The 144,179-nt window shown below is 46.9% G+C and overlaps 1 protein-coding gene across 2 annotated transcripts; it reads left to right on the top strand.

The window, feature by feature from the left end:
• Nucleotides 1-83,947: 83,947 nt before the first annotated feature.
• SLC5A9 (solute carrier family 5 member 9) lies at nt 83,948-131,630 on the top strand. Of its 2 annotated transcripts, XM_073357777.2 has the most exons (16): nt 83,948-84,022; nt 89,453-89,652; nt 91,096-91,167; nt 97,685-97,789; nt 100,061-100,225; nt 103,143-103,248; nt 104,300-104,380; nt 105,021-105,226; nt 105,718-105,853; nt 107,176-107,283; nt 108,013-108,078; nt 108,762-108,912; nt 110,169-110,337; nt 112,031-112,246; nt 125,213-125,372; nt 128,711-131,630. In XM_073357777.2, exons 2-16 carry the CDS (start codon nt 89,524-89,526, stop codon nt 128,917-128,919), a joined length of 2,079 nt encoding a protein of 692 aa, XP_073213878.1. In that variant the 5' UTR covers nt 83,948-84,022; nt 89,453-89,523; the 3' UTR covers nt 128,920-131,630. The 2 variants fall into 2 exon arrangements, with proteins under 2 accessions (XP_073213878.1, XP_073213879.1); XM_073357778.1 differs by lacking the exon at nt 108,013-108,078.
• Nucleotides 131,631-144,179: the final 12,549 nt, after the last annotated feature.

Raw genomic sequence — 144,179 nt, 5'->3', positions numbered from 1 at the left:
TGTATTTATTTTGAGATTTATCTGGCATGAGAAAGCAGCCCCAGATTTGAGTAATGTACACCTTTTGTCCTGTGAGTAAGGGGAAATTATAAATGTTAACATACTCTATGTATTTGTGCTCCATTAGGTCCAGAACTGCATGTTGGTGTTAAGAAGTGTTTGGGATCATAATAGAGGTGGTAAAGTCTGTTGCTTGTGGTGCCAAATTAGAGATTTTCAGTCTTGCTTGGGGTTTGTATTGTGGAATGTTTGCTAATGACCCAGATGGAAATAACATCCATACCACAATGTAAAGACCTGGTTGATATTTTTTCATCTCAAGTTGGATACACTTGGCAGAGACCATTTTTCCCACCAATTTAAGTTTTTGAACAGTTGATTTTAATAAAAGAAAAATAACTTTGAGCGAACAAGAAAACTATGTCCTCCAAAGTTTTCCAAAGACAACCAACTTCCTGCAAAGGCCCTTAAACTCCAATTCTGTTTTGCCAGTAGCCTTGTTGCCATGGTTGCCATGTTTTATTTATTATATTCCCCCTTTTAAAAAATCATGCATGGTAATGATAAACTGGAGGTGCCTGTAACTTAATATCTGTGTATTTCAAAACTACAAATAGCTGGTGTAAATCAGCATTACACCAGTTCCAACCAGTTGAGGATCTGTTTTTTTTTTTGTTAGTTTAGTTTAGTTAGTAGTTTTTAGAAGCCTCTAACCAAGATCGGGGCTTCATTGTACTCAGTGTGTAACATTCCCTGCTACAAAGACGTTACGATGTAAAGGGACAAGACAGACAAAGGAAATATTACTATCTCCATTTTATTGATGGGGAACAGAAGCACAGATGGGGAACAGGGCTTGTCCATGGACCCTTAGTCACTGAATTATAGAATATCAGGGTTGGAAGGGACCTCAGGAGGTCATCTAGTCCAACCCCCTGCTCCAAGCAGGACCAATTCCCAACTAAATCAGTCCACACTAGTTGGGATATAAATTGTAAAGTACACCAGTGAGTTGTACAGTTATTGACCCATGTAGACTCTTGCTGTGCACTAGAAGTTCCTTAGTACACATTGATATAGTCTCTTTTCAAACTGTATTGTTGTGCATTAGAATTTACAAACCAGCTGGTGCTGACAAAGGCACAACGTAGACAAGCCCTGAGTAACTTGCTCAGGGTAATATAGGGAGCTTGTGTCAGAGTTGAGAACTGAACCCAGATCTTCTGAGTCCCAGTGCAGGGCTTTATCCACAAGACAGCCCTCAAAAGGACAATCACAGGCCACAGCATAACAGTCAAAATCAGGGACCAGCTGACCACTGAACTTTCACTCTAATTCTGAACCGAACGTTTCCATGTTTTAAACTTTTAAAAGTTTGGTTCATTTGTTTACTTTCAATATTTTCCACATTTTACTTCCAACTGGAACCCAAATCAGAAGGTCTAAAGTATCATAAGAAAGTCTGCTCTGGTTGGATGCTGGTGGTATCTGAATCCTCGCAAGCAGGCCTGTTCTCGTGAGACTTTCAGCTCAGGGGGCTGAGCTAAGTATCGAGTTGTTCTGTCATTATTTGTACCAAAGCTTCCAACACTTTGAAGTTGAACCATCCCTGTAAAACCTGCAGGGAACTGGGTTGGTGCCCACTCGCCTTTAATTTCCAAGGTAAAAACAGGCAATCTATTATATAGGAGCAGAAGTGTGTGTACATAGTGGAATTTTTCACAGTGTTATTTATTCAGGGGCTTCTGCATTATCCATCAGCTTTGCAAACTAACACAAAATAGCTAATAGACCACAAGGACAAGGTATTCTATATTTAATTCCTTTTCCTCCAGTAGGCCCACACCTTCAACTGACAAGACTGTAATTAATTAAAAGTCTGATTTAATTGGTTAGCTTTACATCATGCTTTAAAGATTGATAGGTGTTGGCTTTAGCGTACAGAGAGGCAGCGAGCTCCAGATTAGAACTGAGAAGGGTCTGCTGCTAGTCCAGGAAATTTGTACTCTTGGCAACCACTGCATGTTAGCGGATATTTAATTGGATCACAAGACGACATCTCATGATGGGCTGTACTGATGCAAGATGTACCCACTGGAGACTGGGAAGTGGGTCTATTGGATTTGGACCCCCCAGTGATGGCTGCCTTCCCGTCTGGATCAACTCCAGCCCTAGCAAACCATTTTACAAGTCTCCCCATGTGAAAGGGATCCCCATTTCCTCACTGTCCAGGGTACAAGAACCACTGCACAAGGGGCTGCGAGTGCCTCTTCGGCACTCTCTGCAGGGACTGACTGGGTCCTGCTGAAAGAGCGATCCTCTTGTCCCAGAGCAGAGCATGCGGGCAAGAGCAGTGCTGGAGGAAGCTTTCATTGCTTTTGCTTGTGCTGTAGCTGTTCTATAAATAAGTAGGACTGTCAATCCAGCACCTCTCTGGAGCCTTAAATTCCACTTAAACCCTTTACATTAAAAGATACGTCCAGCGCATGTGGTGCAGGATGTTTAACATGCCGGCTACTAAATTGACATCAGTGCTTCAAGGGTCTGACTGGCATGTTATTAAACACTTTACAATGTACCAAGTTGCCAAATACCTTCCATTTAAACGAACTGCCCTTTGTGTTATTCCAAGCAATTAAACCACATTATATTTTTAATCTGACATTTTAGCTGGCGCAAAGGTCTGTTTTAAATATTGCAATCTTTTGATCCTCCAGTTATAACCACGAGCTGACTGGGGTGTTTCATCTATTTGCACTTAATGTTACAAGCGTGGTGACTTTCAGAGGAATTGCACTTTCCATTTCTTTCCTCCCTTGGTGCGTGCGTGACAAGCTGTGTGTGAATCATTTTATTACCATGTTCCTACAACTAAAGACAAGCCTGATCTAACTCTAGGCCTAGATTTCAAATACTTTCATTGTTGAGGATATTCAGAGTCAGGATCCACTTCATGCCCATTCACCACACAGTCTGGCTGCTTTATACCCATCGACTAGATCCTCTGCTGAAGTAAGTCACCTTCACACAGAGAATAGAATTCATTAGGGTTTGTGGAGAGCTGTCATGAAGAGAGAAAGGAGTGCACATCAGGATTTATCCTGGATTAAAGCTGGAGATTATGCCTTGCAGTTGAACTGTGAACAGCAACAGCCGAGGTGAGATAGTGGTCAATAAATATGAAAGCTGTTGACGCTAGGATCACAATTTATAGCAAAGTTCCTGACGGCCACTGGAGGAGCCGACGCAAGTTGCTTTTCACATCTGTGGCAAGCAGGGGTCAGGTTCACAGGGGGAATTTATTTATTGAAACTTCTCATTGCTGTACTTCTAAATCTGCAGCGTATCGTTAACCTGTGAGCTGTGAACAAAGGCTGTCTTTTCCCAAAGGTAGTAATTTGGGGAGAGGGGGTGGTTTAAATCAATTTGGAAGGCGAGCAATCCAACCAAGCTGGAAAAGAAAACAGTGACTCTTAGACCGGGCGGGCATGTTACTGGAGAGACAATGCCTCTACAATCAACCGCGGTGTTGGCTTGTAAACTCTATTTATCGCAGGTGGAGCACAATCCTTGCCACTGGAAATAGTGTGTGCTCATTGTGTTACATCCTGTCCCACTGTTGGCATCCTGTTTAAACATACCGAACGCAGACTGGGTGCCTGCTATTCATTTGCAGGCCCCTCGTGATAATGGGAACCGTAATGGTATCATTTATGCAGAATGAACTAAGAGGCGCTGCAAAGTGGAATTAAGTGCATGAAATATTGAATCGAGAAAAAAAGATAACAAGGACCAATATTTTTTGCTGCCTTATTTCGCTGGGCCTATGTAATTGCCCATGTACATGGGGAGAGAGGAATCAGCCAGCAGCAGTGCGGGGCTCAAATGACTCTGATTTTGCTGGAAGAGAGAACCAGAGTGGATATACAAATATTGGGTCAAATCAGTAATTCCCCTGAAGTCAATGGAGTTACACTGGGGATGAATTTGGATCCATTCACTTTTCTGTACATGTGATGGAACTATTTAGAAAAGTGTTGCAATTAACATTTAGCTGTTTATTATTATTTGCTTAGAGCCATCAATGTACTCAGCAAAACTTAAAACACAGAAACAAAGATGGCAGCTGCAGCAAAGGGCTTCTGCTCCAAGGTCTTTGTTGTTAAAATTATTTTCGTGTCTATGTGCCATGCGTGGTACAAAGCCAAAGAGCGCAAGAGTCTCTGCCCCAAAGAATTTATTGTCTATATAGACAAAGGGAGGGAGGAGAAACAATCCCAATGTCAGAGGCAGAGCTGGGATTAGAACCCAGGATTCCTGACTTCCACACCAATGTCCTTGTCACCAGACCACATTATCTCCCTGAGCTAAACCAGTCCCTTTTACCTCAAATGTATCACAGTTGCCAACATCACTGCAGCTCCCTCATTTTACCAAGAGAGAGAGACAGTGGTGGTGACCACTGGCATATTTACCACCAGCTTGTTTACACCTTCTCTGAGTAAGGTTGGACAACATGATGGTAGCAGTTGCAGGAGACTGGTCTATGCTAGGGCTCTGCTGTTGCTACCCCAGATAAAGTTGAGTTGTTGTTTGCAAAAGTAGAAAAAGTAGAAAAGTAGGGACAAAAAAGTCTAGCAGACAGATACACACAAGACAGAAGGTACTTAAAAATCCAGAGCAAGGAAGAATGTAGGCCCAAATTTTACCATCCTGAACTGAGCAAAACTCCCATTGAGCTCAGTGGGGCTTCTGTTCAACTGTGGACCCTGGAAGCCATTCCTCAGAGGCTTTTTATTCTGTACGACTGTGGTTCTTGGGGAACCCAGGACTGTGAGTCACCTGTTACCCTGTCTCCAGCGTGAGGGATATTGCCTGTGCCTAGCTGCATGTTAGCGCCCTAACAACACCGGCCTGTCAACCAGCCTCCTCCGGGTATGCCAGCCTTGTCTTTGCCTTGCAGGTTAACAGTAGGTGCACCACTGTCCTGAGTCCCTTTGAAGCATTCCCCTGTGGGAACCAGCCCCTGACACCGGCTGCTCACAGAAGTCCCAGATTCTCTGCACTCCAGGGAACAGCGTACCCCAGTTTGCCAGCTTCACCTTAAACCACCACTCCTGTATAACACACAGCACTTGTAATAAAACAAAAAGAAGGTTTATTTAGGAAAGGACAGAGATTCTAAGAGAAACAAGACGGTGATGGGAACAGATGGTTACAATACAAAACAAAATAATAAAATGTGAACCTGGTCCAACACTTATTAACAGTTACCTTTCCTGTCTAATAAAGCAGGTTACCCCACATCCGTTGCAGAGCTGGCTGGCTTCACAGGAACCAGGATCCAGTTTTTCATGAGAATGCCCCTGCCCCTCGAGATGTCGCCTCAGTGAAGGGATACAGAGTGCCTTCCCCATCCTGTGTTATACTGAAGCAGTCTTTTGTCTTTAGCCATAGACAGGGTGATTTCCATTGCTTGCAGTTGTCTCTGAGGCCTTTTCATTGAAAGGCTTTGGATGGAGCAAGGCGAGACAATTGAACCTTGCATTACATCCTCTGCTTATCAGGGCGGGAGGACATCTCCTTCTTGCGTGAATGGGCCAGTACTGAGACACATTATCTCCTGGTGACAAACTTTTACTCCAAGTCCATACAGCATACTTTCAATATACTTCTCTTATTCCTTCATTATTACCTGTACATACATCTCACAGTGATTATAAAGCTTGACAAGTTAAGAACTTTCTGTAGAAACCTGACATGCTATGCTTTATGGATAAATTTCCTGAAAGACATGTGTTTGGTGTAGTGAGTTTGTCAGGTCTGAGATGAGTCATTTGCAAAGAACTGGGGTTCCTTTACCAAGGAGCCTTTGTGTCACAACCACCTTTTATTATTAATTATTTGCATTCCTGGACCAGGTTCCTGTTGTGTTAGGCACTTGTTAGGCACACAAAAATAAGACAGTCCCAGCCCCAAGGAGCTTACAATCAAGTATAAGGAAAGAGACCACAAATGGATTCAGATGGTGGAGTGCAAGGAAACACTGAGACAATATGGTCAGCATGGTGGGCTCTGATCTCTGCCCAGCAGTAGCCCAGTCTTTATGAAGGCTTTTGTAGGTCTAATGGTCTTATTCAGGGCTCTTGTTTGAAAGCTATTATCTAGCCCTTTGGGGTCAGCTAGTGTCTGAAGGGAGCAGACCTCCCTCCCAGGCAGATGCTGTTACAGTCTTCCTTCCTTTCCCGTCCTTCACAGCATGTTGTGTGTAAGAGTTAAGCCACATGTTAGATTTTAATCTGTCTGTTGGAAATGTGGAGGGGTAAGGCGTTGGAGTCAGCAGGACTGGATAGTCTGGTCCTGCTGTATTTTATGTTCATTTGTTCTCCAAGTGCCATCATTTTGTTTTTATTTAGCTGAAGGGGGAAGGTTTTCCAGGAGCTTGTTTTAATTTATAATGATAGATCTGAGCACGATTCAAGCGATTTGGGGGCTTGACTCTGAAGCAGGTCTGACGAGAATAACTTGCAATAGGCCATTGCTAGGAATCCTTCCTTTCTAGGTACTGGCAGGGTGCTTTCATGCCACAGATCTTCAAAAAAGTCCAGGGCAGGCTGAAAAATCTCTAACAAAACATTTTCCCATCTGAAAATGAGGTTTTTGTCAACATCAAAGTTGTCCAGATTTTGGTGGCATTTTCTGACAGGTGAATCCAAGCTCAATGTTTCAGGGTGACCTGAGATTAAACTGGTTTGTTGACTCAATGCAAAACATTTTTGTTTCAGGTCGACCTTAATTTCTGCATTTCAAAGGGGTGCTGTGGTGCATCTGAGTTCCCACGTCCCTCCTGCTGCCATTCTCCTCTATGGGCCCTGCTCCTCAACTGATCTACCTCTCCTATAATGGTCTTTCCCTGTAGCTGAGCTGCCGCTATGCATATGGAACTACCTCTGGCTTCTGAATCAAAAGTTTTGAGAACTTTTTGTTCTGCAAAAAGTTTTGACATTTAAATTTTCCATCCTGATTTAGACCAAAAACAAATGCTAAACTATCAGAATTTCCTTTGGGGTGGAAATTCCATTTTCCAATCAGCTTTGTTAGAGTTTCATGATAAACTCATTCAGAAGACTAAATGTGTAGGGAAAAACTCTTTGACTCTGGGACACATACATACTGAGGCTGAGCTAAAGCTGACATGAGCAACATCGGAACACAATCATAGAAGAGGCAATTTGTTTTTTTATTTGAGTATCTTGCGCCCCTAAAACATGTCACAAAAGTGCTCCGGGGAGGGGGGGTTATGTTAAAAATATCATATTTTTAACATAACATAACCCCCCCCACAGTGAGATGGGGGCAGGGTAAAACCTCAGCTTTCTCAACACCCAGTCCCGTGATCTAACCATTGTACTTCCTCACTTCTAAACTGGGAGCCTATTCTGATGGATCTGATCTTAGCACAGAATCTGGTAAGCACCATTTCTCATGAAAAATCTATTCGAGGTTAGAAAAAGAGGTTTGTGTCATTCACTCTGCTCCGACTGAGTGTGTGTTTGGTGAGAGGATCGGAGTGTTTGTAGTGAGAGCAGCTTGAAAGTTTGAGCGAGTGCTTGATTGGTTGACTGAAAAGGGCGGGAGTTGAGAGTGTTTTGTTTCAGGTGAGCCTGGCTGTTTAAAAAAGCCGGCGCTCCGCGAACCAGCTGAGCGGCGGGGGACAGCAGAGCAGCAAACAGCGGGAGTTTGCCTGGGAGTTCGCCTGGGGTGAGCCCACTGAGGCTTACACCCTAACGACTTCTCTGAGTAATTACTGCATCTCCTGAGGAAGCTCATAGTAGGAAGGTAATATGGACTGGGAGTGTTCAACTGTTGTGACCTGCACTGGATGTGCCATGTTTGTCTTTCTTCCAGAGGACAGAAGCGACTTTGTGTGTACAAAGTGCAAGCTGGTCTCCATATTGGAAGAGAAGGTTCAAGGTCTGGAGCAACAGGTTCGACCCTGCATTGCATAAGAGAAACTGAAGATTTCCTGGACAGACATCAGGATATGCTTCTATAGGCACAAGGTTCTGAAGATTCAGAGCAGGCTGCGCAGCACGGACAGGAGGACGGTGAAGAAATCTGGCAACATGTGACCTCCAGAAGAAGAAGGGGGAACGTCCATATACCAGCAACGCGGATACAGGTAAGTAACCATTTTCATGTTCTCTCCACAGGTACCATTGCGGGGAGTGGCCCAGATGATATGTCTGGGGGAAGGGAGTAGAAGGAGACTCCACTAGTTGAAAGGCATGAGATGCACTGTCCTAAGGTTGGGGGTTCCATGACCACCACTCCCAAGAGAAGGAGGCGGGTGGTAGTGGTTGGGGACTCTCTCCTCAGGGGGACTGAGTCATCTATCTGCCGCCCTGACCGGGAAAACAGAGAAGTCTGCTGCTTGCCAGGAGCTAAGATTCGCGATGTGATGGAGAGTCTGCTGAGGCTCATCAAGCCCTCGGACCGCTACCCCTTCCTGCTTCTCCACGTGGGCACCAATGATACTGCCAAGAATGACCTTGAGCGGATCACTGCAGACTACGTGGCTCTGGGAAGGAGGATAAAGGAGTATGAGGTGCAAGTGGTGTTCTCGTCCATCCTCCCTGTGGAAGGAAAAGGCCGGGGTAGGGATCGTCAAATCGTGGAAGTCAACGAATGGCTACGCAGGTGGTGTCTGAGAGAAGGCTTTGGATTCTTCGACCACAGGATGGTGTTCCAAGAAGGAGGAGTGCTAGGCAGAGACAGGCTCCACTTAACGAAGAGAGGGAAGAGCATCTTCGCGAGCAGGCTGGCTAACCTAGTGAGGAGGGCTTTAAACTAGGTTCACCGGGGGAAGGAGACCAAAGCCCTGAGGTAAGTGGGGAAGCGGGATACCGGGAGGAAGCACGAGCAGGAGCGTGTGAGAGGGGAGGGCTCCTGCCTCATACTGAGAATGAGGGGCGATCAGCTCAAGTGCCTATATACAAATGCACAAAGCCTGGGAAACAAGCAGGGAGAACTGGAGGTCCTGGCAAAGTCAGAGAATTATGATGTGATTGGAATAACGGAGACTTGGTGGGATAACTCGCATGACTGGAGTACAGTCATGGATGGGTATAAACTGTTCAGGAAGGACAGGGAGGCCAGAAAAGGTGGGGGAGTTGCACTGTATGTAAGGGAGCAGTATGACATAAAGAAGTATGGGCTGGATGGATGCAGTACAAGGTGGGTAGAAAGTTGGCTAGATTGTCGGGCTCAACGGGTAGTGATCAATGGCTCCAAGTCTAGTTGGCAGCCGGTATCTAGCGGAGTGCCCCAAGGGTCGGTCCTGGGGCCAGTTTTGTTCAATATCTTCATAAATGATCTGGAGGATGGTGTGGATTGCACCCTCAGCAAGTTTGCGGATGACACTAAACTGGAAGGAGTGGTAGATACGCTGGAGGGTAGGGACAGGATACAGAGGGACCTAGACAAATTGGAGGATTGGGCCAAAAGAAATCTGATGAGGTTCAACAAGGACAAGTGCAGAGTCCTGCACTTAGGACGGAAGAAGCCAATGCACCGCTACAGACTAGGGACCGAATGGCTAGGCAGCAGTTATGCAGAGAAGGACCTAGGGGTAACAGTGGACGAGAAGCTGGATATGAGTCAACAGTGTGCCCTTGTTGCCAAGAAGGCCAATGGCATTTTGGGGTGTATAAGCAGGGGCATTGCCAGCAGATCGAGGGATGTGATCGTTCCCCTCTATTCGACATTGGTGAGGCCTCATCTGGAGTACTGTGTCCAGTTTTGGGCCCCACACTACAAGAAGGATGTGGAAAAATTGGAGAGAGTCCAGCGAAGGGCAACAAAAATGATTAGGGGACTGGAACACATGACTTATGAGGAGAGGCTGAGGGAACTGGGATTGTTTAGTCTATGGAAGAGAAGAATGAGGGGGGATTTGATAGCTGCTTTTAACTACCTGAAAGGTGGATCCAAAGAGGATGGATCTAGACTATTCTCAGTGATAGCAGATGACAGGACAAGGAGCAATGGTCTCAAGTTGCAGTGGGGGAGGTTTAGGTTGGATATTAGGAAAAACTTTTTCACTATGAGGGTGGTGAAACACTGGAATGCGTTGCCTAGGGAGGTGGTGGAATCCCCTTCCTTGGAAGTTTTTAAGGTCAGGCTTGACAAAGCCCTGGCTGGGATGATTTAGTTGGGATTGGTCCTGCTCTGGGCAGGGGGTTGGACTAGATGGCCTCCAGAGGTCCCTTCCAACCCTGATAGTCTATGATTCTAACTCTGTTATTCTATGATTCTATGATTGATGTCTTACGCTGAAGTCAGATTGTCCTAGGGTGTGCGGCTCTAAAGTGAAAACTGGAATGATCAGTCCCCCGAAGGCAGAAGCAAAAAATAAATGAAGGCAACACACATAACACTGCAGATGTAAGTAACTAGGGGCACCTTTATCACATCTTCTTTGGAGAGGTCTTTTAGTAGTACAGTCTTGCAGACCTGACATGCCTAACTGTAGATCAAAGGGAGCTCAGCCTCAGTGGCCCAAATGTGAAACATGTTTTAACTTAATAGGGTTAGAATAATAGTGGTTTGGATTGTGTGTGGGAGAAATCTGCGTTTGTAATAAAGTGAGAGGGACAGATGTCCTGTTAAAGATACTCCCATGGCTGTGATTTTTCACTGCCAAAGCCAGGCTACTACCTACCCTCCCACAACTTCCAGAGAGAGATTGGCCGGCCAGAGATTTGGATTACAAGCCAGCACTTGCATTAAGAACAGACACACACAGAGCAGGAGGAGGGAGAGAGAACAAATAGGGCAGGGGAAGTTGGAGGAAAGGCAAGATGGGTTCTCGATGGAAAGCCCGCTCTTCCCCTTTGAGGAAAATAAAAGGCTAGGTATCCTGGAGCAAAGCAGAGACGGCCATGCCAAACAGCTTGAGAAATCTACCAGGCCTCTAGTCAGTCAGCTCCTGCTAATCTCATTTTATGGCGGTGCACAAGAGGAGACATTGAAATAAAGATGCTCTTCATTTGGATAGTGGAATCCTTTTCACTAACAAGTTTGTAGCATCTTGCCTACAGAAGCTGCTTTAGTCCGAAACTGGATTGGCAATCACCTAAGATAGCGTTTCAGAGGGGTGCCGTGACAGAGGGAACTTTCACTGCGAGATGAGGCCAGCTAGTCAGTAGACTCCAACATCTGGAAGCTAATCCCCAGAACACAGGCTGTAGGAAGAGGCTGCTGGCCAAGAGACAGGGCAGGACGACAGATGGCCCAGGCAGCAGGGAAAGGGAAAAGATCAGGCAAGTGGCCCAAGGAAGGGAAAGACATGGAAGATTCTCCTTCTTGACTTGAGGACAGAGAACCCAAATATTCATCACCTAGGGCAAAGACACACCTACAGCTGCCCCTGACTGGCTAACTTTTGCAAAAGACAAATCGGTTCTGTCACTTGGGCAGATGCTGCAGCAGCTCGTACTGCATTTTCACACCGAAGCTGCCACGTTTACACACAGATGTGAGAAGCAACATAAAAACTATGGGGTCAGGATCCTTCTCCATCCTGCCTGGTAGTAGCTGCTAGTCAGTAGGGCCACTGAAACACTCTCATTCACTTTCTAGGTGCTCAAAGCTTCCTGATGTCTGAGAGTCAGTGAAATACAGGTGCTCTTAGGATCAAGTTCCTGGCAGAGTGAATTGCTCCCTGACATCCGCAAGAACCTGCAAAGTGATTTGCTCTTCGATATCTGTTTCAAATTCAATAAACTTTACAGCAGCCGCATCTAACCACAGTGTGTTTTATCCTTTAACCGCTGCCACAACTATGTAGTGAAACACATTTTTCCATCTTTCCCTATAGAGTTCAATTAGCACATGATCTAGGCTGTTATCTAAGCATGAAGCAAATGTCATTAATGACCAGAGTGATTTATGGCATCATTTAACGAGGTAAGATCCAATGTCACAAACGCATAGGGAGATCTGGATGCTCTTGTTCGAATCACAAACCAGGGCCAGCTGCTTCTAAGTTTGTCTCTGCCATCTCCATAATAGTGGAAAAAATTGTAAAGTGGTCTTGAAATCTCCATTATTTTGATTGGCTAAACCAGTCGCTTGGTTTTACTATGTAGCTTACTGATTTCCATTTCTTTTGTGGTGGGCAGGTACAGGACAGGCTATGGCTGTGCAGGTTTCCCACACGCTATCTTGCTAATGTACCTCAAGCACATTGACCATCTCTAGTGGTGAGAGGGGGGATTAATCTCCATAGCCTATTCAGTCCCTGGACTCGCTGTGACTGCTAACAGGGTGGTCAATGAGTGCCAATTGCGATGGTGATGTCTTCAAGAAACTAGCCTGAAGACCAATTCACCACAGTGCAACAGGGAGCAAATGCATGGAGTCCTATCCAAATAATGCTCATGCGAGCAAGCCAACAGCTTATTAAACACAAGTATGGATGTGTACCTCCCTCTTGCAAGAGTTAAATCAATGTCAGAATCAAAGAGTGTCTGATTCTACACCCATTCCCTGATTATGCTTCTCTAGGGGATATGCCTGAGGCATCAGCCATGTCAATATCACTGCTACCCACAAGAACTGACCGCCACAGATATTTGAGTGCGTCTGAAACGTATTACTCAGAGTATTTCTAGACTCTAGTCCTGGCCAGGCACTCACCACTGGTAAATATGCAGCTTTGTTGTCACGCCGTCAAAGCTGGTGGTAGCTGGCTGTCAACAAAGGAAGTTGGCAGTGTCATTAACTATTGTTTGCATGAATGAAGATTTGCCCTACGGAGAAGCCCTTTCGAATTAATGGAAGAGTGTAATCTTTCTGTAAGGCACTTTAACCATCCTCTAGAATTGAAAAGATAATGATATCCATGCTGTAGTAGCCTAATGAATGGTTCAAAAAATCTGTAGAAAGGAGTCCATTTGTGTAGTAAATTCGATAGGTCTTTTAAAGTCATTTCTATAGTTTTATTGGTTTCCTCCACATTAACTTCTATACAACTTTTGCATATGGATTTGTTTGTCAGAAGAATGGGACAGTAGAACCTCAGAGTTGCAAACCCCAGAGTTACAAATCAACCAGTCGACCACACACCTTAGTACGCAATCAGGCAGCAGCAGAGACCAAAAAAAAAAAAAAAAAAAAGCAAATACAGTACTGTGTTAAACATAAACTACTAAAAAAAAAAAGGGAAAGCAGCATGTTTCTTTTGCACAGTAAAGTTTCAAAGCTGCATTAAGTCAATGTTCAGTTGTAAACATTTGAAAGAACAACCATAACTGTTTGTTCAGAGTTACAGACCTTTCAGAGTTACGAACAACCTCCATTCCCGAGGTGTTTGTAACTCTGAGGTTCTACTGTATTCACGAAATAGATCCAATAAGGCCCTGGGAGACAGAGAGGGAGTTATGCCATGTTTACAAGTATATTATATTACAGGGATTGGCAACCTTTGACACACAGCCCACCAGGGTAAACACTCGGCCGGACCGGGCCAGTTTGTTTACTACCATGTCCACAGGTTTGGCCGATTGCAGCTACCACTGGCCGCGGTTCGCCGCTCCAGGCCAATGGGGGCTGCAGGAAGCAGCGTGGGCCAAGAGATGTGCTGGCCACCGCTTCCTGCAGCCCCCATTGGCCTGGAGCGAAGAACCACGGCCAGTGGAAGCCGCAATCGGCCGAACCTGCGGACGTGGCAGGTAAACAAACCGGCCCGGCCCGCCAAGGGGTTTACCTGGTGGGCCGCATGCCAAAGGTTGCTGATCCCTGTTATATTATTTATTATTTGTATTATTGTAAGGAGGAGCCCTAATCATAGACCAGGACCGCATTGTGCTAGGTGCTGTACAAACTACACAACATATGTAACATATAGGAACGACATGGGCACATTGAGTGCCAAATAACCATGATTACTAACTGTATACAACATGCAAGATAACCCGGCTCTGCAGGGTTCTGGTGACATCTAAACCATATAACCCACTAGAGCACTCACAAAATATTTAGAGGGATACAACCGATTGACTATACAGTGAAAGGTTCCTGTTAGAGTTTCTATTCACAAATTCTGTGAGGTCTGATTGGTGCGGTCAGTGCTATGGTGGGATGGAGCAACCATTTAAGAATTCACATCACCACTACACGCTGCAGGGTGGGAACCTAGGTTGGTAGGATGGAATTATCCCATCTGGAACACAGGTGGCTGGGACACCAAAGCTAAGGTCCCGGCTCTTGTGAAAAATGTGATAAGATTGTTTACCACTTTGTTATATATATAATATATTAAAATTTAAGGCAGCATTTCATAGCGGCTAGAGCACTAGACTGGCACTCAGGAGACCTGAGTCATAGTCTAAGCTCTGCCACTGGCCTGCTGGGAGATCTTGGGTAAATCACGTCATCGCTGTGTGCCTCAGTTTCCCTATCTTTATAAAGCGGATAACGATACTGATCTCTTTTGCAAAGTGCTTTCTGACCTACTGATGAAAAGTGCTACATAAGACCGAGGTGTTATTATTTTGTTGTTGTTATAATCCAGGGATGAAGACATTGGAGAGGCAGATGAAGGAGATATACGCTGCAGAGGCAAAAGGTTAAATGTCTTGCTATGGGTCCACTGAAAGTATGATTATGTAAGCTCTGGTGGGATATCATTGTTTATCCCTCAAAACACCCCATCAACCCCATTCCAATAAGCAGGTCAACTTTGTGGCTCCAGTCCAGAAACTGGAAGAGGGAGCTGTGTAGCAATGTGGGAGAGGGGATGACTTTTGTTACTTCAGTTGAGTGTCATTATAGTCTTGGCTTGGGAAACACCTGCCAATAACCAGCAGGGCCTGATCAAAGATGTCAGATGTTGTGGCTTCTCCTCCAATCCTCTAGGTAATCAGGCGGGAAACCGGAGAACTTGTTATTGCAGTCAAAATCTGCCTGATCACCAAACAGCCAGCAATTTTTTGAAAATGACCCGACCCGCCCACATGAAAAAGAATCCGCGCTCAGCATCAGCCATTGTAAAGGGTCAGCAATTTTTAATATCCGGTAACTTCCCTCTCTCTCTGTGTACTTTTCTCTTTCCTTCTCTATGCATATATCTGTGCATTCCTGCACTTGGAAAGGAGAGGGGTGGATGTGAGGGGCTCTTGGCACCACATAACTCAGGCAGAACAAAGAGGAGACATAGCAAATACTTAAGCACTTTAAAACCTCTCCTGTTAGGAGCGGGAAAATGTCACTGGCAGCTCTGATGCAGGAGTGCTGGGTGGGGTGCCACAGAAAACAGCTGAAGGAACTGATGTGGTAGGAATGGAAAGCATATGGCCAGGAGAGCAGAACACCTTTTGTAGAGTCCTTTTTTACCTGGTTTGGTAACGGCCAGTGGTATAAACCGGCACAGAGTTATGCTAATGGCAGCATTGGGGATGTACGGAACGCCAGGGGCTTGGCTCATCGTACGTCATAGTGTGGCCTGTGCACAGCACCCCGAAGTCATGTGCGTACGAGTGACTTCACGTACTGCGGGCTGCAGATATTTGTGCAAAAAAAGGCTTGCCGAGTTTAGACTGGGCTACTTTGGGGAGGCGGAATAGCTGTCTGCTTTTCTCAGCTCTGTAGCAAGATCCTCACTAAGCTTCAGGCAATAGATTGTCGTGACAGAGTTTGGGCTGAATCTGGCCACTTTGGGCTGCTTGGGTTTTGTTAAAGCCTAACTTAGTTTTTTATGTGTTCAGAACCAGCACTGTCCCCTTGCCACACAGCTATAGGGCTGGGGATGGGAGAATGTTCCTAACTTCATAGATTTTAAGGCCGGACAGAACAATTGGATCATCTAGTCTGACCTCCTGCAAGTGCAAGATGTAAAATTACACCCCCCCCCTGCATTGAACCCAATTATTTGTGTCTGACTAAAGCATATCTTTCAGAGAAGTGTCCAGTCTTGGTCTGAAGACATCAGGAGATGGAGAATCCACTGCCTTAAAGTGCTGTTCTGTTCTGACAAGTGACTTTGACAAAATGGCATTACCAGGTTCCAGATGTGTTGGGTCTCTATCCTAACTGTCCAGTGTACAAATAAAAAGGTTTTTTTTTTCACTGCTTGTCAACTCACCCTGGAATCTGGAGACCCTTCTTGCTCATGCATCTCCTACAATAAAGATCTTGCAGTCGGAACTGTTTTATCTCATTAGCTTTAAGTGACGTGGCAGACAGATTTATGGAAGAGATCTGCACCGACTATGGCAAGTGGCCGATGTTACAGCTCGAGAGCTAGCAATCTGGACTCAACTCGCTTTCCTGAGCACCTTGGTGTCCAACCAAACTAGGTCCTCCCTGAAACCCAACCCTCACTCCAGTTCCGCTCGTCATGCTACATGAACCGAATTTACAATTTTTTAAAACGATGCATGGATTGGAACTGAATCTCTTTCTCTCCCACAGCTCTCCTGGCTCTGCTAGGGTAGGCTATTGGGAATCAAAATCTGCACAAATTAAATGTAGACACTAAGATCAGCAGACATTTCAATGAATTTGCACTGGGAGAGGGTCAGCTAAACCAGTTTATAAAGCGGTGGTAATCCCAACTCTCCTCTATGGCTGTGAGACTTGGGTGACCTATAGAAAATACCTGGAATGCGAGCACCAGCACTTTCTTCGGAAGATATTCAACATAAGGTGGGAGGATCATCGCATTAATGTCAGTGTCCTCACAGAGGCCAACATCTTCAGTGTTCAAGGCCCTGATTATCCAGCACCAGCTGAAGTGGAGCGGGCATTGTGTGTACATGCCTGATGTACGCTTACCAGAACAACTGCCGTACACCCAACTGACCAAAGGAGAAAGGAAATAGGGAGGCCAAAAAAAACGCTTTAAAGACACCCTCAAGATAAACATCAAGAGATGTGGCATCAACACCACACACACAGCAGCCCAGGATAGGGATAACTGGTGAAGACTTGTCAGAGCGGGAATGTCCATTTTTGAGGAAAATCGACTTGTCCTGGTCACAGAAAAATGCCAGAAAAGAAAGGACAGACAACTGTCACACAGCAATCACGGCCCAACCCTGTCTTCCAATGCCACCTGCAATGTCTGCCAATGAGCCTGCCGCTCAAGGATCGGACTCCTCAGTCACCAAAGGACCCATAAAAAATAAAACCTATGAAAGAGATCAGCCTTGACCTCGAGGGATCACCGACGATGACTAAGACAGCACAGAAAAATCAAGATATGTGAACTGAGGAGAATTCAATTCATCCGTTTTCATAGGGATCCCACTGTAACTCTTAAATAATTCAGTACAGCACATCCAAATGGCAGATTTTCAAGCTCCACCACTGAACAACTGTGGATCAGCCCTGTCCTAGTTCTTGATGGGGATTTAAGGTGGTGGAGGTGTGACTCAGCAGAAACCACATCAGCCAGCAACATCTTTTCCTCGAGGCATAATGCTGATAACAAGCAAAAGATGTTCACCTAAGTAAATGTGGAACAGAAACCCCCACAGCTCAGTATTAAGTCCATCCCTCTGAGCACTGGCCTGAAATCCAGCCTTTCCAAAGGCGGTGTTCTCCTTGCAACTCTCAGGCACCATCCAGTGGCTTTACACTCTGCAGCCAAAATCTTCTCCCATGCTCAAAGTCTGAGCAGGCCTTGTACATGAGTGCTCCACAAGGGCTAGGGGCTGAGAGAGGCCTTACCCTCAGCCTGAAGAGAGCCAGTGGAGCTGTTCTTTCATTGCTTCTGCAGCTCATGAACCAGCCTGGTCTCTTCTTGAGTTCAACCACATTAGTCCTGCTGTTAATGAGAGGAGACTCGAGCCACTTCTAGCATGAGACCAATTTCAGCAGGGGCTGAGAAAAACAAAGGGAGGGAACTATGGGAAAGATATGGGTTATAAGTGCAAAATATATTACGCTTGGGCCTTCCTACAGGGAGTAAACTCAGTCAGGAAGGCGGGATCAATTCAGAGGAGGTCAGTAATGGAGGCTAATCCAAGGGATGAGTCATGAGGGGGGGTTCGGATGAGGATAGTGACATGGCTACTCAAAGCAGCTTGTAGCAGATCAGAGGAGCATCAAGGCATGCTGAAGTGGTGCAGCACATGACATGAGTAAGGGGAGCCATAGGAGATGGGGTAGGGGGCAAGATTTTGACAGATCTGTGAAGAGCTTTGAAAGTGGTGGAGCAGAAATGGAGCCATCACTCTGGGAAGTTCAGCTCGAGCTCGGAGAGGCAGTGTGATCTAATGGGCGGGTGACGGGGCTGGGAATCAGGAGACCTAGGTGCCATTCCCAGTTCTGCCACTGACCACCTGGGTGGCCTTAGTCAAATCACTTCACCACTCTATGGCTGTGTTTTCCCTCCCACCCTTTGTCTATCTAGATTGTAAAATATTTTGGGCCGGGGCTATCTCTTACCAGGTGTATGTATAGCACCTAGCACAATGGGTCTCTCTACAGAGCAACTGTGATATAAATAATAACATGAGAAAGGGGGAAATTACTCTGGGGAGGACAAGGACCATATTTTTCAGGAGACTGCTGGGAAGACCAGGGGAGAAAACACTGATGTGTTAAAAAGCACTGGATCCTGCGACTGTGTCTCCTTTGCTCTGAGGGTTCGAGAAACATTAGGCAAAATCTGGTTATTTTTCTTTTTTTTTAAAACAAACAATCTTTTCAATTAGACGGGTTTGTCGCAGAGGCAGTAAATCTATGCTTTATAAAAACAAACACTCTCATAATTAGTTCTATCCAGGAAGAAAATTAACTGTTTATCTTTGTGTAATGAATCAAAGGACCCTGCCAGCTTTACCAAGCCGCCTCTCTGCAGACTGAGGGTGGGAGCGAGGTGAGAAACACATGATATACAATGACGGGACATCAGGATACCATAGATCGCTCCCCTCTCTGCTTGTACAACTGTCCACATGAATTATGTGAAGTAATATTCCAGGCCAAAGAGTTACAGGGCTGTGCAATGGCTGCTACTTGAAGAAACAATAAATAACAAGGGGAACATTTGATACCCTCATTTGTATTAACATTTTTAACAGCGGGATCGCTCTGGCATACATGTGCAGTGGGGCAATCCGGTTCACCTGTCTAATTGGTAAAACCACAATGCCCTTTCACATACAGTGGAAGTTACACCAGGGCTGAGTCTGGCCCAACTGCAGTCAGGTAAATTAGCCTTGGTGTCTTTCCAACCTGAGTAATCACATTCACTCTTCTTGTAGAATTTCCACCGGTGGTTTCATTTGGATAACACACATGCCTTGTTCCACTGAAGAGGTGACTGCCTTTCAGTGATGGGTGTGGCAATCCCATTGGGCCTAATCTTGCCCTCAGCTCCACAGACAAAATGAGCAGGAAGGATGGCCTTTCCTTGTGTCTAGGGAATGAGTTGCCCTGGACTCTGGTCCCAACTCTACTGCCCACTTTCCACGTTACTGGACTTACTCCAGGTTTTCACTAGTGCCAATGAAATCAGAATCTGGCCCATATGTTCTCTAACACCCATTTCCCATCTGTAAATCAGGGATAATGTTTACCTGTGTCACAGAGATGCTGAAAAACTTAGTTCATTCATGCTGCTAACGCAGTTTGAGATTATTGGACCGAACCATTAAATATACAAAATATCATAGCTACCTGAAGGCTATCATTATCTGCAGGCTGAATTATAGGGCCCTCTTTATTTGAATTAGGTTGGTGGCTGCAATATGCTAGGTGTTTTCCAGTCATGCAGGCTGCAGTGTCTGCTGCAAAGAGCACAGAACCTAAGCGACAAACAAGAGCCAAAAGGGGCTGGAGCAAGGATAAACATGGCTATACATTTAACAATACAATTATGCGCTGTGTGACTTGGCCTCTTCTCAGCCACTGTCAGCTGGCAGTTTGTGGTAGACGGAAGAAGATCTTGAGGGATTTAACCAAGGAGAGGGGAATGGCCTTACAGAGATTATGTACGTCTGATTCTGCAATTGACAGTGCATGGATGCACTGCCGAGTCCCTGTCAATAGCAGGATCAGGGCCACAGTATGTGAAGTGTGAGGTGATCCTTCTGGATGCTGGAGATAAGCACGTGAATTTAGATACTGTCATCAGTCAGTAATTATGTTATTGTTTTTATTGTCACAGCAGCACCTTGAAAGCCTGGATCAAGGCGCCACTGAGCTAGGCACTGTGCGGACAAGCAGCAAAGTCCCTGCCCCACAGAGCTCACAGTCTAAGTGCCAGACAGAACACAACAGGGGGATGAAACAGACCGACAAGGTGGGGAGGCTGGAAGCACAAAGCAACATAAGCCAAACAGAGTTTAACATAAAGGCAGATGTCTCAGCTCACCCCTCGCCTAACCAATGCCTATAATAGTGAGAAGGTGACTGTGGGTATGGCTACACTGCAGTGCATCCCTGGGCTCAGATTCAGGTTTGACCCCAAACCCACCTTCTGTCTACACACAATTGGATCTGAGGTAGGCCCTGGCCCGAGGATCCCACAGGGTGGGTGGATTCAAGTCCGGGTCTCACTAGGACTCACGCCCAAACTCCATTGTTTTGCAGTGTGGACGCAGCTCAGGCCTGCCCCCCAGATTCGGGCCCTGAGAGGGCACCAATATCATTCCACAATCCCATGGGCCAATGTTCTTTGTCCTCCCTATCCCAAGAATAGCCAATCAACTCCCAGGAAGTGGAAGCAATTTCCCTTATTTAAGCAACCTAGCGTCAATATGCAGTGTGGCTGCTCAGGGCCTGGGCTTTCAAACCCAAGGTCCGCAGACTTGAGTCCCACTAACCCTGGGCGAGACATACCCTCTGTCTCTCCTTTCCCTGCAGTGCGGAGACTGTCAGCATCCGTGCCAACGGCATCAGGCACGTGGACAAGGTGGCTCTGATTCTCCAATCCTCTGCACCATAATGTTTGCACAAATTGGCTGTACAATATGCTGCTCAACCAGAAGGGCAGATCCATTCTCCATCCCTTCTAGCTGTAGGTGTAAACCCCACTGACGTGGCTAATTACTCCTGATTTATACTATGTCAGTGAGGGCAAAAGCAGGCTTAAAGCTCTCTTTCTGCAGGCTGGTCTGAAAAGCGGCTGTGTCTTCATTGCAAAAAAACCCCCAAAACAGCTGCACACATAGAGATGTGCCTTGTCCACACCTATTTTTTGCAGTGAAGACGCTATCACTGCTATGTTGATTTGCAGGCCATTGCGAGCAAAGGGTGCAAAGGTTATCATTCAGAAGACCCCCAATTTGAAAGCCACCCTCTTCCCGCAGCGGTCTCTGCCTTTCTCAGCAGCTCATCTATAAATCTGAAGAAGTAGGAAGTTGAAGTGCAGGTCATTGGAAACCTGATCATTCCCCCAGTTTGCCTGCTCATTAAGGTGAGGTATAACTTTACCTTAACATCACGCGCCTTTCACTTTTCATCTTGCAGCAGCCCCACCGAATGCTAAGCAGGTCACATATGGCCTCTGTCAGCTACACCACAACCTTTTGTACCTTTTAATAAAAACATCATGAGTGTTTTCTTTTCGTTTCCATTTGAACCTGGCCCATCTCGATGATAAGGCTTTGTTGAGCAGCTTTGCTTCCCAAACCCATGACTCTGTGGCCACGGCATGTCCGCTTGGAGACCATAGTCAGGCGTTGTGTGACTCTGTCCTTGTGTGTGACAAACAGGCACTTCATTAACTCCCTGCAGTGGGTTTGCAGATGTGCAATAATGAGAACTAGCCCATCCTCCTCCTTTTGCTTTTTCCAAGTGGGAAGGACTAGTTAGTTCAGCTAAAAGCAGACTGGATTTGTTATCGTGGTGCATAAGTAATTTTCATCATTTTTGAGACCTAAATGTTGGGATTCCCTGTCACCAGTAAAGAAACTGACACTTCAAAAAAATCTCAATTTTTAAATTCAAAAAGTCTTTGAGATGAACAGCCATTTGTGCTGAAAACAGGATGTATTTCCAGTTCTCAAAGACAACATGGCCCTTTCATGGAAATCTAGTGAAAAACCCTGCATCTGGATCACTTATAACCTGAAAGTATCTGAAAGGAAGGGCAGTCTTGTCGTTAAGACACCAGCCAGGAGTTCAGGACACAGGGGTTCTATTCCCTACTTTGTCACAGACATTTGTGCAACTTTTGGTAAGTTATCTAATCTCTCCGGGCTTTCGTACCCCATCTGCACAACGGGGTCAATAAAGCTTTCCTTTGTCTGTCTTAGATTGTACACTCTTTGGGGCAGGGACTGTCACAGAGAGGCAGGATGATCCAATGGTTAAGGCAATAGCGAAGATCTGGGTTCAATTCCCTCCTTGGCCAAAAATTGCCAGTGTGACCTTGGATGAGTCACTCCTCATCTGTAAAATGGGGATAATAGCTTAAAGGGGGTTGGGGAGGATAAGTACATTAACAATTGTGCACTTTTAAAATCTACTGATGAAAAATGCTGTAGAAAAGCCAGATATTAGTATCTGTCTGTAGAGTGCCTACCCCATTAGAGATTGGATGGGATCACTAGGTGCTATGAGGTTGTTTGAGGGTGGTGAAACACTGGAATGCGTTACCTAGGGAGGTGGTGGAATCTCCTTCCCTAGAAGTTTTTAAGGTCAGGCTTGACAAAGCCCTGGCTGGAATGATTTAGTCGGGGATCGGTCCTGCTTTGAGCAGGGGGTTGGACTAGATGACCTCCTGAGGTCCCTTCCAACCCTGATATTCTATGATTCTGTGATGAGTAATGTGAATAATAATTGTACATAGAATTTCACGAAAATATTTTCATCCCTTTTACACTGCTCTAGTGATCACTGTTCCCACTAAGCTGTATGCGTGCACACAGATCCTAAACCCTGCGCACACAGTGAAAGACCGTGTGCACAAAAATTTGCACAGAAGCACAACAATTTGCACAGAAGAAATTTTTTGCGCGCGTGGCCTGTCAAAAATTTGCATAGAAGAAATTTTTTGCGCGCGTGGCCTGTCAAAAATTTGCACAGAAGAAATTTTTTGGGCACACGGCCTGTCAAAAATTAGAGGGAACATCGCTAGTGATCATAACAACTGAAAGCACAGTAGCTTTTGATTTATAATTTCTTTGCACTGCTACCACCATCAGAAGCAAGAGAATGAAAGCTAAGCAGGGACGTGTTTTTATACTGTTGGGTTTCTTGGCTTGTTTTGTTTTAAAATATTATTCCACTCCAACACCTAACAAATGCTTGGGGGAAAGGACATCTTTATTACAGAGTCAACACCCCTATCTTTTCTATTGCTGAGAGCAATACGTTTCACATCCATTTACAGTATTATAATACCAGATGGGAAGGGAGTAGAGAGATGCAGGCTTATGAGAGAAGAAGAAATTAACCATCAAGGCCTCCACAGAGGAGGAAAATCCTAGGGACCCCTATAAAACATCAGTTTCTACAGAATCCAGACTCTCCTCGCTAGTGAAGTAAATGACATCTCATAAGTGAGAGAATCTGGCCCAGTTTTTCAAAACAGAGTTTGGATGAAGGACAACTCCAGCTTGTGACAACCTGCCTGAATGCTCTCGGGTTTGCCTGACAATTGTTTGCAAACCCATCCGCTCTCTGAACCTTCCTACTTCTCCAATTGCCTGACCAGCAAAGTGAAATTCTGTGAGGCGTGTGTGTGTTTTATACCACATGAGCTGGGATTTGGGTAACTTGGACTCCTTCCAGAAGCCTTTCCTTTCACACTGTGCCCTTTATTAAGAACCAAAGTATGTAACCATTGTGGAAAAGGTGTTTATGTTTCTCTGCCTAATAAATCACTTGTCCTTTTTCATCTTTAATGGCCTGAATAGAACCATTTCCCTGGTACTGAATTACTACAGCCAGTATTACCCTCACTCTCCGACCCTTTGTATGGTAGCATATGCCTCCTTGTGACTGTTGCAGCAGGGAGGGTTGAAAGGATTTGGGAGTTAAAAACCCAAATTCTGCTCTCCTGTAGGCCGTGATGAATTTTTCAGCCCCAGCAAGGTCTTTGTACCAGATGCATTCGCAATGATCTTCCTTACAAGAAAGGCTAAAAACTTACTGTAAAAAAAAAAAAGAAGAGTTGCAGTTGTGTGACAATGGTAAAGAATTCCAGGAAGAGTCACTTTCTTACACTGAATGACTTTATTAGATCATGGTAAACAGCACTATTGCTGAAGCTTGCTTACACAGACTTCAAGGAGTTTGGGGTTGGGGCCTTCTGCCCGCTCTGTGTTCGTATAGCTCCGAGCACAGTGGGGCCCTGGGCCATGACTGGAGCTTCTAGACACTACAGTATACAACTGATCAAAATAAAGCTTTTTGAGCTGCTTCCTGTAGATCTTCTACCAAATGCCTTCCCCAGCCTCCTCCTGTCTAGCTTCCTGCTACAGAGAGTTATAGGTAGTACACACACTCTCACAAAAGCTAAGATTAGCCTCGATGCTCATTGATTCCCTAAATTCAGGAGGGGTTGGTTTGTAGATTTCACCGATCCCAAGTCTGGCTCGTTAGACTCATAGAATATCAGGGTTGGAAGGGACCTCAGGAGGTCATCTAGTCCAACCCCCTGCTCAAAGCAGGACCAATCCCCAACTAAATCATCCCAGCCAGGGCTTTGTCAAGCCTGACCTTAAAAACCTCTAAGGAAGGAGATAGCCATACCAGTACCCATACCAGTACTATACAACCCTCCTAGTGAAAATTTTTTTCCTAATATCCAACCTAAACCTCCCCCACTGCAACCTGAGACCATTACTCCTCATTCTGTCATCTGCTACCACTGAGAACAGTCTAGAGCCATCCTCTTCGGAACCCCCTTTCAGGTAGTGGAAAGTATTTCCCTCAACCTTAACTGATTCTGTATATTCCTGTTTGGTTTCTGCAGTTTGTGCACTCTCCTTGGAGCTCCCATCTCCAGTGTAATGTCTTCATGGCAGAGTTAACTTGGGCTCGTACTCCAGTGTTGCCCTTAACCCCCACTCCCATCTACAGACACAACCCACTCACCTTAAGTTTACTGGTGCTTTCAACCCAGGCTAGCGGGTCCGGATGGGGATTTCGGCTACAGCTCAAGTGCTGCTTTCCCTCAGGCTGGTACTCTACCACATTGCAGTGAGGATGCTGCTCGTCCTCCATTGCCTTCCCACAATTCCCTCTGAGTGCCCAGAAGGACAGAAAAGTTCTCCCACAATTCACTAGGGAAGAATTAGAGCATGGCTCAGCTTTATGCTGCAGGAAAAAATCCACAGGCTATACCCTGAGAAGTCCTAGGAAGCGTAACTCATACCAGGGAGTGTGGCACCAGTGGAGACCCAGTCACTCAGATAGGGCTTTGTAGTGTGGCTGCTCAGGCTAGGCTAACGTGGGTACCACTCACCCAGGTTAACTCTGCAGTGCAGAAATACCCCTAGAAGCTGAATCAGATCCCCACAATTTAGGGTTGAAAACCCTCCAGGATTGTCCGGGAGTCTCCAGGAATTAAAGATTAATCTTTAATTAAAGAGAATGCCATGTGATGAAACCTCCAGGAATTCATCCAACCAAAGTTGGCAACCCTACCCCACGTAACTAATTTGCAACTCTTGTTCTACCATGGGAATAGTGGGCAGAGGGAGAATTATGTCTTGCCTGGAGGATGGGAGGTTGGATTCCACTGCCATCTAACCTACTTTACTCACTCTTGGTGAAGACAACTGGGTGCATTTGAAGCTTGACTCCATAGGCAGATTGCACTGTGCTAATCCCCTAGGAATGCTGCAGTCGTCAGCTAGCCAGGTAAGTGCTAAGGGCTGCATTCCAAAGGAATTATCACTTTCCCATCCTTCTCTGAGCCTACTATTCCCTGGGAAATCCCCTTTGGACCAAGATTTATTACCTTCTTCTCCAGTCTTACATCATCTTTCATTTTCCCCAGACATTTGGACCCCAGAGGAAAGGAAGGAGAAGAATTCCTCATGGCATTTCAGGGAAGGATAACTAGAAACACTGGGTGAGTGAAGATGACCACTGGAAATTCTAGGACAGAGATTAGGTGACTATTCCAATAGTGCACTTCCTTTGACAGTGAAAGGCCCTCCCAAGAGAAATAGTGGAAGCCCAATCACTGGAATTAATTAAAAGGAGACTGGACAAAGTGCACATGAATATGGGGAATGTAGCATGTGTGAAGGCCGTGCAACCCAGTGGTAGGGCAGTGCACAGTGATGTGAGTTCATCAAGCACCAAGCAGAAAGTGGCCCTGGTCTTGGTTAGGTGCTATGCAATATACTTAATCATTTACTAACAGGGTATGTTGCTGCTCTGCACGCTTTGCCTTTTACTATAGAGGAGACCATAAGAACAGCCATACTGGGTCAGACCAAACGTCCACTCAGCCCAGAATCCTGCCTTCCGACAGTGGCCAATGCCAGGTGCCCCAGAGAGAATGAACAGAACAGGTAATCAGCAAGTGATCCATCCCTTGTCGCCCATTCCCAGCTTCTGGCAAACGGAGGAAAGGGACACCATCCCTGCCCATCCTGGCTAATAGCCATTGATGAGTCCTCCATGAGTTTCATGTTGGGGGGACTAATTGGAGTCAGCTGCCATTTTGGGCTCCATTTCATTTGCAGGCTGCTCATCATCATGTTCCCATTACACCTCTGGCGTTTAGGGCAGCGATGAAGCTCCTCCACTCCTGTCTGTTTCTGGCAAGCCTCTCAATGGTTTCCCAGCTGCTACATAGGGCTAATCTCTTGGAAACATTGGTTGAAATCTTGTCTCCATTCAAGTTAATGGTAAAATTCTCATGGACTTCAGTGGGGCCAAGATTTCACCCATGATATTTATGCTTTCTTTGTTTCTTATTTTCCTTGATTGGAAATAAGACATTTAGGCTGAAAACACAGGTTTAATTTTTGTCTCGGGGAAAAGGAACATTTTCACAGTGTAGGGATGTGGACCCCGATGACCTGATAGATCATTTCCAGCTTCTTATGTCTTGGATTTTATTATTTTTACCTGACGGCTCACTAGCTAAGTCACCATCCTTATGTCAGATCTGAGCCATCTGGGTTCATTTTATCCAATCAATGCTGTAATTCCATCGAGTTTCTCATCTGTTTCAGACACCGGCCTGAGTTACTATAATCTGTGAAATGCTAAATTGTTGTTATATTTTTTTACTATTATTGTGGCACCTAGAGGCCCCAACTGATGGTAAGGCCCTATTGTGCACAAACACATAGAAAGAGACACCCTCTGACCCAAAGAGCTTACAATCTATGTCAACAAGACCGACAAAGGGTGGGAGGAAGGAAGTAATATTAGCCATAGATTCAGATTCATAGATTTGAAGACCTGAAGGGAGATTCAAGTTGCAGTGGGGGAGGTTTAGGTTGGATATTAGGAAAAACTTTTTCACTAGGAGGGTGGTGAAACACTGGAATGCGTTACCTAGGGAGGTGGTGGAATCTCCTTCCTTAGAGGTTTTTAAGGTCAGGCTTGACAAAGCCCTGGCTGGGATGATTTAACTGGGAATTGGTTCTGCTTCGAGCAGGGGGTTGGACTAGATGACCTTCAGGGGTCCCTTCCAACCCTGATACTCTATGATTCTATGATTTTTTTGGATCATCTCATGTGACCTCCAGCATAATACAGACCAGAGGGCTTCACCAAGTAGTTCCTACATGAAGCCCATAATTTCAGGGAGGTCTAGAACATACCTTTTATTAAGTCATCCAATCTTGAGCAAAACAAATGAGGTAAATGTGATCTAGATGAAATAGGGTGGGTGCACAACTGGTTGAAAGACTATCCTCAAGGAGTAGTTGTTAAAAGTTCACTGTCAAACTGGGGGGCTGTATCTAGTAGGAGCCCACAGGGGACAATCCTGGGTCCAGTGCTGTTTAGTATTTTCATTTATGACTTGGATAATAGAGTGGAGAGTATGCTTTTAAAATTTGTGGATGACATCGAACTGGAAGGCACTGCAAGCAACGTGGAGAACAGGATTAAAATTCAAAACAACCTTGACAAATTAGATAATTGGTATGAAACCAACATGATGAAATTCAGTAAAGACAAGTGCACAAAGTACTTCAGTTAGGAAGGAAAAAGCAAATTGTACAATTACAAAATCGGGAACTGGCTAGGTGATACTATTGCTGAAAAGGAGCTGGGGGTTATAATGGACCACAAATTAAATATGACATCCAGACAGATGTGATGCAGCTGCAAAAAAAAAAAGCTAATAATATTCATGGGGTGTATTAACAAGAGTGTTGTATGTAAGATACAGGAGATAATTCTCTCACTCTTCTCAGCACTGGGGAGACCTCAGCTAGAATACTGAGTCTAATTCTGGGCACCGCAGTTTAGGAAAGATGAGGACAAAGTGGAGAGAGTCCAGAGGAGAGCAACAAAAATGATTAGAGGGTTTGAAAACCTGACCTATGAGGAAAGGTTAAAAAAACTGGGCATGTTTAGTCTTAGAAAAGAAGATTGTGGGAGGGTGGGGGGGAACCTTATAACAGTCGTCAAATATGGTAAGGGCTGTTATGAACAGGATGGGGATCAATTGTTCTTCATATCCCCTGAAGGTAGGACAAGAAGTAATGGGCTTAATCTGCATTAAATCTAGGATGCTCATTTGGGGGTAGAGAATTATAGAGTTCTGTGGATGTTCAGTGACCCACGGGTTAAGCACTCCAGGGGGATTCTCCAAGGACTCAGGGATTGGTGTGTGCCTTTTGCTAACCTGTACAGAGAGAGCGCGAGGCCTGGAAGGCCATGCTTGTGTTGCCTGAAGCTGGTGGAGTCAGCAGCCAGAGACAAGACTTCCTCATGCTGAGGGCAAGTGGTATTAAGGTGTTTAACAGGTGTACTCCGGGAAGTATCACAACACATCTGGACAAACACCTGTCAAAGATGATCTAGATTTATTTGATCCTGCCTGAGCTCAGGAGGCAGGACTAGATGACCCTTTGAGGTCCATTCCAGCCCTACAGTTCTATGATTCTTGATTTAAAGACTCCAAGTGATGGGGAAACCACCACATACTACATAAAGCAGTTCCAATGGTTAATTACCCTCACGGTAAAAAAAATATGCACCCTATTTCTAGTCTGAATATGTCTAGCTTCACTTTCCAGTCATTGGATTTCATTATAACCTCGTCTGTTAGATTCAAGAGCCCTCTACTAATCAGAAAACTTTTCCACATGTAGGTACTTATAGATGTGATAGACTCAGGCCAGTTGGGTACAGCAGAGTAGCGGAAGGCAGATATACTGGCCACTGGATTACCAGTTTTCTGTTCCCTGACTGACCAGAGCAGGGGCTGCTCCAGGCTAATGAGAACACCTGACTCCAATTAACCTGCAAAGAGTCAGGTGACGCCATTAAGCTAATGTGACCACCTGACTCTAATTAAGGCGGGGAGGGGAAGGGATAGCTCAGTGGTTTGAGCCTTGGCCTGCTAAACCCAGGGTTGTGAGTTCAATCCTTGAGGGGGCCATTTAGGGATTGGGGCAAAAATTTGGGGATTGGTCCTGCTTTGAGCAGGGGGTTGGACTAGATGACCTCCTGAGGTCTCTTCCAACCCTGATATTCTATGATTCTAAGTCCCCTCTGATATTATAAAAGGGCTCACTCCAGTCAGGCTGAGGAGAGCCAGGGAGCCAGAGGAGAGGAAGTACGGCTGAAGGGCTGGTTAATGAGTACATCCTCAAGTCATTGGTAAGGGAGCCCTCAGGTAAGGGTGAAGAAGGGAGAAGCAGGAGAGCTGTGGGGAAGTGGCCCAGGGAAATGTAGCAACTCTGGCAGTGAAAGATTGGCTGCCAACTGATACTACCATTTAGGGTCCCTGGGCCGGAACCCAGAATAGAGGGCGAGCCCGGGATCCCCCCGCCCCCGCCCTCCAACCCGCCACTACAGAAACACCTCCTGGGAGGGGAAAAACAGGCCCCTGTCAGGACAGGAGGCTAAACTGTTTTGCTATAAGGCCGTAGGAGCAACAGAGACTGTGAGAATTCTCTTACCAACTTCCTTGCTGGCTTATGATGAAAAGGGATCAGTAGACTGTATCCCTGGCCCTAGAGAGAGAAGGGCTATATGGAGGGTTGCAGTGAGCCTCTGAAGCTAGCATAAACCACCTGGAAGCTTGGGACCCATGGGGACAAGGTCGGAGCTCTGCCACAACTGGTATCAGGAGTGGGATTTGTGATTGTTCACAGCATGGTGGAACAAAGAGGTTAAAAAAAAAAGTACACTCAGGTTTTTGGTGTTGGGTTTTTGTTTGTACCACAATGGAGGAGGTGGTGAGAGCGCTGGTGCAAGCCACAGAGGCCCAGCAGGAGGCAACCCGGGCTCAGGCAATGGAGCAACAGGAGTCCATGAGGCTACAGCAGGAAACCAACCAATTATTAATGAGCCAGGAGACCCAAGATTGAGCCCTCCTGCGCGAGAAAATGGACCAGCTGAATATCCTCACCATCCAGGTCTGGGGGTCCGATGGGACCCGAACCCTGAGGGCAATCAGTTGTCTGCCAAAGATGACAGCAGAGGATGATGTAGAAGCATATGTCCTCTCATTTGAAAGGTCTGCTCAGCGTGGGGCCTGGCCCCAGCAGCAGTGGGCCAGCATTCTCGCCCCGTTTTTTGTGTGCGGAGAGGCCCAGAAGGCCTACTTTGATCTGCCCACCGAGGACGCTGCTGACTATTTCAGGCTGAGGGCAGAGATCCTAGCATGATCAGGGATGATGGCAGTGGTACGGGCCCAGAGGTTCCAGGAGTGGAAATACAGGGAGAATAAACCTCTGAGGTCCCAACTATTCTACCTTATACACCTCACTCGGAAGTGGCTGTGGCCCGAGGCATGCAGCCCAGATCAGATTTTGGAGACTTTGGTAATGGACCATTACGTGCGGGGACTGCCACCAGATCTCCGCAAATGGGTATGCCAGAACGATCCGTCCACCTATGACGAAATGATCACATTGGTGGAAAGACAGATGACAGCCAGGGAATTGACCCAACTCCCCAAGGAAGGCCTCTCACGAAGCAAACACTCAACCCTGACCCTGGAGGTCGGGCGGCCAAATCCCCAGGGAGTCCTAGGTGGAAGAAGAGGGGGACTGAAAACCAGCCGGGAACCCAGAAGGAAGGAAAAGGCCTGAGTGGGGGGGACCCTGGGACTAAACCCCCTAACCCATGTGATAGGGGAGTGACTAGAAGTAATTATAAGTGTTACGGGTGCGGGGAGTTGGGGCACATAGCGACCCAGTTCGCCAATGTTGTAGAGCCCATGCAGACCTGGGAGATGGGGCAGACCCATGCAGCCTACTCAAAACTGTAGGGGTTGCCGTCACCCCACATAAATATACAAGGCAAGTAAAGTTGAATGGGGTAGAAGCCATGGCACTCAGACTCCGGGAGTGTTATCACCTTAATTTTGGTAAATTAGTGAAGCGCAGCTAGTTAATGCAGGCTAAGTGTACGGGGGTAACCTGTGTCCATGGGGCTGTTAGTTACTACCCCATCATACCAGTCAAAATTGAAATTCAGGGAAATGTCACTGGGGTGAAAGCAGGGGTAGTCCCAAATCTCCCATACCCCATGCTCATAGGTAGAGATTTCCCCGGGTTTGGAAACTTGCTCCCACCAGGGGAATTGGAGGGAGAGGAGCTCCCCGAACTTCAGGAGGCTCCCGTGGCAGAATGTCACCACCCATTTTTCGCAGAAATGTCCCAGGAGCTATTCCCTGTCCTGGGGAAAGGCAGGAAGACCAAAAGAGAAAAAATCCAAATCCTGATACAAGGACAGAGGGCCGCCTGTGTAGGAAGACGTACACGGGCAACCGAAGGGGAGGGACCCGAGACGGAGGAGGAGTCAGAGACCACTTCCAACCCCAACCTTAGGAATCTCCTATACGGAATTGTGCAAATGCAGGAGCAAGAGGTACACCAGCTCCTAGTACCCCGGAAACACCAGAAGGCAATATTAAGCCTCACTCACAGTCACCTTTTTGGAGGGCACCTGGGAATGGAGAAAATGGGAATGGAGAAAACCCAGGCACGAATCTTTCGCAAGTTCTTCTGGTTGGGGGCACATGAAGATGTCTGGCGGTACTGTGCCTCTTGCCCTGAATGTCAACTGCACAGCCCTCGTCCACATCTAAGACCTCCTCTGGTACCCCTGCCGATCATCGAAATTCTGTTCGAGTGGATTGCCATGGATCTTGTGGGGCCGCCAGAGAAAATGACCCGAGGCCACTAGTATGTGCTTGTCATCCTAGACTATGCAACTAGGTACCCAGAAGCTGTCCCCTTATGAAACACAGCTTCCAAGACCATTGCCAAAGAATTAGTGGCAATCTTTGCCCAGGTAGGGCCACTAAAAAAATCCGCACAGACCAGGAAACGCCATTCATGTCCAAGTTGATGAAGGACCTGTGTTCCCTGCTCCATGTCCAGACCCTTTGGACCTCGGTTTACCATCCACAAACTGATGGTCTGGTGGAAAGATTTAACCGGACCTTCAAGGCCATGATAAGAAAGGTGGTAAGCAAGGATGGGAAAGATTGGGACAACCTACTACCGTACCTGTTTGCCATCCGTGAGGTCCCCCAAGCTTCCACTGGATTCTCCCCCTTTGAGCTGTTGTATGGATGCAACCCTTGAGGCATCCTGGACATGGCCAAGGAAATTTGGGAGGAGGAACCCAGGGAGGGGTAGAACGTAATAGATCATGTGCTACGGATGAGGGACCGGATAGCCTGGGTCACTTCCATAGTGAGGGAGCACCTAGAGAAGGCCCAAGAGGCCCAGAGAACCTACTACAACCGTCAAGCCAAGGTTCGTCAGTTTCAACCTGGTGACCGAGTAATGGCACTGGTACCCGCGGCCAAAAGTAAGCTGTTGGCCCAGTGGCAAGGGCCCTACGAAATAGTCAAACCCATAGGGGAAGTAAATTATAAGGTGCGGCAACTGGGACGTTGAAAACTAGAGCAGATATACCATGTCAACCTTCTGAAACCCTGGCATGCGCAAGAGGCATGCACAGTGGTTCGAGAAGAGCTGCACCCAGGGAACAAAAATCCTGAACAGGTGAGGGTGTCTCCTGATCTAACTACAGCCCAGAAGAAAGAGATAACTGCGATGATCGCCCAATATCAAGACGAATTCTCAACAAAGCCAGGTCGCACAACCGGGACATATCACCACATCATCACGAACCCTGGAGCCAGAGTAACTATGAGGCCCTACCTGGTGCCAGCAGCCAAAAGGGAAGAAATAAAAGCGGAAGTCAGGAAAATGCTGGAGATGGGGATCTTTGAAGAATCCCAGAGTCAGTGGTCCAGCCCAATAGTGTTGGTGCCCTAAACTGATGGCATCACAAGGTTCTGCAACGACTTCCGTCGACTAAACGAGATATCCCAGTTTGATACCTACCCTATACCCCACATAGATGAATTAGTGGACCATCTGGGGAATGCCTGGTACTTGACAACCCTAGACTTGACAAAGGGATACTGCCGAAGATGCAAAGGAAAAGACAGCGTTTTTTACACCAGAGGGTCTCTTCCAATATACGGTCCTCCCTTTTGGACTACATGGGGCCCCAGCTACCTTTCAGCATCTCATGGACAAGTTATTACGCCCCCATGCCAGTTATGCTGCGGCCTACTTGGATGACGTGGTGATTCATATCCCAGACTGGAAGACCCACTTGGAAAAAGTGGGGGCGGTCCTTGATACCTTCAGGAGAGCTGGCCTTATGGTGAACCCTGTTAAGTGCACCGTAGGGTTCAAATATCTTGGCTATGTGGTAGGAAAAGGTCTGGTAAAACCCCAACTGAATAAGTTAGAGGCCATCCAAAATTGGCCACGGCCAAGTCGTAAGAAGCAGGTCCTATCATTCCTAGGGGTGGTGGGGTATTACCGGCGTTTCATCCTTCATTTTGCCACAAGGGCAAGTCCCCTAATGGACTTAGTGAAGGCCCATGGTCCTGATCCAGTCAAATGGTCTGATGCAGCAGAGAGGGCATTCTTAACCCTGCAGTAACCCCGGATTGATAGCCCCGGATTTCACCAAGGAATTCATCCTACAGACAGATGCATCCGAGGTGGAGTTAGGGGCCGTCCTGTCACAGATGGTTGGGGAAGAGGAACACCCAATTCTCTACCTCAGTAGGAAACTCCTTCCACGGGAGCAAAAATACGCAGTGGTGGGGGGGGGTGTGAGAAAACCTGGATTTGTGCTGGAAATGGCCCAACTTGATTATCATACACATTGTAAGGTGAGTGATCACTTTAGATAAGCTATTACCAGCAGGAGAGTGGGGTGGGAGGAGGCATTTTTTCATGCTTTGTGTGTATATAAAAAGATCTTCTACACTTTCCACAGTATGGATCCGATGAAGTGAGCTGTAGCTCACGAAAGCTTATGCTCAAATAAATTGGTTAGTCTCTAAGGTGCCACAAGTACTCCTTTTCTTTTGCGAATACAGACTAACAAGGCTGTTACTCTGAAACCTGTCATAGGTGACCACAGACCCAAACCCTTGGATCTGAGAACAATGAAAAAGCATTCAGTTTTCTTACAAGAAGACTTTTAATAGAAGTAAAGAAATCACCCCTGTAAAATCAGGATGGTAGATACCTTACAGGGTAATTAGATTCAAAACATAGAGAATCCAAAACCTTAAGTTACAAAAAAGACACAGACAGGAATAGTCATTCTATTCAGCACAGTTCTTTTCTCAGCCATTTAAAGAAATCATAATCTAACACATACCTAGCTAGATTACTTACTAAAGTTCTAAGACTTCATTCCTGGTTTATCCCCGGCAAAAGCAGCATACAGACAGACACAGACCCCTTGTTTCTCTCCCTCCTCCCAGCTTTTGAAAGTATCTTGTCTCCTCATTGGTCATTTTGGTCAGGTGCCAGCGAGGTTATCTTTAGCTTCTTAACCCTTTACAGGTGAGAGGATTTTTCCTCTGGCCAGGAGGGATTTTAAAGGGGTTTACCCTTCCCTTTATATTTATGACAGAGCCCTAAGGTAAGGGTGAAGAAGGGAGAAGCAGGAGAGCTGTGGAGAAGTGGCCCAGGGAAATGTAGCAACTCTGGTAGTGAAAGATTGGCTGCCAACAGCTACTACCATTAGGGTCCCTGGGCCGGAAACCCCAACCCGCCACTACAGAAACACCTCCTGGGAGGGGAAAACAGGCCCCTTTCAGGACAGGAGGCTAAACTGTTTCGGTATAAGGCCGCAGGAGCAACAGAGACTGTGGGAATTCTCTCACCAACCTCCTTGCTGGCTCATGATGAAAAGGGGTCGGTAGACTGTATCCCTGGCCCTAGAGAGAGAAGGGCTATGTGGAGGGTTGTGTGAGCCTCTGAAGCTAGCATAAACTGCCTGTAAGCGCTGGACCATCGGGGACAAGGTTGGAGCTCTGCCACATAGACCATGATTAAATCACCTCTTACCCATCTCTTTGTTATACAGACGCTCCCCGACTTACGCAATCGTTCCGTTCCAGAATGCCTTGCGTAACTCGAATTTTGTATAAGTCGGAAACATATACCCGACCGTTATGCAAAAAAAAAAACCACCCCAAACCCTCCTATTTCTAGCTTACGGGACTTTTTCTGTAAATGTGGATTTGCCTAAGTTGGGTCTTGCATAACCCGCGGAGTGGAGCGTCTGTATTAAATAGATTGAGGTTCTTTAGTGTCTCACTATAAGACAGGTTTTCTAATCCTGAATCCTTCTTCTGGCTCTTTTCTATTGGCCAACTTTCTTTTTAAAGTGTGGGCACAGTACTTCAGCAGTGGCATCACAAATGCAGTATATACTGGTAACAGCACTTCCTTGATATTCCGCTTGATATTCCCCTGCTTATGCACCCGATGATTGCTTTTGCCCTTCATATCCATTTTGCAGGTGGAGAACTGAGGCCCAGAGAGATTAAGTAACTTGCACATGACCACACAGGAAGCTCATGGCAGTAGCAGAAACAGAACCAAGGCCATGACTCTGATGCCTTAACTATGAGATCATTCTTCCTTTCAAAGATGTAAATACTAAAATTGCCAAGGAGGCTGAGCTCCTTGGCAATTTACCATGAGAAGATCAAAGCCACTGGTTCACGTAGGCCAGTGTCCTGCCTCCAGAAGCAATCTGCAGCTACAAATGAAGATGAAACAATTTGCTCCTGACCAGTTGTTGAAATGTTCCATCAGGGAAGAGAAACATTTCCCAACTCTGCTGTTCCCTCTTTTTGCCGCCAGCCCTGCTGCTCCTCCATCATTGTGAATGTCACTTTCATTCCAACAAGGGCAAATAAGGGCCTGCTCTGTTTTCTTTCTTTATGTTTTATGAAGTGCGTTGGACATGCTCTGGACCCACATTTTTCAGCCGCCACCTTTGGAAACCAAACGAGCTCAGTATTAAACTAAAATAAAAAAAAATGCACTCATAAATTATAATCCATTTAATGAACCAAAATATGGCCAGTAGTTGGGAAGACGCTGCCGCAGTGGATTGGTGGTGGCGACAAGTCTGACAGGCAGGACAAGAGGTGAGTGATGCCCGTGGAGACCAGGGCTCCTTGAAAGTTTAATGACTGGAGTAAAGTCAAACAAGGGGCTGGAGAGGCTTGAGTTATGGTGTCACAAATACTTGCTAACCTAAGGTGGAAAAGTAGGGTGAAGATCTGGCTTAATTTCCCCAACCCTGTAGTTGTCCCCAGCTTTCTATTTCTGTGCCCAGTGAGAAGCCATGACATCTGGCCTCCCCCATCAGTCTGAAGTAGCTCTTCCTCTACCCTGCTGTCTTTTAGCACAGCTGCTAGTGCCACTCTCTGGTTAGTGTGTGTGATGATGAGCCCCCGTCTGTGCCTGATCCACCAAGGAGGTACGTCTGTTCCAGTCCCTGCCTACAGCAGATCAGTCTAGAGCAGTGGTGGACAACCTGCAGCCCATCAAGGTAATCTGCTGGTGGTCTGCGAGACAGTTTGTTTACATTGACCGTCCACAGGCATGGCTGCCCGCAGCTCCCAGTGGCTGCGGTTCGCTGTTCCCGGCCAAGGGGAGCTGCGGGAAGCAGCGGCCAGCACATCCCTCTGGCCCATACCGCTTCCCGCGGCTCCCGTTGGCCAGGAATGGTGAACCAGGGCTACTGGGACGGTCATTGTAAACAAACTGTCTTGCAGCCCGCCAGTAGATTACCCTGATGGGCTGCATGTGGCCTGCAGGTTGCCCACTACTGCTCTAGAGACTCATGCTTTTAGCTCTCAAGGCCCCCAGTTCAATCCCCAGCATCACCAAGATGGCAGTCATCAAAATTAATGCGCAGGATTTCCAGAACCAGCTCACTCCATTGGTCCCTCAAGTATTCTGCCTCAGTCAGTGAGCCATAATCCATGCCTCCCAGGAAGGAAAATAAAACCCTATAAATAAACGTGGACAATTGTGCAAGGCTTTATGTGAGTCGCAGGGGCAGCAGGTTTGTATAATTTTTGGTGGTACCCAGAACGGGTCCAAGTCCCGCGCCCCCCCACACCTCCCTTGTAAGCCGATATATATATTTTTAAAAAAACGTAAAAATGTGAGGGCTCTGGGGTGAGGCTGGGGATGAGGGTTTGGGGTGTGGGAGGGGCATGGGCAGAAGGTTGGGGTGAGGGGAGAGGGCTGCAGGGTGGGGCCGGGGATGAGGGGTTTGGGATGTAGGCTGGCTGCTCCCAGTTGGGACCAGAGAGGACTCCCCCCCCCAGCCCTCCCCACACCGGCAGCAGCAAGCTCCAAGGGAGGGACCCCCCTCTGTCCCCCTGCACCACACTCACCTCGCATCACTGCATGTCCTCCTAGGGCCCCTCTCACGTCCAGGAAGCCCCCTCGCCTCCCCTGTGGGGGGTGCGGGGGCTGCCATCACGTGTGCAGCTCCTTCCCTGCTGCTGCCCCTCACTGTAGCCTCACTGCGGGTGGGGGATGGGGCTGCCCCTTGCCCAGCATGGGGCAGGAGTGGTGACTGCTGGCGGGGAGCCCCCCTGTGCTGGTGGAGGGTCCCGCCGGAAAAGGGAAGGGTCCGCCCGAGGCGGAAGGGCAGGGGCAGCCTGCCCTGGCCCCGGTGATTGTGGGCGGCTAGGACACTGTGATGGAAGTTGATGCCGTGAGCTGGCATAGCGGAGCATGGAGCTGCAGGGGGCAGCCGCCCACTGCCCAGGGCATGCAGGGACGCTGCGGGGAGGCACGCGGGGGTGGCAGGCGGAGCCGGGGGAGCAACCCGGCCCCAGACATTGGTGGAGCTGGGCCCCTGGGCCCTGAATAATTCTGGAGCATGGGCACCATGGACCCATATAACTCGCCACCCAGGTGAGTAGGGGGAATTTCTCCTGACTTATTTGTTCAGCTGACCCATGGAAGCAGGAGAGTTGATAAATGAATGGACCTACATGGTAGCTATTGCAAAGATCTTAGTATCAAGCATATTAATCCATGGTCCACGTGAGGGGACTCCCATGGACATTAGTGGAAACTGAATGCAGAGATCCTGGGCAAAATTTCATCCTTAGGGTGGGGCTACACTGAAGTTAGGTCGACTTATCTAAGTCTTTCAGGCCTGTGAAAAATGTTACACCCCGTGTGATACAGTGAAGCCAACCTAAGCCCTGGTGTAGACACCACTAGGTCGACAGACAAATTCTTCCGTCAACCTAATTACCGCCTCTAGAAGCGGTGGATTTACTACAGCGATGGGAAAACCTCTTCTGTCGCTGTAGTAAGTGTCTATGCTATCACGCTGCAGCTGGAGTGTTTCTAGTGTAGATGTACCTTTAGTTGTTGGCTTTTTGGTGTGTGTGTGTGGCGGGAGGGTTTAAGCCTCTGTGCTATAAATGCATGTTGTGTGTGATCCTCCAGCCTGCCCTGTATGCCTCATGCTTCTGCAGCCAGCATTTAGACCCCCAAGGGTTTCAAGAGCCTGTGGAGGGGGAGGTTGAATAATGCACCTGTGTTTCACGTCCAAAAGTGTGAGCTGGAAAGGAGCCAAGCCACAAGTCAAATTAATTTGATAGTCCCGTTTCTGCTTCTGGTTTAAGCAGCCGTTGCTCTGTCCCATGGCACATAGTCTAACGAGGATACAGAGGATATACTGCCTGGGACACCCCGATGTAGCCGTTTGCAGGTCTATTTGGGCAGAGGAGCGTGAAAAGTGGCCGTTCTGGCCTACATGTGCCCTGCCTTGTGGAAAAATGAGGGAGAAATCGCCTCTTCCGTGAAACGGATCCCTCCAGTGATCTGCCAGGCTGAGCAAGAGCAATGAACACTTTGGCCGTACTCCTCCCTGGCGTCAGCCTGTTGGCTTCAGTGGGGACGAATGGGGGCCTTGATAGTCACAGAAACATGTCGCCACCAGCTTGCGTATGTCAGCCTGGTCGTGTTAGATTGCAAATAAACTAAAAAAAAACAGGAGTATTTGTGGCACCTTAGAGATGAACAAATTTATTAGAGCATAAGCTTTTGTGGGCTACAGCCCACTTCATCAGATGCATAGAATGGAACATATAGTAAGAAGATAGATAGATAGATATACAGAGAAGGTGGAAGTTGCCATACAAGCCGTAAGATGCTAATTAAGATGAGCTATTATCAGCAGGAGAAAAAACAAAATTTTTGTCGTGATAATCACGATGGCCCATTTAGACAGTTGACAAGAAGGTGTGAGGATACTTAACATAGGGAAATATATTCAATATGTGTAATGACCCAGCCATTATTAATAATTCACTTGTATCAGTAAAATCAACAGGGCAGCAGAGTCAAGGGAACAGAAAGAGGGTTTGAAACTCAGGCTCAGTCCGGAGCCTTAGCTCTGCCTCTTGTAAATGGATGCCCAAGCGAGCCTTGTTATTAGGAATTAGTCATGCTTAGCGTGAGGCAGAGTCCCCTGGCAGGATGGTGTAGTGGACGGATCACTGGACTGGGCCTCAAATCTGTGTTCACTTCACTGCTCATCCACAGACTTCCTGTGTGACCTTGGTCTCAGTGCCCCATTGATAAAACAGGGGTGACGTCTTCCTATTGCAATGGGGTGCTGTGAGGATAAAACTCATCTGTGTTTGTGAGTTCCTGAGATACTACAGTGATGAATGAGGGTGAAAGAAGCACCTAGATAGACAGCCCTGGCCTGCTGCATGCACTCACGGGCTAGGGGAGACCTTGCTATGCATGTGCCTTGTTAAAATACTGTCAGCATCTCCCTGCTCAGCCCTGATTGGAATTTCCTGCTAACCGGTGTCGTTTATTGACAGGGCCAGCAGCTGTCACTAGATGTATATCTAACTCTTCCTTACTCCATCAGTTGTAGAAACCGTTGGAGGTGACCGTTATAGAGACAAGCAGATTGTTCAAAGTTGGTCTCAAGTTTTTAGGGCATGGGATTTCATTGCCCTTTGACCTCCCCAGTTCAACATGCAACGTGGATGCTAGGGAAAACCCAGCCACGCACAAAGGAACGAGGCTGGTTATTTATGTGCGTGGTAAATTTGCTGGCTGCTCACGGTGTTTGCAGCCTCAGTGATGTTCCGCGAAGGGAGGGGTATTTCCCTTTGCCGGCCTGTTTGGAAAGTGAATAAAGAGACGCAAACTGCAGCAATTACCAGATTGCTTCAGCAGACAGAGAGTCCCAGACGAGCTGTTCTGAAGGGGAAGGGAGCTTGCACTCATATGAACAAACAGCCAAGGTTGTTCCCACAGTTGGGGAGAGAGATGAAAAAGACAGACTTTTCCCCAGCCTGCTGTCTGCCCTCCCTCCCTCATCATAACAGCCTGAACCTGAACTGCCATGCGTCTGAACTGACTAGGGCGTTTACAATGCGAGGAGGCAAAATGCTGCCCTGCATTTTATAGGCAGCCTTTAAGTAATTGCCTTAGTGCCCTCCTACATATTGGCCCACGGGAGTCATTAACGGTACAGGAAGCCCTGAGGAAGCAGGGAAACACCACCTAGGAAGGCACTGAGGTCATAATTTGCACAGAGCTTTTTCACATTCTTTCCCACCTGCCACAGATCAAAGGCCCCAGGGGCAAATTGACTATTTTTTTTTCCTTTTGCGTTTTACTGCCATATGCCAAAGGCTGCATGGCTCCAGTGAAAACTGAAGCTCTATTAATAATTCACTGGTATCAGTAAAATCAACAGGGCCGCAGAGTCAAGGGAACAGAAAGAGGGCTTGAAAGACAGGCAAAGAAAGCATGAAGGGGTCAGCAGCATTGTCAGTGCCTATGATTTCATAGCAGCTCGCAAGATACTTCATGTTTCACGTTAAGCCCCAGGTCCTGGAGACAAATGATTAAAGGGGAATCTGAGCTCTTGTTTTAAAAAAAAAAAAAAGTGTTTCTAGCCCTGATGGTTGCAGAGGAGAGCTTGAAACTGTGTCCGGAGTGCCACCTAAAGGCTCAAAACCAAGAAGGCAAAGAAAAAGAACCCGAAATACATTTTTTCCAAAGGAAATCTCATGCTTTTTAAGCCACTCTCCTGATGTTTCAGGGCCTGACTCATGATTTAGTAATGTTCAGGGTTGGCAGCATTGGCACAGTGTCCAGTTGATTTAGATACAGACCGGGGATTTTCACATTGCTGTGAAAATAGGTCTTGATTTTACTCCGAAATATTAAGGGAAAGTGTTGTTGGACTTGAACGTGGCAGCAGGGCGGTAATGTAGAAGGAAGAAGTGAAACTGACTCGAAACAAATGAGAAACTGACCAATCCAGTCTCACTCTCCATGGTCAGTGTAAGATAAACAGTAAAACAACAGAGTCAGGGAAAAGTAAATTATTAGAATTTGATCATTCTATCTGTGTGTGTGTGTGTGTGTTATTCGTAACAGATACTGTAGGGACATTATCTATAATAATACCTAGCTGTTGTCTAGCACCGTCCATGAATGGATCTGAAAGCACTTTACAATGAGGTCAGATCCTCAGCTGGTGCAGACTGGCATAACTCTGTTGACTTCAGTGAACCTACACTGATTTGCAGCAGCTGAGGATCTGGGCCCCGAGTTTTCTCTCTCTAGTGCTCCTTTACATTAGATGGCAAATGCTTAAAACATTCATTACACAAGGTCAGCTGTGCTAGCTTTACGTTTTTATCCAGAAGTGAGCTGTTGCTCATGAAAGCTTATGCTCAAATAAACTTGTTAGTTTCTAAGGTGCCACAAGTACTCCTGTTCTTTTTGCGGATACAGACTAACACGGCTGCTACTCTGAAACTCCCTAAAGAGTAGTTTAGGATTGTTGTCAAATACAGTACTTTCACTGAGAGAAGGAAAGGCAGAGAGAAAAGGAAGTTATGGTTTTCTAGATTTCTGAAAAATTAATATTAGGCATTAACTTAATCGATGCAAGGTTTGCTAGCTCTACCTACTGGCTAGAAGGTGAACTACACTACCCTGACTCCCAGAGGTCATTAAAGCATGAATTACAAACCTGTTTCACAAGAAAGTGTTTTAAGCGTAATAGAAGAAACCTAAAGTAAATCGCCATCCAACCATTTTCTAGCTGCAAAACTACATCCGCAGAAGCAGACCTTATGTCCAGAACTGTGGAAACTAACAACATCTTGCTATATATTAGCTCACATTGTCAGCAACCAAATGACATGAAATATTAGCCACAAGACTGATTCTACTGTGGAAGTTTTGTCTATGTAAAGATTAAGGATTCAGAGCACAATAAACTCCATTACTAAATCATGAGAATCTTATTCAGACACGCGGAAAAGGAGCATAAATCCACTGGCTTTGAGGAAGTTGTTGGTCACTGAATTTTGATGTTCTGATAGAGAAAAGCAATTACAATGTATAAAGAAGTTTGTTTTAGGTTTACCTAGTTAATTTTCATTTGGATCATAAGCAGGGGTAAAGAGTATGGATCTTTACATTGTAGTTCCACAGCCAGCTCAGGGCTCCTTCTTGCTCTCCCCGGCTTCTGGCAGCACATCCAAGCTCCCTCAGCCAAGCTCCCTCAGCCAGCCACACACCATCCTCACTCCTTCAGCTCTAGCAAGGAACTGAACTTATTCTGGCCCTGCAGCTCTTCTTCTGTTGACCTGGTGGACCCTGATTGGCTGCTTCCCATACAGCTGCTCTAGGTAGTTTGGAGGACCTCTCTACTGCCCTTTTCTGCGGTGGGGTATGGCAGGACCACAAGGCCTTCAGAAGGGGACCTCAGGGCCTAGTCCACCCTGTCATACCAGTTCACTCTCCCAAAGTTATTTTGACTCTGCAGAGCAAACAGCACTGAAAAGTAGTAAAAATGTATTCTGTCACTAGGTTAAGTAGATGACACTGAACACACACAAGGGGCAGCTCTCTAGAGTAACCAGAGGCCATTTTCACACAGTCACTTTTCAACCACACTTGAAGGTAGTGGTTTTTCAAAAGCACTCAGTATTCGCCTAACTCTGTTCCCACTGAAATCAACGTTGCAGAGTTGGCCAATCCTGAGTGCTTTTGTCAGGGGGTAGCGGTGTTAGTCTGTATCCACAAAAACAACAAGGAATCTGGTGGCATCTTAAAGACTAACAGATTTATTTGGTCATAAGCTTTTGTGGATAAAAACCCCACTTTTTAGTCTTTAAGGTGCCACCAGACTCCTCATTGTTTCTGAGTGCTTTTGAAAATCCCACACCAAATATTCAGGAAGTGTTGCGTTGTCATATTGATTCCCCAACCACCGAATTGGATGGATTTTCATTCCCTTTTTCTGTGAACAATTTGATCCTGCCATTTTGCTCATCCAAAATGAATTGGGGTCGCAAATCTGAGCATTAGCCCCTCTGAGCACATGGTTTGCACCAGTCATTGGGCACCTAGACATGCAAATCCGTAGCTTTGAGTTCATGGTTCATATTCTCTGTGGAAATAGGATTGAAGTTTGTAGATATGCAGTCCCAGGAATCACTTCCTATGCAAATCAACCACCAACAAGCAAGTGATCAGAGCAAAGCGGGTGAAAATCACCTGTATAAAGAGGGTCAGAGAAGGCCTTTACACCCACTATTCTGAGGGCTTTGACATGACTAAAACAATACATAGGCCTTGTGTCAGCCTTCTGAAGAGGGGTGAATTTTACCCTGAAATCCTATTGTTGAAAGAAATCCCTCTGGGGGTTTGTAAGGAAAAAAATTGATGCTGGGCTTTGTAGCTATGCAGTGGAGATGCTGTGATGTCTTAAGAAAAGAGGTCACTTCTTTAATATATACGCAAGTCCTACAGTGATGGATGGGATGTCATATACACTCAACTGGGCAGGTAGATGAAATTGACTCAGTAGGTCATTGGCACCTCTCAAGAATGCTTAAAGACCATGTTGATAGGAAGTGAAAATCCCTTCTGAAAGCAACTTCCTACAAACACTCAGGCCTGGTCTGCACTAGGAAATTTGGTCGGTACAGCTACGTCATGCACGGGTGTGAAAAAAACACCCCCTCACCCGCCCTGAGTGACAGAGCTGAAGCGACCTTATCCCCCATGTGCGTGGCATTAGGTCGATGGGAGAATTCTCCCGTCAACCTGGCTACTGCCTCTCCAGGAGGTGGATTCCCTATGCCCGCAGGAGAAGACCTCCCATCAGTGTAGGTAGTATCTTCTCTTAAGTCGTGGTGCTGCTGCAGCATTTTAAGCGTAGACAAGTCCTGAGTGGTTTCACAATTACCTAAGGCAGGAATAACAATAATAATAAATATTTATATTGTAGTAGCCCCTAAAGGCTCCCCCTGAGACCAGGATCTCATTGTGCTAGGCACTGAACAAACACATACTAAGGGACAGTCCCCGCTCTGAAGAGCTTACAAGTTAAGGAAACAAGACAGACAAAGGATGGGGAAAAGGAAGGCTCTTAGCATGGGATTCTATACAGAGTATCTACACTCTGAGGGTGTGTCTAAGGACTCCCCAGCCGGAGCAATCCCCGAACTCTGTTCAAACTCCAGAGACTTAAAATACCTGGGGACCCAACAGTCTCTTTGCAGAAGTCTAGTAAGCCACTAGAAAGGGGAACCTGACCCAGTGTGACACTCCAGATGGGGAATTGAGGCACAGAGAGATTATGTGACTTGCCCAAGGTCACGCTGGAACTCTGTAAAGCACCAGGAACACAACCCAGATCTCCTGAGTCCTATTCTAGCGTCTTAACCACAAGACCATTCTTCCTCTCTAACCTCATTAATTGCATCCGGCTGCAACTTCACGCATGCTACATTAGCTTGCAGCAATTTATCAATGAATGGCGCTGTCATTACCGTTCCCATTGTGGGTGGACAAAGCTGGGACACCCCCACCCCATGCTAAACCAGAGACATTATTCGTGGGATTGCCCATTTGTGCATCCTGTTTACCCAGCAGGAAGGCATTATGCAAATGAGCCTCAAAAACCAACCCGCTTTTACATTTGCTAATGGAAAACAACTCTCTCTAAACGGTATATCCAAAACATATCCCCCCACACACATACACACTGCAGGCTTTAAATATATATATGTGTGTGTGTGTATTTATTTTATTTTCATCTGTGTTATATTTCTCCAACAGATTGGTGCCGAATGTGGAGGGAAAGGATGAAGCCACCGGAATGTACTCTAAATTAATAATGAATGTGACAGAATCCAGAGCACCCATTTTAATCAAGTTAGTATGTTTTCCATTTTCTCCCAATGTGTTTTACATTTTTGCTGCATTTGGAAGGGAGCTTTAGATATTGCAACAACATAATGTTAAATGTAAAAAATGACAATTCCAACATAGGTTGCTTTAAATAATTTATACCTTTCATAGTCTAATGGGCTGTGTAATGTACACATGGCTATGTTACAGACGTCACAAATAAATACAGAGTATTTATGCGTGATGGATGGGATTTTAAAAATTCCCGCCTGCTGCCTGGCAAACTACTCAGCCAGCTTTCCTACATGCACAGGGACCGAACTACATTGCGGGGAGCAAGTGATCACTTCTTTCTGTTGTTCCTGACATTGCACTGGGTACATGTGCAGTGGCTGAGCCGTCGTGAAGTTGCACAGTGGTACTGAAGAGTCTTGAAGATGCCTATGCTCCATCTTCTCTGCTTTTCCCAGGAGAAAACCTTTCTCCCGCTCATTTCTTTTTCTTCCTTCTCTGAGATAAAATGCCACCCTATCTCCCCTTTGCAAGCACTCGAATAGTGGAGTGGACACAGGACTATGCGCCAGGAGACTTGGGTTCTAAGCGCCCTGCTGCTGTTAACCTGCAGTGTGATTTTGACTGAGACACTTTGTCTCTTTGGTTCTATTCCTGTCCTTTGTCCTGTCTATTTAGATTGAAAGCTCTTCAGGGTAGCTTCTCTCTCTCACTAGATGTCTTTGTAGAGTACCGAGGGCAACAGAGCCCTGATCTCAGGGGCCTTCAGGGGCTACTGTAGCACAAATAATTAGTACTAATGCCCCTGCCCATCTCTCCCTTCTCCCCCCTCATAGGCATTGCTGGCCATGAATGACTAACACTAGGTGTATGAAACAATACGTATTCTGTCTTCTCAGTTTGGTGAATATTGAGAATCAATATCCATTGTCTTCTCCTTGGTCATTAATTTATCTCCCTGGTCAATAAATCTTGATACACACCTCAAGAGAAGTCAATATTTGCTTTTTCTCTTCTATCGCTGTTTACCACAAACACCACCATTATCATATCTCATGTCAGCTGTATCTGAATGCACCATATTCCTTTCTACAAGGCTTCACACCATGGTATATTTCTGTATTTTTATCCAGGTGGAACATTATTTAATAGATTTTCAAGGTCACTCAGTCTTCTTCACCATTCTGTAATGTCTATTTCCAGTACTTAAGGTGATATCCTCCCTGGTTTTTAAAAGCACAGATCTCAGAAGCTGGGACAGGACAAGAGGGACGGGATCACTTAAAATTCCCAGTTCTGTTAATTCCCTCTGAAGCATCATGCACCGGCCACTGTCAGAGACAGGATATTGGGTTAGGTGGACCAATGGTCTGACCCGATATGGCTGTTTTATGTTCTTCTGTTAATAGGTAATGACATGAGTCCTTTCATAGCAGCAGTGCTTTGTGTGTATGTCAGCAGCTGGCTAACCTGGTTAGACTTGTCTAATCATTGGCAATAGGTATATTGATGATGTCTCCTATTATATGGATTTTTGTGTCAGTGGGTAGGTCAAAGTTCAAGGTTACCTTGATTCTCAGGATCACAGAGTAATTATGTCAATAGATGGTGCTGGGAGAAAGGACAGAGGTGAAATAAAAAGATGCTGAAAAATGTGTGTGCCCAGTGGAATTAAAGAATCAAATATCAATTGACTTTTATTATCTTTATGCAATTTTTGCAAGGATGCTTACATGTCATGGTGATGTACATGTTTTACATGCATAGATAGGAAGGATACTTAGTAACCAAGTAAAGCTGGTTCAATGGTTTGTTGGAAAAGGTTCAGAAAAGGGCAACAAAAATGATTAGGGGTATGGAATGGCTGCCGTATGAGGAGAAATTAGCAAGACTGGGACTTTTCAGCTTGGAAAAGAGGACTAAGCAGGGATATGATAGCGGCCTATAAAATCATAACTGATATGGAGAAAGTAAGTAAGGAAATATTATTTACTACGTCTCATAACATAAGTACTAAAGGCCACCAAATGAAATTAATAGGCAGCAGGTTTAAAACAAACAAAAGGAAGTATTTTTTCACACAATGCACAGTCAACCTGTGGAACTCCTTGCTAAAGGATGTTGTGAAGGCAAAGACTATAACAGTGTTCAAAAAAGAACTAGATAAATTCTTGGAGGATAGGTCCATCAATGGCTATTAGCCAGGATGGGCAGCGATAGTGTCCCTAGCCTCTGTTTGCCAGAAGCTGGGAATGGGCGACCAGGGATGGTTAATGGTTGATGGTTAACTGTTCTGTTCATTCCCTCTAGGGCACCTGGCATTGGCCACTGTCGGAAGACAGGATTCTGGGCTAGATGGATCTTTGGTCTGCCCCACTATGGTTGTTCTTATGTTCTTATGTTGTGAACAGTATGTATTATTTGTATTGTAGTAGCCTAGAGAGCCAAACTGAGATTGGATCCTATTTTGCTCAACACTGTTCATACACATACATAGCCAAAGATAGTCTGTGCCCCCAAGAACATACAAGCTAAACAGACAAAGGGTGGGAGGTCAGAGAGACACATCTAGTGTTGCCACCACAAGTCTAAGTTAATGCGTTTTATTTTGTTGTTCACAAATAGTTTGCAAATTTCTGTATATGTAGTTACTGATAGCTCTTGTCTAGGTAGTTTGAACAAACAATTTTTGGTCTATTGGGTTGTTTGCCATCGGTTCACATTCTTTAATCTTGGTGTGTGATTGGTCTTTTAAGCCATGTGGTATTGTTTTTTCTGCTGCTTGATTGGATAACTGAAACTTTCTAACTGTGTGATAACAAAGAGTGAATAATGAGTACCAAATAACTAATTATGCCCTTTTGGTACAAATTATCACTGTAATAAAATTTGTGATTCACGGGCCATCAGCAGATGCTTGTAGTTAACAAATATGATTATTATCTATTCGACATTGGTGAGGCCTCATCTGCAGTACTGTGTCCAGTTTTGGGCCCCACACTACAAGAAGGATTTGGAAAAATTGGAAAGTGTCCAGCAGAGGGCAACAAAAATTATTAGGTGACTGGAACACATGACTTACGAGGAGAGGCTGAAGGAACTGGGATTGTTTAGTCTGCAGAAGAGAAGAATGAGGGGGGATTTGATAGCTGCTTTCAACTACCTGAAAGGGGGTTCCAAAGAGGATGGATCTAGACTGTTCTCAGTGGTAGCAGCTGACAGAACGAGGAGTAATGGTCTCAAGTTGCAGTGGGGGAGGTTTAGATTGGGTATTAGGAAAAATTTTTTCACTAGGAGGGTGGTGAAGCACTGGAATGCATTACCTAGGGAGGTGGTGGAATCTCCTTCCTTTGAGGTTTTTTAGGTCAGGCTTGAGAAAGCCCTGACTGGGATGATTTAGTTGGGGATTGGTCCTGCTTTGAGCAGGGGGTTGGACCTCCTGAGGTCCCTTCCAACCCTGATATTCTATGATTCCACCACTAACAATGAACCCCCACTCAATACTTTTATGCATGAAAATATTTCGAAATCAAGAATTTACGATGAAATACTGTGAGGTAATACTCACATTCACACAAGCAGTCACAAGGAAGCTGCTGGGTTCCACAAGAGGCGTCTGGGAATATGTCAATTGAGTATGTGCCAATAGATGGCACTCACTGTGCAGCTTTGCTCATAGGCCTTGTAGGACCAATACAAATGGTGGTGGTTCTGCCCTGCAAATGGCTTCCTCTGTGCAGCTCTTAAAAGATAGGACAACTCCAGTAAGTACGTTCTAGGGATCCCCAATCGGCCACTGTTCAGGGAGAGTTATGTGAAGTAGGAATCAGATCTCCTTTTATGCTGTTGCGGTTCTGGTATCTGTCTTTGTTACATTAAAACCCTGGACTAATGTTCTTTAAAAGACACACACCAACTCTGTCCTCACAAAAACACCCCTGCCCCCCCCCAGCAAGATCTGGACAGTGCCAAATTACCCCTGGGTGTGTTAAATACTGTTGCAAAAATGTAGCCGCCCTTTGTGACTTGCAAGGTTTTTGCCGGGAAGTTTATTTCTTTTCTTTTTACTTTAAATCAATCATTCACCCACCAGAAACATCAGCCTTCAAAGCAGAAGGCAGTTACCCAGGCAAGCTGCCACTGTATCCACCCGGCCACCACGCTGATTGTGCTGATTATATACACTTTTTGGTTACATTAGCACCTGACTATGATTTATGAGGGCGGGCAGGGAGACGGTGACTGACTGACCTGCTTTCATGAAAGCAGCCTGTTTGCTGAGAAAGGGCTTCCGGCATAAATCATTTTAGACATGCTTTTACACTAGGACTAAATAAACACTCACTTAGCCCTGTACCTGTTAATATGTTAACAAGTAATGTCCTCAAACAGCCACATTATTTGATTACATCCGAGGTCAGGGATTTGTGCTGAGGCTTTCCATGCCTCCCAGAGTCTCAGGAGCCCAAAGTGATCAGCCCAGTTGAATTCAGGGAAAGAGAGAGAGTTTATCACACTGTATTATCAATCCAGCATACAGAAGAACTATAGATTTATGATCTCATAGTTAAAATACTCTAGAGTAACACATACACACACACACTCCTCTAATATATACAATGTACAGTCGTAGAGTCCCCAGCCTCGATCAGGGCCCACAGTGCTAGGTGCTGTACAAACACAGTGAGAGACGGTCACTATCTCAAAGAGCTTAAAGTCCAAATGAGTAAGATGGCCAAAGAGTGGGAGAGGAAAAACAGAAGAAGTCACTTGTTCAAGGTCAGTGGCAGAGCCAGGGACAGAACCCAGATCTCGTGACTTACTGTCCTGTGTTCTAACCACTAGACTGCACTGTCCCTCCTCAATTAGGTATGCTCAATACTGTATTCAAAGAAATGTCTAGATTGCAAAGTTAAACCCTCAAAAGTTAAGAAATGCCAGCATTAGGGTAGCCAGTGTGCACTTTACTAGTCCTTCTTGTGTGTATGCCACCCGCTCGCTGAGAATAACCGAAGCTGTATGAGCGTGGCACCTCCCCATCAGCCATATACTCTTGCCAACCCAACACGCCACCCATGTCTGGGACTGGGACAGGAGTGGTGTAGAAGCCAATTACACCTCCTGCTGTGTTGATAAGGGGCAGCGTCCATCCCAACAAGGGGCAAGATGTTAAATCCCTTGTTCACTGTTACAACCTTAAACAGTTAATTGTGGCCCAGGGTTTTATGTGAAGTTCTTGCTGGTGACATCCTTTGTAACACCCACCATTAAAATCATTTTAACTTCTTGTTACAGATGGGGGGGCTGGAATAGTTAAAGCATTTAAAATATAACGTATGACGTGAAGTTCTTTTTTCTGAAGTTTCTCTCATTCTTTTTCACCAGAAAGGTACACAATGTTTTACAGAGGAAACCCTCATTTGTCTTTTAGATGCTATTAAAAATTATATTAACTAGGGTTTTTTGGAAAGGTATGTGGAGAGAAAGGTAGTTTGAATGGTCTGGATCTGGCCACGTTGAAGTCTGATTCCGTTTCCCTGAAGACAAAGCAAGACAAACACAAAAAAGGAGAAAGAAGAATGGCACAGCGGGAAAATGGCACCCGTGGAAGGGGCTGCCAGCAGGGACATGGGGCTCGTGTCCTCGGTGGTGGTCAGGATTTAGCCAAAGCCAGTACAGATGGTGATGTCATCTATTCCTCTTTCCCGGGCCCAGTCTGACTAAAATGCCTTACAGGATGAAGATGGGGACCCAAAAGATGGATGGGGAGGCAGTCCATGTGCCCCTCCCCCACATTCCTTTCAGTGGCCAAGATGGGGTAGCAACCTCACCCCATTACCATGAACCAATCCAAACACATTTTGGTGATTTCAACTGTAAATCTTTCCTCCATGTCTGGAATCTTTTGACTCATTGCTATGCCAATCTGGCACTTTATCCTTTAGCACAGTTCTTTTGACTTAAACAATCGAATTTATACCAGTCGAGCTATCTCCAAGTTCTGCTGACTTTTATAAACAACTTTACGTAACAAGCTAAATTGGGCTTTTGGTACCTTGGTCAACTTCGGGTGCAGGCCTCTGCTGAACGCACCCTTACACCAGGTTCAGATCTCCTGTTGAGAGGGAATTCTCAACCAAGGAGGTGTGATCAGATTGTCCACAGACCACAAGAGAGAATTTGTCCCTCATTCTTTGTGTGTGTTACTTTATATTAACAATGAACCTGAGCCAAAGCCAAGCTGTGAATGCTCTCCTAGACTTTGGGAAAGTCTAGCTGTCCTGGATCTGACCTACCTCTCCATTATATATGACCCAAGTGCCTTTTGCCATCCTTTCATGGATATGTAGGGCTGGATTTTCTCTCATGTGGGCAGGCGTAAATCAGGAGTAACTCCAGTAAAGTCAGTTGACTAACACTGGGGTACGATTGGTGTGAGTCAAGAATCAGACTTATAAAACCAGGAAATTGCCCTTTTCCTGAAGCTATCCACAGTTAGTCCATGCCAAAGGCTTTGGTCATTCATTTCCTAACCTTTGAACAGTGCCACACTGCACAGAGCCATACCAGTATTCCTCACAACAGGCCCAGCAGATCAAATTTAACAGCTGAAGGCCCCAGTTCAAGCCGGCGTACTTATTCGGGAGAGGATTTAAGCACACACAAGCCTTATTGAAGACAATGGGGCATACGCACACGCTTACAGTTAAGCACCTGCTTAAGTGCTTTGCTGAACCAGGGCCAAAATGCAGAATAGCTTACGTCAGGAGAATTCTGTACCTGTGTCTATTTTCCTTTCCCTTCCCTCCTAAAAATAAAGATTAAAGGCGAACACTGAACAGAGACTATTTTTCTTTTTATTAGATATATAATTTTTACCCCTTATTCATCACAGCTGCCCCAGGAATGAGTCTGTCCTAGCCATGATGTAATCTGTAATTAACTAGACTCCTTTTGTCAATCCTGCATCATCAAAGCACATATTTATGGAGTGTGAAGTCTAATATTTACAGTGTTAAATACTTGAACAATATTTAAATTGGTTTCATCACTTACTATATTTAGTTGGAACAATATTGTCTGGTTAATAGCAATGAAAACTATGCCGTTCTTTTGGTTTTTACATTTGTAAGTGTGTATTAGGTAACTGGAAAATATGGTCATTATATTTGTCTAACATTTCTACAAGTTGGTAACATGGCATTTCATTACTGGTATTAACTCATGAATTACCCAGACGTGAAGGACTTGAGAAGTTTCCAGGTTCAACAACCAAACAAGAACAGAGTGCAGTGGGATGTCTGGAAGGAAGGCATTTTAAATATATTCATATATAAGTGTGAAGAGATCTTTCTCCTACATTGCTGGCTTTATACAAAGTTGATTCAAAAATATTAATAGCAAAAAATGATTAATTTATGTTCTAATCGCAGCCAGGATTGGGATAAGCCCAATGAAGAAATGGTAGCTCTACTTTGAGTCTTTGTCCATGTGAATCCCACATATGGTGGACATGCACCTGAGATAGGAGTCTCTGTCCATTGGGGCTGGACCTAGGCATGTTCTTGGCCATCCCACCTGAGGGTGTATAGGACAGAGCAGCTCCAGGCCCCTTTATGCCTTCAGATGGGGATGTGGGGGGTGGGGGGGCATAAAGACATGCAGGATGTGTCAGGAATGAGGACTTGCAGCTGTGGCTGCCCAGTCTCCAGTCAGCCTATGAGCACAGCTGAACCACAGCCAGGCCACCTGATTGACCTGCCTGATTAGCCTAGGATGTCAGCAAGCCAGTTCTTAAGCCCAACAGCACCAAGTGATCTCTGGCTGCTCAATGCACATGGCCACAGCTGTGATCTCTCCCATGTCGGCGCCGCTCCTAGCCTTGCTCCAGCCCTGATCTTGCCTCATTCCCAACCTTGCTTCTGTTCTGCCCAGTCACTTCACTCCTGCTTCCCTACCGGCATCCTGACTCCGGCTCCAACCCCTTGGCTTTGGTTACTGGCTTCCTTACTCTGACTGTGACTCCAGCTCCATCTACGGGGCCTGACCACACACATCATGGTTCATGGCTGCATGCAGGCATGGCCCCAACAAATACTGGTTGAGATTCGAGGTACATGTGGCTCATGAGTGGGATTCACACAGGCAAAACAAGAACCACTGGCAGGAGCTGTTCTTTAATGGTGAGCATTTCTGAAAAAGAAAGTTAAATCTCTGTCATCCGAATTAATTCTTCAAAAAGAGAGTGGAAATCATAATAGTTTGGTGCCAGTTAAGAATTAACTTCCTAACTGCTACATCCAATATCTTCATCAGATGACCAATGCATTGTGCTGGCTGCATTTGTGGTCTTTAATTTATTGCCGGCCAAAATATGCATTGGGTTATCCGGCAGCATCCAGGGCTGTCTAGTAGCACAGTAATGAATGTGGTGGAAAGGCAGTCGTTTGAGTTGGAATTCTTCTGGTGATGGTTAGTGGCTGGTCCCTGTCTCATTATCATTGCTTTTCACGTAGGGCTTTATAACTGGGCAGTCTGCCCATGTAAGGGCAGGGCAGCTTGGGGCTAGCCCTGTTCTGAGGCAGAGTGCCTTTAACAACAGGTCTTGGTAGAGGGGCTTAGCAAATTTAGCTAAGAAGGGGTCTTGTGATTGTCTGAACACTTGGTTCCCATGGAGGGCGAAAGAGCACAGGAGACCGACAGGGAGCAGGTTGGCTCCTGTGGCAGGCCCTGTCCTGGGGGAGTCAGGACTCCTTGGCACATGAGCTATAAGGGGAATGGGGAATTACTGCCAGGAGCAGGGAGGCTCCAGCAAGGAAGTCCCTGGGCAAGGAGAAAGAGCTGTTGGATTTCTGCTGAGCTGTTTTATTTCAGGGATTGTTAAAGATGATCAGTGGAGTAACTTATTTCAGGTTATAAAAGGGTGCATCCTGCTCCCTGCACATCTGGTCAGCTCTGATGGCGGGCAGGGGACAAAGCTACTGCTCTGCCCATTCTTCTTCCCACCCGCTTATTCCTGGGGAGAAACATCTGGCATGCAGCCACCGCACCAGCCTGAGTATCTGGGCTGCATACCGTGCAACACTAACTCAGCTGCACCGGGAGCCTCACTCCTCTGGATAGCCATATTAGGGCTTGGGACATCTAGCCCATATTTATCTGTTTTTTGTCTATTTGCTTATAGAGCATCTGGCCTCTGCCATGCTTCTGGCTTCCACCCACCTGGGGAATAAGGGGCTGAAGTTTTGGGTCACAAAGTTCGGAAAGTGCTTTGAGATCTTTGCATGGGAAATGCAGTGAAAGTGCAAAATCTTTTTATCTGTTTATGTGACCTGGGTTCTATTCCCAGCTCTGCTACTGGGTGACCCTGGGCAGATCACTTGCCTATCTGTGCCTCAGTTTCCCCATCTGTGGAATGGGGATTATGATACTGATCTCTTTGGTAAAGCCTTTTGAGATCTACTGATGAGAAGTGATATATAAGAATTGGGTATTATTAATATTTGTTGTTTTATTGGAACATTCCTGCGGTTGTTGAGTAATAGGCTGGGTGAGTCTCTAGTTTCAAAACGTATCAAATCAACTCAAATACCATGGTTTGGAATTCATAACATCCCCTACTGAAATTGACATTCTGGGCAGAATGCTGGAGGGGTATATGAAAAACTGAAAATCCACGCGGACTGAAGTTTTTGCCTTTCCCTTCCTATTTTCCAAGTGGCCCCACTTCTTTAAGAAAATACTGACCTGTTATGGCTTTTCAATCAAAACTAAAATAATCTTCTAAGTGGAAAATGTCTCTTTTCATTTTTAAAAAAGGCCTAGTTTTGAGGAACATTTGTGAAACTCTCAAAACGTTTCTGTTTGTTCAAAATTCAAGTTTTTGTTCAGACAGCAGTTTCCAGCAGTTTGTATGAGAAAATGCCCATTTCAGGACAGTGCTGTGAAAAATGTAATATCAGACTCAGGTAATATGTGTAATTAAATTATAAAAAAACAAAATTTTGCACCAAATTTCATGACAATTTTCATGACTACTTTCACAAGGTCCAGAAATGAATATAGACTTCAGACTGGGTTATGAAATGAGTAAAGGAGTAGATAACACAGGATAAACATGGATTAAAATCCCGCTTACTGAAATCAACAAGAAAACTGTCATTGACTTCAAGCAGAGCAATATTGGACCCTAACCTCTTTGGGCCTGGCCCAAAGGTCATTAAAGTCAATGGGAATCTTCCTATTGACTTCAAATGCATTGGGTGTTTGTCTGCCCCTTTCTCTATTCATCTATAATTCACAAAGAGCTTAGCCTCTCACTCTACATAGTCCCAACATTTATTTTAACCTGGGACATCGACAGTGTACATTGCATCACCTGCTTTCCAGCTGGCAATGACATGGTGTATTTTTGTCTTGTCTACTTCACTTCTCGTCTAATTCACATTTAACTTTTGCCATTTCTTTCAGAGGATCCATTTTATTCATCCCCCTCTCTCCTCCCTCCCCCCCCCACATTTCTTTCCTCCATTCTGGACCCCATGAGCAGCCTTCCTTCTCATTTGTCCATCATCCTCTGCAGCAAGAAAAATGGATCTATTTTTTTCAGGACCAATTTCAGTGCCCTTTGCCAGTCCAAATAAGGGCTGTGTATGTAACATGCTATACGTCAGCTTGGTTTCTGAATTGTGTCACTAGATCTGTATTTTCTCAACAGCTTATTAACAGCGTGTGTTTTGGGTACCACTAAGCAAATGGAAAAAGAATGTTGCAGCAAGGAAGCAGGGTTGCAGCACTTCGCTTATTATGCTCCGCTAAGTTAAACAAAGACCTTTTAGCCCTGTTATGACTATGATCCACACTCCTCTCCCTAAGAAAATTGATTTTAAAACAACCTCTCTTAGCCAGCTTCCCATTAGCCAAAATGCTCCCATGTGCCACTCTTGTGAATTTGACAGAAAAAAAAAAGATGTGTTTGGCAGAACTAGGGCCAATGGGGGAAAAAAATGGCTTAAGTTGACTCATGCCAAGAATGAGAAAAATACACTACAAATCGGAAACTTTCTTTCTACCATTTATCAATCCCTTACTATTTTCTTATCATTCACTGTCTTCAGAGCATGTGCATCAGGTGAACAAAAAGTTATGGGGAAGCTGTGAATTTCATTGCACTTTACCAGAAAAACGGGCCAGCCATCTATCATGTGCCAGGGGTCAACAGTGTGACTTTAAACTCACTATGGATCTGTAAATAACCATTTGAGAAACCTGCTAGACAGCTGAAAAGAATTCTGATTTCTCATTCAATAAGGGCCACATTTTCAAGTGCTCAGCACCCATGTTTTGGCCACTTAGTTTAGGGCCTCAGTGGGAACTGAGCAATTTTGACTGATCCTGATCCTAAGTAGACAACATTCCCACATATTTAGCCACATTTATTATGAAATATGCATGACAGGGTTTTTACCATATGTGCATTCAAAATAATGTGTTAACTAATGCAGCTACGTAGATTCCCCCCCATCAACTACTGTTCTTGATTATGGTGGAAATGGCTTTCGATACAATGGGCCTCTTGGGTGAATTAATTTAAACAGCATTTTTTAAAGCTGTTTTTCAGCTTCCTGAGTTTCAGCTCAAAAACTAACAGTTATCGAATGAGAGGAATAAGAATGTTGAACATCTGACCGAAAACAATGTCACAGCTCTGCAAAGGGGAAAATCTTATTTCGTGCAACAATAATAGCTGATATTAATAGAGGTCCTTCCAGAGTGTACGATTTGACCTGGAACACAGCCAGCTGCACACAACTTAATTGTATGTACCCGAAGAAGACATAAGACTGTTGCAGTTCGACTTCTGACTTCCCTCAGCCTCAGTCACCCCATTGGCTGCTTCTTCACCAAGCATTTTTGCATTTTCTCCCATGTCTCCCTTTACAAGTGGGGAAAAGCTCTCAGTATCTGGCTTTAAGACTAAACTCGATAAGTTTATGGAGGAGATGGTATGATGGGATAACATGATTTTGGCAATTAATTGATCTTTAAATATTCATAGTAAATAGGCCCAATGGCCTGTGATGGGATGTTAGATGGGGTGGGATCTGAGTTACTACAGAGAATTCTTTCCTGGGTATCTGGCTGGTGAATCTTGCCCATATGCTCAGGGTTCAGCTGATCACCATATTTGGAGTCAGGAACGAATTTTCCTCCAGGGCAGATTGGAAGAGGCCCTGGAGGTTTTTTGCCTTCCTCTGTAGCATGGGGCACGGGTCACTTGCTGGAGGATTCTCTGCTCCTTGAAGTCTTTAAACCATGATTTGAGGACTTCAATAGCTCAGACATAGGTGAGAGGTTTATTGCAGGAGTGGGTGGGTGAGATTCGGTGGCCTGCATTGTGCAGGAGGTCAGACTAGATGATCATAATGGTCCCTTCTGACCTTAATATCTATGAATCTATGAAAGTTGATATCCATAATGCCACCATCTTGTCCTTCCTCAAATCCCGTCTCAAAACTCACTTCTTCACTAGTCTAGGGCTTGGGAGACCCAAGTTCAATTCCCTGATCTACCAGAGACTTCTTGTGTGAACCTGGGTAAGTTATTTAGCCTCTGTGTGTCTCTGTTCCCCATCTGTAAAATGGAGAAAACTGCACTGCCCTTCCTTAGAGGGGTTTTTTGAGGATAATGGGGTGGTGGCCTCTGGGTGCCTTGAGTGCTACCGCACTAGAAATGTTAACTAATAATAAATTCAGACTTATGCTGTGATGATGGTGTGTCCGTGAGTTGGACATACCACCACGTGTACATGAGGAACTGTACTGAGAAACACCAGTATGTTTCAACAACATTTCACACAGGCCACGAAACATCTGTCAGGTAGTGGGCCAGATCCTGAGCTAAATTGGCTCAGTCCCATGAGTGAATGGAGCGCTGCCAATGTGTGCCAGCTGGGGGTATGGTCTGGTAAAGAATTTTTGATACTGTGTACCTGGGCAAAGTGTTAGAATTATAATTTGGACTCTGGACTCGAATGTCAACCAAATGGAGTTGGATAAATGCCCTCTGAGACATGTTCAGAATTAGGAACAAGCCAACACATGCTGTGCAATGATGTATGAGTAGAGCTGGCCAGTTATTTTTCATGAAAAATTCTGAAAGCAGTTTCATTTTTAACAAATATTACAGTCAAAATTTCCCAAGAAAACTTTTCAGTTTTTCAGCAAAAACTGACCACACAATTTTCAGTTTTCAAAAACTGGTTTTGGTAAAACGTATCCATTTTGCGGGCTGGATTTCCATTGATTAAAAACCCCCTTACAAACCAGAAAAAAATCCACAAAAATGTTTGCTTCCAAGAAGAAAACATTTTCATCAGAATTTCAGACAAAAAATTCCGACCAACTCTCTCTATATGAATATCTGAAACTGCTGCTGACCTATGACTCTAAGCTCTTCTAGCTATGTAACGGTTTTCAACAGGTCACATCATTGGAGTATCTAATGCCATGTAAAAGAATAAACATGTCACAAGTACCTGCTAAATATGAAGGTCAGCACCTCTGAGACTTTACAGTCAACTGTTTAATTAAACCCTCAATTGATTTCATCAGGTTAAATCCAATCATACTTAATTCTCATTGGCCTCGGCGCTGACCTCGCCAAGACGCCTCTCCATCTGCAGCACCAGACAGAACAAGTATTTGAGCGAAATGAATAGCTGGTGTGATTCCAAAAGACTTACACCAGGGATGAATTTGGCCACTTATGGACCCACGTAATGACCAGGACAGCCATAAACCCCTGATGGAAGGAGGTCCTGCAAACAGCGCCAAGCTATAAGCACACAATTAGCCCCATTGAAGCCAAAGAGCTACAAATAATTTAATCAATGGAGTTATAGATTAAAAACAATAATAAAGGAACAAATATGAAGCCATTTTAGTTGCTAAGCTTGGAGGTGAAAAAGAGACCATGGGGTGAAATCCTGGCCCCGCTGCAGCCAGTGTCCAAACTCCTATTGACTTCAGTGAGGCTACAACTTGGCCTTGTATCTCTGGGGAGGAACAAGCAGTGTTTCAGCTCCAGAAGGGACTATATTCTTCTTTGCACTCATATCTTCCTTGAATTGCTGCAGAACTTTTCACAGTTATACAAAATTTCGCTCCCACCAGCTAAAGGCATCACCCCAGTTTCGCTGAACAATGAACCAAAGGCCAGGCTTTTTCAGATCCTTTCAATTACGAATGCGGATGGGCAGGTTGGGGATAATTTAAGCCTGCTCCAAGATAACACTGACATGAACCTCAACCACAATTCTTCCTAGACGAATTCAGTCCTTTCAGCAGATTTCCTTCCTTGCTGATTTCAACACCAAACTAAGGGAGACCTTTTTACGGCAAAAATAAACCTGGAGCAACAACACAAGAAAAAATGAATAAGGAGAGAAATTAGCAGCCCTGAAGGTTATAGTGAAATGCCACTGAAACCATTAACCAGTTGCAAGAAATAAGCGTGACTGGAGTTTTGGAGTCTGAGCAGAGGGTTTGTGACTGTGCTTACCATAGGAGATTCAAGGATGCTGCATGTCTTTGCTCAATGCTGCAAAAGCCTAGTTCGGACTTTAATCCCAAAGTGTGCTCTGGAGCAATATTGGAATAATGTAAGTAATTTACTGGGGAATGATGAAAGCATATGTGTAACGCCCATAAAACAATTATACACCGGTGCACCGTTGGCTACTTTAAAATAGCACATGCTTTTCAGAGAAAGGCTTTAATAGGCCAGTGTAATAGGTTAATTATGCAGTGATCAGCTTCCAATTCTAATAATCTTAGGCAGGTGTGGAATTCTCTTAAACTGCTTTTATGTTTGCCATGAGGTTTTCATTCATGCTGTTGGGATTTTGGCTTCTAGAAACTATACCGAAAATTAGAGAGACTTCTCCTCAGACCCTGCCAAAATTTGGCAGTGTTTCAATCTTGGATTTCAGACTGGCCTGTTAAATTCAGGCCTGGATCTGAACACACCAATGTTCCTGCTCAGCTACAGAAGTTGGGTTTAGACATATCTCTAGTTTTGGCCTTTAAGACACTCGTCACACTGGAGGTGATTTTCACTTTCAGGGTTGAGTCAAGGGGAGGAGTGTGGCTAATTGGGGAGTGGGGCTTGGTCCAGGCTCTCTTTTGGGCTGGGAACCGCGGTATCCAAACTGTATGAAAATCCCATTGTGGATAGGGCCAAGCTGTGTTTAAATGAGTTTGAAATCTGCCTTCTACCTTGATGTAGGACCCCAGAGGATTCAGGCTGAAATCCTCTTGGCTATTCGCACACAAGTGTTAATGGGGGTGTATCGGAGTTCAGAATTTGGCCTGTGTGTGTTTCAGTGTCCGATTGACATGTGGTGTAAACTGACCATTTCTGTCCCCAGAGCAAGTCTGGCATGAGCAGTGCCGGCTTCCCCCACAGCAGCCTCAGTGAGGAAAGAGGGTCCCCCAGGAGGGCAGCGTAGCCAGCATCTACGTCACTTCCCAATTCCTGAGCTGCCCTCTCTGATCTCCAGTGCAGTGCTGCTCTCAGCTGCAACCCGTCTCTTATTGTGACCCCAGGGCCCCTTAAGCCCTCCTCACCAATCAGTCACCCTCTCTGTGCTGAAAAAATGTCTCCCCCACATTAATCACTGTAGCTCAAATCCTAGCGCTGGTAAATGCGCCTCTCCATTCCAAACTGGGAGATGCCATCATGTGCCTCTGCCTCACAGGGTCCAGCCTTGTGGTCCTTCACCCAATACCATTTTAACCCGCTACACTGACGCCTGGGGCTGCAGAACACTGTGTGGAGGAGAGAGAAAGCATTAGGGCCGACAGAAAAATCCCAAGCCCCGCAGGTGATGGAAATGCAGCATCTAATACAAAGCAGAGGGGGTGGAAAAAGCCCGCAATGGTGCGTTACGGGACAGACTGTAACAGACTGGACCTGAGCTTCTGAGAGTTTGCATTAATATCCCTGCATTTACCCCCCCAGGGTTTCGATCCCAAGAGCTATCCAAGCTGCTTCTGCCAGGACATCTGCTCTTCACTTAGCACCTGAAGCATGTCTGTCTTTTTCAGCAGGTAATAAACCCTGGAATGATGTTGGGCAGGCTGCTTCAGAGAAGCACATTTCTCTAAATACCCATCCCAGACAGTCCTTCCCACAGCAACTGGCAGTGCCTGGTTTATATTAAACTACTGCAGACCTGGCGTTGCAGAAGGGCCGGGGAAGGCCAGGAGCTGATGTTTTTGCAAGTTGCCTAAAGGACAAATTCAAGTTGAGTTTGGCTTAATGTGTCGAGAGATGGGGCCAAATTCTCAGGATGGAGTGGGACACTGATTGCAACTCCTGATCTGGGGCTTTCCACTGCACCAGGGACTCCTCAGTGGGTATACAGCCAGTGTAGCTACCCTGTACTCCCCACAGCTTCCAGTGTACAGGGATTGGGATGGGGAGGAGGAAGCGTGCCCCGAGTGCACTGAACCCTGACAATTCCCCTTTCCCTTGAGGGCCATATAGTACTGCTGAAAGCCCTTCCCAAGATCAGGGATCCAGAACCCGCTTTCACCTCCTTTTCTGTGCCCAGCAAACGCTGTACCCAACCAAGCAGGTACACCTTGACATTAGCCCGGAGGTGGGCAAACTACGGCCTGTGGACCACATCCGGCCTGCGGGACCCTCCTGCCCGGCCTTTGAGCTCCCGGCCGGGGAGGCTCGCCCCCGGTCCCTCCCCCGCCTCAGCTGACTGCCCCGCCAGCGCTCTGGCCCGCCGCCCCCGCCAGGCAGCGTGGGGGCGTGGCTGGCTCCGGCCGGGCTGCCAGTCCAGCTGCTCTGAGCGGCATGGTAAGGGGGCGGGGAGCAGGGGGTTGGATAAGGGGCAGGGAGTCCTGGGGGGCAGTCAGGGGACGGGGAATGGGGGGGTTGGATAGGGGGTGGGTGTCCTGGGGGGCCTGTCAGTGGGCAGGGGTGTGGATAGGGGTCGGGGCAGTCAGGGGACAGGGAGAAGGGGCGGTTGGATAGGGGGTGGGGTCCCTGGGGGCGGGTTAGGGGCGGGGGGTTCCAGGAGGGGGCGGTCAGGGGACAAGGAGCGGGGTGCGGGGGTTGGATGGGTCAGGAGTTCTGAGGGGGGCAATCAGGGGACGGGGAACAGGGGGGTTGGATAGGGGGTGGGATTCCAGGGGGGTGGTTTGGGGGGGTGGAGGATCCCAGGAGGGGGCGGTCAGGGGACAAGGAGCGGGGTTGGGGGGTTGAATGGGTCAGGGGTTTTGAGGGGAGCAATCAGGAGATGGGGAACAGAGGGGTTGGATAGGGCGTGGGAGTGCCAGGGGGCCTGTCAGCGGGTGGGGGTGTGGGTAGGGGTCAGGGCAGTCAGGGGACAGGGAGAAGGGGCGGTTGGTTAGGGGGTGGGGTCCCTGGGGTGGTTAGGGGCGGGGGGTCCCGGGAGGGGGCAGTCAGGGGACAAGGAGCAGGGGGGGGAGTTGGATGGGTCGGGGGTTCTGAGGGAGGCAGTCAGGGGGCGGGAAGTGGGAGGGGGCGGAGCGGGGGCAGGGGCCAGGCTGTTTGGAGAGGCACAGCCTTCCCTACTCAACCTGCCATACAGTTTCAGAACCCAACGTGGCCCTCGGGCCAAAAAGTTTGCCCTCCCCTGCATTAGACCCAGGACCAAACTCACCCTCCTTCTCTCTCATCACGGATACAGGGTAGGGTTGGGGCCTAATTCCAGGCTCCTTTTCTTCCTGAGTGATTCCTTAGCACATCCGAAAAAGAGGCAGAGGAGAGTCCATCTTTCCCATGGCATTAACCATCACAAAAAGCCGTGGTCGGTGGTAGAGGGGAGGGCAGGGTCACACAGTCTGTGGAGCTGAGATCGCAGGCATCTTCTGCATGTGTAGCTCAACATGTGCTCGTGAGTACTGACGACAGCTCTTCATCTGTTAGCACGTTCATCCCAGGTTACACGGGGGCATCTGTTTCACGTTTACTCATGGCTGCCGTGTAGCTCTGGTGAATCCGAAGCTGAGGTGAACTCATCTTTCTGTCACCAGCCTGCAAAGGAAGCTTCCTAATTCCTTTATTTGGAAGGGCGCGTGTCTCACACTTCCGGAGCTTGATCCAGCTGAGGCCGAACGTGAGCCATTGCAACCTGAACGGAGAACGCTACTAGTGAATGAAGAGAAGGGCTTATAAGTGGAATGGGATGTCACTTCCTCTGGAAGAGGGAACAGGACTTTGCTGCTGTTCTGGTCTCTCGGGATCTTGGGAAGAGGAATGAAAATAAAATCTAGCTCCTACAGAGCACTTCTCATCAGTAGATCCAAATCTGCTTTACAGTTAACTGTTTACGGTTTCCATTTACAGATTGGGAAACTGAGGCACAAAGCGAGGCCATGACTGGCTCTAGGTCACACAACAGGCCAGTCACAGAGCCAGCAACAGAATCTAGCTCTTCTGAGGCCCAGCGTAATACTTCATCCACTAGGCCAACACTGAACCACCAGCCAGGGAAGATGAATGACACTCTCCTCAAGGGCAGAATTTAAATCCTTATCCTCAAGGCTGCCTGTCAGTGATTTACAAATGATTTCAAACAAAAATAAGTCACTCAGAAGAGCAAGTCCCAATTTCCAGAGACCCTCCCAGCTTCCTAGCCAGCTGGCAAGGGAAAACACACCTTACCCCTTTGGTAGCCACCACCACAGCCACTTTCCTCCTGTCATTATACCCCACACCCATTCCTGCATGGGGAAGGTAGATGTCTAGGTTAAGCCGCCCTGTGCTAGGCAAAGTGCCTTTCTACTTCGTCAAGGGGAATTTCTCATTAATTTAAGCAGCTAGACTCTTTCTCCCAGTCCCATGAGATCTCATAACAAGGTTTTAACTTCCATTCGAAGCTTTTCAGTTCACCTTAAAGCAATCACCTTCCAGGAGCTATGCCCTGTAAACTGACCGGCACAGTTAGTACCATTCCCGATGGGGACTCCAAACTCCAGCCAGAGTCTTGCTATTGTTAAGTCCTTCAAGTCCCCATTGGACTGCTCTTCATAGCAGTATAGCAGAGCTAGAATCCATTCCTTTCATGGCCAATCAGCCCTTGGCATTCACCAGTAGGAGTCTCATTAATCCAAAGGGAGGTAGATTGGCCCAGGGGCTTAGGAGGCTAAATCTATCCTGGCCTTTCTACTCCTGTCCTGGGCAATAGAAGACAGCTGGGGCCAGCCAGGACATTGATTGGACTGTTCCCTCACCTTGGGCACTGCCCTTAGTGGCTGAGGTTTGATTGTATGTGAGGGAGAGAGAAGATGGAGACAGACAAGGCTAGAGAAGCAAGATGGTACTTAGGGTATGTCTACACTGCAAAGTAAGCCCAGGGTTAGTGGAACTCATGGTAGAAGACCCTGGGTTTGTTAACCTAGAACTTGACAATCTACACTCAGTTGTAACCCCAAGTTAGGAATTGTTGAACCCTGGGTCCCAACCTGGGGCTCCAGTGTCCACACTGAATTATGTGAGCCCAAGTCCAGCCATCCATATCGCAGACTTTCTAGTGTCCTCACAAAATTTTGCCACTCTAGCCCTTTGTTCGTGGTGCAGCGTGGGAAAATGTGACAGTCCACCAAACGTGACTGTCCAGAGGACAAAGAAACTCAGCCCATGGGATTGTGGGATACTTTTGGCAGACTCCCAGAGCATGAGTCCAGTGGGGTATGTCTACTTTGTAAAGCAGTAGGGTTTGAACCCTGAGTCCCAGCTTGACTCGGGCTAGGACCCTCAACTCCCAGGGGATCCTGGGACTCTGAGTCCAAGACCTGGGTTAGTGTGATTTGTGTGTAGACAAAATCAGGGTTAGGCTTGAATCTAAGTTCAAACCCTCAGCTGACATTGCAGTGTAGACATACCCTAAGATACCATGGCTATGAGCCCAAGGTGGGTGGATAGACTGATAGATCTAACAGAAGAAAAGACTAAGGATGAGATGGCTGAAATGTGGTTTCCCTTCATCACTTCCCTTGTGAGTGAACCTCGGTGGTGGTGACTCCCTTTCACCCCTGTGGCAGAAAAGAAGTAGATAGACCACTTTAAAGATGCCTGTGCCACTATAAGGCATTAAAGTGGTTTATGCTGTTAGCTCTTCAAAGCAACTTTAACTGTGCTGAATATACGGCACATAAACCATAGCCCATGCTTCCAGCATAGTGTCCTGTGCCCCAGCTAAGAGTGATGGGTATTAGGTCTTCTCACTTCCAGGAGCAAAGGAATCCACAGCCACGCCACTCCACACAGCAGTAGCACAGGCTTTCCTATCCTGCAACACCAATGGGCTTCAAAATTGGCTTAGAAGAACCACTTTTAAGAGTGAGGAAAGAAAGTTCAGTCGCCCCCCATGGCCAACTCCATCATTAAAGCCACCTCAAAGGTGTTAACAGAGATGGTGGTTTTGTGATGTAAAAGTAGACTGCCAATGCCAACTACTTTAACATAGTCACTGACCAGCCAGTGGGTGGCATTTGCACTGCCATGCTAGCTGGAGCCACAGATCTGCTTGTAGAAGAAGAAAGTGTTTATTAAATAAAACAGCCACTAGCTACAGACAAACTAACAGGCTACCACAGAGATTGAGTTCCAGCTTTGTCTCCTTTGTTCACCAGGGAATACATCTCTACACAGCACACAGTGACATCTAGTGGCAGGATCATATATTACAAATAAGTATATCATTACAAAAAGAAAAGGAGTACTTGTGGCACCTTAGAGACTAACCAATTTATTTGAGCATGAGCTTTCGTGAGCTACAGCCCCAGTAATCTCTTTAAAAAGTCACATTGAGAAGAGGATTAGGGAAGGCAGGAAAAGCATGGCAGATTCCTCAAAAGGTAAAGTGGAGAAACTGGGAGCAGCCGCTCAAAGTATTGTGTTCCGCGGAACCACATAAAATTGATGCAGTTTAGACCTGCAGCATAGCACTTTCATAAACACATTTTGACACTGAGCAAGGGCAATGACAGATTGAGAAAAAAAGTCCAGTAAAATCAAGCTATAGAGAGCTCTTGTGTGAACTGCAAACCTGCCCTGCTTGAGATTAGAGGTAGGGCTTGAGTAAATATCTCCCCCTCCCCCCCAAAAAAGCCATGTGAATTTCTGATGACAGCTGCACAAACATGACTTATTATGGCAGATTTCTCAATTAAAATCAGGCGGCCCTAATTTGAGGGGAAAATAAACACAGCCCCGATGCTATGCACCTTGTTTTCAAAAGGAATCAGTGTGAAGAGACACAGCCTTTGCACTTTTTTAAGGCTCCTCAAGATGCTGATCTCCTGGCATCAGAGAATAGCTGCTGCCCCCTGATGCCAAAGTTAAGCAGAAATTTGGTTTGATACAAGCAGGGCCACTGTGAAAGGCCAGCAGGAAAGGAGAGAAGAGATGGGTCTTTCCATCCATGCCACAATGGCTGAGATGAACTAATTGATCAGTGAGATGAACTGATTGATCTAAAACTGGTCTGCGTCGCTGAAAATTGGGAGCAGATTTACCTTAAAATGAATGGTGAAATTCTTCCCAGTACTTTCCATACATTGGGGCTGCATCAGCAAGTTGCCAGGAACCCAAAGGACGACTCTAATTTGAACATACAATTGCCCACTGTAGTTGTCCCGTCTGGTACAGCAGAGACTGGACAAAGTTCAAATGATTGTAAATGAGAATTGGTATTGAGACCGGTGGACACATACACATCCTGTGATTCTCGGTGGCTTTCCAGGTCGCAGTCTAGGTAAAGACAGTCTGTGGTGCATAGAGTCGCCATGAGGGGTCTCCCTAAACCGGTGCCTGGACTGAGCGGTGATGGAAGGGACACTGCTACAGTAACTGCAGTATAGCCACAGACATATTTGTGTATACTACAGCTTTGGTAATGGCTCAAGAGAATTTGGCTTTTAGTTCACCATTCTGCAGCTGATCAGCTTTCTCCTTGCCCTGCCGTTATCAGATGAGTGTGAAATAGAGCATTACAATCTGGCTTTAATGTGAGATGTTGAATTAAAAAAAAAAAAACAGCTAGAAACCATGGACCAAAAATACAGTTTTGCACACAACTTTAGTTCCAACTTTGTTTGCCTTGTTTACCAGGGTTCACACTGGGTATGTCCATGCTGCAGTTGGACATGTGCCTCCCAGCCTGGGTAGACAGACACATGCTAAAAGTAGCAGCGTGGAGGTTGTGGCATGGGCTAGCCATCCATGTACAAGCCCATCTGATCCCCTGGATCTGTTCAGAGGCGGCTAGCCTGTGCCACCACCAGTGCCATGATTCTCAGACTGCTATATTTAGCTTGTGTCTGTCTACCCAGACTGGGAGGCATATGCCCGGCTGCAGCGTGGACATTCCCAATGTGGCTAGAACTCCATATAGCACACAGCAACATCTAATGGCTGGAAAATGTCCTGCAAGTAAATGTAGCATTACAGCCATGGGCTGCAGTGCAGGACTCCAGAGGCCACATATGGGCACAAGGGCATCCTCGCTGTGATATGTTGGAAGAGAGTAGGAAGCATCATGGAAATACTATGCTGTATTCCGTTCACAGATGTCTGCACGCGGGGAATGCCCCGAGATCCAAAGGTTCTGGGAGAAGGCAAATGGTATATGTGGTAAGACCACAGATAAATGGGTGTTAGATGTAAAATGTCCATTTGCTGCACATGGAGAGCCCGTCAGAAGGCTCAGTAAAAAAAATTCTGGAGGGTTTGTTTTTGTTTTTGTTTTTAAATGTTGCAGCAGCAAAACCAGCAAAACTCCCCGGCTTCAGCTGTGTATTACAGCGTCTCAAGAGATCAAAGTGCTAGCAACGGTAAGGGGCAAATCTGAGACCTCATTCAGATAAGAGGGAGAGAGGAAAGCCCATGGAACTAGTACTGGCTAATATGCTGCTTCTCTGGGCCTCCATCAATTTCTGTAGACCTGAAACTTTTGAATTTAAAAAAAAAAAAGTTTCTAGCCCTCTCTTTGCCAGGAAAACTTTCTGCTTGTGAATCATTGCCGTGCTGTCTGCCTGAGCTTGCAAAGAGCTAATGCAGCCAGCATAGTCTTGTGGTTAAGGCACTGGTCTGGGACTCGATAGATCTGGGTTCAGCTATGTCTGTCTGGTTTATTTAGATTGAAAGATCTGGAGGCAGGGACCATCTTTTACTGTATGTGTACAGTGTCTTGCACAGTAAAAGGCTCTAGTCTTGGTTGAGACGATGAAGTGAGCTGTAGCTCACGAAAGCTTATGCTCAAATAAATTGGTTAGTCTCTAAGGTGCCACAAGTCCTCCTTTTCTTTTTGTGAATACAGACTAACACGGCTGTTACTCTGAAACCTGCCCTTATTACTGTGCATTTAGTAATACGAATTACACTGATAGGCTCAATAGAATAACTTAGAATAAACGGTTGACAACAACAGTAGAGGAAAAGGTGTGAACTGTCCCAATTTATCTCAATGTAGTACTAACTCTGAAATCTAATGATGACAATGCATAAGTCAGCATTTGTTGACTCTTTCACTGAGGTCTTTAGCAAGTGTTCTGGGCCTAGAGATACAGTTTGGGACTGTGGTCAGAGACTGAAGAGGGTACCCCCTCCTTACTTTCCCCTCCAACCTGATGGCCTCAAGCTACAGCATGAGAACCAGAAAGTTATTTTCATTACCCAAACTGAGTTAAGCACAAGCAGAAACAAATGCTGTAAAGTATATTTATCCCCAGGGCCTCAGCTGTGGCTGAAAAATACACAACACAGCTCAGAAGAGGGATGCAAAGACTGAGTTCCCCCAACCTTGGGCAGGTTGGGCCTGGGTCCAAATCTGAAGCTGCTCAAATTATGCTGGTTGCTAATAGGATTTAGGCAGCAGCTAATGATCAGTGAGGAAGTCCTGGCTATGCCTCCTTCTCCTGACTACGCCCCATACACCAACGACAGGGAGGGGGAGAGGGAGGGGGCATAGGGGTCACTGCTCAAGCTACATGACACCAGAGGATTCCCCTGCAGGGTGGTCTTCCCGTAGACACGGAAGCTGGTGTTAGGACACTTCCGTTAGGGTCCAAGAGAACGTTCCGCACCCTTTTCACATAAATCCCTTGCATGCCACTGAGGCGAAAGGCGGGCCACCGGGGTCAAGCCGCTTGTTGCTGATTTACTGTGCTTCAGCCATGGCGCATCCATACGATCTCTGCTCCACAGCTGAAGGCACATGTAGGGGGGCACGTCAGAATTCATACAGCTTTATTAGATGCTGCGTACAGTAAGCATGCATATGCCCAACCCGTCACTGTGTCTTCCACCTCCCGTCTCATTTACATCAGCTGTTGGGGCATTTCACCTCTCCAAGGACTATCCACTATGTTCCCATTATTCACTCATCTTCCACACTTGTATTATCCCCCCCACCTTGTGCTCGGCCATGCAAACACCATTCCTAAGCATTACAGGGCATCAGAGCTCTGTCCCCCATCCCATAGGGGCCAGAGGACTTTTGGGGTAGGGAATAGGGGGGTGAAAGAGCAAAAAGAACCCAGCAGCTCAAGGTCAGTCTGCTCCCTGCTCTTCCCCTCCCCCTGCAGCCCGTGCCTGGTAGCAGGAGGGCAGGGACAAATCCCTGCACATGTCCCCCACCCCACCACCTGGGAAGGGGGAGAACAGGACCCTGCAGCAGCTGCTCCTCCCCCAGGCCTGGGAGTGGGAGTATGAAGACATTTGGAGCTGCAGAAGAAGGAGGTGAGGTAGGGTGGCAGGGAGGAGCTGATGTGGAGATTGGGAAGGGTGTATAATTAATTGCTGGCCTTGGGGAAAGGCAGATGTGGGGTTGGGGGGGCGGGATCCAGAATTAATTCAGTAAAATGTTGGGATTTGGGGAGACGCAGGAAGATCAGAGCCATCAGGCAGCCAAGGAGACCTGAGGGCTCCTGCAGCAAGGGCCGGAATCCCCTTGCTCAATAAATTTGGACGAGCCAATAAGACTAATTGTCAAATGCTGTGTGGGAGTGTGTGTGTGTGTGTGTGGGGGGGATTTCAATGACTGAAAGACCCAACCTCACAGTATTATCTTTTGTAACCATCTCATGATTTGGGGGGCAATCACTTTTGAACTTTGGGGGTTGGCCATACTGAAATCTCCACAAGGATTTCCTCATTGAGCTCCCCTTGCATGGTGCCAACTGGTCACGGCTGCACCTAGGCCCCCTGTGAGGATGAGGGACGGAACATAGAATAGACAGTCCAGCCTGGGGCTGACTGGCTTCCATAGGGACTGGAGAGGGGATGATGCTCATTGTGACAGGGCGCCTGCCCCGCTCTGGCCCTGAGAGGTTTAAAACGAGCCTAGGAAGTCTGAGTGGCAGGCAGCCAAAGGAGGGGCCGCAGGGGAGACAGCCAATGAGGGTGTCAGCTGCCAACAATTAGGGTGGTGGCTGGAACAGCCAATCAGGGCCCAGCCGGCCCATATAAAAGGAAGCTGCAGACCAGCATGAGTGAGTCTGATGCAGGGAGCCCTAGGGAGAAGACTGGTCCTAGAGGGCTCCTGGTGGGTTGCCAGGACTTACAGGAAGAGGGCAAAGCAGCTGGAGCCAGAGGCAGAAGGAACTGAGAATGTGGGGAAGTGGCCCAGGGAATAGAGACAGTGAGATGGAAGGAAGAGGCAGCAGGAAGCTGCTGGTTGCAGGGTCCCAGGGCTGGGCCTGGAGGACTGGGCGGGCCTTTCCTTCTCCTCCTCCCCTGCAACTGCTGAAGGAGTGGCCCGGCTGGGGACTGCCAAGCCACTGTGAGGACTGGCTGGACTCTTGTTATAGGAGTCCCCTGGATGGGGGAGGGGAAACTGGATGGTGACACAGCTGGAGGGCTGTGCCATGAAGCAGACACCAAGAGGAAGGAGCTGTAATGGGTCTGCAGGTGGAGGCGAGGACGGGAGAGCCACCACCACCCGAGGGTGCACCTGCTGGGACTGAGCTACTTCCTGAAATGTCCAGCAGGAGGTGCCAGTGTGATGAGTGACCCCATGATGCTCATCTAACCCCAGCTCCATCTACTCCTGCCTACAAGCCAACGCAGTCCTGCAGTCCAGCCAGACCAGTTCTCCCACACAGACCCTTGACCATATGCCCAAACAGGGACATCCATATATAGCAGGGTTCCCTTCCCACTCTGCTTTGCGAGTGGCATGACCCGGGTCAGAATTTATACCAGAATACAAGACAGGCAGATGGGGGAACGAACCAGGATTTTCTGCTTTGCATTTATTGAAGAGGAACTTAATGAGCCAATACTGCCATCTGCTGTCAAGTGTAGAGAGCAGGATTATTTCACTGGCTGATGTTTTGGAGCAGGGTGCATTCATATTTTTTTTCTATGTGGTCATTTAGGGTATGTTTACACTGTACATTAAGCCCAGGCTCTGACTCCGGTTTGAGCCCAAGCCCCCTATACTGTCCACACACAAATAAGGGGGGAGGGATAGCTCAGTGGTTTGAGCATTGGCCTGCTAAACCAGGATTGTGAGTTCAATCCTTGAGGGGGCCATTTAGGGATCTGGGGCAAAAATGGGGGATTGACCCTGCTTTGAGCAGGGGGTTGGACTAGATGACCTCCTGAGGTCCCTTCCAACCCTGATATTCTATGATAAGTCAGACACAAGTCAGCAAGCACTCAGGATCTGGGTTCCAGGACCCTACTGCGGAGGAGGTCCAAGCCCAAGTCCCACTGTGACTTAGGTCCAAGCACTATCATTTCACAGTGTGGATGTAGCTCGAGCCCCAGTTCCCCATCAGGAGATCTGTGTAGTATAGTGTGGACACATTAGCACGGTTGTGAGACCTGGCTCCAGCAACTGTAAACCCAGGTTTACAATGCAGTGTGGATACTCAAGTGTGGGCTTAGAAACACCCAGTCCACAAGCACAGGTTCCACAGAGCTGGGTTTACAGTGTAGCATAGACCTGCTCCTAATTCAGTCTAGAAATTAACCCTGTGATTTGCAGAAGGAATCTAGATCACAATGGCAAGGGAGATTCCTGAAAAAGTAGAACAATTTTAAGAAAGAAAACAGCTCCTAATCCAGGAAAGCACATGCTTTACTTGGAGCACCTGAGCAACCTCAGTGACTTCAAGGGGACCAATCTCATGTTTATAGTTGGACACACACTTAATAGCTTTGCTGGCCTGGGGCCAGAGACAGAGAAGGCAATTCTACTGATCCCCTTAACAATATGTTACTTTCCTTTCCAGACAGCTTAGATCTGGAAAAAAAGCTAGAATAAAGTACAATTGATATTAATATTGCTAGTATTTCCCCAGTGTTTTGTATTCAGTTGAGCTTAGCTTTAAAGTGACCCTACTATGATCCTCTAAACAGAGTCCCTAAAACTAATACTAAAATATACCGCACAAATGGCCCCAAACAGCACTTTGATCTGTGATCTTGCTTCCCTAATATTCAGCTGGCTCTGGGTGAATTTCTCCAGTCTCAGATATTATGCCTTGGATGCAAAAAGAAAAACCCAGGCTCTGCAAGAAGTGGCACTGGGGTTCATTGGGTGGCATTTTTCTCAGAGCCCTAATATACTAGTTCCATCATGGGTTTCCATAATTTCTGTAGCTCTGTGAGCCAGCCACCAGGGTGGAGTGGGAGAACAAATTTATGTAACATGTGCAAACCAGTGGGTTACATTAGCATAGCATTTGGGAGTGTTGTGTTGTACGACATGCCATCTTTTAGACAAGATGTGAAACTGAGCTCCGACCACTTATGTTCCTCATAATGTTAGCGTTGCCTGCATTCAGAAATTTAACACACATCTCGTGATATTCAGGGTTTTTTTCTTAAAGCCCCAGCTCCTGGAATCAGGTGACTATGTGAGATGCTCAGCTTGCATGAAAAAGAAAAGGAAATGTCTAGCCCTTGTGGTTGTGGAGAACAGTTTAAAAATGTGCCCCAAGGGCCCACTAAAGGCACAGAAATCAGAAGGCAAATAATAAGACTCATCTTTCTATCTATCAGTATTTTCTTGGAGCCTGACTTGTGATTTTGGAATGCTTGGGTTGGTAGTATTGGAGCTCCCATGACACTTTCCCCAAGAGTAAGTCGAACCCCAGTGTCCTGGCCAAATCCCAATTTGGATGATCCCATTCTGTCTATTTAAAATCCTCCCTCGGACTTTCAATGGAATATGGAATTCTTGATCACTGTTCTAAATTTCTTCAGTGAAGCTGTGAACTAGGAACTAGGGCTTGTACAGCCTACCCGAGACAGTTTTATACTTGAGTGGTGGATCATCGCTGTGTATCAACTTTGAAAAGCAGTTTGACGTATTCCTCTGGATTCAGGCGCTGTTTAGGAGTATTTATTATTATTACGATCACAGTGCTGATTAGCATTCAGGGCTATTACTGGAGAATGCCAGAGTATTTTTTCCCAGGATTTAAACTCGGCCACGGGGCCGTTTTTCTACAGAAATAGCACCCTAGAGAGAGCTGTCATTTCTGGATGCTGATTAGCTTTTGCAAGGTTACAGCAAGCAAGACTGATTACCCTGTAGTGAGCCTGAGTTCATTCACCTAATCAGGACAGCCCAGCGGGCGGGTGGGGGGGGGCAGAGGGGGGAGAATGTAACCCTACCTCACAGTTTGACAACTTGGACTGTTCCAGAGTTTTTCTCACACCGTCAAGCTGTAGCAATTCATTATGTTTGATTTTCATTCTTCCAGCACCAGCCGTGGCCGGTCCTTCATTCACTGCGTGTTCTAGTCACATGCAATTACGCCCAGGACTCTCTTGGCTTCAGCAGCCTCTGAAAGTCTTTGAAATTATTTATGCACCTATTTTATTTACTGATTAATCCTAAGAAATTAAGGTTCCTTCAAAAGATCTCATGTTAAGTATACTAAGACAAGCTAAGAAAGCAGGGTGTCTGATCTGCCCTGCCCACTTCACAGATTGTTTGAGTTGGGGATGGGCAGACCAGACTTTCTGAAGGCTGGGGCTAGAAATGAAGCAATGGTCTTGTAGCTAAGGCACTCACCTTAAGAGATGTGGATTCCATTCCCTGCTCTGACAGCTTTCCTGTGTGACTATGGACATGTCACTTGAGCCCTCTGTTATGCTGGAGGTTGGGTGAAACCAATTGCAAGCTGGTTAGTGTAACAGCCAACCCTCATTTAGAATAAATGTAAGAAGCAATGAAGTTTCTTGATGGAATAGATAGTTGAAACAATAGGAGACACCCCCCACAAAAAAACCCCACCAAAAATAAAAATCCATAAGCCACTTGCAAGGCTGGAGTCAGAGTTCTTCTGCCATGTGGTCTGAGGGGTTTTCCTTGGGGTCTGAATGTAAACATGGGGGGCTGAGTATTATTTGGTGGAGCTATGTGTGTGTGTAAGAGAGAGGGAAAGGGCAGGAGCACACAGAATAAGTGGTAAGGAAGCCCCAGAAAAGCACTTGCAGTGTGACCTTGAGAAAAATCTAAGAGAGAGCTTTTGGGCAGAGTGCTGGCTGGAAAGAGGCTTGGAACAGAGAAACTGTCTGCTGCTTTCCTGAACACAGCAGGACTTTGTACATTCTTTGTAAATAGGATTGCAACAAAGAAATTCCTGACTCCATCATCAATTACTCTGTCAAACAGGAACAACCTCCACACCCCCCACACCCCATATACTGACTGACTACTTGGGCCAAAAAGGGTTACACCTTTCTTGATACCACATTTATAAAATTAGGGTATCGTAACTCTTCCTTTGTCTTGTCTTTTTTTAGATTGTAAGCTGCTTGGAGCAGGGACTGTGCATACTTGTACAGTGCCTGATACAAGGAGGCCCTGTCCTTGGGCCCCTGGGTGCTCTGTGATTTCCTCACAAGTGTGCCCGGGGCTGGAGTCAGTCTGGCCATGCACCAAGATGCTTGTGTCCTCTTGCAAATGTCACCTCTGCCCTGGAAGAAAACCCCCTCTCATTGGCTGCCTTCTGCCATCTATCTAAAAGTCCAGGGAGGATGTTAGATAGATGAACAGGAGAGAGTTTCTTTGCTCACAGTTCCAACCCTCTTTCCAGCCAGCACTCTGCCCAAAAGCTCTCACTGTTCATCTCCTGGGGAAGGACAGCCAGTCAGGACGGCTGCAGGTAGAGCCCTGTCCTCAGGAGCCATCCTCAGGGATGAGGAGAGAGCAGAAAGTGCCCCGCAGCTCAAGATGTCTCCCCTTTTCTCCCTCCTCCCCTCCAGTGAGCAAGAGGGTGGCTTTTCTGCTCCTCCCTCCACCCTCCTGCAGCACCTGGCCTGGGAAGGGAGGGGGCAGGGCGATGAATCCCTGCAGCTGCCCACCCCCCGTGGTGGGGGATGAAGAAATCCACGAGGAACAAATGTGGGGCTGGGGTAGGGAGCAGAACTGATGTGGAGGCTGGGAGGAGTGTGTAATTAATTGCTAGCCTTGCGGAGAGGCAGATGTGGGGCTGGGGGGCACCCACAGAATTAATTAATGAGAATGTTGGGGTCTGGGGAGAAGCTGGAAGCTCAGCACCATCAGGCAGCTAGGGAGAGCTCTTGGGCTGGGAGCCAAAATCGCTGTATCCAATACAGTCCGGAGGGTGGGCAATACGAATTCTCTCTCACTCACCCACTCACTCACACACTGTGTGGGGGGGCGGGAGGGGGGCGTTGAAAAAATCAAAAAGCCCCCAAACACAACCTCATCTTTAAAAGAACCCTCATGATTCTGGAGCCAAACTCATGCTTTTTGAACTTTGGGGGTTGGTCATCCAGAATACAGCCGATTAGCCCGATCCCAAATGTATCGGCAAGCACCAGGAAGCTCAGATGATTTTTTAACTGACTTTTTCCCTTTTACATGAACCCTGCTCTTCCCCCCGCCCGGCTCTGTAGAACTGGGGCTGAAAGTTTCTGTGGGCTCGCAAGGGGAACGGGATTGACCAGATCTGATAGTCTCTCCAGTAGAGGGCAGTGGTGCCCAGGCATCCTGCCGGCTAACACATTGCCACGTCTTTATTTAGGCCCTCCAGACACTTGAACAATATGTTTCTGAGCTGTTGCTCTCTCTGCAAAGGGAAAAGCTGGCCCCAGTAATGGTTGCACGCTACGGGATGCTGCTAATGTGTCATCTCATCAGTGGAGACTGAAGTGTCCTTCAGAACAGACGCCGCTCGGTGCGCCTTGTCACAGATGGCTGGGGTGCTGCTTGACTCAGGCCTGCCTCTGGGGCTGAGAAATGCTCATTTAGCATTCGCCGCCTGCCCGCAAGTCTCTCTCCCTAATTAGGGGAACAACACAAAGCGTGCAGACCTCTCAGTCTGATCAGCACCAGGCAGGCGTAGAGGAACGCGACGGGAGCAGAGATTTCAGGATCTGGGCTGTCAAGAATCATTCCACTGAGCACAAAGCAGAAGAGGAAGACCTGTCGGAGGGGATGCTTAGCCAAGCCCAGCCATGCTGCTGGAGTGAAAAAAGTGCTCACAAACATGCCCACCCTCCCTCTGTGTTGTTCCGAATCCATCCCTCAACTGAAACCTATTTCATCCTCCCACTTTTTGACACATGCCGTACGATGAATCCTGGCTTTTTGATGTAGAGGCTCCGGGCGGCCTGCTACTGACCCACCCAAGAGCATGGTAGTACCTGAGCATCTGGGGTCCCATACCTGGGGGTCTGCATTGCAATGTGGGGTCCACCAACTGAGATGTACTAGATAGGAGGAGAATGGATTAGGTATTTGCTTGTCAGTCAATCAGTCATTCCTTGGCTGGGCATTTATTCACTTGCAATAATAATAAAACCAGTATAAAGTAACATAAATTTGCTGCTTCTCTTTAGCGTCTCTCTGGATACTGATCCAGGAGGGATCCCTGGGAACACCAGTGTCTCTTGTTTGTTCCCCACACATTCCTGTCCCAGTTCGCTCTATCCTGCCACCCTCACTCCCTCCCCTTGTTTATTATTATTTAACATTGATATTGCAATAGTGCCCAAAGGCCACAGCAGCCAGGATGGATTGTGCACTACAGGCTGACAAGCTCTTTAAGGGGAGAAGGGTCCAGCCCCACCTGTAACACACTTAGCTCATCTGCCCGGGTAGAGAAAATGATCCAAATCACATGAGAGACATGCAGCTAAACCAGGCCTTTCCTGGTGGAGAGAAGACAGAGGGGGAGACTCCAGGTATGAAGCCCTTGGAGCTGGTGCTTGGTAGAGAGCAGGGAGAGACAAAAAAGGAGCCCAGGATGAGCTGATGGGGAAAGCTGAGCACGGAGGATGGGCTGAACAGAAGACCGACCCTAAGGTAAGGGTAGGGGTGGAAGACTCTGTGTTTGTTTTAGCCTTGGATACTCTGGAAAGAGTGGGCTTTTTTTATGAATGATTTAGCTGGAGGGCCACATCACTGCAGCAACCAAACCAGGCTGGAAGGTCAGGAGATCTGACCTGGATTAGGAGAGACAGAGGCAGCCGCTAGCCTAAAACCAGACAGGGTAGGCAGTGCTGTACAAACCTATCATTACCCCCTTTTGATCTGAGTGGCTAGTCAGGGACCTGGGGGTGTTCCAGGTGGGAGTAGAAACTGACAATGGACTCCGGTAGTTTCTTGGAGGCAGTCGTCTTTATTTACAAGGAACGTATGAAGTCCTGCCTCTGTGAACACAGGAGGAAGCAAAACCAGGGCCGAGCGTCTTGGCTTACAGCCCCAAGCTGCTTTGGCCAGCAGCAGCCATAGCAGCCCTCTCCCTAGCTTCTTCCAGCTTGGAACCCACAAGCTCAGTGGCAAGGAGGTCGGGTCTCTGGATCCCAAATCCCGGATCTGGTGTGGACTGGCTGCAGGGCAAGCAGGCTGCAGGCAGTGTCAGGAGAGCCAGGCTGTCTCCTGTTGCTGGCAGGCTGGTGGCAGGAGGGACAGCTGGTCCTCTCCTTAGGCTTTTTTTGCAAGCTGAGGTTCCAGCAGGCCCGTTGCTGGGCCTGGAAGTGCTGGAGGGAGACCGCCTCTCCTCTCCGCTCCCTGGCTGGTCTCTCCCAGATGGAGGGAAAGCCAGACTATTCACAGCTTCCCTCTTGCTTTCCCAAGCACCTGGGACTCTGCTTGTCATCTGCCTGGCTGTCTTCTGCCCTCTGCTCAGGGGCAACAGGGTGACTGGGAGTGGGGTTTGTTGCATCCTCCTCCCGTTCCCTTTTGTGCTGCCAGAGAAATCACCAGCTCCGGGGTCTGTCGCAGACCCCATGGTGGGCTCCAAAGGCATGTCTGTTCTCTTCGGGCACCGTCCTCTTGCTACAGGGGTGAGGGCTACAACTATAGGATGCAGGTTATAAATACCCATAACATCCCCTCTCTGGAGGCTAGCACCTAGAGTATGTTATGTCCCATGACAACTCTCACTCCACTGAGATCCTTGCAGGGCTTAAACACCAGAGAGTGAGTGAAAGGCAAAGTGGCATCCATCACACCAAGTGTCCCTATTCTTGAGTCACTGAACATTGTGCTCTTGTTAATACCGGTCTCCCAAAGGCTCATTCTGGGACAGAGCAATCGCTCCGTAAATACGACATGATGGGTTCCCACTCACTTTGCCTCTCAGTTTCAACCAAGCTAAATTTACTCTTTCCTAAAATGATTTTTCTAGCTGGCCACTGCTGCAAATTCAACCTGAAACTCTGACTGCGTCCTTCTTTCCTTCATCTATGAGCAGTAATGAAGACTTCGCTGTGTGGGGAATGAGGCAGAGTAGAATCCAGTTTAGTCACCTGTAGCTGAGTTGGCTCTGCAGGGCTTTGTTTGTGTCACTAAGTGAGCAGATGGGAGTGGAAGTCACATGTTTGAGCCAGATTTCACTCTCAGTTACACCAACCTACAGTGATTCAGTTGACCTCCACAGTCCTAATTACATGACAATCAATGCAGAGGGACTTCACTGAAGCAATGATCTTGGTAGTTACGCGGAGTCAATCCAGGGAAACACCACTGAACTCAGCATGCTGAATTCTAGTCTCGTGCCGTGTTTATGCCAGTGTGCTCCTATTGGCTTGATGGAGTTATACCTGATTTACACTGGTGCAAGGATAGGGTGACCAGATAGCAAGTGTGAAAAATCGGGAGAGGGGGTGGGAGGGTAATAGATGTGTCCTTAAGAAAAAGCCCCAAATATCAGGACTGTCCCTGTAACATCAAGGAGGACTTGTGGCACCTTAGAGACTAACAAATTTATTTGAGCATAAGCTCACGAAAGCTTATGCTCGAATAAATTTTTTAGTTTCTAAGGTGCCACAAGTCCCCCTTTTCTTTTTGCGGATACAGACTAACACGGCTGCTACTCTGAAACCTATAAAATCAGAACACCTGGTCACCCTAGGCAAGGAAGACCAGAATCAACCCTGATCAAGTTACTGCATATTTATGCTGATGCACAATAACTGAGATCAGAATGAGGCTTGCAGAGAGCAGAAAGAGGACGTTTTAATTGCATTCACTTCTCTGACATCAATGGAGCTGTGACAAATTACCCCAGCTCAGGTTCTGACCAATAGTATCTAGTGGCATTTAGTTCCCCTCTGAGTTTTTTGGCTGTGGATAGCATTTTGCTAGTGACCATGACGATCTCCTGGAGGAAACATGCTGACCTTGCACTGTACGTGCCAGATGAACATGTCTGCGGATATATGGGCAGGATAGGCCTGGAAAGACTGCCTTGCATGCTGACTATGCTGGCATCGCCTCTGACCATTAGCATGCCCCGAAGAGAGAGAGAGATCCTGGATGCCTTACAGCCACTTTACAGCCAGAAAAATGGTGCCCAAAGTTTGGGGGACACACTGTGCTTCCAGGAATAATACCCTGGCAGTCACTTTCTGATTTCAGCGCCGGGCCAGCCTGTACAGTGAGACACGGGAGAAAACTTTGGCACCTCTATATAATGAGGGGAAACTAAGCGCTAATGATGGTGCAGATTTAATACCATGAAGCTTGATTGCTGTAATGCTCTCTCACTTAGTGCTCACAGCAGGGACTCTCCCTGGCTTGAGCTACCATGACCAGGAATCACCCCTCGCCCCCGTATTTGACGCTGACTGTTGAGGAACAGTCTTGCAGCTTGCACACTGTCTTGCAGCTGGCCCTGTTGAATTTCGTGCCCTTTCCTGGTGTGGGAAGGACCTCCAAGGGCAAATCCACCCAGCCCACCGCTGCGAGCTTCCCAGCCCAGTTTGACAGACTTGGGCTTGCACTAAAATTCTGAAACGAGCTGTGTAGACCATGCTTCAAAGTTGTGACTCGAACTGGCACTCAGGTCTCTGTATCCTAGTGGGAGTGGTGGGCTTCAGAGCCCGAGCTGCAACCTCAGAGCACCATCTACACCACGGTTTTTAGAGCACTAGCATGAGCCGCACAATCCCAAGGCTGTTGACCCGGGCTGGGAGACTTGCTGCCACGGGCCGTGTAGATGTACATACCCCTAGAGCCGTGGCTTGATGGCCCAAGCACCACCTGCTCTTTAAGGATCCTGTCATAAATATAAAGGGAAGGGTAAACCCCTTTGAAATGCCTCCTGGCCAGGGGAAAGCTCCTCTCACCTGTAAAGGGTTAAGAAGCTAAAGGTAACCTCGCTGGCACCTGACCAAAATGACCAACGAGGAGAAAAGATACTTTCAAAAGCTGGGAGGAGGGAGAGAAACAAAGGGTCTGTGTGTCTGTCTATAGTCTGTCTTGGCCGGGGATAGACCAGGAATGGAGTCTTAGAACTTTTAGTAAGTAATCTAGCTAGGTATGTGTTAGATTATGATTTCTTTAAATGGCTGAGAAAAGAACTGTGCTGAATAGAATAACTATTTCTGTCTGTGTATCTTTTTTGTAACTTAAGGTTTTGCCTAGAGGGGTTCTCTATGTTTTGAATCTAATTACCCTGTAAGATATCTACCATCCTGATTTTACAGGGGGGATTTCTTTATTTCTATTTACTTCTATTTTTATTAAAAGTCTTCTTGTAAGAAAACTGAATGTTTTTTCATTGTTCTCAGATCCAAGGGTTTGGGTCTGTGGTCACCTATGCAAATTGGGGAGGCTTTTTAATCCAACATTTCCCAGGAAAGGGGGGGTGCAAGTGTTGGGAGGATTGTTCATTGTTCTTAAGATCCAAGGGTCTGGGTCTGTAGTCACCTAGGCAAATTGGTGAGGCTTTTTACCAAACCTTGACCAGGAAGTGGGGTGCAAGGTTTTGGGAAATATTTTGGGGGGAAAGACGCGTCCAAACAGCTCTTCCCCAGTAACCAGTATTAGTTTGGTGGTGGTAGCGGCCAATCCAAGGACAAAGGGTGGAATATTTTGTACCTTGGGGAAGTTTTGACCTAAGCTGGTAAAGATAAGCTTAGGGGGTTTTTCATGCAGGTCCCCACATCTGTACCCTAGAGTTCAGAGTGGGGGAGGAACCTTGACATATCCTCATGTAACCCCTCTAAGATGGAAGGAGGTTTTTCATTCTGCCCTCTGATGAACCGCTCAAGAGGGTCTGGGAGGCAACCGTCGATCGCTGGATCATGGTGTATGCATAAGAGGCCTAGCCAGGTGCGTGATGAATCTGCTTGTGACTGACAAGCCCTATTCGAGAGCAACACCGCTTGTTACAAGTTTCACTGATCCGTGTATTGTCTGAGTTGGACTCCAAGATTACAGCACATTGCTTTCTTCTTTCTCGCTTTGCTTCCATCCTCTGGGTCAAAGCCGCTTCCTGGTGAGCTGCGCCCAGTGCCAGATGTTCCCTCCCGGCTGAACAGGATTCTGTGCGCTCCTCCCAGCTTTCCACATTGACTTCATATCATTTTTACACACACCGTGATACTGCCATAAAGGGCAACCCCCATCACAAACCTCACTGTACAAAATATTCTTAGAGGTACGATCTCCTTCCATTCTTCTGACGTGACCAAGCCCATCGCAACGTCCTCTTCTTATTAAGGGGGTATTAACTTAATAAAGGGTCTGATCCTGCTAAATTACTGTCCACTAAGACTGAGCTAAATCAGGGCCAGATGCTCAGCTCAGCTATACTGATGTCACTTCAGTTGAATTGCTATGGATGTAAACCAAATTTACACCAGAGCGGACTTTGATTTTACTCAAGCTAAACTCCCAATGAGCAAAGACTAAGAAAAAACAAAGGGTCGGATGAACTGCCCAACATTCCAGAAAAACCCAAAGGAAGGATTTAATAATAATGCCTTAGGTAGGAGGTTAGGTGTGCAATTGTCCTCTTGGACTGTCTTGGCTATGCTGTCATTTGTAGATATGTTAGTTCTCCATACATTTATAAAGCCACTAATTATCACCGGAGCTATTTGCTGACGGTTCTGAAGTAGCTCCATAATGAAGAGGAAGCCCATGTATTTGTTAACCTATGGAAAATAATTGCCTGTCACTTAACCGAACATGCTTTGCCCCTGAAACACTTGCTCTTTAGCACTTTTTTAGCTGCACTTCTTGAAATGCCACTTGTAATTTCCATTCCCTCGAAGGTCTCTTTCTCTGCTGCTGTGACGTGAGCTGAAAACTATACTCCTCAAGAGGAGACAAATGTCCTTCCAGTTTTGCTGCTGTGAAAGGATAGCAAATAATATTAAACATAGTTGTGTTGGTTTAGCAAGACCTCATGGAGGCAGATACACTGAAGTCAATAAAGTCGGGCTGATTTACACCACTCCCGCACTGGCCCTATAACATTTGTGTCAAGGTCTCACACAGTTGCACTAGGCGATGGAAGTTATATTACCCCTCACATGCTAGCTCTGTTAAACTTTTACTGTTTCCGGTGCCTGTAAAATTAACACTGATTACCATCCTTAGCCTCTATTGATGCGGGGGTGGGGGACACACATTTGCTCAGGTAATTGACTCAGAAGGTAATTTAATGGCAAGGCGAGCCAGGGAACATGAGATAAATACTACCGCTGGACAAAGCCAACCTGTCAGAAGTCCCAGGTTAAGGGTTGCTGCTCAACGTGTACACAATAAGCCGTCTTTCTGGGTGGGTGGCTTGGAATGGATTGGCAACGTGAATGTAAACACTCTGAGCCAAAGCAAATGTGGAGCAAAACAAGTTCATGTCACAGGGCCAGTGCTGGAGGAGGAGGGAAACTGGATTGCCTCATGGGTGTGCCACTGTTTTGCCGTGCCTCCCTCAGGGCACTCCGCCTCTGCATCAGGAACCAAAAGGAAAACGGAGGTTATGGGAATACACAGTCCCAGAAGGAAACCCACAGGAGACTGGCTCAAGGTATTGTACACTTTTGAGGCATATTAACAATTACCAGAATTCCTTTGTGGATCGGGAAGGAACTTTATGCATCACAATGTTATTGTCTTTGCACCTTGTGCTCCCCTGTTAACCGTTTAGGGCATTAGACAGGCCAATGTAAATCAGTGTAGCAATGCTGCTGTCAATTGAGAGATTCCCGTTTTCACCAGCAGAGGGTCTCAGCCCTGCATATGTAATTGAAAATCATTATACTTCAGTGGGTTGGAATCTCTTGTGCTTGAAAAGCCTCTTTTGGATAATGGATTTGGTTGGTGGGTTTTGGTTTTTTTTGTTTGTTTTTTTTTGGGGGGGGGGGTCGTTGCTTTTGCTAGGAAGCCTTATACAAATGAGGCTTATTGGGGAAAGGCAATTGATTGGCAGCCTGCATTTCCAAGAAAACTAACCTCAAAGCTCTAAGAGATCTTGAGGTGTTAGCATATTGGCACAGAGTGGGGTAGGTGTGAGTCAGCCCATGGTGTAATGGGGATGGGGGGAGAGACAGATCCAAAGAACTAGCGTGCTGCCAAAAATGGCTCCTCATAGGGAGGAGAAGAGCAGGCAAGCGCTGCCTTGGCACGGCTCAGCTCCTCGGCAGAAAACACCTCCTTGAAACAAGCGACGGACCTATTTGCAATCAGACAAAACTAATTTCAAATAGCAACCCTCGCATTTCAATGGAAGAGTGTAGATGCCAAGGGTGTGTTCTCATTCTTTGGGGAGGGCTCCTTCCAGAGCTGAGGGCCCTGCAGGGGGTTAGCAAGCCCGGCCTCGCATCCCACTCTCTGAGCCAGCAGACTGCCATTTGTTACGCTGGGCTTGGGAAAAGCCTGCCCTGCTCTAGGGCTCTGTGTGCGTGTGAGTCCCTTAGAGAGGGGTCACGCCCGTAATGGAGCAACAGAGGAACTTTTCTTTTTAGGAAATGACTGGTCCTGAGAGAGGCTGAGCATCGGGGAGCCACTCTGGGCCAATTCCTGAAGTCCATTGATTTGGGGGAGACTCTTGTTTTTATTTTGTGGTTTCTATAGTGCCTTGCAGCCCTGCTCATGGGCCAGGACCCCGTTGTGCTAGGCGCTGTAGGTACAGGATTTAATTCAGTGGGAGCTGCAGCTGCTTGGCATGTCTCCAGATTAGGCCCTTATGCACAGCATAAGATAAATGGACTCAAATCTCATGCACAAGGGTGCACTAGAGTTGCCTGCCGGGGCCAGGAGGGAAATCCACCCACTTGGTGGATTGTCTAGTGTTGCCCAGTTAGCAAAGTGCATTCTGGAGCTGGAATGCTGTGTAGTCACTCTCTCGAGAGGCATGGCAGATCCTGAACCCGGGGACCTCAGCACAAGACTCTTCCACCTGCAGGAAGGGAGCAGCTCCACGGTCGGGAATTCTTCAACAAGCATTTGTTAGCCGGAAAAGGGCAATTTGTCGGAACCGAATCTTTTCCTGGGCAAGGGTCAGCTCTGACCACTCCCCTAGTATGATTTTTTTTTTCAGGTTTCAAAATTGTTGAAACGTCCCATTTTGAAACCCATTTTTAGGATCCAAAATGATTTTTTGTTTCACAATGAAATTTAATTTATAGTTAAAAAAAAAGAAGTAAAAGGTGGAAATGGAAATTAAACACTTGGATGGAGATTTGGGGCGGGGCGGGGGGGTTGTTTCTGGATGGGAAACACTTCAAAATCTTGAAAATCCTCCTGGGACAGGAATAGTATCTCCCCCAGCACTCCCCATTACTTGGGCGGAGCAGTAAACTCTTCTCATTCTACGCAGGCAAAACCCCCTGCTGTGGTAGGGTAAGTTACAGGTCATCTTTGCTGCTGGGAGGGAAGCTTACAAATCTGGAATAGCAACCAACTGGACCTCTTATTATTAAAATTGCTGGGGACTGAGCTCCTTGAAACAAGGGCTGAGTACCTCTTGGCTACAACCACACATTAGTGTGTGAGCTCTGGTAATATGCCTACATCCTGACCCAGCACCCTGCTATTTTATCCAAATCCCCCGACCAGTCACATCCCAGATGTGGGTTACGTGGTATCCGTGTTACGTGACTTTAGGAGAAGGAGAAGTAGCCACTGGAGACTGGATTGACACAGCAGCTTGGACATCTTTGAACACTGTCATTTCAGTCATGGAGCTAATTGGAGGTGCCGGCGTTCAAGCCGGGGTGCAGACAAGCCCTTATTCTTAGCCAGTGAGGTGCTAGGGAAGAGGTTTTGTTGGCACTTTGAATCACTACAGTGAAAATCTTCTGTGCAAGTGTAACCCACTCTCGAGTGCATGTTACCAGGTGGCCTCTCTGTGCCTCATTTGCAGAGGATGTGAGTCTGTTACTGCCCTCGTTGGAGTGGCTTGACTCTTTCTCTCAAGCTGTAGCCACTCACACTACACTCTGGAGGTCCCTGGCTCACTCCATGATGTGTCAGCCAAGAAGGTGGCCAGGCTGTCAGACAAGCCCATCAGTTCCATGATGGCTGGGGAGACTTCCCCATTGTGAAAAATCAAGCTGACATCCATGATGGTGTGAGAGCGACCCACACAGCAACTTACTCCCACATCTTTATGGTCTCACGCCCCAGGAGCTCCCAGCTCTTTTTGCTTCCTCCCTTCACTTCACTTCCCTCCCTCCCTTCAGCTCTTAAAGGGTCTCAGATACATTCCTTATTTTTCCCTACGTGCCTACAACTGGTGAAACTGAGGCAACCCATGGAAGTGACTCCCCCTTTGTCAGTGGCACAGTTGTTAAGAATCAGGAATGGCAAGGGCTGGTTTCCTGCTCTAGCCACGAGCCTTGCTCCCTCGCCTTCATCCTCCTTGCGTTGCGCGAGCAGCAGATGTTTCAGGGCAGTTCCAGAAGCTGGAAGAATCAGCTGCTCTTTGAATGTGTCGGATTGCTTTCGTTCCTTTCCCCTGCGGGGCGGGGGGCTACCCTGAATTGGAGCAGCAGCCAGGGAGCAGCAGCCAGGTCCTGCTTGGCTTGAGATTGACAGGATACAGGGCTGCACACCCATAGATGCAGAAGTCCCACCTGCCAGCCAGGGAATGTCCCAAGCTGCACCTGGTGGCACATGGCACTGACAGGATGCAGTGAAGGAACTGGATTTACCAGCTTGCCACACCTTAGAGCAATTACAGCTCCCTGACAAACCCAGAGTGATCTATGCCTGCTCCCCCTACTAACGCCCAGAGACAGCTGCTTTCCCAGGTTCATTCCCCAGCTCTTTGCAGGTGACTGTACTTGATGCTCATGCAAGTCAGGCGAGTTAACTCCGTCAGTGCCAAATATGTATGTGACAGCTCCCAAGACAGGGTAATACAAATGTTACTCCTTGCTATCTGCATTTAACTCCTGTTGATGGGAATGGAATTTAGAAGCTCATATCGAGTGGTCCAGGGTCGTCGTGTGCGGTTTGATTTGATGTCAGGTAGCAGAATACAATAATAATTAAGAGCTTATATTTATACATATAGCAATTTTCCTCCTGAGAGATCAGGAAGCACCTTGCAAACTGCACAGAAATCACTTTAATAATAAATTGTCCTAATAATACTTTTCCCGCTGCTGAAATGCAGCTGGTTCTGGCATGGAATGCTGCAGTTTTCTGCAGGACATAAAACCAGCACACAGCCGTTTAAGGCAGGATGTATGGCCCTGCTGTGGAGAACAGTGCCCGGGGATCTTTAATGACTGCAGGTGGCTAGGCCCTCAGGTTTGTGTCTCATTAACTTGGGTGATTTGCCAACAAGACTCTTTGCTTATGAAGGGCTTGAAAGAAAATTTGCTTATCTAAATAACAGGTCCTGGACTCTCGTTCAATTCAACTCTCTGTTCTCTTCGTGCACCAGGGGGCACTGTGCCATGTATGAATACGTGCCAGCGGCACTCAGGGGTACATTTTTATTTCACCTGCCAGTTATTTGAAAAAAGAAGTTGATGGAGTTTATCTTGAAAAAAAGAAAAAAAAAAAGCTAAATTTGGGTCCCAGAGCCTGTGTGGCTGTTTTAAATATGCACTCTGCAGCTTTCGGGACCCTGAGCCTGATCCAACTCCTGTAGAATGGAAAGGCCAACCACAAGCATTCCAAAATCACTTCAGCCCCCCTTCCCCCAACAAATAAGCTTGTCTTTAAAATCATGAATTTAAAAAAAATAATAACTCTTGGGTTCTTTTTATTCTCCTTCTAATTTTTGAGCCTATAAATCACCGTTGGGTCATGTTTTCAAGCTTTTCTCTGCAGCCACGATGGCGGGAAATGTCCTCTTTTTATAATAACTGCTGCTGTTCTCACTTAATCTCGGGACTCCAGCAGCTGGGGATAGAATCATGAGTGTTGACGATGTCACTTCAACAGCAGTCGGAACTAGGGTTGCCAACCCTCCCGGTTTCACCAGGGGTCTCCCAGAATCAGGTCCTATTTCCTGGAGGCTACTGAAGCTAATCCATGAGATTTTTAGGGCACTAAAAGTCCGGCAGTGCAGCAGGGCTAAGACAGGCTCCCTGCCTGCCCTGGCTCTGCGCTGCTCCCAGAAGCAGCCTGCACATCCCTGCGGCCCCTGGGGAGGCAGGGGGTCTCTGCGCACTGCCCCAGCACTGACTCCGCAGCTCCCATTGACTGAACTGCGGCCAATGGGAGCTGCAGGGGCAGTGCCTGTCAGGGAGCCTGCCTTAGCCCCGCAGCACCGTCAACCGGGAGCCTCCCGAAGTAAGCAGCTCCCTGCCACAGCCCACACCCCGACCCCTCCTGCCCCAGCCCTGAGCCCCCTCCCACACCCAACCTCCCTCCCAGAGCCTGTACCCCACGCCCCCACCTGCACCCCAACCCCCTGCCCCAGCCCAGAGCCCCCTCCCACACCCAACCTCCCTCCCAGAGCCCGCCCCCCTGCAAACAACTGCAGCGTGTTTGGTTTTGTGTGATTAGACAATTGGCAACCCTAGCCAGAACAGGCCCTGTACAATTTATTCTTTGTATTGTGATGGAACCTCAGAGTGCAGAAAGTTGGCCCCTACCCCAGTCTAAGTATGTTGTGGGAAGATCTAGTCCCAGCATGTTGTAGGTTCAATTATATTTCCCCAGCCCATATTCTCGGAGTGATTTCTGTTTGGTACCCATCAAAATAAACGTGACATCCTAAGTCCATTTATTCGTTAATTCAAGGTCTTTCAAGTCCCTTTAATCCTGATTCCCTGAACTCGCTTATCTGAGCCACCTTCCAAACCCTGTGAGGGTTTGCCCATCCTTAGCTTGGCATATTACAAGGCAGGACTGAGATGACTGGCTCAGTACAGGATGCCGATGTATGCTGCAGGCAGGGATCCACCAATTGCCCATGTGCCAACAGTGTTATCTGCCACCCTGTGTTTCTCGATCTCCCCCACTGACACTCTCCCAACCCTGTTAATTATTAAAGGAGAATAATGAAGGAAAACACACATCAAAGTCCAGTGTGAGAGAGAGACAATCAGCAGTTCATTTGCAGCCATGAGCCAGCCCACCCCAGCCACCACAGAGCCACCTGGCCAGCCTGGACAGAGGAACCTTACCTTCGAGGTTGTGGACATCATTGTTGTCATCATTTATTTTGTCTTCGTCCTTGCCGTTGGGATATGGGTGAGTCCGGGAGCTCAATGATTTGCTTCCATTAGGGGACAGAAGACAAGCAGTGTGTGTAATCAGCTATGGGCCTCGTGTGTGTGCAAAGATATCTGCTTATAATCAGCCTGCTATTTTATATGTACATAGCACTTATGTAGGGCCAGATAGTAGCAGGACTTGACTGGTATGCTAGGGCGTTGAGAGTAGGAACATTTTCCCCTACACTCCCAGGCAGCTCTGATTCCATTCCCTGCAATCCCCTGAACGGCATTGAGGGAAGGTTAGTGCCACCAGAATTGCAAAGTATCCCATAATGGACTGGGGAGAAGGGGTGAGGCTCCCCATGGAATGGCTGCAGAATGGCGAGCTGGGAGACTTGCCTGGCGTAAGAGGGGGAATGAAGAGAAAAGGACTGAATCGGGCATTGGAAAATTTGGAAAGATGATTATTTGATCCCTATTTTCTTTGACCCAGCCTACTTGGAAAAGTGACCTAGCGGCCTGGCTGGGGAAGCCTTTTTGTACTCCTCACATGTGCACTCACTGGGAGATTGTTAAATGGATTCAGAAGCCCCATCACCCAGTGAGAGGGTAGCTTCTATCCAAGCCGGCAGCCAGCATACATAGGAATGGGGAGAAGGAAAATGGAAAACGTAGGCCTTCACACCCCAGTCTCAGGTTCCCCATGCATCTGCTGCAAGCATGGACCAAACCTTTTGACTCCTCCGAGTGGCAATGCTGCTCCATATCCTGGGTACCAAGATGCAGATGAGGTTGTCGCACAAATCAGAGCGGAGCAACAACTCACTGCTGGTTGGTAACTTTTGGGTACAATGTCCTGACAAACCAAGGGGGTTTCCAACTTGCAAAGTAACAAGCAGGCCTCCAGCTCAGAAACCAATGAGGCTTGTTAGCTCAGGCTAGTGTTAATAATGAGCTAACAGGAAGCATTCCCCTTCTCACTGGCCAGAAGCGTTGGCTGGGAACATGCAGGGGACAAGCTGTACGTTTCCTGGGAAGCTCGGGAAGGATTGGTCTTCCTAAGGCTCAGTTCCACTCAGAGTTCCCCCTAGAATGGGGCAACTCTTCAGTGCCCCAGTGCAATCCCATGTGCACTATGTAATACGCAGTCTGGGGTCTCCGACAAGGTGATCTCTCCGACGTCCCAGGAATGGATGGGCTACAGCCGGAGGTTTCACCCCGCTGGACGGTACTGGAGGGTATTATTCCCCTGTTTTAACTGCACCTTGAGCGTCTGCCAAATGGTTTATTGAATCCTCCAGAAGCCAAAGCACTGGATGGCCTGGACACGGAGAGGGAGTCAATTCTAGCAGTTGCTGGGAGGGCAGACCTGGGATGACTCCCAGCATGTTGCTGGCAGGACGGCTGGAGAGCGGGGCCAGTGTGATGGACGGGAACCCGTGGGGGGGAAGCACTTAATGTTTGTTCTGTTTTTCAGTCATCCATACGGGCAAGCCGGGGGACAGTTGGAGGGTATTTCCTGGCTGGACGGTCCATGACATGGTTGCCTGTGAGTCTGATGCTTCCACTTGTTACTTAAAAATTGGGTTTCAAGCGAATCCAGGTACCTGATAGAAAGGTCTGGGGACAGGCACAGCAAGGCGGTACCCACCTCACACACCTCTGCCCAGGAGTCTCAGCCCTGAGCTACAGGGACCCCCAACCACAAAGTACCCTCCCCCCACAGCTCTGCCCAGGAGCCTAAGCCCTGAGCTACAGAGACCCCTACTTGGAGAAAACAGACAGTTCAGTCTCTCTGGTCTTTTCAATTCTTAGCTTTTTTGCTCAGGTCAGAGGCAAGGGGATACCTGGTGATGTGGCTTCTGTGATGCAGCCCCAGCTGCCCATGAGGAGCTGGATTTAGATCCTCCCCCTGTTCCCAACTCACTTCACACACAGCTGCAGAACAGCCGTGGGAGCATTAAATGACTCAGGTCTGCATGATGCTGTAAAAATCATGTAGAAACTACAAAGAAAACAATCGTATAGCAGAGCCCTTTGCCTCTACCCTCTCCGGGTGGGGGAAAGTCTACGCTATTGACTGTGCGAGGATTAAAACTCGGCTCCAAACCACAAAAATACAAATCTCCAAAATGATTCACGAGAAAGGAACAAAGCTCTTAAAGGGCACACTTTTGTGGGAACGAAAGGTACACCTAAAAGTTATTTAAAAGTTTTAAAAGAATAAAGGTGTCACAGGAATAAATAATCTTTTCCTCCAATTGCAAAATATACAGCCATATCTCTCTCTAGTGAGTCGCTGGTATCGGAATACAGTTTTCAACCAAAAACTTCTTTCTCTGTGTACACAGTGCCCATAAATCCTCTAGGCTATGTTTTCAACCTCTTCTCTTGGAGAGGCGTACGTATATATAACAACTGTCATTGCTTTCATGTGCTCTGTGCTCCAATTTCTCCCAGGTGACGTTTAGGGAAAAGCGTAGGGGGTGTTTTTGTGACTAGAGCGTGGAAGGTTTAAAAGATGTTGAAAGGAAACTGGCTTTTCCCAGGATCCTTACTGTTCTTATTTCTCATTGTGTTTGGTGGCTCGGCTCACTCCAGGAGCTAATATGGCCAAGTGGTTAGAACACATGAGTGGGTGCTAGGAGAGCTGGGTTCCAGCCTTGGATCTTCTACTGATTCACTATCTGGCAAGTTGCTTAGATCAAAAGCAGCCTCTGAGTTTGCCTGCTTCTGTTTTCTGGGCCCAACTTGAGATACTTTGGGCTTGATTCTCAGAGGCGCTGAGCCCCACTTTAGTCCAGGTGTGACTGTTTTAATACTGACTCCTGAGGAAACATATGATGCAACATGGCAGGAGGTCTGCTCTGCTGCTGAAGGTGCTGTCCTCTGACCACTTTTGATAACTGAAGCATCCCGGCACTCTCTGCAGGAGTTGGGAGGTTAACCCCAGCGTCCCAGCTAAATTCCAGTTTGGGTGGCAACATTCTGGCAACTTCAGGGTTTCAGCTTTGAGCAATAACACCCTAAAGGGTTTGGTCATGAGAGATGGTCTCCAGGGCAGGCCTCTCATGTGATATCACAGCAGCTGAGATCAGCTGAGGTGCCAATAGACCCTCCCGTTTAACCAAAAGGGTTGGCCAAACCGCATTTCCACCTAATGACCCCCCAACTTTGGAACTAATCTCCCCTCCTGATCTGACAGAGCCCATATTTGTTTACAGTATTTCCATCCCATAGCCAACAGCCTGAAGGTGGAAGAAAAATGGCAAACAACCCAAAGTGAGGCTCCTGAATCCAGATTCAGGCACTTAAATCAATGTGGCCTTTCAGAGGCTTAGGGGCCCTGAAGTTCCCATTGACTGAGGTGCGAGCTTCAGCTACCCTGAAGGTCAAGTCTCATTTATTTAGCTGTCTAAGCATGGCCTTAGGAGCCTGATGGTAGGAAGCCAGATTTGAAGATTTTGGCCTATAGCTTTTGTTCTCTTCCACCAATGTAAACCAGGAGTAACTCCAGTGAAGCCTGCAGTTCTCTCTGTGTAAAAACCACTCTCAGTGAAGGCAGTCAGACCCACAGAACCTGCCTTTCCTCTATCACTGATTCCAACCCCCGCCCCATGTATCTCCATTGAGTTTGATGATGTTACTCATGATTTTACATTAGTGTAACAGAGGGCATGATCCCTCTCCCACTGAAGTTTTTCTCCATTGACTTTAATGGGAGCTGGAGTGGGGTCTGAGGATAAACAAGGGGTGGGCAAACTACAGCCCACTGGCCGCATCCCGCCCTCCATCTGATTTAATCTGGCCCTTGAGTTCCTGCTGGGGAGCAGTGTCTGGAGCTTGCCCCGCTCCAGCTGGGAGTAGGGTCGGGGGCCACTCCGCACGCGCATGCCGCAGCTTCCGGAAGTAACGGCATGTGCCCCCTCCGGCTCCTACGTGTAGGGACAGCAAGGGGGCTCCGCACGCTGCCCCCACCCCAAGCACCACCCCCACAGCTCCCATTGGCCAGGAACTATGGCCAATGGGAGCTGCAGGGGCGGTGTCTGCAGATGGGGCAGTGCACAGAGCTGCCTGGCTGTGCCTCTGCATAGGAGCTGGCGGGGGGACATGCCACTGTTTCTGGGAGCTGCTGGAGAAAAGTGCCGCCTGGAGCCTGCACCCCTAGCTCCCTGCCGTGCCCCAAACCCTGCCCCAGCCCTGATCCCCCTCTGTGCCCTGAATTCCTCAGTCCCAGCCCAGAGCACCCTCCTGCACCCCAAACCCCTCATCCCCAGCCCCACCCCAGAGCCTGCAGCCGGAGCCCTCACCCCCCCGCACCCCAACCCCCTGCCCCAGCCTGGAGCCCCCTCCTGTACCCTGAACTCCTCAGTTCTGGTCCCACCCCAGAGCCCGCACCCCCAACCACAGCCCTCACCCCCTCCTGCACCCCAACCCCAATTTCGTGAGCATTCATGGCCTGCCATACAATTTCTATTCCCAGATGTGGCCCTCGGGCCAAAAAGTTTGTCCACCCCTGGGATAAGCCGTAGGGTAAATACAGTGGTGACAAGGGTCAAATGGGCACCCTCCCCATGGTCTCGTGATGGGCCGTGGAACCGCAGACAACCATTTCCAGGGCTTCAGGATTATTTTTCTTGGAGCATCTGTGTCTTCCTGTGAGTTGGACACACGCACTACTAGAATAAATAACAGGGCCACTGTCTCACTGCGCTACATTTTCTGTGTTTCTTACATCGGTGTCCGATACAGTCGGATGTGTGGATTAGAGAAGGTATTTACGTTCCTTGGGAATCAGTATATTTACCCAAGATACAATTTCATGTTACACCAGTCAGCCTTTTAATCGGCAGTTTACTATATGGAGAAGCAGGGCAGTGTTCGTTCTAGCCACGGCTTCCGGCTTCATGCAATATTAATATTTTAACTTTCTCGGAAGGTGAGGAGCAGGGTCAAACTCTATTACTCTTTGCTCAGAGCTCATATTAGGAATCTGCTGTTCAGACAAGGTGTGGTTGGAAAGCAAACTTTCCGCAGGAGGGAAGCCAAAGCTTTGGCAATGCACGGCCAGATTTATCCCTGGTGTATCTCCACTGATGTCAGTGGCCACCTGGGATGAATTCGGCCTGTGTAGAGGTGTGGCAAGTCTTTGTCCCAAAGGAGAGTGATACTTAAAGCCAGGGGTGCTTTATTCTATGGGAAGAGCAGCGTATCCTGCTTTCATCTAGTTAAGGGATCACTGGACCATGCTAGGGGCAGTGTTAAATTAACCTGAGGTGTTAGCATTTTCCAGACTGCTGCAGTTTTCCATCTATATGTGTTTGAACCCACATTTATGCATGGGTTGCAGCCTTCCCAGGGTCACACATTCTTTAAGATCCATGCAACATTCTTTCCATGCAAGTGTTTCTTGAACCACGCAAGATCCGGGCTTGGAGTGTAAATATTTGCCTATAGAAAGGTACTGGATTCTCTCAGGTTATAAATGCAAAAGTCCTTTTTTCTTTTTTTCTTTTTGCAAGCCTTCACTTCCTGGCTACCCCAGTGGGAATACTGGCATGATAACTACTCAGGGGGCAACATTGTTCCCATTTGAAATCAGTGGGAGTTTTGCCGTTCAATTCCATGTAGGCAGGATTTCACCTCCATTCCTACTTGGTCAGAAGTCCATTGGCTTTTTCCGGAGGAAAAACTAAGGCCCAGATGATCCTCAGCTGCCCCATAGATGGAGGGCACACTGTAGGTGAGGCTCCTCTGCTTTCCTTCAGCCACATCCCAGCTGCCATCTCCTCCCTAACCCCATCCTAGACCCTGCAATGGCGTCTCCATGGGTTTGGGGGCCATACAGGGACGGGGTGGAGATGGAGGGGACCCGTGAGGAGGTTACACATAATGTCATCCCTCTAATCCCTTGGAGTTTAAGGCTGAAACTGTGTCATCTCAGCATGGTTCCCTCTGGGGCACAATGGGGACACTCTGTTGTTTCAGCTCTGATAGATCCATGTGGCCAGGAAGCTGGGGTGGGGCACAAGGCCCAATGCAGAGGCTCAGGGCCTGCTCCCGAGAGAGATGCTAGGTTTGGGGACAGGTCTTCACAGACTGTTGGGTGGGGATAAGGGTGGGGGGAAGAGAAATGCTGTGGGAGGTGGGGTTTCTGTGGGGGGATCCTCACAAAGATTTCCTCCCTCACAATCCCCTGTGTAGATCTGACCAGGGCAGGGGGCTCTGGGCCTGTAAGGACATCAGAGTTTGGCCCACCGGGAGAAAGGGGGTTGGTCTCACAGTATTTCCAGAGGAAAGTGCCAAATGCCTGCACCCCCTGACTTTGTGAGATTCTGAGAGCAGGGAGATTTGAATAAGGTCTGCCCACAAGCCCCTCCCTTTTCACCCCGCGTATCCAAGCCTCCTGCGTTTCATCGATCTTTGTCAAACATGAGCCTTTCTGCTAACAAAGGGTGACGAAAGGAACAGAACTTAAAGGAGCCCCAGGGGCACGGTGTCTGCTATCACCAGCCAGGGCCCCAGCTGCGAGGGAGTGTTTGATTTGCATAACCTCTGCTGAATGGACATTTTTATAACTGCCCCTCCGGTTATCTTGCTGAGCCGCACGGACAGCAGCCAATAAGACAGCCCAGGGAGGTCGAGCGGCGCTGCCCTGCAGATGTGGTATCAGCCCAACACCTGCTAACGTGACAGGCACTCACAAATGTGGGCAGTTCTGCATCCATCACTCCCGTTGGGTTGCATTTCAATGGGGCACCTCGCGAATAAGAGGAGCAGAGTCACGGCCTGGGCATAAGCATGAGGAGTGATCACATGAGGCTACATTGCACATGGTGCATTTGTGTCACACTTTGAAGCTGAAAGTGCTTTACAAACCAGCAGCTAAACTCAGACGCTGATCACACATGGAGGGGGCCTTCCCTCCCTGTAGGGCATCTCAGACACTGCCATGGTGCCAGCCCGTTCCCCAGACATTGCAACTAGCCCCTCTGCTAGTCTGGGAGGCGGGACCTGCACAGTGGGTGGGGACTGAATAGACCAAGGGAGGTGTAGGTGGAGTTCAAGGATGCAAATTGCTCTCACACATGCACCTCCCCCACCCCAAGCTTGCAGACCTCATCCAGGAAACATGCCACCACCTGGAGCTGCATTCATTCTTCCCTGGGGACTCTGCTGTGGTTGGGGATCCCCCTTTAGAGGCGGACCGAGGGCACCCCTGTTAACACGACTCCATCTCACCCACTTTGTCAGGGTGGCACATAGGGTAACAGCTGCAGCAGAGGAAGGGGATCTCCAGTGGGATGGAGCCCAAGGGAGCAACAGCGTCTGGGGCGGGTCCCGCAGCCTGCATCGATACTCTGGGGGCAAAGCAATAAATGTGTGGGGAGATTCCTTGCACTTCATGGAATACCCATAGATTGGAATAAGCCATAAAGAGGGTCCGCAATAATGTACATGTTTACAATACATAAACTTAAAAGGGAACAAGAGCTTGTTTCAAATGGGCCCCATCCTGAATCTGTGCTCGGACCTTATCCATCTATTTACCTATGTAACTGCTGTGGTATCCCTCACTGGTGTATCTGAGCTCCTCGGAATTCACGAAGACAACTCCACCGTGGTGTCTGTCGAAGGGGGGAGGGATAGCTCAGTGGTTTGAGCATTGGCCTGCTAAACCCAGGGTTGTGAGTTCAATCCTTGAGGGGGCCATTTAGGGTTCTGGGGCAAAAATTGGGGTTTGGTCCTGCTTTGAGCAGGGGGTTGGACTAGATGACCTCCTGAGGTCCCTTCCAACTCCGATATTCTATGAATCTATGAAGGGAAAACTCCCACTGAAGTCAGTGACTGAATGAAAACTGACTGGATGAGGGCCGGCACCAGGGGGCAGACTCAGATATGGTAGAGTACTTTAAGAAGTCAAAGCACGGTATCCTTTAAAAAAAAAATCCACCAGACAGCAGCTCCGACGTGACAGCAGGATGGGCCATAGGGAAGTGCTTTATGTTGCTTAGAAACGACTTGCGGTGACTCTCTGCATTCTCTGCCTGTGCGGTGTCTTCCAGATCGGAGCCTCCCTGATGTCAAGCAACGTGGGCAGTGGCTTGTTCATCGGCCTAGCAGGCACAGGAGCAGCGGGGGGCCTCGCCGTCGGGGGCTTTGAGTGGAATGTAAGAATCCAGGCTGCCCTGGAGTTACAGTTTACAAGGGGACGGGGTGTGGGTCCCATGAATCTGTTATTAACAGTATTGTCACACCCCCCGCTTTCCCGTGCTCACAACTCCTGAATCAGGCCCCCTAAAAATCACGAGATTGTCTTAAAAATCACGAGACTTAAAATAGGTAAATGTTGTGGTTCTTTTTCTTTAAACTGCTGCTTACTGAACCTTCAGGGAGCTCCCAAGTTATGTTTTTAGGCTGTGCTTTGCAGCCATGAAGGCTAAATAAAAGTTGAAATTCTCACATAGCTACAGGATTCCAGGACCTGGGGCTTTAGGGAAAACAACACATCTTGCAAACGTAGGGTTGCCAACATTGTATTTCAAAATAAGGGACTGTGTTCTTAGCACCCCCTCCCCACCCTTCCTCCTGATATTATTGTTTTTTATTATAATTAATAATAAGCAGTACTTGCCTACATTTGCCAGGGGTATTTATTCCTGCTTTTTGCAGTGCTCAGCAACTCCCAATCTTGTTGTACAGAGATGAAAAAATAAGGGACATCCCTTGTAACAAGGCAGTAATTCTCATCCAGGCCACGAGCAGGTTTTAGTGGGCCACCAAGCATGGTTGATATTAGACTCACTGGGGCCCAGGGCAAAAAGTGAAAGCCCCACCATGCAGGGCTGAAGTCTGGGCCCCCGCTGAAGTCTGAGGCCCCTCAAAGCCTGAGCATCTTAGTTTCACGTGGCCCCCTGTGGTGTGGGGCCGCAGGCAATTGCCCTGCTTACTAATCCATAACACTGGCTTTTATATGCAGAAAACCAGTTGTGGCACAGGTGGGCTGTGGAGTTTTTATAGCACGTTGCGGGGGGCCTCAGAAAGAAAAAGGTTGCGAACTCCTGTAATAAGGGACTGTTGGCAGCCCTACACACCCACACAACCCTACACACACCATAAAACCACAAGAGCTAGCAACACTGTAATAACATTTCAGGTTCCAAAATGTGTGTTTCTGTGTTCAACAACTGGGTGTGAATTGGGGCCTATTGAAATCAATTGGAGGTTAGCCACTGACCCTTCTAAGAGCATGAATACGAGGTGTAGCATGTACAACTCAAGAGGAATTACTAGCTGCACTGGCTAGGAGTGAGTCTGGTGCTAGCTTTCCTGCAATACTCATCAATCTGATAACTCGGAATCTCTGCTGTTCCATTCCAAGGCCTCCCTTGAGCAGAGCCTGGTAATGGTGCCAATTTATCCCCAAGGGGCAAGTAGGAATCCACCCAAGATCAGTTTTCTTGTATATATTTTCGCTGCAGCTGGTATTTTCAAGGCGCCTACGGGAATTGGGATTTGGGTCCCGTTGCGAATTCCAATTTGCACTAACAAGCCCTTTCAGGAGAACATGGCGTCTAAGTGCAGGCCAGTGCACCGTCAGACATATCGATATATTTTGATGACCATGGAGAACAAACGTGACTCCACTCATTGTAACTTCTCCATTTTGGCCTGGGCTGGATTTTGGAGCAGCAGAGTGTGATGGGAGAGAGAAGACTTTAAACTCCCAAAAGACACTTCATCCAAACCAAATAATCCATGTCATGCTGGATCTGCATTGCCACTGGTTTTACCATGTGCAGGTGCAAATCCAGTTCAATCACACAGAAAGTTGTCCAAAAGTCCATCAGAGTCTTTCTGTTGCTTCTCTTTCTGCTGCTCAGAGAGATTCTGTTCATTCAGCGTCCTCATCTGCTAACCGAGTCATACCGTCCTGCAAAAATCAAGAGATGCTCAAAGGCTTCTCTGAAGCCGGGAGCCTGAAGGTCAGTTAGACCCAGATCCTCAAAAGTATTTAGGCTCCTAACTTCCCGGGCCTTAGATCCTTGGCATAAGTGGTAATGCTGCTGGTACCAAAGGTCACCAAATACTACATCTCCTTTTACAGACCTAGTGCAATGAAGTGGAAATCTTGCCAAGGAGGCAAGGAAGTGGAACAGGATCTGACATCCTATAAAAAAGAGAGAGACAAGAGATCTCCAAAGGCTTGTCACTGTACTGACAGCCATGTTTATCCTGTTCTCATTCACCCATCTACCACCTTGTAACCCCCAAGTCCCTGGATTTTCCTGTCTGTATGGCAGAGCAATACTCTCCCTTAGAGATACCATATTTTCATGCTGTCTGATACTGTCATGGCATGTACAGAGAATTTCCATTGTGGAGAGTCTGTCACATGTGTTTAATTATGGCCCTTTTTTTTCCTTCCTCCCCATTGCCAGGCTACCTGGGCGCTGCTGGCCCTCGGCTGGATTTTTGTGCCTGTTTACATTGCTGCAGGAGTTGTCACAATGCCCGAGTACCTGAAGAAGAGATTTGGAGGACAGAGGATTCAAGTCTACATGTCCGTACTGTCCCTCATTCTCTATATATTCACCAAGATATCAGTATGTATCCCATTGGAAAGCAACATTGTGTCTACAGCAAGCTGGCTTCATAGACAGAGGCAGAGTAATCACTCTGTGAACCTTACAGTAACGTTACAAATAATTAAGGAACACATTATGCAGCATAAATGCCCTCTTGCTTCCCCCATACTCCTTCCCATAGATCAGAAAAGATCCTCAGCTGGTATAAATTGGCTTAGCTCCAAACTGACTTCCATGTACACCAAAGTAATGTACACCGTCTGTGGAGCTGATCCATTGCATCTTGTGTTGATTAAATTCTTTGCAAAATAATCTTAGAGTAATAGTATTTCTATGATTATTTTCTTTACTGAAATTTCTAGTTTTAAGAATTGTATTTTAAGGAAACAGCTAGTGTTATCTCTAGTCCCTCCATCTTCACGAATTGCTTCTATTATTTCAATCTGTAAGATGAATGGGAAATGTATTCCACCTTAAGGCAAAGAAGCACAGCGTTCTTAAAGCGTTATTAGTTACAAGCCAGTAGCATTTTATGGCACATGAAGGAATATCAGCTTCTGATCATTTGCATGCTGCAAAGAAAGGAGTATATTCTCTGCTCAGTGCATTAACGGGAGTTACCTGTGCACCCGGAGGGAGGATTAGAGTGCGAAGTCTTAGGCACAGGAGATATTCATTACCCAGGGGACTAGCCAGTTCAAGGGACTGGTAACGGGAACTACAGTCTTTTGTCTCAAAGCCAATATCTCTAAGTTTACTTCCAGCCCACATCTGTAGTGACTAAGGCCCGGATCCTCACAGATCCTTCTGCCAGTGGAAGTTTGGAGCCTAAATACCTTTGAGAATCTGGGCCCAAATGCCCTTCTGGGCTGATGACTTCTGGTCAGCTTCTGTGAGAGGAGTTGCTGGCCTCCGTACAGTATGTCATAGGTGCCATCAGCAGAGTAGGAGCTATTTGGTTAGCAGACTGAGCTGAGAGAAGTAGGAATGAATGGGCCATGGACACAGGGCTACGTTTTCACCCTAGAAGTGGTCCCTAAAGGCCAGGGGTGGACCAGACTGGTGGGGCAGTCTGGGTAAGCTTGCACTGCGGCTGCCTGTGTCATGCAAATCTAGGCAAATACAGAGCTTCAGTCTCTAGGGCTCTGGTTCTGTGGCATCAAAGGCCTCGCTCCAAGGTCCTGCCCTAAGGACTCTGGCACATGGAGCTCATATTCACCTCCCCATCGGAGGTTAACCACAGCCTGGTCACCTGCAGGCTCCTCTGCACAGCAGGGTACCAGATACTGGGAGGGAGGGAGCCTACAGCTACCCAAGGCTCATCACAGCTACAAGGTGGCTTTGGGGGAAGCAGTATTTTCCAATGCATTTTGGTTCAGTGGTGTGTGCTTAGTATTCACTGCTTATTCTCAGAGACCTCTCTTCTAAGGCTAATTCATACGCGTCTGACAGGCGTGTCTGGTTCAGCTTATTGGTCTCAGAGGTGTTTTCTCTAAGGTAACACCTTTTGTTTTCAGAGTGCGTATTTAGTGGCTGGCTCGACAGCAGGAGGTTTGGTTATGAGGGGGATTTTTCATGCCGCACTTCCTGCTGGAAAGTAGGTTAATAACTTTGCTGCTCAGTTTCATAATCCTCCTGCTTGCCAGGAAGAGTGGAGAGCTGAGTGAGAGATGGGGTCAAAGTGTGTGGATGCAGTTCTCTTTATATTTCCTGCTGGGAAGACAAAGCTCATACTCCATTATGTACAGGAGGCTCTTCACACACCCCGCCAGCCGCCTCACCACTTTGTGTATCTGAGGGCTGTAAAGATCAGGCGGTCTAATGGAAGCTGGATTTTAGGGAGATGATTTGGGGACAGAGAGGAACACTCTCTTTACCATTCCATTATGTCTCGCTTTCCCATGGACAGTGCCTGCATCTTTCCACATCCCAGGTTTACAGATTTCTTTTGAGTTGATTAATACAGAACAAAACCTCCCCACTTGTTATGTGCCACCTTCTGTATTTACAATGGATGCATCTCAATTTTAATGTTGCTTTTTTTCAATCTGGCCTCATTTACTATCCCCCTCCACAAAGTAAAACCCAAGTAGCTTCTGCAGCTCTAGTTCAGATCTCCAGCCTGCATAAATAGGCCTAATGTTATTGAAGCCCTGATCTACACCAGTGAGGAGCTGACTAGGGTCCATTTTGAGATAGATAGGTTGAAGCACAAGACACTGGCTACTCACACATGGTCTGTCCAGCTGATAGTCCATCACTCTGACCATTAGATCATGTAGTCTCCCAAGCCCAGGGTGATACCAAGATGTTCTGTTTTAACAGATGCCGATGACCCCACCTACTAGAAAAGTGAGCTCAGACTAACCATTCACGACACCCACAGTGCTTGGGACCCTCCCTTGTTTCTCAGTGACTCATGCTCTTGTCAGTGCATTCATTTAGTTGCCCCTTCCAGTGCCAGAAGCCGTTTCCCACTTAGAGCGCAGGGAGTTCTGACCCTGTCTGAATGAAGTGCCAACCACTTACAACCCTCGCAGGCTGCTCTAAGTTGTGCTATAATGGTTTCTGAAAGCCACTGCATGGATATAGAGCTGCTGAGGGACAGGCCAACCTGATCTCACCCCAGAAGGCCCCCCACACTAGGGGTATTAACCTGAAGGGGAGGGTTTTTGCTTATCTCAGGCCTGGCACACGGAGCCACAGTGCAATACTGAATCAGGCCCAATGCTCTCCACAGCCCAGTGCACCTTCTTGATCCTCTTGTGTCTGTCCTTTTCCCCTCTGTCTCCCCCTCCCTCGCTTTCAAAGCATCCTCCCTTTTGGTTGCCCATCTAATGGGTTTTGAGCCTTCCGGTGGGCTGGCGATTATGTCAGGGAAGTGCTGATAAATGCAACCCACTAGAGACTCAAATTCTCCTTGCTCTTATTCCAGACAGATATTTTCTCTGGAGCGCTGTTCATCCAAGTCTCCCTGGGCTGGAACCTTTACCTGTCCACCGTGATCTTGCTAGCCGTGACAGCTGTCTACACTATAGCTGGTAATGATACTGCCTTAAAAGCAGCACACTGATCTGGAGCCTGGTGAAGACTCGCTTCCCCCATGCATTTTACTTCTGTGCATTCTGGGCCCAATCCAAAGCCCATTGGAGTTAATGGACAGAATGCCATTGACTTTGAGCTTTGGATCAGGCTCCCTAGTAATGGACTTAAGGTGAAAAACCTTACGTGCAGATCAACAGGGCAATGCTAGGGCTCAGGTACGCCTCTCCAGGGCAGGACTGCACAAAGAGAGGGAGGGGAGGCAGTCCCTGAACAGCAGCATGTGAAACAAGCATATAATAATAATAGTTATTAATTTTGCATGGCTCAGCCATTGCATGAGCCTTTGAACATTTGGCTCCAAGAAGCAAAGACTTCTCCTGCTCTTCCTGCCTCCCCAAGTTGGAAGTCAGTCTTTGAAGAGCTCTAGGAACAGATAATTTCTGCAGAGTGCTTCTGAGGTTACAGAAGGCTCCTTGGTCCCCATAGAAGGCTGAAAACTCCTATCCCGTCCCTAGCCCAAGTGTTTGCATCATTTGCTGGTCCTTTGATGATGGTCTAGTGGGTAGGGCACCAGACTGTGCCTCTGGAGACCTGGCTTCCCAGCTCAGCCACCAACTCCTGGTGTGACTGTGGGCAAGGGACTTACTATGTGCCTCAGTTCCCCTCCGGTAAATTGGAGATGATGTTCCTGTGCTTCACAGAGGTGTTGTGGGACTCAGATCCATTAGTGACTATGAGGTGGTCAGGCAGTGCGATAATTGGGGCCAGATAAATACCAACCTAGGATTCTCCTGGTTGCCCCTTTCAGAATGCCAGAACTGAGACCTAGGAAGCAGTCCTCATAGGGGGGAGAGCTCCCCCACAGGTAACACAGAAGAGTTGGCCATTTATATAAATATGGTGACCTGCTTACTCTGTGATTGTAGCCATGTTGGTCGAAGGATGTGATAGGTGAGGTAATATCTGTAACTGACCAAATTCTGTTGGAAGGATATTACCTCACCCTTTGGCTCTCTCTTACTCTGTTGTTTGCCATTCTCCCTACAGGTGGTTTAACGGCTGTGATGTACACAGATGTGCTGCAGACTGTGATCATGGTACTCGGGGCTTCGGTTCTCGCCTTTATAGGTAAGAGGAACGAGGGACTGTGTTACCTACAGTCTGAGCCAAACAAGGTGTTGAACGCCTTTTGCTCCCTTTGGGAGTTGACGGAGCAGCTTGCTGGATCAGATCCTCAGAGTCAAACTCTGCTCTTGTGCCCCTTAACTCCTTTGAGTTTCAGCCATCTCTTCTGCTTTCCTCTAGTGGAGTTACTCTGGATTTACAAAGGAATCACTGGAAACAAAAACGGACCCTTAGCACTTTGCTCTAAGCCCTGCCTACCAAACAGTAACCCAAATGCTGCCTCCCGTGGTTTCATGTTTTCCTGCCGAGGCTCTTCCAAAGGGTTTTGATCAGCGACTCTGGCTTCCAGGGGCACTTTCTTGCCAGTCCGGGTAATGATGCCACTGCTAAGGGAATTCCGCGGTGCTGATGCTGTCTCCCCCAGAATGCACTGCAGAATTCCACAGATCCCATTCGCATCCCAGCGTCTCTGGGTGCAGTCCTGCTACCCCCATCACACACGCCAACTGGGCCACGAAAACCTATGTGAGAGGACAGCAAGGAAGAGAGGAGGGGGAAAAAAGCGAGGAGGGGAGAAAACAAGATGGATGAAAGACCTTGTAGCAGGGCATCAAACCTAAACCACTGCCTGCTTCCTTCTCAGGGTTTGAAAAAGTCGGCTGGTTTGAAGGACTTAAAGAGAAATACAGCACCATGATACCCAGTGTCATCGTCCCAAACACCACCTGTCACCTCCCACGCGCTGACGCCTTCCACATGCTCAGGAACCCTGTCACTGGGGACATTCCTTGGCCTGGGCTTATCTTCGGCCTCTCTGTGCTGGCTACTTGGTGTTGGTGCACTGATCAGGTAAAGTAAGTCTCTTTTCTCTCTCTCTTCTCCCCTTCCGCCTTTCATCCCAGTATCTTCCTTTCCAGGCTGCTGCACTGTTCGCAGAGTCAGTAAAATGACGAATGTGTGTGTCCGTCTGTCTGTCTGTCTGTCTTTGGGGGGCCACTGCCTCTGCCCATTCTTTCCGCTACTCAAGCTTGTGCAGCTCAATGCTTCTGAGTGTTGGGGGTGGGGGGCTTGTTTTGATGGTGGGGAGCAGCTATCATCACCATGAAGTGATGCCTGTGAAGGACAAAGGAAAATTTCCTGCAATCAGACCCTCGCTGGTGTCAGCAAGAGCGAACCATGCAACAGAGATCTGCAGTGCAGATCAGAGAGGAGAATTTTCCCATAGGCTTGCACAGTGCTTTGGGATCCTTTGAGATGAAAGTATCCTGCATTAGATGATGACTCTGTTTTCTCTCTGCAGGGTTTTCTTTTAACACTTTCCATTTTTATGCTGACGGCAGGTTATAGTACAAAGGTCTCTCTCTGCCAAGAACCTCTCCCATGCCAAGGGTGGATCAGTGCTGGCGGGTTATTTGAAAATGCTCTCGATGTTTTTCATTGTCATGCCTGGTATGATCAGCAGAGCTCTTTACCCAGGTAAGCTGCTGTTCCTTACAGTTGGACTGTTCGTGGGTTGTGAATACAATGTCCTTGTGTCAGTGCAGACCTGCCAGAGCTCAGCAATCTTGTCCCAAGGTTTATCTCCAGATAGTGCTCACATCCGTTAGCTATTCAGATGGAGCTTCCCAGCCCCTGACTCCACTTCCAGGTTTGGGGTGCTGGTTTAGGACACCTGTGGCAGAAGCCATTGGGAAAGTTGCAAGGGGCAGGTGTCAGAATGCCATCTTGTGGACACTGCATGTATCTAATAGGAGACAAAAGGGAGTAGGCTAGAGAGAGACATGGAGACATAGGGTATGTTTAGACTGCACCCTAAGCCCAGGCTCTGACTCAGGTTTGAGCCAACTCCCCCTTCCATCCACACACAAATCTGTCTGACTCAGGTCAAGAAGTACTCAGGACCCGGGTCCTAGAAACCTCCTACTGGGGGTGGATCAGAGCCCAAATCCTGCTGTGACTTGGGTCCTAGCCCTGTCAATTTGTAGTGTGGAGGCAGGTAAAGCCGCAAACCCAAGTCTGAAGGTCTACATAATGCAGTATGGACATGTCAGCACATCCAGCAACTGTAAGCCCAGGTTTACAATGCAGTGTGGGTGCTCAAGCATGGGCTTGGAAACACTGAGTCCACAAGCCCAGGTCCCACAGACCTGAGTTTACAATGCAGTGTAGACAGACCCATACAGACTTTAGGGGCAGGTCTTTGAGTCAGACATGGAATCTGGTTTGTTCCATTATGACGTTGATGTAATAGTAAAAAGTATTTCACCTGAGTCACCCTCTTCCTCCCGCTTTGTCATGGGTTCTGCGGGGTAGGCCACTGTGAGTCCTCAGATTCTCACTGTTGCTTTGGATAGGATTGCTGTGAAGGGGGAGCCAAGCTGGACTTCAGTGCATGTTTCCTCTGTCCTCCTCTAGTGATGGCTGGGCCACAAAGAGAGATGGATGAGCTGGCTCTTTTAGCATAGTCAGTCAAGACTCATGCGTTTAGAACCAGATGTCCCAGGTTCAATCCCAGCTGCCACCAACCCATCTAGGGGTGAAGCATTCCATCTGCTCTGAGCCACGTTTGCAGTGTGTCATCATGAGGCTCCACCTTTATTTGGGGACCCAAAATGTTCTTTGGCTCCCATTGCTATAACTTGGAAAACTCTGTTCTTGCTGTTTTACTGACTTATATTAAATAATAAGGTATCAAGAAATCCACTCCTTTAAGACAGTTTCCAATAGCTGGAGTAGATATGCCACAAAGGAGGTTTAAGCTGGCTTGTTCGGTTTCTAATCTTTCCTCTCTGCTACAGATGAAGTGGGATGTGTGGACCCGAAAGTCTGTGAAACCGTCTGCGGAGCTAAAGTGGGTTGTTCTAACATTGCCTATCCTAAGCTCGTAATGGGACTCATGCCTGTAGGTGAGAAAGCTGTATGCCAAGGGGTATGGGCTTGTACTAGTGCTGAACAGCTGAGTCCTTGGAATGAAGTGGCCTTTTGAGCTATCCATATGAGGAACTAATGCCCTGCAACTATCAGTTGGATTGGTAAACAAATTAAAAGATAGCAAAGTTTTCTTTTCCATTATGTAGCAGGCAAGTGTGTATGTGTGTGTTTGACAAACAGATGGACAAATAGATAGATAAATAGAAGTAGCCGCACTGAACGGAAAAGAATAAAGTGTTTGCTATGGCAAAATATCAAAAGAAACCAAAAAAACCAACATATTTTTCAAAAAATGTTATGGAAATTTTCCAATTTTTCAACTAAAGTTTTTAGTTTTCACATTTTTAATTGAAAGATTAAAATTCTAAAGAAAAAAATGTTCCTGGAAATTTTTTATTTTGAATAAAGGACATTAAAAAAAAAAGAATTTGACCTTAAACAATTTTGACCTTTATATTTATGACTAGCTGTCATAAATATAAAGGGAAGGGTAACCACCTTTCTGTATACAGTGCTATAAAATCCCTCCTGGCCAGCGGCAACATCCTGTTACCTGTAAAGGGTTAAAAAGCTCAGCTAACCTGGCTGGCACCTGACCCAAAGGACCAATAAGGGGACAAGATACTTTCAAATCTTGGGGCGGGGGAAAGGCTTTTGTTTATGCTCTTTGTTTACGTGGTTATTCTCTCTTGGGTCTGAGAGAGGCCAGACAGCAATCCATCTTCTCCAACCCATCCTAATCCAAGTCTCCAATATTGCAACCAGTAGAGGTAAGCCAGGCAAGAGAGATTAGTTTATCTTTTGTTTTATGTGAATTTTCCCTGTGTTAAGAGGGAGGTTTATTCCTGTTTTTGCCCAGAGAGGGATCCTCTGTGTTTTAAATCTGAATACCCTATAAAGTATTTTCCACCCTGATTTTACAGAGATGATTCTTTTACCTTTCTTTTTTTTTAATAAAATTCTTCTTTTAAGAACCTGACTGATTTTTCCATTGTTCCAAGATCCAGGGGTTTGGGTCTTTGATGATTTTATAATAAATTGGTTAGGATATTATTCTCAAGCCTCCCCAGGAAAGGAGGTGTGTAGGGCTTGGGGGGTATATTTTGGGGGAAGACGTCTCCAAGTGGTCTCTTTCCCTGTTCTTTGTTTAAAACGCTTGGTGGTGGCAGCATACTGGTTAAGAAGAAGGCAAAGTTTGTACCTTGGGGAAGTTTTTAACCTAAGCTGGTAAGAATAAGCTTAGGGAGTCTTTCATGCGGGTCCCCACATCTGTACCCTAGAGTTCAGAGTGGGGAAGGAACCCTGACACTAGTTCTAAAAAGTCAAGATGGGCCTGGACCAGAGCCACAGATCCAAAGAGCTCTCTGGACTCTGTTTATGTTAATCTGCAGCACATGATGCAGGAGCTAAAAGACCAACGATCTGAACCAAATTTTCCTTGTTGGTTTCCCAGGACTACGGGGTTTGATGATAGCTGTGATGATGGCAGCCCTGATGAGTTCCCTCACCTCGATCTTCAACAGCAGCAGCACGCTCTTCGCCATAGATATCTGGCAGCGGATCCGCAAGAAAGCCACGGAGCAGGAGCTCATGATTGTTGGCAGGTCCTCTCACTTCCTTATGGCTTCACTGAGTGTTTTAGGCAGAGACCATTTTTTGTTGTTATTTTGATGGCAGGTCTTAAACTCTCCAAAATGTCCTAATCTGGGCTCCGGGATTCATAGATTCCAAGTCCAGGAGAGACCACTGTGATCATCTCATCTGACCTCCTGTACAGCACAGGCCAAAGAACTGCCCTGAATCAATTCTTATTTGAACAAGAGTGTATCTTTTAGAGGGAGGGAAAAAACAGGTGAAAATTAACATGCATATTAATGAAAAAAGTAAAACCTGAGATGAGTTATGTTTCCCAACTTTACCTGGAGTAGATTCAATTACATACACAGGCTCAATTTGCCACTGAACTGCAGAGACTATTTCTTCTGTGTTCTCTAAATGTGTCATAGACTCCTGTCCTAAACACAATCCATAGTGAAATCATGGCACCCTCTATTGGCAGATGCCAATACTGCATTACACCAAGGCTGTAAAACAGTTCCCTTCCCACTAACACTGTTAATAATAATCTGCAGGTCTGTAGAGCCTTTTATCTGAGGTCACACATATTAACACATCAAGTAAGCTTCAAAACATCCCTGTGAGTTAGGTGAAGGATAGAGAGGGGCGAAAGCAACATGGCACACCAGCTTAAGGCAGAAATGAAGGAGGATATTGTATGCCACTGAAACTTCGGTGGGAATTTTATTAAGTAGGAGGTAATGACTTTGTTGGAATTTGGTGAAGGCACTAAACACCTCTACTCTTCTGAAAGGTGGCTGTGGGATTTTCATGATCACAAGTTGTCAGGGTCTCTGTCTTATCCAAGAGAGAGTGCCTTCAGCAGTTCTCACTAAAACCATGTCAGGCTACTGGGGCAGTAATGGGTCAGCTAGCCCTGAGATTGCCAGGCACCGAACCACCTGTACCACTTCTTGCAGCACTCTGGATTCTCCTCGGATCTCTCCCATTCATGTCCTTACAAGGCCCCACACAGCTTAATTTGTGCACTCTGACCAGATCTCAGCAAAGGGTTGTTAGCCATCCTCCTTAGGAGAGTGAAATTTACTTCCTGCTTGCAATTACCAGGAGAAACCTGTCCTAGATTTCACTTTAGATGAGGAATTCACTCAGGGTGCACAATGATTTTCCCTAGAATTCATTGAAAACCCAAGGAAGCTTCTCTTAATTGGGGATTGCATTTCCAGGTGGATTCTAAAGCATGCAGAGCTAATACTCTTTGTTCCAATCTCCGGTCTTCCAGAGTGTTTGTTCTCATCCTCATTGTCATCAGTATTCTCTGGATTCCCATCATTCAGATGTCCAACAGCGGTCAGCTCTTTGACTACATTCAGTCCATAACCAGTTATCTGGCCCCACCAATTACTGCCCTCTTCGTCCTGGCAATCTTCTGCAAGAGGATCAATGAGCCCGTAAGTGAGGAATCAGTGACCGGGCCAGTCTGAATAGTAGTACCACCTCAGGGTGGGGGTGGGGGTGGGTGTTCGGGTTCTTAGTAAACACTCAAGTGGATTGTTGCTTACCACTAACTGGAAAAATTAGAAATCAGAGGAGTTAGAACTGGTTCCAGTCATTTGGGATTAACAATAAAATGATTTTAAACAGGAAATTTCACAGGACAGGATGGTTGGGGGACTGGGACTGATCTATAGAACCTTTCATCTCTAGGCCACCCATTCAAACACAGCCCAGCAAAGCTGTGACTATCATCAAGTGGCTTAGTGGCATGAGTTAGTGGGCCTTACGCCTGTTTCTATTGGATGGGTGTCAGCTTCGCAGAAGCCACCACAACTCGGGCTAATTGGCAGCCTCGGCAGAGGGGCCATGGAAACTCAACCAGCTTTGTACTCCTAGAAGTGGTCCCTCTAGGTCTAAGTCAGTGAGGGGCAAACTTGCACTCCCATTGTCTGTGCTGTAACTGCTCTAAGTACAGAGAGGGCCTTAGGCCTAGATCTTCAAAGGTACCCAGGTTCCTAAATCCCATAACTTTGAGGATCTGGCCTTAGTCTCTAGGAGACAGATCCTCAGCTGGTGAAACTTGTTCTAGCTCCATTGAAGTCTGTCCATCCAGCACCTTTCACGAGCTCGAAATTCGTTTATAAAACACCTACCATGTTTGGCTTCCCTCCAGTCCAATATGCAGAGGTGGAGACTCAAACTTCTACCGTTCCCTTGTGTCTCTCTGTGCCCTCTTCTTTCCACTGTCAGCAAGAAGGGGGAGCATCACTGAGGCTGTTTAATTCCATTGTTTTGAAACTTCCACAGGAGTCTGGTTCTGCTCCAGACACACGCTCAGCCTTTGAGGCAGGAGAAACCCCATAAAGGATTTCCGACTCTATTTCCGATCCTAGCTCAGGGTCCCAATTATTTCTGGAAAATCAGACCTTTTTGCTGGACCCCTTGAAATCAAGATGGAAGTGAAAATGAACCCTCCCTCCCTTTTCCAGTGACAGCCCCACATGAAGCTCAAACCATCACAGAACATAGAATATCAGGGTTGGAAGGGACCTCAGGAGGTCATCTAGTCCAACCACCTGCTCAAAGCAGGACCAATCCCCAACTAAATCATGCCAGCCAAGGCTTTGTCAAGCCTGATCTTAAAAACCTTTAAGGAAGGTTTCTTTCTAACCTTTCTTATGGTTTGGTCTCTCCCCCTTTATGGTGTGGCCAGAATCAAATGTCTCCCCTGGGAAGGACTGCAGAGTTACCCCTGTTTCTGAAGCATGTGGGGCGGACACTGTCTGAGACACACCATTGGACTAGATGGACCAATGGGTCCCAATCCTGCAATGAGATGAACCTCAGTGGAACCTTGCACCCACAGAGAGCCTCACTGAAATCAATGGAAGGACCTTAGCTCAGTCGGGTCTGATGTGTCTGTCTTGCAGTTGGGGCGGGGGGGGGGGATGTGTGGATTACAAGTTCTGAGGGCCATTAAAGGTATCGAGCAAGAATGAATTCCCCTCCCTTGCTGTCCTGCTCTGTTGACTCCATCCAGGAGAGAAGGGCTCATTCCCAGAAAGGGACTATACAAACCCCACACACAAAGATGCTTTCAATGATCCCTCACTTCCTTATGCGTCTCTTCCCATGTTTTCTTCACAGGGTGCTTTCTGGGGCCTCATGTTCGGGCTGGTAGTAGGTGGCATTCGAATGATCATGGAGTTTTCCTATGGGGTGCCCTCCTGTGGCGAGGAGGACCCAAGACCAGCTGTCCTAAAGGATGTACACTACCTGTACTTTGCCCTCATTCTCTGCGTGCTCACTGCCATCGCCATTATCCTGATTAGTCTCTGCACCCCACCAATCCCAGAGGAAAAGGTAAGCGGCTCTCCAGTTCAAATCTTGCAAGCCTCTCCCCATCATAGGGTCCAAGAGGACTCTCTGATCTGTACAGGCCTGTCTCTCCTATTGCTGAGGTCTCAGGGCCTATAATGCACGTCTACAAAGAAGCACCTTTCCCAAGCCCTTCTGTTTTCCAGGGCTCAGAGAATTAACACTGCCTGGGGCTCAATGAACTATTGCAATGGAGTGTGAGTTCTCATGCTGTGTGTACAGCTCTGCACACACACACCGCAGCAGAAGAGAAGGGAGAGAAGGAAGAGAAGTGTGTGTGTGTGGGGGGGGATCATATTACAGTGTGTTGCTGAGAAGCAATTAAATGGATCTGATTGAAGCTTCTGCCCTATTTCAGCAAAGCCCCCATCAATCTTGCAAGCAAACAAGATTAATATCTTTGCAACACTGGCATTTAGAGAAATAACATTCCAGCCCAATGTGATCTAAATTACATTTAACAACATAGTGTCACGGGACAGAAGAAAGCAACTTTCTTTTACTTACTGTATTAAAACAGAACTGTGCATAAAGGTTAAGGTTTTATTGAGTGTCAGCTTAAAGAGATACTGTCAAGTAGTTTAGGGTCTAAGGATGTTTGGTTTACTGAGTGTTTGCATAAAAATTGAGCTCAGGAAAAGGAAAAAAAATATCAAGTGCAACCATGTTCCATGAGTGTTTTTTTAAACGAACTTCTGAATGGGGTCTGGGATATAGAGATTATCTGGGCCACTTGTAGCCCTGGTGTATCTCCATTGTCTTCAATGGAGTTAAGTGGGGGTGAATTTGATCCCAAGTGGAGGAGGATAAAATGACCTTCATAGATGCCAAGGCCAGAAGAGACCACTGTAACCTCCTGTAGACCGCAGGCCATAGAACTTCCCCAAAATAATTCCGAGAGCAGATCTTTTAGAAAAACATCCAATCTTGATTTCAAAGTGGTCAGTGATGAAGAATCCACCCTTCTTTTCTCCATGCCTGAGTGTAAATCCTGCCAGGAATTATGGCAATTGTGTATGAGCAGCGAGTGAATCAACCCGATGGGCTAAACGGTAACCTTACAATCTGCCCCGAGTAAGAGGCGGTGCCCTGAGGCAGGAGCAGAGCAGAGCAAGAATGGAGCTCCAGGGAACACAGGGGCTGGCAGGGGCCATTTCTAGCTCTAGGGGACGTACCCACACTAGTTAGCGCACTAGAGCTAGAAGGGCAGCTGCGGCAGGGCAAGCAGCAGGAGGGACTGACCGCCCAGGTACATCCCTACAGCCTCGGATGGGATTGTACTTGGAGAGGCTAGATCCTGCTGGCACAGTTACACTTCTATTTTTAGCGTGTCGTCTCTGGCAGAGCTAGCGCAGGTAAGTCTCCTCCATCTCCAGCGCAGCTCTACACTCTGAGTCCCAATTCCTTCTTGTCCCTCACTTCCTCACCCCTTTGCTCTGGAGCCCTTGTGGTGGCTCCCCATTGTGCACCTGACCAGCTACTCTAGCCAGTGAGTAAGGGGGCAGTGCAGACAGGGTTCTTCCTTCACTGCCCCACTCAACCCTTTTGCTCACCGTGGGAATCTAGGCTGCAGCCAGTATAACAATGAGTTGGGGAATTAGCGGGGCCTCTGCCTGGCTGGGTCAGGGCTGTGACACTCGATCCCTAACTCGTTTCATTCTCATCTCCACTGACCTCCCCTGGGAAAGTGAATCTTCCACCCAGTGCCTCCTCCGATCCCATGACATGGCCCTTGTGACATTCCCAGAGGTTTGAGTCAGCGGGGCTTGGCCAGGGCAGTCCGGTTGGGTTTCACTAGGATGGGTGGTGGCCCAACAGCCCTGCACAGAGTCGACTGCTTCCCTACATTATCCCACCCCGGTGCTTCAGGGGTATTCAGAAGGGAGCTTTTTCCCTGTCAGAGTCAGTCTGTGGGCTATGTGCTGGAACTGGGCAGGTGGCATGGGAAGTGTCGATAAAGATGGAATTGCCTGTTAAGTGCTCACTGAGCTGAGACCACTGCCTGGACATAGGCCATAGAGGAGTATTCAGATGATAGTGACTTTTAGTTACTGCAACCTGGCTTCAGGGGGATAGATTCTGCAGACTAAATAGGCTGGCCAGGCCCAGCAGCTGGGGGACCCTGCAGCTACCAGCTGCCCAGGCGAGAGCACCCCGCAGCAGCCCAGCCCCAGGGGCAGGGGAACCCTGGAGCTCCCAGGCATTGCATCAGAGGGGGACCCGGGAACCCCAACAGCAGTGGGTGCTGACCCCACCTCTCCCTTTTGTCAGCAATATTTTTAGTGAAAGTCAGGGACCGGTCATGGGCTGCCATGAATTTTTGTTTATTTCCCGTGACCAGTCCCTGACTTTTACTAAAAATATCCGTGACAAAAACTTAGCCTTAATTATATAGCTTAACGTGCTTTTATTCAGATTCTTAATTTGGACATTATGTTAGAAAATGATGCATTTTTTATTTGCTAGATGATGCTTCATTTTTTACTTGTGTTTTGTGTCAAACTCTATTTGGATGGAACTTCAAATTCAGTTAAAATGCTCCAAACCAGCATTTTAAATTTTTATTATTATTAATTTGTATTATAATGATATTTTATTTGTTATTTATTATTAAATACAGCTACCTTACATGTGCTGGATGCATACGAAAAATGTTTTTCAAAACATGGTTTTGCATTTAAAACTAACTGCTTTATTCAACAAAGGCTGCATTATCGGTAGTTAGGGAACTGAACTGATTATTTCTTGCCACCGTATCCTTTAAGATTTTAGAACTAGCTGATCTGGTCCTCTCACACTTAGATTTTATTCACTGATTGAAAGAGACACACAGGTTTTCCTTGGTTTCTTAACTTTGATTGAACCAGTCACTGAACTGAGCTAGCTGAATAAACTGAGATGAAGAAAATATTCTCCCTGCGTTTGTAGAAAAGGCTGCAGCTGTCAAAAGTTGGTTTCGCACTTCATACACTTGTTCCAGGTTCTTAGCCAGTGATGTCCACCAGACATGCTTTAAAAGCTGGCATGTATACGACTTGATGTTATTATTTTTTGCATTCAATTTAAACGTTTTAATAGAGTCATGACAAATTTCGGCCTTAACACAGGTTGTCATTATTTCAAATTTCGTTTTAAATAGGTCGGTTTAAAAAAAAATAAAAATAAATGTATATTTAATTTAAATTAAAAAACAATTTGGAAACCTGGATTTTTAAAAATATTTTATTTAAACATTGATTTTTTTTATGCCCCCTGCCTGGAATGGGTTTGAACCGATAACATTTTTTAATGTTTTTTAATGTTTTTAATAAAGTAAATACTAATGGAAACTGTGTGATCATGTGAGACTTTAACTTCCCAGATATAGACTGGAGGATGAGTGCTAGTAATAACAATAGGGCTCAGCTTTTCTTAGATGTGATAGCTGATGGATTCCTTCAGCAAGTAGTTGCTGAACCGACTAGAGGAGATGCCATTTTAGATTTGGTTTTGGTGAGTAGTGAGGACCTCATAGAAGAAATGGTTGTAGGGGATAATCTTGGCTCAAGTGATCATGAGCTAATTCAGTTCAAACTGAATGGAAGGATTAATAAAAATAAATCTGCAGCTAGGGTTTTTGATTTCAAAAGGGCTGACTTTCAAAAATTAAGGAAATTAGTTAGGGAAGTGGATTGGACTGAAGAATTTATGGATCTAAAGGTAGAGGAGGCCTGGGATTATTTTAAATCAAAGCTGCAGAAGCTATCGGAAGCCTGCATCCCAAGTAAGGGGAAAAAATTCATAGGCAGGAGTTGCAGACCAAGCTGGATGAGCAAGCAACTCAGAGAGGTGATTAAGAAAAAGCAGAAAGCATATAGGGAGTGGAAGAAGGGAGGGATCAGCAAGGAAAGCTACCTTATTGAGGTCAGAACATGTAGGGATAAAGTGAGACAGGCTAAAAGTCAAGTAGAGTTGGACCTTGCAAAGGGAATTAAAACCAATAGTAAAAGGTTCTATAGTCATATAAATAAGAAGAAAACGAAGAAAGAAGAAGTGGGACCGCTAAACACTGAGGATGGAGTGGAGGTCAAGGATAATCTAGACATGGCCCAATATCTAAACAAATACTTTGCCTCAGTCTTTAATAAGACTAAAGAGGATCTTAGGGATAATGGTAGCATGACAAATGGGAATGAAGATATGGAGGTAGATATTACCATATTTGAGGTAGAAGCAAAACTCAAACAGCTTAATGGGACTAAATAGGGCGGCCCAGACAATCTTCATCCAAGAATATTAAAGGAATTGGCACAAGAAATTGCAAGCCCATTAGCAAGAATTTTTAATTAATCTGTAAACTCAGGGGTTGTACCGTATGATTGGAGAATTGCTAACATAATTCCTATTTTTAAGAAAGGGAAAAAAGGTGATCCGGATAATTATAGGCCTGTTAGTTTGACATCTGTAGTATGCAAAGTCTTGAAAAAAATTTTGAAGGAGAAGGTAGTTAAGGACATTGAAGTCAATGGTAAATGGGACAAAATACAACATGGTTTTACAAAAGGTAGATCGTGCCAAACCAACCTGATTCCTTCTTTGAGAAAAAAGAAAAGGAGTACTTGTGGCACCTTAGAGACTAACCAATTTATTTGAGCATGAGCTTTCGTGAGCTTAATCAGGGTGGGCCATTTCCTGGGGTGGGGGGGTGAGAAAACCTGGATTTGTACAGGAAATGGCCCACCTTGATTGTCGTGCACATTGTGGGGAGAGTGGTCACTTTGGATAAGCTATTACCAGCAGGAGAGTGAGTTTGTGTGTGGGGTTTTTGGAGGGGGGTGAGGGAGTGAGAGAACCTGGATTTATGCAGGAAATGGCCCACCTTGATTATCATACACATTGTGAAGAGAGTGGTCACTTTGATTGGACTATTACCAGCAGGAGAGTGAGTTTGTGTGTGTGTGTGGGGGGGGGGGGGGCGGAGGGTGAGAAAACCTGGATTTGTGCTGGAAATGGCCCAACTTGATGATCACTTTAGATAAGCTATTACCAGCAGGACAGTGGGGTGGGAGGAGGTATTGTTTCATGGTCTCTGTGTGTATATAATGTCTTCTGCAGTTTCCACGGTATGCATCCGATGAAGTGAGCTGTAGCTCACAAAAGCTCATGCTCAAATAAATTGGTTAGTCTCTAAGGTGCCACAAGTCCTCCTTTTCTTTTTGCGAATACAGACTAACACGGCTGTTACTCTGAAACCTTTCTTTGAGAAAGTAACAGATTTTTTAGACAAAGGAAATGCAGTGGATCTAATTTACCTAGATTTTAGTAAGGCATTTGATACCGTGCCACATGGGGAATTATTAGTTAAATTGGATAAGATGGGGATCAACAGGAAAATTGAAAGGTGGATAAGGAATTGGTTAAAGGGGAGACTACAACGGGTCCTACTGAAAGGTGAACTGTCAGGCTGGAGGGAGGTTACCAGTGGAGTTCCTCAAGGATCGGTTTTGGGACCAATCCTATTTAATCTTTTTATTATTGACCTTGGCACGAAAAGTGGGAGTGTGCTAATAAAGTTTGCAGATGATACAAAGCTGAGAGGTATTGCCAATTTAGAGAAGGAGAGGGATACCCTACAGGAGGATCTGGATGACCTTGTAAACTGGAGTAATAGCAATAGGATGAAATTTAATAGTGAGAAGTGTAAGGTCATGCATTTAGGGATTAATAACAAGACTTTTAGTTATGAGCTAGGGACGCATCAATTAGAAGTAACGGAGGAGGAAAAGGACCTTGGAGTATTGGTTGATCATCGGATGACTATGAGCTGCCAATGTGATATGGCTGTGAAAAAAGCTAATGCGGTCTTGGGATGCATCAGGAGGGGTATTTCCAGTAGGGGAGTTTTAGTACCATTATACAAGGCACTGGTGAGACCTCATCTGAAATACTGTGTGCAGTTCTGGTCTCCCATGTTTAAGGAGGATGAATTCAAACTGGAACAGGTACAGAGAAGGGCTACTAGCATGATCCGAGGAATGGAAAACTTGTCTTATGAAAGGAGACTCAGGGAACTTGGCTTGTTTAGCCTAACTAAAAGAAGGTTGAGGGGAGATATGATTGCTGTCTATAAATATATCAGAGGGATAAATACCAGAGAGGGAGAGGAATTATTTAAGCTCAGTACCAATGTGGACACAAGAACAAATGGATATAAACTGGCCACTAGGAAATTTAGACTAGAAATTACAGGAAGGTTTTTAACCATCAGAGGAGTGAAGTTTTGGAATAGCCTTCCAAGGGAAGCAGTGGGGGCAAAAGATCTATCTGGCTTTAAGATTAAACTCGATAAGTTTATGGAGGAGATGGTATGATGGGATAACATGGTTTTGGTAATTAAATATTCATGGTAAATAGGCCCAATGGCCTGTGATGGGCTATTAGATGGGGTGAGATCCGAGTTACCCAGGAAAGAATTTTCTGTAGTATCTGGCTGATGAATCTTGCCCATATGCTCAGGGTTTAGCTGATCGCCATATTTGGGGTCGGGAAGGAATTTTCCTCCAGGGCAGATTGGAAGAGGCCCTGGAGGTTTTTCGCCTTCCTCTGTAGCATGGGGCACGGGTCACTTGCTGGAGGATTCTCTGCTCCTTGAAGTCTTTAAACTATGATTTGAGGACTTCAATAGCTCAGACATAGGTGTGAGGTATTTTTTTTTTGTAGGAGTGGTGGGTGAAATTCTGTGGCCTGCGTTGTGCAGGAGGTCAGACTAGATGATCATAATGGTCCCTTCTGACCTAAATATATATGAATCTATGAATAAACCGTGTGATGAAAGGGCTCCATATCTCCTTACCAGGCCCAACCCAGCTAGTATCACTGGAAGGCAGTGTGATGCATTAGAGAGAGCTCTGCTTGCTGCTCAGCTCCTTTGTAAAATGCATCGAGATCTACTGAGGAAAACTGCCACATAAGAGCTAGGAATTATTATTATTCTGTCAAGTGAACTAAAAAAGACATGCCACCAAAAAGCCCAAGAAAAATACCAACAAGTCAGACTCTCAGCTCTGGTGTACATTGGCATAGCTGCATTGATTTAAAATACTAAAACCAGCACTTCAGTGAAGCTATGACGATTTATACCAGTGGAGGATGTAGCCCAGCCACCTTTAATGACTCAGTGCTTTACACACAGAAGGGGAAAGAGCGATTTGTAGCTGATGTTGGAGTGGTACAGTTAATGTGCTGAGGCTTTAAATGAATTACAATCCAAGAACTGCCAGCAGTAGCATTTCTCCCTGCTGTTTTGGACACTCTCCCATCCCTGTGGGTGATTGATGCTGTGCTGGGAAACAAATATGCAAAGAATTTGTTTGGTATGCTCCGAAGTTCATATGTCTTCATTGTAGGTAGTCCATATTGTGTCACGCCGTCCTTGAAAACCTTGCAAAAGAGCTTACAATTAAATTTGAGACGGTGAAGCTGAAATGCAACTGTCAGGTGCCAGATGGCATTTTGGAACAGAAGGATTTATTCTCACTTTGCCGACGTCTCTCAAAGTCCCTCGGGCAAGGAGAACGTGGGGGAGAGGGGCCACGGAGGGAAGGAAATGGTACAGTAACATGGCAATGTTCTGCAAATGAACAGGGCCACCTGGGCTGATCGCCTGCTACACTCCCAAGGCCTGTGCTTGTCTAGAGGCCTAGTGCACTGGGAACTTCAACTGTTCTGCTCCAGAGAGTGAGATTGATACATTAGGTGTCTTGTTTTCCAAGTTGCTGAGTTCCCACAGTGCCAGGTGCAGCCAATGGGAGCTGGAAATGCTCCTTTCCTCTGAAAATCAGCCCTTCAAAAGTGTGCAGAGGAGACACAGGCTCAGACTAAAGTCTGGGATCCAAATTGGAGGTGTATAGACCAGCTTTCACAGGAGAGATTGAGCGAGCGATCCCTATGAGAACACGCTATAGCCCAGTTGTTAGGGCTCTCACTTGGGGGACCTGGGGTCAAGCCCCTCCTCTACATTTGGCAGAGGAAGGATTTGAACCCAGGTCTCCCCCAGCCTGGGTGAGTGAGCTAACCACTGGGCCGTTGGGTATAAGGCAGGCACTACTAACTCCTCCTTGTTATTTGTGAGACAGGACTGACCTGCCTTAGGTGCCTAACTCCCAGAGAGGGTTCACAGTTGTGAATCCTAAGTGGAGGGAGGCACCTTCTGGTAGGCGCCTAACTCCCTTCGGGGGCAGGAGCTTCAGTCATGCCCCTCTCCTCAGCATTTCCTGTTGGCTCGCTTAAGCAGTTTCCTACTCAACTTGTGCTGGCTTTTGTGAATCCCATTCTTAGGCACCTAACGGCCTCCATGTCGTGTGTAGGGAGCCTGGGTGTCTAACGTGGGGCTGCAGCTTCCACTAAGTGTCAGGCGGCCTAAAAGCAAGGCACTGCGACACTGAATCTAGGTCCCCTGAGCAGATCTAGACCCTGCCGCGATGCTAAAACAAAGTGCTCTTTGTAGCTCTACTGATTTTTGCCCAGCTTCCAATCAGAAATACCACCTGCCTTCAGTATTCAAGTCTGTTCTCTCTGCATTCCAGCTCTTCTGCTACACCCAGTCTATTGAGTCAAATACTGTCCTAAAGTCCATGTAAATTATGCTGCTAACTTTCCCCCGTCAGCAGTTGTTGGTTTGGTTTTTTTTTTTGCTTACTCCAAAATAGCTGCCCTGTTAGACATGATCTCCCTTTAGTAAATCCCTGCCGACTGAGCTTAATGAGATTACAGCTCACTAGATATGCCACTGCTGTGTCCTTGGTTTGTCAGTGTTGAAGGCAAGCTGCTGCAGTTGCAGTTTTTAGGACATTGCTGGACATGTAGGACACACGATAAGGCTTGTCCCCAACATGACAGCCTGTCGACAAGTTCCTGAGTGTAAAGGTGAGAGGTGGAGGGAGAATTGGGGCTCAGGGATGCAGGGGAAGGCATTTCATGGCAACTCAGCTGAAAGGGAACATTTTCAAGGCGCCTAATTCCAAATGACTGGCCATGGGAGTTAGGCACTGAACTCCCATTAGTGACTTAGCAACTCTTGCCCCTTAAAAACTTTACTTCTGAAAGTAAAGTTTTTTGGGGGGGAGCACGAAGCTCAATGCACCTTGAATATCTAGGCTCTGCTCTGTAACTTCCCCTTCCTTCCCCTCTCTACCAAACTGGGTTTCTGCCCTTCCCAAAAATTGAGAAACAGATTTCTCAAGTGTTCAGCACCAGCAGCTCTCCACAAAGCTTCGCTTTCATTTAGGCAGGGAGGTAAAGGTCAGGAGTGAAATCTTGACGTCAAGGGCAAAACTCCCATTGACTTCAGTGAGGGGCCAGGATTTCAGACACACACACCCTCCATCCCAGGCTTTCAAAAGAGGTATATAGCATCGCCGGAGCTCAGGCCAAAGGTAGGCTCTGAATTTGCACTGATTTCAATGAAAGTTAGGAGCCTACCTTTGAGGATCTGGGCCTTAGCTCCAATCTTCCGAGTTCTTTTGAAAATCTGGCCATATTTTGAGGCCTAAATTGGAATGGGCCTGTTTTGAAAATAGGCGATTAGTTCTGAGCTCTTAGGAAAATTCTGGCCTTAATACATTAATTCCAAGAGAAAGCTCATGCACAAGCAGCCATTTGTGTTTGGGGAGGAAGTGGGGGTGATGGGATCTGCATAGTTTCTTGAATTCTTTTGTGCTCAGAAACTTTGCAACATTCCAGTGACATTTCCTAAGTGATTTAAAAAAAAAAATCCTCAGTAAAGATGTGGATCATCAAATCAAAGTAATTTAGCAAAATGTGACAAGAAAGATTAGCCTTGCCTGATGCTCATCTTGGTTGAAAATGATTTAAATAAAGCTATAAATCTTCTGGAACATTTTGTGTCAGTTGGAAATTGCCATCTAGATTTTGCGTGTTTACAAAAAGAAAATCTACATTTATACTGGTGATACTATATGTGCAACCCAGTGGAGAACTTAATTTCCATGGAGGCAGAGAGGAGAAATCTGCTGTCGGGAGAAATGAGTGACTTTGCCCTCTCCTGAGCTGTCTGGCAGAAGAGCCGCTCCGATGGGTGTAGTTGGCCAGTGTCAGCTGCTCCCAGTGGCTTCTGTTCCCCTCTCACAAACGCATGGGAATTCAGCAGATCAGAATTAACTCCACCATCTCTCAGTAATGTTACGTGGGAAGGGATGCCAGAGGAAAGCAGCAATTCCCTTCCCCCACCACTCCAGGACAGAATGGGAAGGAAGTGCAAACACCAACACCTCCAGCTGGGCTGTGTAGGGTATGACCATATAAACCACAGTGTGTTGATAGTTAAGGACCCAGGTCCATTAAAATCCTAGCCCAGTTCAAGCCCCCACTGTGCATTTCCCTGGAAGGTCCAGACTTTTTGACTCCTGTGCTTACACACCACACAAATGAGCCGGGCGTCGAGTCTCTTGCTACGAGCTGAGTTTTATGGACCATCCTGGCATTGCCATGTGCATCGAAAGGGAGGGGGAATGAGAGCACATGTTTCTGGAGTCAGCAGCTGCTCTGCTCCTTGCTGAGGCAGGAGAAGGCCTCCCAGACCTGCCAAAAGCCAGTGAGAAATGGGGAAGTGGCAAGTCCTAGGCTGCAAGTGTAAAACCTCCCGGCTTTTAATAAAAAGGAGGTGGGCAGACATCAGCTGGCTCTGTTGAAAGCAAGAGATTGCTTATCTGAATGTCTCTTTTGTTTGTGCCAAGTCAATGCACACGCAAAGTGCCAGGCCAAGATGCTGCTCTGTAAAGTTACAATGATGATGCAGCTTTCTCCTTTATCTGCAACCAATTCCTACCGGCTATTAGCACTTTTCCAGAACTTAGCACAAAATGCCAGGGTGCCTTGAATCCCTGGGTGCATATTGGGCCTGGGTGGGTGCCACGGACAGATAGGGAAGAGAGGACTCCTCTGCACCAAGTTGTCAAAGAGCAGTTGCAGCATCCTCTGTGATGCCAACACTGCCGTCCTTTTGCTGGGAATGGCCAGTGGATCTGTATAGTGCCAGGTCCCTGTTCCAGTTGCCGACTTTCCCTGCGGCCTAGTGTGGCAGATATGGCAATTTCCTACAACATGTCTGGGAGATCTGACTGCCTTACATTCGTGGATTGTTGTGGGCCAGGGACTGTATATAATTCCATGGGGGGCAGGTGACCTGTGTGTGTGTGTGTGAGAGAGAGAGAGAGACAGAGAGAGAGAATTAGGCAAGTTGACTCAGATTGTATCACCTCCAGAGAGATCCCTCTTCCTGGGGAGGCTCACCTTTACTAGTTCAAACCGGATTCTACAGAGGCCAACAGACTTCTGGATTAATAGCCAGCATTTAAATGGACACAGGACCTGCTTTCTGATCCAGCAAATGGGCAGGACCTTTTGTCCAAGGGCCGGGGGACCCCAAATCCTTAAGGAAGGGTTGGAAGCACTGATACCTACCAGAGTTTGTAGTGGGGGAGCTGGTCTCTCATCAGTTTTCTAGCATGCATGTAGGTTCTTTTGTTGTTTCTAATATGATTTCTCTGTCGTGCTTTCACCTTAAGAATAAAATGTGCTTGCTTAGAAAAGGCTATGTGGTAACTTATAACTGTGGGCACGTAGGCTATTCGTAAGCCTTCGAATAGAAAGCTAAGTGCAGATGCTGGTCCAGTCAGCTAGTGTTGCTTGCTGGGAATAGCAGAGTGTAGATAAGGAACTGCGCAGCCTGGAAAAGTCCCGATCAGGAGGGAGAGACAGAGACAGGCAAGTCTCTGCCCAAGAAAGGTGATGGTGGGGTAACCAGGACCCTAGAGTGGGTGCCTTTGCTGGACCATGGGGAATACAGGTGAAGTTGCCCTACACTGGGACACCTAGGCTGTAACTTTATAATCTGCCTTGCACAAGGGACAACACATAGCCTTAGCAGAGAGTGGATTGTGTTTCCGGCAGTCCCACTTCCTCCCCACTGCTTTACTCTTGCTCCAGGGGAGGAGAGCACATACCAGCAAGAGAGAGGGGGAGGCCAAGGCTGGCCCTGCTCCCAGCCCTTCGCCCTCCACCCCCATCACAGCAGGGCATATTGTGGCTGGAGTCACAAGCCAGGCAGGGGATCTGAGGGACATTCTCTCTGTCTCTGCTATGTGCCCAAATAAGGGACCCTGAATGAACATGATGTTGTCAAGGTCTGTCTTGGCCCAGTGCCCTGGGTGTGGGAGGGGTAGAAGGTCCTGTCTCTGCCATGCCCTAGCCCGTTGTTGTTCCTTCCATTGGTTGTTCCTTTGCTGTAACCTTGAGCTTCTGGCCCTCTGTGCCTAGGATTTGGGCTTAGTTCCTTTGATGGGGTTTCACTGTGAAAGGTCATTCCATATCAGCAGGATTGAGGTGCTGGATACGGCTGTTGTCCCTTTGCATCTCTATGGAGAGCCAGCCGGTTGTGTTATTGTACTGGAAGCCTGCTTCACCAGCAGTTAATAACCTGTGCTGTAGACCGTGATTTGGCAGATTGCGGGGAGGGGGGGAGAAATCAGCAACTTAATTATTAAAGCTGAATATTTCCTGGCTTTAACTGGATCATATTTTGGGGAGAAGGGAGTATCTGAGAAGGGGGCACCATATATGACTACAAAGTGTACTGGCCCTGCCTGCATCATCAACACATACATGTTTTGGGCCCCCAATCCAGATCTCGACCTGTACTGATCATGTAATTTCCCAAATTGAGGAGCCTTCACACAGAGAGGTGTGCTCGTCTCAAAAGGATTAAAATGGCACAAGTCAACTGCAAATACAAGAACTGTTGGAAAAAAGGAACACAGATTTTTGTGAGGTCAAACCCTCTCCATTCTAATCACAGCTCCTGTTCCCAGCCGAGTCACCAACACTGGTCTTGTTCGATGAACTGACAGCTGTTTAAATTGCTTTCTCTGTCTTGTTTTGCATCGCTGCATCCAGCTGGCTAGCCTGACGTGGTGGACTAGACACAGCAAACCTCCCGCAATTGACCTGGTGAGCTACAAGAGCGAGTCGGCGGAGGTAAATCCTTCAGTGGGCGAGAGTGACGGGGACGTGCCGACGTGGGAGAACACGGATTCAGGGAGCAAAGAACATGGAGGTAGGTTAGCTGGGTCTTCCAAATATGTGCAATGGGTGGGCGTAGGGGACCTGGTCCAAGGCCCACCAGCACCCTTCCAGTGCCTTCAGTGGCATCCGTCCCATGGATCTGATGGTACCACGTTTGTGGCGGTGACAGCTACATGCTAAATTAATTTATCTTTGACCACCGCACCTGCACTCTGCCTGATACCCCATCCCCCCTCGGGTTTATTCTAACATTCCAACCCTCTGTTTCATTCCAGAGAGCTTCCATTTAAAACCAAAAAAAACCCCAACTTTCCAGAGACGTGTTTCCTCCTTCTCCCCCGAAATGTGGAATTTCCCTCTCCCACATGGCCTCAGCCTCAGAACCAGGTTCAGCAACAGCATTTTTAAACTTTAAAAGTATCCCAGCTTTTCTGGCCTGGCAGATCTCTGCATCTGCCAGGCCAGCTGGATGCAGAAACTTCCCAGCAGAGCCTGAAATGGACCAGTGATGGGGACCAGAGAACCACTGAGATAGACCAACCAAGCACTTGCTTTTAAGCTCTAAAGGGCCTGAGATATGGACTTTAAAGCCAGGACATTTTTAGATGCAGACACGCCGTTTTAGGTAATTTGTTGAGGTTTTTGGGGTGCCAGGACTTGGGGCACCGGGCTTCATCTGCGGGGTCCGTGGTCCCCCCTGAAATAGCTCGCATCCCCCCGCTCAGTTGAGAACCACTGATCTATACCATCCCAGACAGATGTTTGTCTAACTTGCTGCTAAAAGCCTCCAATGATAGAGACGCCACAAGGTAATTTGTTCCAGTGGTTAACCAACTATTTAGCTTAAATCTCTCTTCACCCTCCCTGGTATTTACAGAGGGTAATCATAGTCCCTCTCAGTCTTCTTTTTGCTAGGCTATAAAAGCCAAACTTTTTCAGTCCCTTCTCATAAGCTAGGTCCTCCATTCCCCTGATCATCCTCTTCTCTGCACCTGTGCCAGTTTGAATTAATCTTTCTTGAACATGGGTGACCAGTATGGTACACAGTATTCCAAATATGGTCTTACCAGTGCCTTGTACAATGGCATTAATATGGCTCTGTCTCTACTGGAAATGCCTCGCCAGGTATTTCCTAGGAGCGCATTGGTCTTTTTTCCACCTGCATTGTATTAGTGGCTCATAGTCATCCTGAGATCAACCCCCATACCCAGGTCTTCCTTCTCCTCTATCACTTCCAACTGATGAGCCCCCAGTTTGTGTAATAAAATTCTTATTATTAGACCCTAAATGCATAACTGTGCACTTTGCACTGTTGAATTTCATGCCGTTTCTATTACTCAAGCCTTCATGGTCATCCCGATTGTCCTGTCTGATATTCCGATCCTCCTCCGTATTGACAAGGCCTGCCAACTGTATCAGCGAATTCCATTAGCACATTTCTAATTATTAGTTTATTAGAACGAAAATAGCCCCCCGCTCCTTCTCAACATGGTCAGAGGTTTCCTTTGGAAAACCATCCAAAATTTCAAGTGCCCATTTTGAACCTAACCCTCCTGAGTCCACAAAACTGGAGATCTCGCAAGATGGGAACTCTCTTGTGAGCTTTTTCTACATTTGCTTAGTCTAGACTGGCCATGCTCGAATTAGTTCTCGCCACAGCCTCAGAATGAAGAAGTGAGAAACTACAAAACTTCTCCTCCATTTTTTGGAAATGGCGGCAGTTGGGATTCAAGTTTAGTGTAGCTGTTCAGGGTGCTGATGTTGTTTCTTATCAATTCTTATTATACCTGACCCAGCTCATCTTTTTATAGCCTGACGTCTTGGTAATTTGGTAATTAGCAATGATGGGAAAGGAAATGCAGAACAGCTTATACAACAGTTTAATGAGGTTTTGGTAACATGTTTTTTCAAGCTTTTAAGACAGGCTACCTTTCAAAGCGTGGAAGGAACAGCAAGTGACAAGTAAAAGGCATAATTCACACAGCACTTCACGCCTGATAAACAAGCCATGAGTTCTGTGTCAGAGACCATGAAATCCTACAAGTTTTGTGGAGCTTGGTGGAAGTTGGGCAGTGGAGAAATAAGAAGGGTTTTTATTCATTAAACAACAAATGCTTTATATGTCAATCGACAGGGCTTATTTAACCTCTTTGGAGGACAGATTTTCGTTGTCATTTTTAGTTTCATTTTAAGAATGCTGGGGCAAAATAGGGCAGGTTGGATTTGGGGCCTGAGTGCAGGGCTGGGATCCAGGAACATCTCAATCCTAATGGTGGCTGGGCCACTGATTTAGGACAACTATTTTCCAAAGTGACCACTGGTTTTGGGATGCTCACGTTGAGATTCTTTATGCCTGATTGTCCAAGTAGCTGAGTACCTGTAGCGTCGGGTCAGCTTCTGGGAGATATGGGCACGTGGAACTTCTTGAAATGGTTCAAGCGGCGCATCCAAAAACGTAGGTGCGGAAAATCAGCAGCCACTTTGGCAAATCACCGAACCTCTTTGCAGCTCAGTTTCTGTACAACGTTATACTCACTTGGCTACCTCCAGCCCATGAAAAGGACTGATTCATGCTTGCCCCGCACTTGGAAAATATCAAGTGCTACTGATGCAATGTGCTATTTTAAATGTCCTTTCATCTGGGTTTCAGCTAGCTTACTTGTGCTGTGAGGGTGAACAGGGCCGTGCTGTTTAACCAGCTTACCCGTTCACTTCCTTTGCAGCACTGACAAGGTCTGGCTTTTGCTCTGTGCTCTTAGAAGAGAACAACTTTTTAACCACAATCATGGTCATTTTTGGACTATTAATTCCTCTGGTTGGGGTGAATCCTTTAATGCGGAGCCAGGGGCGCCGGAATGTCCCTAAAAGTGGGGCGGTCCATGGGCACCCGAACTGTGGCTCCGCCTTCACACTACCGCTTCCCTCAAGGCCCCGCCCTCACACTGCCCCTTCCCCCTGAGGCCCCACCCTCGTGCCACCCATTCTCCCAAGACCCCGCCCTCATGCCACCCATTCCCTCCAAACCCCGCCCTCGTGTTGCCTCTTCTCCCCAAGCCCCCCCCACATCGCTCGCATTTACGGCCAGTAAAAAGTGGGTGGGCATACCCCTGCGCAGAGCCATTCCTGAGCTGCAACCATTGGTTCCTGGACCTATCATCAGCTGAGAGGGTGAAGCGTTCCCTTCCATTGAGGATGTGGCTCAATGTGGCTGGTTTTCACCCCGTACACCTCAAGCAGTAATGCTGCATGGGAGATGTGCAGACAGGTGACATGGTGCATTTAGGGCATGGGACAGAGGCGAGGTGAGTGGAATACCCCAGCGTTTAGAATATGGGACTAATTCCCCCTCTCTGTATGTATTTCCTACAGCAGTGAGCCCTCCTTGCTGGAAGAAGTTATATTTCTGGTTCTGCGGGATCTCCAGCAGCCCAGGACCCACACTGACCAAGGAAGAGAAAGCAGTCCTGGAAAGGAAACTCACCAGCATTGTGGAAAAGCCCTTATCAAAGATTGTTTGCAACATTAATGCTATAATCCTGCTAGCTTTTAACGTCTTTCTGTGGGGATACTTTGGCTGAAGACGGGGCTGCAGACAGTACTCGGCTGGCTTGGCTTTGATTTAGAATATAGCAGTAATGCTTAGAGACTTCAAGCAGGTCAGGACCACATTGTTCTTGATGCCACGCATACAGTAAATGGAATTCTCTGCCCCAAAGAGCTTACAATCTAGAAGACCAAACCTAGTGGGCAGGGATAGCATAGCATTTACCAGGGAGCATTTTTATCAGGTAAAATCATGTTTTTTGTCACCTAGGGAAAAATGAATTGGGCCCAGTTTATGATATTTTCTATTTTTAAAATTGTTTTACTATCACACACATCACACTTAGTTGTAGTTACATAGTCAAATTGCATTATGTAGTCAAATAAGGCACTCGATTAGGAGATTAATTTAGGGTTGTACAAATAAACAAGTAAAATTGCAGTGAGCATAATACAAATATATGTAATGAGAATAGTGTCAGAATGTCTGTAAACAGTTTAGTTTGGTGTTTTCTCCAGGAAGTTATACAGGCCATGACAACTTTCAGTTTTCTATATTCTATAACCCAAAGTCAAAAGCCTTCAGTGACAATAATGCAGAGTTGTAGCCATGAAGCATTAAGCAATCAGAAGCATGCAGCGCTGCAGACAACCTGTACAGGTCTGGTTGGCCACGGAGCCTGCTGTAGCAGACCAACTTGGATGCAGTGGGTAGATGGAACCTATTTCTCCGTTTTGAATGGATGTATCCAAAGTCTGAAAAGATTCATTCTATGCTTGCTGAACTGGCTGGACACCGATGGACTTGCACCACCGGTTCTGTGACATCAGGGGGACTCTTGGCATTCTTCAGATTTTTTTCCACCATGCTGAAGGGGAATATTTTTTCCTTGTAGTGGATGAAAACGTCAATTTTAGCTACAGTGAGTCTTCTATGTTAAATGCAAGTAAATATGGCAGAAAGTCAGGATTTTTGCTCAGCAGCTACTGCTTGCAATTTCTTCTTGTTCCGATGACACATTTCTTGCCTGCATATTTTGGCTGAAGGAGGTCGGCCAACATTTGTAATTGCCTCATGAAATCTCTTTGGTACGTCTGCTTTATGTGGGGCAAGATCTTCATTTATCAATAGATCCATCTCGTGTCCCTTTTAGAGTATGTTAAGTGCTGCAGAAACTGAATTGAATTGACTGATCAAGTTATTTGCTTCTCGGTAAATCCTTTGATTATTAATTTCACTGACCACTCTATCTTGAAATTCCGCCTCTAGCTCACTCATAATCCTGAGATAATGTGGCCAATTTTTGAATATATGTTTCCAGACATGTTGTTTGACTGTTTCAGTATAGTATGTGTTACCAGGGATTTACAGAACTTGACAGTCTTTTAACCAGGCTCCAGGTGATTACGAAAATACTTTTGTAAATCGCCAACATGTTTCTTCAAAGCACTCAATGTAAGGGCTTGTCCAAGTCGATTGAGCCAATGTGATGCACATCCATACTTAGCCAAAGTGTGGTTCGCTTGTTCCAAATCACTGCCCATACTTGGCATTTTTTCTTCATTGTCTGTCGGGTAGCTCTTAACACAACCATACCGTTCGTTGCTAATGCCTTGGCTTCTCTTATCGGTGTAGCACAATACTTTCCAGTCTTCTTATATCAACTGCTGCTTAGGAAACCACAGTCAGCTATCACTGGGACAATGTGGATGTTATGCCAGCCATCTTGTAGTCATGGAACTGCTTTTCCATATAATTTGTTGTGTGCTTCCACCTTTAAGCCATCAGTAACTGCATCTAACCGTTTACCTGCTTTCAGCTGGGTGCTTTGTAGCCTGGCCTTAGGCAGCTGATCAGTGCTTGAAAAAAGTGGATGTTCAGTCACTGAAAAGGGAATAGTACAGCCATAAAACAGTTCTGCAGTTTTCAGGGCTACCTTTTGTTTTAGTTCTGGCGTTGTTTTCGTGACAAACATATGCATGTGTGATTGAAAAACTGTGACACTGCCTCCTCATTGTCTTTGGCTGATGTGGATCTGCCTTTCTCTTGCTGCTCTTGGCAATAGCAATGCACTATTATCGGTACCTTCTGTGGTTAGATGTTGATAGATGTTTGGCTGCGTGTGTGTTCCCTCTGTGTGCCACCCCAGCCCTGCGCAGACAGCTGGCACGGCAGACCTCAAGCGAACCACCCAATGACCACAAGCTCCAGTAAGGGACGAAGGCACCCAGCCAGGTTTATTGTCAATGAAGCATGGTACTAGTGTCCCAGACCACTAATACATGTATGCCCATAACAATGGACCGGGTCAGTGAACGGTGGGATTTTCCATTCCTGTGCCAGACAAAAATATTCCCTCTGAGATACATCTTTATACCCTGATACAAACAAGTTACATACTGCCCTTCTGACACAGTCAGTTACTGCCCCCTGACATAGTTAGTTTTACCCATTACCTTGAACATGTTGGTTCAATCAAAGCATTTCTATTACGTACTGTCATCCTGACCTAATCTTTTAGGAGGGGTCAGTGTGTTCCTGTTATCCTTGGGGAATGTTTTTCTACCATGCTTGATATCGGGATGTTCTGATACCACTTGATATCAGGATGTATTTGTGTGAGTACTCTGTGACTTCTTAGGAATGTGTATTTCTACAATATCTGCCCTGTTCTTGCCAGATTCTGAGAGCAGGTCCTGCCTCATAGCAAGCCTCTAATAAAAAGGCTTATGTCTCAGGCTCTCTTCCTACAACACCTTCATCCTCAGAGTCTGATTCTAATACTCACCTATATTGTGGGGGCAATTAATGTGTCAGGCCTGAAATGAGTTACAGTGTGGGGGGCCCTTAGCCAGCCGGTATTGTGGGGCTTCCGGGGAAGGGGGTCACGCTCCTGTCTAGGGCTGCATCATTATGTAATTACCAAGACTCCCTATTGGAAATAATGGTGCTTTAAAACAAAAATTTAAGAGGGTTTTTAGAGTGTCTGTTTCCTGCTGCTGTCAGCACTGGGATGGTGAATGAAGCGACTTATCCGGCCTCGCAGCTAAACATTCTGCACCCAGCGTGATATAACCAGACCCAGGGCCAGAGCTGCAGCCAGACAGTCTGCTGGGCTGCCATGCTTATCACAGACAGGTGGGCTAGGGCCTGTGCTTTTCATATTAAAATGAGCATATTTTGCGCTGGCTGGTTATGCTGCACAGGCTGCTGGGCCGGGCTTTGCAAGCCCGGGGTGGGGGGGGCAGAGGGGGCCGCCTGCTGAGACATCTCGCTGAGCTTGGGTGGCCTTACTTAAGAGACAGTGTGCAATGCTTGCATGTAGGGGCTTTGCAGCTCACTGAGCCCCTGTGCGGCGAGCACTCCCACTGGGGAACCAGGACCATCCGCTCTGGGACTCATCTAGCCCTGTGGTGGCCTCCTAGCAGCCGAATGCCAGTTCTGCATCTGAGCCAGGTTTCTCTGGCAGCGGGGGCCAGGGGGATGCCGCATGTTGCCAATAAGCCCGTGCTAGCCCTCTCAGTCGTACTAGGAGGTGGATGGAACAGGCCATCCTTACAAGTATCAGAGCAGTGCCATGCAATGGGGTGTTTTCTTTTCCTACCTTATCTGGGGCTGGTACATAGCGTACTGGCCCTAGCCTGAGCTCAGACAAAGGCAAGGTAACACGGCCGGGATTCAGATATGACCGCATAAGGAGTCAACGATGAGTGGAGAAAGACTGGTGCAATTTAAGAGAGTGCATGACAGGTTTGTAAAAGACAATTCCCAAGTGTGTCTTTCACGGGTGGCATGATTATTAGGCAGGAATAAATACAACTGGGAAGGAATAGAGATTCTCGGACTCACCACAAACCCCAGCGTCACTGCGACACGGAGGCGTTCTGCCTCTCAGAACATTGTATGTCCAAGAAAGTAGAGATGCTTTTACTTGTGAGAGAGGAAGACACACGAGTGCTTAAACTTCTGGGGCAGAGCTTGGTGGGAGCTTTTTGTGATCTACGCGTCGGGGGTAGCACACAGGACGGCGTGTTGGCAAACACTGAGAGCTGAGCTATTTTCACCTAGGCTTCGGTAGCTCAGCTGGCACAAATTGGCAATGCTCCACTACCGTCAAAGGAGCTATGTGGATTTACACCAGTCGTGGCTCAAGCCCGAGCAGTTGCGGTTGTGCAGAACGGTGCCCAGATGAAGCCCGTGGGTGCTTCAGAAACACTTTAACAGAGAACTGCTCCAGGTTAGAGACTAGTACAATTGGACCTCTGTACGTAACACGTTCAAGTGGCCTAGGAAAGGGGGAAGGACGAAAAAGGAGAGATGAAAAATACACACAGATCCATCCTTGAACGGGTAAAGCTTTATCTTCCATGCCAGCATTTCTCACGGACTAACTTGTCTGCATCGCAAGGCCTTGTACATCCTTGTTGTTCAGAGCATGTGATAAATGGCAATATCCTAAAAAGACTGCATTGCATTCAGAATTGTAATGGGTACACAAGTCCATTGGCAGCAGACATTATTAATCATGCCAATGTGTATTTTCTTATTTATCATCCCTACTAGGCTTGTGTCTATCAGCAAATGATTATCATTCATTTTCCTCACAAATCTATCAAGATCATTCATGATTGTTCAGCAAAGGATCGTCTTTTAAACAAAGATTAATGACTTGACAGTTTGTCTGACTGGCTGAGCAAAAGGAAATGAAATTAACAATGAACCCTACAAACATGTCACCACTTTAATTTACCAGAAAATATTTCAAAATGTTCGCTGTGGTAGGCAGATTTTTTTATATAAAAAGGAAACTCCATAAATTTTAAGGTGATGGACAGCAAGTTAGCAAACATGGAACCATTTTTCCTGTAGTTCTTTGCCTAGATTTTCTAAGAGAAAGAAAGAAAGAAAGAAAGAAAGAAAGAAAGAAAGAAAGAAAGAAAGAAAGAAAGAAAGAAAGAAAGAAAGAAAGAAAGATCTCCTCACATGGGTCTCCCCTCAAGTCAGTCTGCACAGACAATCTTACCAACAACCTTGGGATGAACTCCAGCAAGGGGGTGACAAATGAGGATCAAAAAAGCATTTAACGAAGCCAATCAGATCCATTACTGAGCTCAAAGCCCTTTGCATCACCCAGGTGCCACAAAGGAGCCAGCATCCAGCTGTAAGTAGCCATCAGAAAATTTCCTCGCCTAGAGGAACAGCGTGCTGGTGCAAAACTGGTGGCGGCATCAGGATCATGGCAGGAAAGGAGGTTCAAGGTGGGGGAGAGAGGGGCTGTGGCAAGCAGAATTCCATTACGTCTAACCTCCAATGGCCTACTACAGACTCTACAACAAAAGGAAGTACACTGCAGCTGGATTAGTGCTTTCGATTTCCTTTCCTCCACGTTCTCTTTTAGATCGCTGAGATGAAAGGTAAGGACTCTGTGATTTGGGTCATAAAAGTCCCACACAACCAGTTAAACCCAATGTTTCCTGGCTTACGGGAAGGAGTAGTATAATTACAAATCCAGTTCCTCTTTGATGTCATCACAAAATGGCTGCACATTAGCAGCTCCCATGGGAACATGAGCATATGCGACTAATACTGTTTAGCACTTATACGGTGCTTTACCTCTCCAAATCACTGTACCAACATTACAGCTAAAGCATAGGGCTGCCAACTTGGTAATATTTAAAAACCAGACATTCCAGCAGGGGTGCTGGGACCTCCCTTGCCTCATCTCTTCCCCCTGAGACCTCAACCCACCCCCCCAAAGCCCCTCCCCTGTCCCACCAAGCCCCTGCCTCTGCCCCAGCCCCGCCTCTTTGCCGGAGGCCCTGTCCCAATCCACACCTCTTCCTCCCTCTCCCCTGTTGCGTGCTACTTTTCCCCTCCCAGCCCCATCCAAGTCAAGAGGGACTTGCCTGCAGAGACAGGGCTGGGAGCTGATGCCACCCAGTGAAGGTAGGAGGTGGCCCCAGCTGAGTAGGGGCTGGTGCGGGTGATGGTCCCGGCTTCCCCCACCTGCAGTAACCAGACTTTGGGTAGCTGGTCAGTAGAGCAGACCGGACACTGTCAGGTCCCCTTTTTGAGTGGACTTTCCAGTCAAAAATCAGGCACCTGACCACCCTACTAAGACAGCCAGGGGCTATGACTAGTAAAAGGAGAGGTGAGAAGAATCAGGGCAGATACATACAATACTAAGAGCCCCTGCCCCTAAGAGCTTTCAGTCTAGCCAAGGCAGACAATGGGTGGCAAAGGAAGCAGTGAGAGCAGACAGTCAGCCGGGAAGAGAACTGGTGTCTTTTCCATTCCCTGGTCAATGCCCTGTCCACCCGACTCCACTGCCCCCAACTGCAGAAAGCCTTCCAAACGAAAACGCCACAAGCTTTGGCCCCAGTGTAAAATCTCTGGCCCAGGAGCTTAGACGCTTGAGAGCCAGGGGGAGACTCAGAGAGTGATCTGCTGTGGCTTTCTCTATTGGGCCCCACTGACGTTAATAGTGAAGCACCTGCTGGCATGTGCTTTGAGAACATCATATCCTGGGGTGATCTCGCTCTGGGCTTTGGGTGGTGGGGTCTGTCCGTGGGTTTTGGTTCATGCTGGAGGAGGTGGGTGCTTTTGCTTTGCTAGTTGGTTAGTAACAGCCCGAAGACTGATGTGGATTAGAGAAGGGTTTTTCAACCGCTCTGCTCTTCCCACTGGGCTAGCTGAGATGGGGTTTCCCAGGGGATGGGGTCGCTGAGAATGCCTGGGTTTGTTTATGGCATGACAGAAGACTATTAAGGTGGGATGTGAGGAAAGCCAGTTGGATCTCTTGGCGGGGGCGGGGGAGGGGGTGCATGTTGCTGAATGCAGTTGCGTCCATGGTCTTTTAATGCAGGCTTGCCCTCGGTAGATCATTTGCCCAGCTCTGCCTAGACTTCAGTGTCCCGGCAATGGGGCTTCCCCCACTGCACATCTGACTATTCCACTTTCTTCATGGCAGGAAGTTTTTCCTGATTCTGCACCTGATCGGGCCTGAGTCTCAGCCACACAAGGACATGAGTAATTTTACTCACACAAGTAGTCCCCTCGACTCACCTGTGCCTGTGTCTTCAGGATTGGGCCCTTAAGTTAACCCTATTACTAGCTTTAACAATTCTCCATCCTTGCTGTCGCTGCCCTGAAGGAAGGCGGGGAACTGCTTTCATCCTCACCGTGGAAAGCAAACTATTTGGCACTGTGCAAGCGCCTCAGGGGTTTGGTTAAAACAATTTTGTATTTTGTATTGGCAAGTGCGTCTCATCCAGAAAATAATAAAAATCCATCCTTCCTTCCGGGTATGCACCTTAGCTCACTGAGCCGCCTGGTTAGAAGCACTGTTGTGAACCCAAGTCCAAAAAATAGGGTTATTTTTTTTGCTGATCTCCAGCTGCTGCAGTTGCAAAGTGATTACATGGTCACAAGAGGCGTTCGGCATGTGCTTCGCTGTATCGCAGAAGGGCAACAAAACACACCAGCTCAGCTGGCTGGCATTTAACAAGACATTTCATCTCTACGGCACTAAGCGTACGCTTTCATCTTCAGGGGAGCTTTAAAAACAACAACAACCCAGCCTTGCCAGTCTACAGAACAAAAAAGAAAAGCTGACAGAGACCCACCAGCAGACCTTGGGGGCTAGTCCTGGATGTGGCTGCAACTGCAGCAAGCCAAGAGGAGAAAAAATACCAACCATCACTTTTGTCAGTTACCGCAGTATTTTAACGTGGTAAGCTGAAAATTGCAGAGCATCATGTCAGGTGCAGAGTCAAGGTTGGTCGTCTGGCTTAACTATGCACCGGTTATGCACCTAAATAGTTGAGCTGCTTGAAAAATTAACCTAGATCATAAGAATGGCCATACTGGGTCAGACCAAAGGTCCATCCAGCCCAGTATCCTGTCTACCAACAGTGGCCAATGCCAGGTGCCTCAGAGGGAGTGAACCTAACAGGTAACGATCTAGTGATCTCTCTCCTGCCATCCATCTCCACCCTCTGACAAACAGAGGCTAGGGACACCATTCCTTACCCATCCTGGCTAATAGCCATTAATGGACTTAACCTCCATGAATTTATCCAGTTCTCTTTTAAACCCTGTCATAGTCCTAGCCTTCACAACCTCCTCCGGCAAGGAGTTCCACAGCTTGACTGTGCGCTGAGTGAAGAAGAACTTCCTTTTATTTGTTTTAAACCTGCTACCCATTAATTTCATTTGGAGGCCCCTAGTTCTTATAGTATGGGAACAAGTAAATAACTTTTCCTTATTCACTTTCTCCACACCACTCATGATTTTATAGACCTCAATCATATCCCCCCTTAGTCTCCTCTTTTTCAAGCTGAAAAGTCCTAGCCTCTTTAATCTCTCCTCATATGGGACCCGTTCCAAACACCTAATCATTTTAGTTGCCCTTTTCTAATGCCAGTATATCTTTTTTGAGATGAGGGGACCACATCTGTACGCAGTATTCAAGATGTGAGCGTACCATGGATTTATATAAGGGCAATAAGATATTCTCCATCTTATTCTCTATCACTTTCTTAATGATTCCTAACATTCCATTTGCTTTTTTGACTGCCGCTGCACACTGCATGGATGTCTTCAGAAAACTATCCACGATGACTCCAAGATCTTTCTCTTGATTAGTTGTAGCTAAATTAGCCCCCATCATAATGTGTGTATAGTTGGGGTTCTTTTTTCCAATGTGCATTACTTTACATTTATCCACATTAAATTTCATTTGCCATTTTGATGCCCAATCACTTAGTTTGGTGAGATCTTTTTGAAGTTCTTCACAATCTGCTTTGGTCTTAACTATCTTGAGTAGTTTAGTATCATCTGCAAACTTTGCCATCTCACTGTTTACCCCTTTCTCCAGATCATTTATGAATAGGTTGAATAGGATTGGTCCTAGGATTGACCCTTGGGGAACACCACTAGTAACCCCTCTCTATTCTGAAAATTTACCATTTATTCCTACCCTTTGTTCCCTGTCTTTTAACCAGTTCTGAATCCACGAAAGGATCTTCCCTCTTATCCCATGACAACTTAATTTACGTAAGAGCCTTTGGTGAGGGACCTTGTCAAAGGCTTTCTGGAAATCTCTGTCCACTGGATCCCCCTTGTCCACATGTTTGTTGACCCCCTCAAAGAACTCTGATCTCCGTTTACAGAAACCGTATTGACTTTTGTGCAGCAATTTATGTTCTTCTATGTGTCTGACAATTTTATTCTTTACTATTGTTTCAACTAATTTTCCCGGTACTGACATTAGACTTACCGGTCTGTAACTTACACTGGAGGTTTCAGGCCCCCCACCCCCATGGGGCTGAGCGTCTGTGGGGTTTGGGGCTTTAGTCCCCACCCCCACTCAGAGCTGAAACAAGTAAATTAGCTTCACACGGCCACCCCCTCAGGCAATTGCCCTGCTTCCTGCCCCTAACTCCAGCCCTGCTTGCAAGCCCCCCAAACCAGTCCCATCACCCCCCTTGGGTGGTCACAACATCCCCCCCCCCTCGAGTTGACAAACACTGATTGAGTTCAACGTCCTGCACTGGTAGCTCAGAGAATTTTAACCAATAATTCCTGCATTAAGACCATCTGTTTGAACGACAGCATATCATTTTGAACACTGTTCAGTCTTCATTTAAAGCCCACCAGGTATGGCGAGGCTGTAACATGCTGAAGTAAGTTAAGTTGTTCCAATGGTTAATTACCCCTACCAGCTGAGACTTTGTGCCTTCCATCTAGTCTGAATTTGTCTCACTCCCAATGGCTGGATCTCATTAGGCTTTTTCTGCTATATCAAAGAGCCGTCTATGCTCGGAAAAGATCTCAAAGCATTTCATAATGCGAGAAACATTTTACAAACAGGGGAAACTGAGTCACAGGGACATGACGTGACCCAACCAAGCACAAAGCTAGCCACAAATAGAAAGCAGGGCTCCTGATGCCTGGCACTGTCCCCTGGCCCAGGGCAAGGCTCTGGTAAGGAACATATGACAAAGTGAAGGGTAATAATATATTCTTGTGGGATGACAACCAGTCCCAATTAATTTCCCCAAATGTGTCAAGTGGTTTACAGTGTCTACTCATTGCTCCTGTCTTGTTTAACCACACACTTCAGAGTTAGAGCTACAGCAGCCAGGTTCAGGGTGTCTGGTGAAAGGGATTGGCAGCGAGGGTGGATTTATTTTTAAGGCTAGAGTTTTGGTGAAGGTTTTTCGTCTAGGCTACATCTACACTTGGAGCTGGTGCTGAGATATCCCAGCTCACTGAGGTGTGTGCTCATCAAGCTAGCACGCTAAAACTAGTAGTGTCACCTGGTAGTATGGGCTAAGTGCCCCAAATACGTACCCACAGAGTCCCGAGGGTTTGCGCTTGGGCCAGCTACCCTGCCACTCACCGCTGCCAGTGCTATCATGGCTACACGCCTGGTTTTAATGCAGTAGCACGAGTATGTTTACACACACACTACGACTCAGAGCCCTAGCTCCAAACATTCACCGTTCATGTTTTCATAGGTGAAAGGGGCTAGCTCCCTGATTTGAGATTTTTTTGCAGCATTGGCTTTGACATATCGATACACAAATGGTTTAGGGGAATTAACTGTGCACCCAACCATGCAAACCACTCACCACCCACATACATCATTACAGGCAGCGTTGGGACATGCAATATGTAACCCTCCAAAAACCAGGACGTGGAGAATTACTGTACAAGCCATTTGCACCAAACAACCTTAACTTTGTGCCCCTGGAGCTAGCAATAGCTCCTGCAGCTGGTTACGGGAGGGTATGCTCATCACAGGTAAACATGAGGCATTTCGAATCCCATGCCCTTGTTTGCATGGTGCACCACAGACTGAAATGCCAAAACTTGTCTGCGGGCACACCAGCTGCATTCACTATGCACTGTGATGGGGCAAAGCCACATGGCTATAGGAAAGTAGTGAGAAACAGGTATGTTAGCCCCAGGATAAATAAATCCCTGTTACCACAGTAACCAAATGGCAGTTGCTCCAGGTTAATCAAGACACCTGGGGCCAATTAAGATCCTTCCACAAAGCAGTGGAGGCAGCTGTGTTGATTGGGACACCTGAAGCCAATCAGGGGCTGGCTGAAACCAGTTAAAAGCCTCCCAGTTAGTCAGGTGGGGCACATGTGTCAGGAGATGTAGGAGGAAGCCATGCTGCTGGAGAAATGGAGCAGTACAAACCCTATCAGGCACAAGAAAGGAGGCCCTGAGATAAGGGTGACAGAGATATTGAGGAAGTGGGGGCTGCTGTGAGGAAGTGGCCCAGGAAATCGTACTCATCCTGTTTCCAAAAAGTCAGCTACCATGAGCTGCTACGATCAGGGTCCCTGGGCTGGATCCCGGAGTAGAGGGCGGGCCCAGGCTCCCCCCTCCCCTCCCTGACTGACAACAGAGACTGGGAGACAACAGAGACTGTGTGAGGGAAGGTGGCTTCTCCTCACCTCCCTTGCTGGCGTACGATGAAAATGGCTCAGTAGTCTGTGACCCTTGCCTCTAGAGAGAGAAGGGCTACGTAGAGGGTCACAGTGAGCCTCCAAGGAAGCATGGGACCCACTGAGACAAGGTCAGAGCTTTGTCACAGCACTGAATGAGAACAGGCTTAGTTGAAGTCAGTTGGTAGATTCATGGCTGTGATTTGCGGAGACATGCACATGTGTTCTGAATGAGCAAGTACGCCTCAGTTCAGCGTTGCCTTCCTTCCATTTTGTCAGCAGAGGTGTACAATGGTGTCTTCTTGCATGTGAATGCAAGACCTGACAGTAGTCTCCAGGACTTACTAAAGGGCACGTGAATTCAGGGTCTCAGAAGGAGCTCTCTGGGGTGAAGCGATGGTAACATTTTTTCAAGTGTGGGTGCGGTTTGTGTGGCATAGACTGAGGCAAGGCTGCTCCTGTTTTCTATACCCCACCTAAACCTAACTTTTGCCTTAGCAAAGAGAAGGGGTTAGACTTTGCTCTACAGTGTTCATACACTCAGTTCGTAAAGTGTTCTGGATCAAGCATCAGTTAGGGCAGAGAGCCAGAATGGGTGTAACTGACATGTTGGCACATTGAGGACAGAGTTGTGGCTGTGTTGAGGTGACGTGTACCTTTAGTTCCTGGTATATTCCTTCTTTGCATGTTCCTATTTTAAGAGATTCAAGGTTGCATTACTTTAACTTTTCAGTTCCGCATAATACATTATTTTAACTTGTCATTTGCTGTTTTGCAGAGGGTTAAGTATTGGTGCATTTCACATTTTAGAGGGGTATGAGGCTCTGCTTAACCACTGTTTGTTCCGTTCTGCCCCCCCGCTGTGTCCATCATTCGCCAAGGAGTCTAAGGCAATAGAGGTTGCAGCTATGGGCATTCTGTAAGCATACGTGTTAAAGCTTTTGGAATTCAATAGCTTTTGCAATATTTCTAAAAAACCTCCTTAATACCAGCCCGCAGCCGAAATCAGGGGCAGTGCCTACTATAAATTTCATGAAGGTCAGATCCTTAGATGTGCCCTACTCTGCCCCAAAGAAGTTATAAGACTCTAAAAATGTTGTTAGCAGCTCATTGAAATACTGAAACCAATAGAACGGTGGCTGTACTAGACTATTAAGGCTGCTCGTTCAGATTTTCAAAAGAACTCAGTACGGTGGGTGCCAAATTCTTTGGAAAATCTGCTTCAGTTGTAAGTACAAAGTATTTGAAATTCTGCCCCCTGCTGAATAAAATCCATTTGTCATTCTGGACAATCCCTACTGAGAAAACAAAGGATCCCATCTAACTTTAACTAGTCTATGCAGAAATGTGTCGTGTAACATGCAATCAGGATCCAAATACAAAATCTGAGAAGTGGCAAACAGTGCCTGAGGGCACAATTTGCCCCTGTGCAGAGGCCCAGAAGGTGGTTTCTGCACAGTTCAGAACCTACTCACGCGAGACTCAAGTGCTGCTGCCTGAAAGGACAGGGAGGAATTTCATCCTATGAGAGGGTGCATGTGTCTCTCAGGCTGTCGTAATCTGTAAGTGATGGGTTTTAGGGTAGTAAAAACACCATTCGATTGAGGTGGCAGCAGCCAACTCAATCAAGTATATGAATGAACAAAAAGTATAGCTTGCGTCTTCCCCTTAACGTAACCGTTATTCACACAGAAAACCCCTCAGGGGTGGCTGACTGACACACTTGGGCAGATCTTGAATAAGTTCACCATGTTACCCGTTAACAAGGTATCCATAGTGTGGACACAGTGCTGCAACAACCTTTGGGGGCTGGCGGTCCTCCAATGCCTTCCCAGGATTCCTACAGGCCCCCCAACCCTATGGTATTTTCTTGTTAACTAACTATTCCCTGTTGCCTGACGGGAAGTCATCTACCACTGCATAAAGGCCTGTTCAGTTCTTAGTGCCCGTGTCCCCATGCAGCTTCCACGCATCAACTAGACTCATCCATCGCTGGTACAGATCTCCTTTCTTTGGAGAATGCCCCTGCCCCAATGTGACAGCTCAAGCATGCTGCCAGATGGCCAGGATCTGACACCACGGTACTTGTGGGTCTCTGGTGCAATGAAAGCAGAGCCCATGGTTTCAGGAGCAAGAACCAAAATACCAGGCTGTATGGTACTTCACAAACTGCCGAGGTGCCATCAAACAGGACGTCAGTGCCAGGAGAAAAACAAGGGATTAAGATGGCAGCGGATACCAATCTGGAGCATGCCAAGCCAGAACTAGCTTATCTGAGGCGTTGCCCGGTTCATGCCATTTCCACTCACATTCCCCAGCAGGGCCAGACAAGGTCTCTCACAATACACTGCAAAAGTATTCACAGACAGGCACAGTTTACTGAAGTGCTACGAACCAGGGGATGTGTCCCCAGCTGCCTCAGTGTCACATGTAAGCAAACAGAGCACCACGATGGGCACAAGACATTTCAGGAATCTATCTCCTGCAGCAGTCGGCTATTACCGTGTAGCATGGCTGCTACCTTGTATGGGGAGATTTTGGCAAACCAGTAAAGTGCCTGAAATCACTATGGCTTATTGCTAAAAGCAGCCAAGTCAGCAGGCCGTAAAGTGGCCATGTAGCAAACTCAGCTTGACCAAGGCAGGAGGGGAGGAGGTTCTGAGTGCCACAGAAAGGGCAGCTTGACCCCATGTCCTTCCTGATAAGAATTGTGTTGAAGTTGCTGATACATGCACCTTAGAAGAACAGAATGTGCCCTCAGGAATGTGTCTAACAGGGTTTCAAGGCTGCAGACTCTGGGAAAAACCCACACCTGGTTAATCAATAATCAGAAGGTAACTCTTGCTTGACCATTGAAACTGCTTGCTTAACAAGTTTTCTTTAAGGGACATGTCATTCTATTACTAATGTATAAATAAGGGGGAAAGTTTGAGGTGGTGGGACTCTCCCTCTGGATGCATTTTGTGTTCCCCACCGGCAGCTGGGTTGCTGCTGTGCCACTCGGTAATTATCGAGGATTGGGGGTGTTTTACTAACCTGTTGTGGACGTGTGTAAGTGCTTGAGACTAAGTAAAGTTTAGCTTTAAGGGAAAGTACTCTTGTGTTGTCCTGTTTGTGCCAGCCATCTATTGGTCAGACGGCCGTGTCTCCACTGGTTTATTTCCTGACCCTACCTCTCAGAGAGTAAAAGTTACCAAGAGCTTTGGCTTGAAAGGACCTCGAGTAACAGCCTCACCTGATAGGCTAATATGAGGACTAACACAACAGAGCATGCAATGTGGACACTCCCTCGATGTTAGGGACAGATTCTTCTGACCACATTCTGGAATAGGCACAAAGACAGCTTATTTTTAAGAGAAAGGTGCAATTTTTATGGCATCAGTTTAAAAAACCCAGCACTGTTGAAAATGTTCACGTGTGATTTGCAAGAGGCACATTCAATTTAATAGGAGAGACTCAGACTTGTCTCAGTGCAAGAGTTCACATCAGTTTGAAGAAAAAAATTCCGCTGGAAGCACGGGCAAGTAACAGTGTCATTTTTTCCCATTAACCTACAGCCACTGTCTCTGTAGCCGTACAGCCATAAGTAAGATTACTACTATAATTTTGTCTGGTCCCCTGGGAAAAAGGTTTTGAGAACTTTAAAGATTACTAAACAAGACATAAACTGGAGGTAGTTTCAGTTTACTTTCAGATTTCAAAATCAAATCGCAGCTAGACACATATCAAAACAGAAATTCGGTAGTTTTGCTTTGTTCTTAGACACTAAAACCTACAACCGCCATAAAACAGATTCCCTCATATAGAAGAGCTGAATGCCAAGTGA

The sequence above is a fragment of the Lepidochelys kempii genome, chromosome 8 (genome assembly GCF_965140285.1).
Source record: "Lepidochelys kempii isolate rLepKem1 chromosome 8, rLepKem1.hap1, whole genome shotgun sequence".
NCBI lineage: Eukaryota > Metazoa > Chordata > Testudines > Cheloniidae > Lepidochelys > Lepidochelys kempii.
Note: the sequence above shows the minus strand (reverse complement) of the source record. Positions and strands in the feature narration are given on the sequence as shown.

Bases quoted from the DNA above. Each gene is read 5' to 3' on its own strand.
- SLC5A9 (XM_073357777.2), top strand. From the start codon at position 89,524: ATGAGCCAGCCCACCCCAGCCACCACAGAGCCACCTGGCCAGCCTGGA. The intron at 89,653-91,095 runs GTGAGTCCGGGA...TCTGTTTTTCAG, and splicing joins TCCTTGCCGTTGGGATATGG to TCATCCATACGGGCAAGCCG. The intron at 112,247-125,212 runs GTAAGCGGCTCT...CGCTGCATCCAG, and splicing joins CACCAATCCCAGAGGAAAAG to CTGGCTAGCCTGACGTGGTG.